This window comes from Anopheles coustani, chromosome 2, assembly GCF_943734705.1.
Source record: "Anopheles coustani chromosome 2, idAnoCousDA_361_x.2, whole genome shotgun sequence".
In the NCBI taxonomy this organism is placed as follows: Eukaryota; Metazoa; Arthropoda; class Insecta; order Diptera; family Culicidae; genus Anopheles; species Anopheles coustani.
The window spans coordinates 74,476,522-74,611,965 of record NC_071289.1 but is presented as its reverse complement, the minus strand read 5'-3'; the positions used below and the strand labels follow the sequence as shown (position 1 = coordinate 74,611,965).

Here is a 135,444-nt window from a genome sequence, read left to right as displayed (position 1 = left end):
GTGACAATAAGGTTTTTACATGTTGAGAATCGTTTCTCTAACGAGCATTCAAACCAACTGGTGCTCCAATTTTGCAGTAAACAGTAAAAAATTATTCATTTGTGCATTCGTTTTAGGAAACTCTGATCGGTCCAAGAAAGCCGAAATCTGGGAATTCTAATTTAAAAAGCTCTTGTATGTTTCGATTATCAGGCATTTTGTTATAGAATTTAAACAATAAGAAACACAGAACTTCCACAGGATTCGGCACCTTAATCGGTATAGTTCTTGAAATCATATTCATGATACTTTCTACCTCCATTAAGCAATAAACGTGTGCCATCTTTTGAACATGTATGACGATTCAACACGTTTCCAAGCATATTTATGTAATAGTTTTTTTTGCTTTTATGCTTGGATGATCAATCTTTTAAAGTACCAAGGCACTTTCCGGGCACTCTTAAACAGGTACTTTTCTTTAAGAGGTAAGTTTCATATCGTTTTTTCAAACGGACATGTGTTTGGTATACCCACGGAAAATTTTAAACTGATGGATAAAATATGTTTGTATATACGTTCATAATTACGAAAGTGGACAAGCGCATTCGAAAGATACTAGAGTGAGTAATAACACATTTAGTTCGAAACAGATGTTTTACTTTTAAGATAACTTAAAATAAATAGTCATCGTTTAATACTGAACAAAACTACATATTTTTGCAATTCCTACCACCACAAAGCGTCGACAATCTGTCGTGAGTCTTCAAAACGTAACCGGACTCATGAATAGCTATTAAAAATTACTCAATTTAAAATACAAATTCTATGTGGATCGAATTAATACAAGCTAGAATGTTTATTTTTCCTCCAGGAACCTTCAGTACGATGCGGCATGATTTAGTAAGTTTACATTCCGTAATCCTATCCCGTTACATTCAATCAAAACGCTACGACCATTCTCCTCAAGCACGTTAAACTTTGCCTACAAACAAACAAAAATCCCCATATTAATCAAACTGTACGAGCAATCGTTCCGTTTCAAAGAACCGATTGCTACTCACCTTCGTCATCAACTCCGTCACGTAGATAGCCGTTTTTGTGTGCATCGTTAAAGGTTCCGTGCGGATCCGACTGCGTCCATCGGCCAGGGCCATCAGTATTATCATCATATCCTGCACATGACGATCCACGCAAGCGCCCGCTTCGATGGCACTACGAATCTCCTGCGCAGCTTCTTCGCCGCTCTGGCTGCTCTTTTTTCTTGCTTCACCAAGTGCTGAACCACCTAGGACGGCTCCGGTAGTGGTTTCACAGCCAAGGCTGAAAGAGAAACGGAGGTTCTTAGTTCTGTCTTTTGCAGCATTTCGTCATACATACATTATTCCGGAGCAATTCCCTTCCGGTGCCATTTCCATGCTCTCTTTGTAAACTTCTACTTCAACCCTACTCGAACTGAGTTTAGATAGGATCGATTTTGCACCACTTGCCATTTCGTGGGCAATCTAGGGAGATATTGAATAGTATGAGCCATATCGAGGTAAGGTTAGAGATTTTCAAGGAGTTTACCTTCACAGGAAGGACCCCGGCAACAAAACTCCATCCGAAAAATCTATTTATCGTTCCACATTCGGTCAGATTAATGGGTCGCAGCGCTTGTACTGGCTTAACTTCCACTACGCAATGTCCTCCTCCCTTTGGAAAATAGCCTCTCCTTACAAGATCGAAATCGAAGCTAGCACCAAACCGTTCCATATTGGGCCGAAAGATTTCAGTAAGAAAATCCACTTGGGGTGCCATATCTGCATTCGTTCCACCCCGTAAGTCCAATGTGATCGGTCCAGAACTAAAGATCGCGATCGGCAGGGCAGCTTGAAGGAGGAGTGCCACGCTTCTGGAATTGCAATGATACACTATATTAGAACCAACTCTAGATTTCCCTATGATTAAATTTTTCCCATGCCATCTACCCTGCTGTCTGCACGTGTCCGACAAAGCGACCGTGGCCTATATGTCCCGGATAAAATTCAATTTCGGTCGACCCAAGAGCAGCCTTGTGCACACGGCCCTGGCAAATATCACGCAGCAATTCCACTCCTGCTAGATGCTGGGCTGCGAGCCCTGGTTTTTTGCGTCCTTGTCGAATGTTTCGAATACGAACCGGCGTTCTAGTTAGCGCACTAAAGCATAGGGCCATCCTCAGGATTTGTCCTCCCTACGAATAGAAAAGTCGTTGTACTTGTGGCAGTTGAGCAACGTATATGATCAAAAGAAAATCGTACTAACCCCTTCTAAAACGCTTCCATCTATGTCGAGAAAATTGTTTGCAGAATGTGTACTCATTTTGTGAACCCTCTTTGCAATGCTGCAAAATAAATGTACACAACAAGCAGTTGGTTTTGGATCGAATGTGTTGTTTATATTTTCTAAAAAATATGACAGCAGGAAGTACCATAAACCTTCAGTAATTATAGCAGTATAAGAAGGCCAAGTTTACAGCAATTCAAATGTGGTGACGGTTTGAGACGATTTCACATGCATTTTCTCAAAAACTAGTTTACATGGATGAAGATAATTATATCAGCAATACTTGCCATGGAAGGCGTCATTGTTAAAACACTTCAAAATTATTAACAAGAGCTATTTTAGACATTCTTTCAAGTCCGACAATCAAACTGGTCCGAATCTAATCCAACGGTTCGGAACTAATGATCCCACCATTATGATGACTAAGGTTACTTTACACTTATCCGACTATCACATCTAGTATATAGTAACCTTATGCGGCGCAAAAATGTGCCGTCTAGTGTTGGGAAAATCGATTACCGGTTGGGATCCAATCTTTCGATTCAAATCCATTTCGAGATCCGGATCTCCGAGTCCGAATCCCAATCCGTCACATGCAAATCTAACTTGTCAATATTATTTGGTTAATTCATTGAATGAGTACGGATATCAGCATTTTTTACATTATTCTTCAAATTATATTCAAACAACACGAACACACTAGCCCTTTTTGAGAATAACTGATTTACCCGAGTCTATTCCGAGAAGAGTGGCATTTATTTTGTTTCAAGAACAAATATGACAGCGTTGTCATTCAAATTGAATCAGTCGTGAGTTACTGAAACAGTGAAGCAAGTCCTTTTGATGTTTTTTTCGCACTTCCCTGGCGGAAGCTTTATCGTGGAATGAACATGTTTGCTGCTATGATAACAATTTTACAAAAACCACCACGGGCCATACCTATGATGGCTTATGTAATGTATGTTAAGCTAAATTGCAGCGACAGGTAAGGAAACTGGTACTGTGCGACCATATTGAAGGATATTACAATATGTCTTACATATTTGAGACATTCATGACCCCATGAGAGCTGTTTTATTCACAGTTCAGTTTGGAATGACCCATCACTAGCCCACTCTTTTCACCGCTCGTTTTTGGCGCGAAAAGGCGAATTCTCTCCCAAAATCCGGGCGAAACATGCTCTTTCCCGGACGTGACCTTGGAGCGCTCGGCGCAATGACCTTCAGCGTCTGAACCGGTAAACCGAACCGGGAAAGCAACTTGTCTGTACACGGATGTGCATGTGTTGGTGCGCAGAATGCAAATGGATTCGTGACCCGGTTCGTTCTCGCGGAGAGGAAATTGTCCTCTCTTCTCTCGTCGAGAGCTGGTAGAAAAACTAGAAAAGATGGTCAAAATGTAAAATGTTACTTGAGACAAAGTTACTTGTCTTGAAAATACATTTCATTTAAGGGGTCATTCAAGCAAATCGGTCAAGGAACTAAAAAGTAATGCGAGAATTGGTATTTGTACCTTAAATTGGAAATCAAGGTTGCTTTACCTTTTCGCCCTCTCAGGCGAACACATTCTCACCTGTGATTTTTATCAAAAACAAGAAACTATGGTAAAATCTATCATCAACAAAGTTGCGCGCCTTGAAAAGATCTTTCATTTAAGGGGTCAATCGTGAAAATCGGTTGAAAGAATCCATAGTTATTAACAATTTGGCAGATTTTGGCTTTTTAGTAATCGTGAAACCAACCTTGTTCGCGGTAGATGCTGTCAACATTCAACTTGACAACTGTTTCAGTGCGAGTCATAGCGTCAAGGAGACCGGTTGCATCCCGCGATTATTCCGCGTTAGTGTCAGGAGTTAAATTCGCAGTGCAATTTATTCAATTACTGCAAAATCCTCAGCTAGCCCGGGGGGAACATCTTCAAGTGCGTATACGAGCCCTAGTGGGCTACAAAACAAGAAAGTAACTCCTTCGCTTCGGGAAATTAGCCCGCGGGGACGCTCCCGTTTTTCTAAATTTAGTCATTCCTTTCGCCGTATCCTTTTTGTGTAACTGTGTGTGGTGCGTCAGCTTACAGCCTTTTCCCTCTTTTTTGTGGCTTGTTCCGGTGGTGTCGCTCCTGCAAGCCTTTACCTTTCCACCTCTTCTTTCGTTAACTGTTTAGTGTATTTCGGTTTCATTTTGTATGACTTCGCTAATGCACATGTTCTTTATCGATCTTGTAAAATGACAAAAAAACCGGCTTCATTTTCCGCGGCACTTGTTTTGAGTTGATTAGTGAATTATAAACCATTTTGACATAAGTTTTTCTCGCCGGATATCTATGTCCTTTCTGCCCCACCTTCTACACCTGTGGATGCCGTATTAATGATGTTTTTTTCTCCAATTTAATTTATCTGCAACCCTCCCACTTTCGGTCGTTACGTTGCGATGGCGACGGTGCAACAAATGGTGCCTGCGGATAAATGACATTACATCATCTGGTTGAAAATCAGACGAAGCGGAACGCATAAAAACTCAGCACCATGGCAGCCAAAATTGAAGAAATCCGAGGATCGCTCGAAGCGTCGCTGAAGGACGACTCCAAACCGTGGACACAGTTTTTCAAGCTGGCCGAGGAGAAAACGAACGTGCCGCGGCTGTACATATTTCTGGGTAAGTAAGAATCTGGCAATCAGCGGGTCCCATGCAGAATCGGGTGGGGTAGTACCTGCTATCGAAATCGACCGGAGACATTCAGGCCGGCCCAGCACCGCCGAAAGTGTACGGTGCGCCCGAAATATGCACAGGAAAGGGGTAGGTTGCTTGCCGCCGATTGATGGTGGATATTTTTAGGACGCGAGCCGGCAAACTGCCTGCCGGTTAGCCGGAAAACAAGGGTGTTTTTCGATGGCATTTTCCGGGACTTGCTACTTGCTTGCCACCGGTCTCGTAGCTATTCGTCGACCACCGTTTTATCGTTGGGTGGCAGTAAAAAAAGCAGTGTTTTATCTCCTGCCTTAACGAACTGCTACATTGACCTTGTATAGGCCCTCGCAATGGCAAATGCCGTGCATGGACTTTACAGAGCACCCGTTTTTGCACCATCTAAGGTGTGAACATTCGTGTCTCGAATATTTGTGTGCTGCACCGTCCCTACTTCATTTAATAATCACCATCATGATACACTGCCTGCACCGCGCACATCTCCGTCGCATGCATCGGTGGGCTTGTTATACAATACAGCGGATGGAAATGGCCACTTACACGCACACCTACTGCGGTCGTCACCTTCCCGTTCTCATCGGGAGCTGACGAATAGGCGGATACAAACGAGCTTTTCATACAATATTAGCAACGCATTTTGTAAACTGCTAACCTTAAACCTTAAAACCACTCAAATATACCCGGATGTAGTAGAACTGTTACTGGTGTACTTGGCTCACCAACGTTATGTGTTACAATACTTCATCTATTTTCAAAAGTAAATGCTTTAAAATGTTCATATAGAAAGAGGCGAATTCTGGGAGTTACAATTTACGCGTCATACACCATTTAAACCACAGAACCAGTTACATCAAGTGGACGGACTCCATTGGAAAGGAACCCCACTTGTCCTTGATCAATATTAAGCTAGAAAGCGGTGATCCACTTGAAGTAAAAGTACGCTCCCACTTATGATTTTGGGCTGAAAGTAAAATAAAAAGGGAGTTACCCTTCCATATGGTCCGGTATGTTTTGTTAAATTTTAATTTTAAATCCAAAGTTGTAACGTTCTCCAGATTAGTATATCCATTTTAAATCTAATCGAATTTGTTTAAATTAAAAGTGTGTTTTATAGGCGTTTAAAGTAGGCGTTGCTTTACTCTGACCTTGGCCTTGTGAAATGATGAAAACTTTATAAACGGTAGAGCTTTTTGCGAAGCACCCCCTGATACTATGTATCAGAGACTGAAGGAAACGTCTGGTGCAATTTAGTGCATTATCTAATCATTCTTGCAGCGCCCGATAAGGGTAAGCTTAGCTGCTGAGGTCTAGAACATGCGAACCACGGGGGTTGTTAGTCACAGTGCAATAAACAAACCAGTTCGAACAGGATTTCTAATCAGAGGTACACTCAAATATTCTTATCAAGTTGTTCTTTCCTTCTAGGAGGAAGCTACTCAGCCTTACTCAGCCTCTGTTTCGTCCGCTTTCGTCATCGTAGCATTTGGACTTTTTCTTGTCATGTTCGAAGACTACCATGTGCTTGAATCATTCTTCTATTTCCTTGCATACGTATTTTTTTTCATCCCTTGGATGTATCTGAACAAACAGTCGAACGTCTGTCTTTGGGACAGGTTTGTTGCTACGTTCGCCATGGTCACGGTCGTCGTAGCATGCTCTCCCGGACGTCCCCACTCATTTTGCCGTCTTCGGTATCATCTTGAAATGATTAAAGACAATCCACTGTGAACACCTCTCGAGCTTCTCCGACATTTCAGCCGGCGGCCTCTTCCATGTAATCCCATTTCGCCTCGCACTTGTTCGGGGGATGTTCATTTCGATGTGACGTTGCGCTTACCGTTGCGCGTGCTGGGTATTCTTTCGCACCAGGTTGGTCGATTTTTTCTTCCCTCACTATCACTGAAATCAATCACGAGTGGTAGGAATGAGAACGTATGTTGCGCAAGGAAGAAGGACCGTTGGATATATTTTTAGATCCTCTTGGGATCCGCGCGTCACAATAGCTCGGTATTCTGAGGGAGTTTTCGCGTTTCGTCGATCTTCTCAATATTTTACTTGAAAAAGAAACAAAAAACGATGCGGCACACGTTGGACAGGATGTCAAATAACAGCGTAGCATGAGGTGTACTCAATCGATGAAAGGTCTTTCACAAAAGAATTCGTTATCGATCTTGATTAATTAACTGAAGTATTTCGTGCCCTTTGCTTCTTTTTGTGGAGTACATAAAGCACACATTTTTAAGACATCTTTCTATTTCATATCTTAAGTGTATCATTACTTTACTGTCGTTGTAAGAGTCTTCGTAAGGTTGTTTTTGCGTATTCGATCAAATCGATGAATAAAACACACATCAACCGCCCACGGGACGCAACCGTGGCGGGAAACAAGGGAGGGGACCGCCAATCGTTTGCAGTGACTCTCCACTTATGTAACGAATCAGACACATTGTGTATTCTCCCCAGGTCGCCAGAACCAAACACTGTATGACCGCAACTGACTATTCCGTTCTGTTTGCCTTTTTTATTCGAATGCCCAAAGGCTATCATAGCTACCGCGTTTTGCTGCACCTGAAACCACGTGTTCTGTATGCTCCGTCCAATTGTATAATATTTTTCCAGACAGTGTCGCGTGCTCTAACCTTTTTTTTCTATTTCAAAATCTTTGGCGTCTTTCTGTCTAAGGCGGGAAATAACGTCCTGGCTTCCTTTTGAAGTGATTAGAACAGCAATCGATCGGCTGATTCGTTTTCCACCCCTTTTAATGTTGGGTGTACAATGCATCCGGATGCATTTTTAGTCAATAATCCAAACGTCCAAGTGTGAGACTGCTTGTTCTACTCGCCTGTATTGATGTTCTCTGATGGAACAATATAATGATGCTCATAACTGCTCCCTTTTTACTCCCTTTAATTATTTTGTTTTAATTATACTGCGAATGGCTTGCTAACCGTCGTCATAACCGACTTGTGATGCGGTTTTGGCGTCAGCTCAAACTAGATTAATTAATTGCACCCCTATGGGGCAGCCACTGCTCAGTCCCATGGCCGTGACCTTCACGGAAAACTGCTTCTCGGGCGCCGTTCCGTTGGGGTTACTCCGGGGGCCCTTGAGCGTGGATGCATGTGGCAGTAAAACGATTCGATAATCATTTTGCAGGCAATACCACTAACCATTTTTGATGCGAACAGCACGGAATGGTTACAAGGCATCTGATTCATCAATGTGCACTGTACTGTGATGAATCTCGAAACCCTTTTGCATCATATCGTCTCACTGGAGCACCACTTGTGGCGCCTACAACACGCGTGTACATGCTTGTAAACAGCGTGGTTCGTTTTTTTTAATGCTTTATATAGTGTGACGTGTTACGAATCGCCGTACACATGCATTGATAACGTTGTGGTACAGGTACAGGTATCAGCACGTTGTAGTACGTGGCCGATGACGACGATTGAAGGTGGAAACACATGGTTTGCCAAAATCGATTGACGACATCTTCGAGGTAGACGCCATACAGACGGACGATAGGCGTCGTATCTTCTTGTCTACCTGGCCACGACTTAGGTTTTTCTTTCGTTCCGGCATACCCTCCCTCCTACCCCACCCTTGTTTCCTCCATGACGTTCTCTCTCTATCTTGTGTGTGACAGGTTCATGCATGCGTTCCGTCGGGTATAGCAGACAATCGTTCTTTTGCTTCACGTCGAAAGTACCGGGTATCCACTCCCGATGGCGAGCATTACGTGCACCGTCGGAAGGCATCAGCAACAACGAAAGGAGGAGGAGCATGATTGCAGGTGCAGCATGTAATCGCTACCGAACGTTAGCTTGACAACAATGGATCAAGAGGCTGTGAAACGGCTCCACACCGTTTGGTTGCTGCAAGCCGTACCGTGCACCAGATTGGTATGGGTTAGAGTCTTGAGACTTCCTGCCAAGCAGCCTCACCACTACGAGGCCACCACTAATGGGGCTGTCCCGCGCGCGGGGTCGTTATCATTACACAGCGAAAAATCCGCGGTTGACGCTCGCTAAGGGTGTTCTCTACCTTCACTTTTATTCGACTTTATTTTTATACCTTAAAATTGTTCATCATAATATGTTTTATACAAGACGATATTTTTGTGTAATCCATTCATCCTTTTACGACGGGACGTTTTCAAATCAACACGATTTGCAACAACATTACGCATTTAAATTGAACACTCTTGTGGAACTTGCTTGCCACACTCAATGTTCATTATTAGACCTAAGGCACCTTTAGGTGGGGCACCCCTTCAATTGTAATTGCTTGAATGAAAAAACTATAAAATAATTGCTAATATTGATTGGCATGAAAAGTTTCAATCGATCAATCGATCATGGAATCGTGGAAGCAATATCAGTTGCCGTACCGATTTTAATCGAAACGCCTTGTTTCCGAAGAATGGCTTAAGGCAAGCTTCTCGCGGTCGAAATCCTTCAAACTTTGCTGCAATAGAAAAATAATTACCATCCAAAATGTTACCATCAAAAACTACATGAAAACTTATTATCATTTTTACGAACTGAGGTGTCTTAAAATAGTCCATTGTTTTTCATGGTTTACTTTTGGCAACAGGTAGGGTCCAACATACCGGGTAAACCGGACGGATCAATACTCTACCTCGTAGGAACATGTTGCTCTATGTGTCCCTCGATCCCAGTGCTCCACACCCTTGCGATTGGGGCGCCCATCCAGCGAGATCGTTGAAACGTGTTCAGCTTTTGCGTGTGTAAATGTGAAGCTCTTCGACGACACGTCGAGTGGCGTACCTCGCGTTCTTCGACCCGTTGCCGTCTGATACCGACCGGGGCTTTGTCCATGGCACAGAGCATCGAAGGTAATTGCCACGACCACGACCTACCCGCGATCGTACAGGCACCAATATCCCGCGCGGCCCTTCGTACCCGGAGGCGAACGCACTGTGATTCAGCCACACAAAGATCGGAACGTCAGAACCACGTCGTGTGCGTGTTGGCTAGGGGCTCCGGCGATTCGAACGGTTCTAGTTTCGTTGTCGCGTTCGGAGCAGACTGTTTCGGACGGTTTATGCTGACCGCGGCCTACCACTCTTCAGTAGTCCATCGGCAACCATTCCAGCCTTCGTGTGGCTGTTTCGGAAGTACAACAGACGGTTTCGGTGCTCCTGGAAAGCTCCGCAGATCGGTTTAGTCGCGAGTTTCGTGCCCTTTCCAAAGTGTGTTTCATATTCCCTTGTCGTGAATTTATTTTTCTTATCGTTATCGTACAGCAGAAGAGGCGTATTCGCGTATCGATTGGTCTTAAGTGTTTCCAAGAAGTTTCATGTGTGACTCGTTATCCTCAAAGATGTTTTCGATGTGGGAAATATATAATAAGGGGAACCACCGAAACTCGTTGCACAAACGCAGACAATCTTGTTTAAAAAAAAATCTTAAATTGAAAAGAAAAGTGTGTCACGCATTGGAAACGCCTGTGACCATTAAACAAAACCACGATCGCGCTCCTTCAACTCCTTACGGTCCAGTAGACCTTTAGCCACCGGCCGGATTCTCTGTGCTCCACATGCATCTTCACGTTTTCGAAACCTCTTTCCATTCCATTTCTCAGCCTTCCATTCGAAAGGGAAACTTACCTACCAACAATCTATGGGTGGTCGGTCGAGAGCTTGATACTACAGGGTGTTTAAAGTTATAACATATTGGAAAAGCGGTACAAATTTTTCACTCTCCCCTGTGTGTGGCTTAAGCATGAAAAGTGAAATGTCTGCGAAGGTGAAGGTGGTGTGCCACTCCTGACTGATTTTCTTCCTTCGCTCCTTATCGCTCGAGTGCCTGCCGACTGCCTGCCAGTCTTTGACGCAATGCATTACCCTTCCGTTGTGTGGTGCTCGATAGAGCGGGTAAAGTGGGCCACCTTTTAAAAGGCACCGAACCTGGGGTGTTTATTGTAGGGCCATTTAAAAGAAAAGGGTATCTTCAAACTATGAATTAAAATATATTCAAAAACAGTTGTTTGCAGATTCAGCAAAAATGGTTTAGTATACTAAAACAGTTTTAACTCATATAACCATTAGTTAAAAATTCCTGATGTGCCTGATTGATAGAGAAGGAAAGCAATTTGTCAACGAGAGGTTGTTTTGCTTACATACCTACTCTTGTCTTATCTTTCTTAGGGGGTGTATAATGGTCCACTTTCTCCTTCAAGATAACATTAACATTTCTTTGAAATAAATCACCGATGTTTTTTGTTTGTCTCATTTTATGTTATCAAAATTTAATTAGGATCACCAATTCAATAAACAATTATTCCTATAGCGCTCTCGTAATTCCAATCAACTCGCTGCTGATACGCTGGTGTCAAAGTAGCATGATAATGCAAGAACAGCTGCTGGCGCTATTGCCCCTGCGGCTTCTTGAAACAAAGTTTGTCTAATTTCAAGTTCAAGTACATTTGATAGGGCTCTTCTGAATATTCATGCAACACAAACCCTGCAAGCAGAGATGTGTGTCCATTGGGTCTGCACTGGTGGTCGTACAACAGAGTGCATTCGATCGAAAGGGAACCCTCAACCAAGGGTATTTCGGACGGCTAATTCTTTTTTGCCAGATTTTACCCATGGGCGGTAAAGAACAAAAAAAAGTGGTTGGGCGTTACCGCTGCAGTGATTTATGATTTGGACTATTTTTAGTACTTCACCAGTTTGAGCACCAATTATTTATCCCGAAAAACTCGGCCCCGTCAACTGTTCGAGAAGAAGTATGGCAGGCAGAACGGCAACAGTAGCACCACAATGGCAATCGAGCGGCATCTCAAACGCAACGCATCCTCGCCAAGTGCAGAGGAACGCAAAAAAGTTGATGTTGATCATGCAACAGCACTTGTTCCTTCTAGAGCATTTGATTGAAATTCGGTCGGTTTCCACAACGCGCCACCAAAGAGACGGGGTTTGTTTTTTTATAACGTCACTATAAAAATGGGTCGAAGCATTTGTGTGCAAAATATGCAATAATAATAATAGCTCTTTTCGCGACCACGGAGCTTCACGCCATCAGGTCGGTAGGTTTAACGGGACGTGGACGAATTCATGAGCTAATAATCCGATCGAAACAACTGCACAAGCCCAATTCCAATCTACCGTCCATCCATCATCGCTAATCCAACCGCGGGTTTTCATAATGAACGTTATTTTACGCAACATTTATCCGGCGATATCTAATATCTCTTACTGTTTTAGGTTGGATGAAAATCTATCTTATGCGTATAATGTTTTCAATATCGAAAATGTTTGGTTAAAAACTTTCTTCCGTTTCGGATGCATCGCTCCTTCGTCCACATTAGAGCAGTGAAAGTGTTGTGGATGCTTTCCGTTAGCTGCGCTTGGAAGAAATTGATTGGTGTGTTTAAATGCGTTACATGAATTTAGTTAATTTCACGCTTATATGGAATGTTTAAGCAACTCACAAGCTTTCCCGTTCTTTGTTACATCTTGAAACACTTTGTGGAACGTACAAAGATTGCATACAGTTGATACAAGGAACAAGCAACTGCTAATTGATATCGTTGGACCGAGCAAGCTTCAAACGTTATTATTTTCTTTTTTAACGCTTTATTTAGACCAGCCTCGACACACAGAGGTGGTACGTTTGAGATCGCCATTTCTACTTATCCATTATCCGCGTTGTGCTGCAATGCGAAAATGTTTCATCACTCATCGTTGGGAAAGAAATATATTTGAAAAAAATCCACTTCCTACCATAGCCAAGCGCAAACTCAAAGACACTGGTGTCTTTATGTCCATAGGTCACCGTATTATTAGAATGGGAATTCCGCTCGTGTCCTCCACATAAATTCCCTGTACCATTGTCGGCATGTAAGGCCTACCGTTGGCACGGGAACAGCTGTTGAAGTTACGTTGTCGACTGATGATGATCGCGGGGATAACATCGTGTGTCCTGTGAGCGAACGTGAAAAATGCGCCCATTATTCGTGCGGCACTGATTTTAATTATCAGAATGAAGAGAACATGCATTACAAAAAAAAAATCTCAAATATCTGCCGCCCGTTTGACGCATATAGTCGACAAATTTCGTCGCTCTCGAGACTGGTGGTCGTGTTGCGTGGTGGTGGTCGGACAGGTCGGAGATCTAGGACCTAATGGTTTTTCTGCGAATTATTCAGCCTCTCATGGGAGGCCACTGCAGGCAACCGTGATTCACGAGGGTTTTCGGGGCGGCAGGGTGGATCGCCACCACCGATATCACGAAAACTCATTAATGTTAGTTCGGGCGGGCGCGTACCAACAAGGGGGTACGTATTTAAGAAAGAGCTCGAGTGAAAGAGATGTAAAAAGTACTTACAACTAATCAGAGGAGGCATGGTGTGAGTTAGGTCGCGCGTGTAACGTCGAAGATCGTTGGGGTTCAAAATCGCGATTTTTCATTCTTCTTTCCTGTTCGACCGGGCCATTTGCAGAAAGCTGCCGCGAAGAGCCTCTCTCCAAGACCGATCGCTGGGCTTGTGGGCAGGTGGTAGTGTTTGTTTGTGCGCTCTGCAACTCTGCAAACCGAGGAGTTGCGAAAACTGTGATCATTCCTTAGAACATAAGACACATCGTGTGCGAAAGTTGAAAGTTTGAACAGTGAGTTTTAAGTTGAATAGACCCACGGGAGTGCAAACACGTTTTCTTACAAAAAGTTTTCTTAACGCCTAGAAAGTGAAAATGCCAGCCAAGAAAGGAGGAAAAGCCGGCACCGAGGATGCGGAGCAGAAAGATAACTCGGGCTACTATGCACTAGGTAAAGACATTCCACCGATATTAGGCCTCACCAAATCCTTTTTTTCCTGGAAATGATATTTCCTTATCTAGCTGCTGTAAGCAGGAAGAACAAGGTAAAATCTAGACACTTCCCCAGACTCCATAATCATTTTCGTTCCGTTTTCCCCCTCGGTCCTGGCAAACCGGGTGACACGCAACCGTAAAGTCCATCGTTCATGACGGACTGACCTAGGCCGCCGTCTGGCCGTAGGTCCCCAGGATGGACTATTTATAAATGGCTTTTTCCGTCGCCGCCACGCGATACTGCTAGCCAAACACAAACACAAATACATATCCACAGTCACTTGTTTGATCTTGCATCTTTTCACTAGTAATCCGGTAAGGAGTAAGTAGAAGATGAAGGCGCGTCTCGGACCGAACGGGGATGCAACGAAACCCGGCTGAAATAATGCAACGAATTTCATAAAACAAACCCCCTACCCCCCTTCACTCCACTCGCGATGGGAACGGAGGAGCGGCGTATTTTCGATCGGCATTGATGTTGGCGAATTTTAACGCCGGACCCCTTCGGTCGCAGGTGTGATGTAACGACGCGCTATGTGCGTGTGTATCCGGCCGTGTGACCGGGCACCCGCGGTGACGGACGCCCGGGAGCTCTGGGAAATTCATTTGGTTGGATGCGCTTGATCAACGACGGGCCATACAATCCGGGCCACCGGTGTATCCATTTCATTTCCATTCGATTTCTCCGACTGTCCCCGGGCTGTTGTATAATGAAAGTCGGCGAAAATATGATTCCTCAAGTTGATGTATTTCTAATTTATATGTTTCGAGTCTAGTCTAACGCGTTTAAACTGGGACACACTTACATTAATCAACACATCGGTGATCTATCGTTTGTATTTATTACTGATATGTTCAAGTCAGACAATAAGAAAAACAATTTGAAATTACATATCAAAGAACGGGGAAATGATGAAGAAAAAATAGCGCTATTATGTTAATGTAAATACTCTGAAAACCGACTGAAACGACTGACTTAATTTAAATCAGTTTGAAATTAACGAATTATGTTTTTCTTTAAATCCCCTTACACAAACAAAAATATAGGTGGTGTAGCCGTCGTTATTCTGTACCTGGCCTTCGGTTATGGAGCGCAGATCCTCTGCAACGTGATCGGTGTCGCGTATCCCGCCTACATCTCGATGAAAGCCATCGAAACCCGCACGAAGGAGGACGACACCAAGTGGCTGACGTACTGGGTGACGTTCGGTGTGCTGTCGGTGTTTGAGCATTTCTCCTTTTTCCTGGTTCAGATCATCCCGTTCTACTGGCTGCTGAAGGTAAGCTGCTCGTGAACCGCAAACCGCGCGGAAGACATCGTCCCCCCATCGCTAACGATCGTTTTCCCTTTTCTACCGTAGTGCATCTTCCACATCTGGTGTATGGTACCGATCGAGAACAATGGCTCCACGATCATGTACAACAAAGTTATTCAGCCGTACTTCAAGAAATACGAAAATGGTAAGACAACGCATTGGTTATAATGGTCGGACCTTACACAATCTTTATCCTTCATAGAATATCATTCTTTAGAGAAAGCCATATCTCTAATTCTAATAGAGATATGGTATCTACATTTTGACTTAATTTAAATTAGCTTTGTTTTCTTTTGAGGTCAGTCACCGTTTTATTGACCAGACTTACCGAACCAAATAGTATACGGCATATAGAAATTCCACTCATTTTCCCCTTTGATATCCAATTGCAGTTGCCGACAACTTCATCAGCGAGACCACGGACAAGCTGAAGCAGACGGCTGGCGAAATGATCTCGAAAGTGAAATCCACCTAAGCAGGATGGAATTCCTTCCACACACGCTACACACAATCACACAAACACACACTGAGCCACACAGCTAGATTAATAGGACCCTCTCGACCTCTGGCCCCGTCGCCGAAGGACGCTCGGCTTCTGCGAATTTGGACGATCTTCTAGTTAATTTAAGGCCGGATTAAAGGAAGAGTGAAACATGGAAGTGCGATAGACGCCAGCGTCACCAACCATTAGCTTGTTCTTTGATTTTTTATTTCGTTCGACATATGAGAACCATACAAAAAAGAGGGGAACGGTAAATTATGTAAACCATCGCTTTTTGCCATTTTCTTTATGCGCAATGGGAACATTTACAGGCTTATGTTAGTCAATAGTTGAAAACGTGGCAAGGATTCTATGTTCCAAGAGTTGAAGTAAACCTTTTGTAACAATTCTTGCTAGATTTGAAGCCATCTTCATTAATATATGTATTCTCTAAACCGATTATATCTGCAATATTTCGTCTTAGGAAGATTAGTTCTCTTCATGTTGAACGTAAGTGGGTAACTTGAGTCTTTATTATATGCTGGCAGGTAAAGGTGTATTGTTGGTTGTTAGAGTTTCTCTGGTCTAGCCTGTGCTTTGAATCCGAAACTGGTTCTTTTTTCTAAACAAATGTTGAATTATCACATCAAAAAAGGATTTGAAAATGAAGGATATTTAGCGGATCTCAACGTTACACAAAACTATGCGTAAAAAAGGAAGTTGATCTACCTCCACGGATAGCAGGTCGAACTAGCTACGCCATTGGACACGATTGGACAGGAAGATTACGATTGAATGATCCTGCTAAGCGACGCTGACACCAATGTTATTCTCCTTTCTTTTACATCGATTTGCCCACCTTGGTTGAGAGTATCACCGGGAATTGGGTTCCGGAGTTCACACATTTTTTCCTTGACGCATCATTTTAGTCGGTAGTTATCACGTTTGCTTACTTGGAATATTCAGCCAAGTCAAAGAAGGGCAAGGGGTTTTAAACTTCTAATTTTTGCGTTACGTAATTAACGAACGTTCAAAAATCATATGTTAAACAATTTTTCGGAAGATAGAACCAGAATCAGAATCCTTCAATTGTTTTTCTGTAGTTCAGTGCGCGGAATTTTTCCTCTTGTGAAATGCAGCAATCCTGCATCGTTATTGGCTGGCAAATAATTTGTATTAAAAATAACCAAAGTTTTTTTTAAAACTTATTATGTAAAATATTCACAAATCATTGATCGCCTGCCGCATGGTATCACTAAGCTTCTTCAATGTTCTTTTAAACACTACGATTTGAAGTCGATAACATGACGAGGTCATTAGTATATTCACGCAAACCAATTCTATCGACAAATTCTTACCAGAGATTCTTCTTGGCATAACGACCATCTTTGGTGATGCCTGCCCGTTAAGGGCTTAATTGACTTTTTCCCTTTGTTTTATTGGATAGTCAGTCTTTTCGTACAGGAGAGGTTCCGATCTCGGTCAGGATTCGAACCCATGCCACCGGCGATATGCCGGAAATGAGAAAAAAACTCCTGCGTGGGCTGCTTATGTATGAACTAAATGCTTTATTCTAGTAATGTTCTCCGACGAGACACGAAATGTGTTCAATATATTAATTAGATGCCTGTTCTGCGTTTTCATTTGTTTTTACTGCTTCGATTTGGGCTAATTTTTCAGCCTTTTGCCTGTTTCGCCATGCGGTCATATACGTTCGCGGATGAATCGGAAGCAACCCGGCGATTCCTATTAAACAAATAATTGGTTTAAAATGTATGTCAGAAAATGTCTTCCGGACGCGTGTTACCTAACAGTTCCGCAACTGGTTTCGATACGTGCGCCCCACTGCCAATCCAATGGCGGATGCGTTCATAGTTGAAGGAAACTAGCTGCTCATTGTGTTCGTTCGGGATTGGATCGTATGTTCCCACTTGCTCAATGACTGGTTGGTACTGATCCTTCCGGCGCTGCAAGAGAAGAGCTAGTCACTTAGGGAAGGCAAAGGAACCAGAAATTCCAGTCTTACCTCCGTGACCACGATGTGGAAAAATGGTCGGTTTGTGCATCCTTGACGTACAAATCTGATTATTTTAGCGGAACGAGCCCAAAACCGTCCCGTACCACTGGCAGGAGCAAGCGCCATTATCCTTCAAGGAGATTTCTGGGGATTTTTACCAGCTTTCCAAAGCAAAATCCGTTCCGACAAAAACAAACCGGCCTGTGTTTTTGTGCTGTCAAAACTGACGTTACTTCCAGGTTGGAGTCACTTTTGACAGTTGCGACCGGAATCATCTTTCGGGCGAAGAGAATTTCGCCGGAGGTTCCGACAGATAAAGCGCATTTGCAGGTACCTATCGTTCGGACACTTCTGCTAGCATCAACAGCATTTCAGGTCTATTTTCCAGCTAAATCAGTGCGAGTTGCAATTGAACGGCGTTGTCAGTTTACATTGGAATGGAAAGTGTATCGTTTGCGATAGTTAGTGACCGCCGAGGGTCATAGAAAGTGGCCCATTTTGTTGAAAGCAATTCCTGTTCCGTCTCAGTTGCCTTTTTGCAGATTTTTTTTTTTATCGAGAGAGCTATTTTTCGCTCCGACGAAAGAGTTAGAGACGTCTATAAGACGGCGAAAAAGTAGTTTGGTGTGCGTGAAAGAACTTTCAAAGGGTGAGAAGAACATTGCTCTCGCGAGAGTTTGTTTTCATGGAAGCTGTGAAAATGACTAATTTGGAAATTAAGAAGAACAAAGACTAAACGCTGAAAATAGTGCTTTACAATATGCGATGCTAGACTACACTTGGTGAAATCTAAATGCAAAGCATCTTCCGAGAAAGCCGATCTTTTCTGCTCCGCACGCACACTACCGACCGGCAAACGCTCTCACTCACACACCGGTACGAGCTCTCATAGAGCCTGCTCCGTTTTCGACGCCATTTTGGCGTCCGGTTTCTTAGATCGGCGGTCGGTGTAGTGTAGAGCACACACAGAAAGTGGCGAACAGCAGAAGCAGCAACAGCGGCAGTAAGCAAAATTTGGCACATGGTTCTAGCTTTTTCCTGTTCTCTTGGCGTTATCGCTGCGCGGCGCCATTGCGTGGCTAACATTAGTAGACGGTGTGGAAAACTGCGGATCGAATGCTGCTAGTTACGAATCGATGGTGGACACGAGCTCTTCTGTAACTTTTGTGAATCATAGCGGATCCGAGCCCTTTCCTTTAGCGGTTACCGTGTCTCGCTCACACCCGCGTGCAGGGCATAGAGGGTGCTACGCACGGAAAATATGGGGTTAATTGATGGAGGATGGTCTCTCTTCGCGAAGGCAACGGCAGCAGGCAGAAGCAGCATTTAAAACGGATCTCGAACGACGGGTGCCGAAAGCGGAAGCGGCCGGTTTTTCTTTTGTTTCTTCCCGTTCTGCTACCGAGAGTACGTGTAACGGTGCGCTACAATGTCGGAGGCGGTCGGGGAGTGAACAATTGTGCAGAGACGGGGGTTTTTTCTGCTGAAAATGTGAAATGTGATGTACGGCGATCGACTGTGACAAAATTGTTCTTAGTTGATTGAGCATCGTTCATCGTGTTTTCGCTCAGAAACTCGCCATTAAGAAATTCCAGACCGGAAGTGAAAAAAAATTAACCGCATTTCGCTGCTTCCGGGTTACGTGAATGCGAAGGCTTTCCAGGAAATGGAAGGCGAAACCCTTCGTCTCCGCAGTGCGGGTGATTATTGGCAAGAAAGGAACATCATATCGACGGAAAACTACCGGACAGCGTAGTGTAGTCGTTGGCTGCGAAATTGCATGGTGTAAAGTGGATACGCGAGTGTTTGTGCGCGTGTGTGTGCCTCTTCGCGATGGGGAAAATGTTGATGCGTTCGAATTTCGGTGCTGCTGCTGTCGGTAGAAACGAATCTCGTGCGTCGATATCTGTCCGTCGGATGCTTCCCCCCTCAATGGCGGTTACCGGAGCAGGGAACGGGTCCCGCAAACATCACATTTTGATTATGAGCAAGCAATTTGTAACCAAGGAAACGGCGATTCTAACACCGCAACCGGTTGAACGGGCACTTCCATTCCAATGTCGATCGACTCAATGTGACGCTGTACCATTTCTCGAAGCAAAGAGCTTCCTTGGATGAAGAAGATGATGCTGCTTAACCTGTGCCATAGTCGTAGCACGCCACAGGCTCGGTTCAACATCTTCAATCCACGGCTAGCACTTTGTAATCTCACTCTTAATCTTTTTGCATCACTCAGTCCCTCAGTCGATTGGAGAGAATACTCTCGTACTGCTCTCCTGTTTGTTGTGCTGACTACCTCAGCATTCCGGGGTCTGTGTGTACTGGAAAGAAATACGTTTTACGGAGGTTTCCTTCCCAGACTGCCAACTATGCCATGGTCCAAACAGAATTACCCATCGAAGGGAAGATCACCGATTCCAATTCTCCGCAAGAGGGAATTCATTACGGTTCAATATGATTTCTTTGTTCAGGAGAAGCAGTACAACAATCCCTCAGCCTACCAACGGTTGAGTTAGCAATGATCGGGCCTCCCGTTGAAGAAGAGGTGGGCTTCTGAAAGTACATGTTACTACGTGCATGTACTCTGCGAACGAACGAAACGAAATAGTGCCAGACGGCGAGCAGTCGTTCAAGAGCAAACAGGGGGGCGGTCAAGCGCAAGGCAAGGGCTGATAATGTGCAGCGAAAGAGATGCCCGATAGTGGAGGAACAACATTTCGCAGCGCGCGTCATTCACCAATATATGCAAGTGCACATTGCTGCATACTGCAAGCTTGCAACAAATGAAACCCGTATAGGTATGTCGGGGTTGTTTTTCGTTTGACGACGCCCGACGCGTACGTGCGACCGGAAGACAAAGGCGTGCTGGACGGATCGATCCGTTGACGACACGTCTTGTTGCTTCTTCCGGCGTGCACAGACGGTGATTTGATCTCTTTTTTTTTACTCTCATCGCAGTCGCTGACAGTTTTTAGGTTGGGTTTCGCTTTGACCCATTTAAAAAACTCATCGGGTGTGCGTGGTTTGTTTTGTGAAATCATTGTGGGTGTTTTATTTTATACAACCACAAGTATATGCCATAACACTTGCTCCAACAAAACGTTTGGCTGCACAGCAGGGACTTTGTGATGCATAATATTAAGAAATATCCTTGTTGCAGTTGTATTCGCCAGATCATTCGGTATAAGCGATCTTTATTAATATGTATTCTCGATTGTATCTTGCAGCCACTTTGTAAATACGTACTGTATATATAGCGAGATGAGCACACAAACGCGTTCTGGAGGCGGCGGCGGCGGCGGCCGTAACAAGTCCAAAGCCAAACAGCACGATAATAAGGAAAACTTGGCCAAGGACGAGGGACAGCAACAGTCACACCAGTTGCCACAGCAGTACCCGAAGGGTGGCTCAGCCTCGAATACCGCGGTCACCAACAACAACGCCAGTGGCAGCGGCGATGGTGGCGCCTCTACAGCGTCCGGTGGTGGCGGCGGCGGCAAGGGGGGCGATTACCAGAAACATAAGGGAAGCGCCGGCGGCAAAGGCACAGACAATGCCGGCCCGAGAGTGGTTGATGCGAAGGAGAAGCAGAAGGAGTCCGGCGGCGGTGGATCGACGTCGGCGGCCGGCAACAGCGGCGAGAAGTCGTCCACATCCGGTGGTGCAGCCTCTGGTGGCGCCAGCGGCGGAGGTGCGAACGCCACTCACACGGCGGTCAAGTCGAAGCAACCGACTGCCGAACAGATTCGCATTGCCCAGATCACAGACATCAAGAGCAGCATGGACGATCCGAAGATACAGGAGAAGATCCAGAGCCTGATGGAGATGACACAGCGGTCGGAGGAGGAGGTGTGCTGCGCGCTGCAGGAGTGCGACAGCGATTTGGACCGTGCGGTCATCTTTCTGCTCGAGACGCTACCGGTCGGTGCGTTCGCCACGACGTCCAAGAAAAAGAAGAATAAATCTCAGGCGTTGGCGAAGGACGGTGCCGACGACGGCGACTGGGATATGGTCGGGACGAGCAACAGCGGTGGAGGCAGTGGCGTTCAGCTTGGTGGCATCAACGTCGACCTGAAGGAGCAGCAGCGCCGCGGTGGTAACCGGGGCGGCAACCAGCGTTCGGGAGGTGGCGGTCCAGGACGAGGTGGACGCGCCGGCGGCTACCGCGACGGTGGTGGCGATCGGGATCGCGACCGCGATCGCAACGGCTACGACAAGGGCGGCGAGAGCTACCGTAATCGCGCCGGCGGGGACGGCGGTCGGATGCGCGGTGGGCGAGATGGCGGCGGCGGTCCGGGAGGCCCCGGTCGTGGCAACTATGGGTCGCGCGGTGGTCGCGGAGGCGGCCCCCGGCTCGGCACCAGAGGGCCAGGATCGCGCGACCAGAATCGCGGCCCGCGGATGATGAACAACGATCATCAGGAGATCGACGCCTGGGATCCGGTCGCGACCTCGTCGAACGCCAACGATCTCAAACCGGAGGAGAGTTCGGCCTTCACCGACACCTGGGGCGACTGGGACAACGAGGAGTACACGGGCTCGCTGTCGGATACCAAAGTTTTTACGGCTAGCACCACGTCACCGGCGACGGCATCCGTTGCCGCCACAACGCAGCAGCAGGCAGGAGCATCAGCAGGAGGAACCCAGTCGGCTGCGACCAGTGAGTGGCGAATGTTTTTGTCGGAGCAAAATCACAATCCCCCCCTTCCTTTCTGCGATTGTAATTGATTACATTTCTTTTTTTTCTCCTCGCCTCTTTTAGATTCCTCGGAGCTGGCGGCCCCACCGGGTCTGGAGCAGCAGGTATTGAATCCGCCGCAGCAGAAGGAAACGGAGCTGGTGCAGCAGTACAGCACGACCGTGGTGTCCAGCACGGCCACGGCTGCGGTTGCTGCCGGCGCCGGCCCGGGTGGCGTTTCCGCCTCCACTACCGCTCAGTATTCGGATCTGCACGCGGGCGCACCGACGATCGCCCCGTCCAGCGCAACCGCTGCCCAGCACCTGCGCCAGGCGCTCGACATGGCCCCGCTGGCCGCGTCCTCGTCGCTGTCCGCCGAGCAAACTCAGTATTTCAGTACTCTTTCCTCTCAGAATTCCAATCTCCAGCAGCCGGGCGTCGTCGTCGGTGCGTACCAGCAGCAGCAGCCTGGCCAGACACAGGGCGGTGGTGCGCAGATGGTGTCCCAGCAGCCGGTCGTTGGTCCCGGCGCCCCATCGCAGCAGCCGTCGCAAGCCAGTTCCGTGCAATACGCCACCGGCTACGGTGGTACCACTGGCGCCGGCGACGTGGTCGCAGCGGCTCCGACGAGCTACGCGGCTGCCGCAACGCAGCAGCCACCGGTTCGGCGGCAGCGGGCCCGTGTGCCTCCACCTTCGAAAATCCCGTCCACGGCCGTGGAAATGCCGGGCGACAGCATGAACAACATCGGCTACCTGGACGTGCAGTTTGGCGGTCTCGATTTCGGCACCGACGACACGTTCGACGTGGTGGCGGACAAGTTTAACACCTCGGGTGGCGCTAGCGACCAGCAGCCTTCGTCTAGCGTCGTTGGCCAGCAGCAGCAGCAGCAGTCCACGGTCGGCTCGCAGGCAGTCCAATCGGTCGTACAAACGCCGCAAGTCGCTGCGTCGCAGCAAGCGCAGCTGCCGCCCGGGGCTGGAGGAGTGCAATCGCAGCAGGTGAGCGCACCGGCCATTCCCCAGCAGCAGCAACAGCAGCCGACGCAGCAGCAGCAGGTTGTACCGCCTGGCCAGCCGCAGCAACAGCAACAGCCGGTGGTGGTCCAGCAGCAGCCCGACGTAAGCGACTATCAGTCGGCGGCGGCGAAGGTCGGCGGACCCGGCGGCCCCAACGTGGCCGGTGGCGTTGTGCCGAACAACTTGCAGCAAAAGCCAAACCTCTCCGGTGCGCCTGGCCTGGTGGCGCCGTCTCAGATCCTGCCCGGCCAGGGAGCCGCTCCCGATGGGCTGGCCACTCAGAACGACACCCTGGCGAACAGCTACTCGCAGCGCACCAATGCGTCCGTGTCGTCGTCGGTTAGTGCTGGCGTGAATTCTATGAGTAACGCTGCAGCAGGTAAGCGTCATACGCTGACCACAACTTCCTTGCTTTTTATTGTGCTAATTTTCATTAATTTTTCCTTCATCCTTCCCTCTCCCAGCACTGGATCAGTTGACGAAATCAGCGGATCCGTATGGGCAGTCGGCGGGCACGAATGCGTCCGCGACCGGTGGCTACCAGAACGCGCCATACTCGTCGGGTCAGAGCAACAAAACAGGCTCATATCCGCCGTCCGGTGCACCGCAAGGCTACAACAACATGAGCTACTCCAACAACCAGGTATGTCTGAGGTGATCGATTAGGAATTTTCCACTTTCGAATCTTCAACCGAGGGTTAGTGTATTGTATTGTGTATCGATCTGTTGGATCAATTCTTACTGCAGCCCTGCTTTAAGCTTTTAGATGAAAATGTTACATGGCCAATGGCTTTGCGGTATTTGGTAACAAAAGTCTTTTTAGTAAGGTGCGGTGAGGCAAAATACGCCCCCTTAAGTGGAAAACATTTACTTCTCGCAATCCTTTCATAAAAAATCAACAAGATTTCACAGATCCATTATCTCTTCTACTATTTAAAAATATTCAAGCAGCGTTAAAGCTTTCAGATTGTTATCAAAACGAAAAATTTTGGAACTAGTATACTCGTCAAGACATTTTGTTAAATGTCCTTCCAACTCCAACATTTGCGTGTTTTTGGATAACAATTACTTTATTTTCCGCTCATAGGTAACCAACGCGTACCCACCATCGACGAACAACTATAGCTCGTACAACCAGGGCAACGTGAACACGTTCCAGCCACCGAACAGCAATGTTGCCAGCAACGTTGTCCCGAACAGCAACACTGGCAGCTCGGTCGGCGGCCAGTCGAATCCGAACCTACCGGTAAACAACAACGTGAACAACAGCAGGTAACGTCTATTTCTCGTTCTCTGTCATCAATTTCAATTTTAATGTCAAACTGCATACAAACAATTATCCGTGACCGTATCTAATCTTACAATGTCCTCTTGTGCTCCTGCGTTACTTCCTGCGTGCTCCTTTCGCGACAACACATGTCTCCGAATCTCGTTTGGACCGATGTTAACCAAAAACAAAACCCCCTACTTCCGTCAATGTGGGACCTATGTTTGTCTGTGGCGGCATCAACAGCTCGAACAGCAATGCTGGCGGCTATCTGTCCAGTCAGTATCCGGTTAGCCAGACGTCGTCTGCCTTCCCGTCGCAGCAGAGCTATCAAAATAGCTCCCAGAACGTGTACGGCAACACGGGACTGAACAGCAACACAGGGTAAGTATTCCCTCCTCCTCCTCCTCTCGATCCTTGAGAGATCTCTTGAGGAGACATACTAGCTTCGTTCGTTTTCCCCTCTTTTTTGTTGATATTATACGCCATATAATGTATATGTACGGGCGACGACACATTTTCCTCTCGCGTTCGTCTAGTTCCAAATGGGTTCAGGAACGCAGAGTGGTTTGTTACGTATGTTTGTGTATGTGTGTGTGTGCGTGTGTGCATTTATGTTTGTTTGTTTCACATCATCAATTGTGGTCATCCCGATTGTTAGCCACGCATCAGTCAGGAACAAGCCAAATTACATGTTCATTCGCCTCGTCACGAAAGTCAGTGTTATTAGTAAAAGCACCCCAGTCTATATTCTACATACGTGAGGCTCATATTTTTGCAAAGGGTATTGTTTAAGCTTTTTAAAAGTGATGTCTGTTGATGTTACCAACACATATTTTGTTCGAAACTGAAAGTTAAACGAAAGCCCACCCACTACACAACAAAAACTATCGTACATAATCTATACATCTTGATTTTACTACCATTTTTACCTTTCCTGCCCGATGGAGGTAGCTGTGGCGCTAATTGTTCTGAAGATCTGTGGGATATAATGAGAAAAATGGGCTCATATATAAGGACAGTTCCTGCCAAATGTCAATGTATACGGTCAAACGACGACACCGACTGATCAAATATGCAGTTGTGTCACTTTATGCACTGTGGGTTAAACTTTATTTTTCTCTTTGTATATTAGTTTATTACAATATACATTCGTTGATCAGGACACATATAAAGTGGGGAACTGCCTAACACTGAAAAATTGTAAAATCTACTACATACGCTCCGAGAAATTTTTTTTTTGTTAACGTTTTTACGATAATACCATCATATGACCATTTTGAAAAACACAAAAACAAATCAGGCGGCTGCTATGCCACTCCCCCCTTTCCCCGACCTCCTCTACTCCCCGTTCGAAGTGTGTCAGGAAGCGTAAAAGAAACTGCAAAATGTCCATACAGGAAAACAAATCACATAATCATCGCCTTCACTACCACCATCCCGAATCCTTTAGGTATTCTGGAAGCACAAACACTTCATCCGGCCAGTATGGTAGTAATTTTAGTACGTCGAAACTAAAGGATGCACCGGTGGTTTCAACGCCCTTCGAAAGGTAGGTTGTTGTTGTCATCTCTCCCCTGATCGTCCAGTAGTAAATGCGTCTTGTTTTTGGTTTTTTAGTTCGTGATTATACGTAGATGGGCACACATAGTTACATATTACGGATCGAACCGAATGCGGGGAGAGGGGGGGAGGGTGCCTGTTGGTAGTTCGGGCGACTTATTTGCTGTGACTTGGTGTAGTGTATTATCGCCCTATTTGGTTTCTATCATTGCCGTTTCTTTGCGATTTGGTTTGTTTGCTTTCTGGCAGAGCGAATTTCGCGGCCTACTTCCTAGTTTCGGAGAGAATGTGTCACTTTTAATGTTACCTCGTTCATCTGTTTATGATTTATGGTATGTTGTAGGTTGTCGTTCGTTTTTGTCATCAAATCGTCATTGACTTTTCGTTAAAATGTCGGTTCAAGTATCGTTCCTTATTTCCTCGTATTTTTAACTCTTGTTTTTTGGTGATGAATATGCATGTGAGTTAGTTGTTTGTCCATGATTTTCCTCTTGTGCTGTAGCTTTTCCACAAGTGGAAATCGTTGCCAAACTCCCTTCGTTGCTTTAGTAATAGTTGACCTTTTAAAATTGCCGATTGCCAAAACCTGTGTCCGAACTGTCAATCCTCTAACCTTGGGTTTTTATTTTGGTGCTCTCGTCTATTTGTAGCGTGGCATCCAGTACGGTTTCGAATAGCAGCACGAACAATGCGAACAATAACAACGTGACCAGCTCGAGCTCGCTGCCCAACAGCTCCGTGGTATCCACGACAAGTGAGTTACGCGCATAGGCCGCCGTTTGTGACATAGATTTGTGGCGAGTGCTAACGTCTTTCCTTCTCGTTACAGCGAAGAGCAGCAGCAGCAGCAGCGCCGCTGGCGGTGGCGTGGTCCCGAACATCCCGATGGTCAGCCCGTACATACAGGCCACCGGGATGCCGGGATTCTATCCGCAGGCAACAGCCCTCTACTCGTACGAAGATCTGCAGCTCATACAGCAGCGTATGCCGCACGTGCCTAACTTCTACGACCTCAACTACCAGACGCCCACGAGTCTCGGTGCGGCCGGTGTGCGCGACGGCAATCTCGGTTCCGTCGCCTACTCGACCATGTCCGACGGTCGGTTCACGCGAACCGACAACAACTCGTCGCCTGTCAGTAGCGTCCAGAGTTCCTTGTCCCAGCAAACAGGGTCTGGTGGTCCGATGCTGAATCTGCCGTACGCTTACTTTTACGGCACCAACGTGATGCCGGCCAGCGGCTTCCAGTATGGCACACCAGCGATCTATCCTGTTAGTAACGCAGCTAGCCGATAGCGTGTAGCAAACCGTTGACCAGCGCATGAAGTATTGACCGTTTTCGCTCTCTTTTTCATTTCGCATCATTCCATCCAACCAACCGATTCGTCAATCAATTGTACGCCGAACCTTCCCATCCCTGTAGCAGCAACTGCCGACGAATGCTGCAACTTCCGGTGGCCAGTTCCAGAAACCGGCGTACAACAGCGGATACGGTTCGGCCACGGGCTACGATACGCTGGGACAGTCGGGACAGGACTACAACAAGAATGCGTACCAGGCGTCGATCGTCGGGCAGCAGCAGTCCAAGGGTCAAACGGTGGCCAATCCGCAGTCCGGCACTGGCAGTGGCTCCGACATGGCCCCGTCAATGTATGGCAAGAACCATGTCGCAATTAACAAAGTCAATGTAAGGGCGCTCTCGAAGCGAATGTTTCTTTTCATCGTGAGGGGTGTGTTTTTGGAGCATTGTTTTCCTAATTTTTGAAACCGTTCCATGCCCTTTACAGCAGTATGACAAACAATCGTTCCAATCGGGAACTCCGCCACCGTACAACATCGCCGGAACGCAGACGGCCGGTGCTACGTCGGGCCAACCGTACGGTCAGCATCTCTACATACCAACGATGGCAACGCATCACAACATGAACATGCATCAAACTATGCATCAGGTAAAGGGAAAAGAGACGTCTGCACAAGGACATGGTCGCCTCACTGAACACCTCCTCTTTGCTCATTCTCTTCTGCAGGATTCCAACAGCAGCGGTCAAAGACCGCAATCCAACAACCAGGGAAAGACTGCAAATAAGCAAGGCTATTCTCCGTCTACTTACTGGACCGGACAAAACTAGAGAGCGCTAGGGCGGCGGGCGCGCGAGCGCTAGAGAGACACACAGAGGAGAAGGAAGTTAAAATAATATGAAGCAGTAAATTAGGCGGTGTGTGGTCGAAGCGAAGGGAATGCTTGAAGTATGGCATATAGTAGGAGTACGTAAAACAAAGGAGGAATAAGCAGCAGAGCAAAAGCCAGCGGTATAATACTGTATAAACACGTGGTAGTGTGATTCGATAGATTCTTTCCATTAAATAAACAATACTACACACATAAACAAGGACACAAAGAAGGAGAAGAACTAGAAGGTTACAAACATATAACTAAACTTTTACGTGCAGTTATTGAAAATGGAGAGAAAGGAAAGGCATTGTGAAACACATTGGCAAAGAGAGCAAATCACACATACAGACAGGCACACACACAGCCAGACAGAACAGACACTCAGACATATTTAAATTCTTTGAGACACAGGCAAAGGGCTAGCAGTTAGTCTCTTCGGCTCGACCGTGTCCTCGTGATCTCTATCCGACGGAATGGAATTCTATTTTACGTTTATAACTCACGCATAAATACCATACGCATATGCATAATACATGAATCCGAGATATCCGGTGTCCTATATAAAAGAATAAACACATTTTTCATACATACGACAAGTGGTACGACGAGATAGAGAAACGTTTGGCAACCACGAGTATCAAGTTTAGCAGGGTTTGAGATAATTAAAAGGGGATTCAAAATGGCTGGAAGATGTAACATTTTATTTACGTTTTCCCATTTCCCTAGCAGGATTCTATAGCCACATAGGCGAGGCATGATCGTGTTCTGTTGTTTGCAGGCTTCTAAAGATTTTGGTTGTTGCGCAGTTTCAAAGATATATGGTGCGCATTTACTGAAATACGCTTGCGTCATAGAAACTCTAGCTCATTCGGATTTGTGCTAATGAGCTTTAAGAGAGAAATCATCCTTCGCTGTATGGAATAAGTATCGATGTATACTAGAGTTTCGATTTAGTTTATATAACAGGTCCATTTCCATCGCAATCCACATGCATACACATTTTCAGACTCAATACAAATACGAAACACAAACCGCCGTTGCTCGATGTAATGTTCTGTGATCACGTTCGCATTCTCGGACTGCGCGAGCTAATAGGACATTGATTCAGCAAATATATTTATCCACAACCCATGCAAACAGCGGACGATTCTGCACTCTGCATGCCGATCTCTGTTTCTCTCTCTCTTTGTCTGTTTTGGAATTTACGGAAAAGGAATGAATCGATTCGAATGGAACACGATCCCACGGATGGTGAAAGGAATGTCCCACTATCTGGAGCTAATGATAGAGATACTAACGAATCAAATTATGAAATTGGCGCTACAATACAGACTGAAACGATGAAAAATACGAAACATTGTGGTTGATCACTTTTTATTTCCGTTTTCACTTGTTCAAGAACTTTTACTATGGTTTTCATTTAAAATGTTCTGTTCTCGAATATAGAGGACATTCTCAACAATTGATTTTTCCCAAAACAAGTCCCAAAACAATGGGTTTTCTTGTCTAGGCTGTCTACCCTTGTTCGCTGCATGTTTTCGGGTCTACAATTGTTTAGGTGCATGGAAGGTAAAAGAACTTGGCAAAATCATTTATCAATGCTTTCAGCCATTTAACGGTTTTGAATCGTTTGTACACACCTTGGTATTTAAACTTGAACAATTATATCCCCTTGCAACAATTTTAGCACGCATTAATAGAGAACTTGTACTAATTTGATTGTATCAATCATTTTCAAGATCTCTGAATCTCTGTTTTTTTGATCGAAATATTATAATTATAGGTATTAATCGGTTTCTACTACTCTTTGGAACGTTCCGTTCAAAGTCATCGCACCGGTAATCGAACATGTTTTCGAAATTCGAAATGTCAGCCTAAAACGTCATCATCCTGACGGTCGAATGTTTTATTTTTTTTGCAAACAATGTTTACATGTATATTAAAGTACAGTTGGGGCATATGGCCTTAGTTGCCGGTCCTTAATCCACAGAGGTCTACATCACCAGAGTAGCTGGCGAAGGCCCAGGAAGCTGGATTCAACAGCCGTACTGGTGTAAATCCTCGCAGACGAAGAAGAAGAAGAAGATTAAAGTACAACAAAACGTGAGTAAAAGATGTTGTTAAAATCTACCTAGAATAACTGAATTTTTGGTGATTGAAACTGTATTATATGTGAGAAACATTTAAGTTTATTTGTTCATTAACTAAAATTCATTCTTACTTTTTGCGTTCAGGTTCGTTTCGTCACCTCGCACGTATCCGCACAGGGGCGCTTAAAATGGACGTGCACCTGCAAAGCGCGTTAGCGTCGAGGATGTTTATTAACGTAAGCATCCTTTCCATCGCGCTGAACGGGTCATTCTTTGGCTACCTGCTGTACAGTAATCGCCTGTATGAGGTTGGCAAATGCTGCTCGTCGTACGTGTGGCTAATTCTACCGCTGACGGAATTATTGAAGCACTACTACATCAAACGAAGCTTCCACCTAGATGGCAGCGTGAAGCCCGGACATATTGGCAGCACATCCACATCAACCGGTAGAGCCACACTAAACGCGAAAGCCGGCCGGTTACGATGGAAAGAATGGTTCGGCTTTGGCGTACTGTTTTTCCTGGCGATGCTTTTCTACGGGTTCATCTGCCTTGTGCTGGGAGCACCGTTGGAACAGAGCGAAGAAACGGTATCGCTAGCCCTCACACTGACGACGATCACCATCTTTCCCATAATGCTACTCATCGGTCAATCACAGACGTATCAACTGCTGCTTTCCGAAACGCTTGAGCTGAAAAATCCCCTGGCGAATAGCTATCTTAACCTGCTGAAAAATAACTGTATTGGGGTGATTTTGGGAGCCTGGGGTGCTTCCGTGGTGGCTCCGCTGGATTGGGATCGCCCTTGGCAGGTGTATCCAATCCCGAACATAGTCGGATCGATCGGCGGATTGTTTGGTATGAATGTGTTCAATCTACTCAGCACGGCGTACATCAGTATGTATCGTAACCAACGGCCTAAAAAATTTTAGGTATTGTTTGTACGATCTATGTAGTTTTTAATTATAGTAATCGCTCAAATCTAGTCTAAAAACAACAATAAACTATAGTTTTAATCGTAAAACCAAAAGTCTTTACTACAGACTCATTATTCAATTATGACTAAAGACGAATCAATGCTCCTGGTGCATATCATTAGATTTACATGTATGTTGATATAGATGTATCATTTTTAATTCAGTTATACACCACAATATTTTTATTGATTTTTGCATGATTCATGCTGAATTCACGCTGATCCTTATTGATTCCCTTTGTTATATAATCATGTCTGCTTCTTTGTACCACTTGACCCTGCCCAATCTTCATCCCACTCGAGTGGTCAGTTTTCATTCAACTCCCACCTGTTGCACCCGTTTGCATTGCACCGTTGACCGTTACAAAATGTCGACCCAAATTGAAACCGTACAAGCCAATTTACTAGGCAATTTCTGCAAGCGATCGCCCGATCCTTAAGGTCAGATACGTTGTTTCATTCATGGTTGTATGAACTTTCGTCCGGCTGGTTATTGAATCATTGGCGCAGATGCCGGGAATAATCAGTGGAATTTCCGCGGCATCGGCATTGTGGCCATTAACGTCCGTCACTGACCATGCATTCCGTCTTTCGTGAGCTGGACATACGACCCCACCGATGGTGCATTGCTGATCGGGTCGTATTCATAGTAGGAGTTGAGTAAATGGATTCATATATCTTTTTTGTTTTGCAGGGAAACCATACGCATCCCTGGAAGTGGGTTAACTTTCCCCAGCCACAACCTGGGTCAGTGTGGGCAAACCTTGAGTCCGAGCAAGGGTAACGGGGTGTGGATAAAATAATTTTGAATCGTTTCGTACTATTAATTTCGATCTTAATGCGAATCATTTGTAGCACAATTTGATCATAAAAGAGGGATACTTTTTTCATTTATTTTTTCTTATCCAAAACAATGTTTTTTGCCTTATCTTATCTCCAACATAATTGCATTTTTTTTTATTAAATCACACACATTTTCTTGTGGTTGCTTTCCTCGATAAATATCGAGTTCTGAAAATAAAATTTCATATGATAAATATGTATATGCTATGCGAAATTAGCTTGTTCAGTTTCTATTATAAACATCTGGAGTTTTAGTTCCAATCAAAACCATTCCTACTACAATCTTAAATGACGAACATGCTGAAAGCCAAATTTAAACACTGGAAAATTCTTATAAAATTAATCACAAGTTTCTAGTCAGAAAGATCTCGTTCTGCCCTTGCGATACTGGTTCGCCCCCGCTGTCCCACATGGCACCGCGGGCCAGCGGCATGAACTCATTCACCTCCGGCGTGACGCTTGTGGTCGAGCCTTGTTTGCCTCTGCTGCTCTCTTTACCGACCCATTACCCTTTTGACACTTTCCCCGACTCGGGGCGTGAGTGTGTGGCGTGGTTGTCGCGTAAATCTCTATCTTTATTTGCCTTTTCTGCGGCCGTTCGGGTATGCTTACATAAGGCTTCGCCACTCGCACCCTCCCACCAATACGGAGGGGGTGGGTGGGGCAGCTTTTTATCGGTGTCGTTCCTCGGGGCAGGTCAGGATCCGGAGCCCCTGGAGCCTCGGTGGATCGAAGGGCTACAAAAGCGGGACAACTGGCCGCCAGGTTCCAAAACGGGGTGTTTCTGAGGCCTAATGAAAATTGCTCGCACACGCGGTGACGTCGGGTTCGTGCGTGCCCCGCCACATCAGATCGCCGTGACCGGCGGGCGGTCCGATAAGGTATCAGATTCCGGGCGGGGTGGGGGCACGGCGGTTCTTTCTTTCTTTCCTTCCTTCTTTCTTTCATGCCTTTCTTCTTTCTTCGGGACATTGCGTGGCGCGGTTACCTCACCGACGATGTCGCCTGTTCCCATTATGTGCTCTCCCCCCGGTGATCTTGTAGGGCTTGACCACCGTGAAGAGGAAATGCAAGACGGGCTTCACATGTTGGAGAGAATATGTGTGAAGCAGGCGCGGAACGAAGGTCCCCGATCCGGGGTCGCTGATCATTTGTCTCACGTTTTGACGTACATTTATTATTATTTTTTTTTTTTGTGTAAAGGTTGCGTCTTCCTCAAAGACAAATGGATGCCGAAACACGTGGTGTCGGTTCGCGCCAATCGTCCGCAGCCCGCGAACAATGGCGGCCGCAGGGTGAAACCGTTGGCCGTACTCGTGATTTGCCAGATTCGGTATTTATGTCATCGGCACCTGCTGACTAACAAAATCCGATTTAGGACAATGTGTAGTAGCAGTGAGACGAATGCTATAAGAGAATCCTCGCGGATAAAGAAGAAAGCAGATGGTATGCACAATCAAAAACATAATGATAATCGTTCATAACGTTGTAAAGTACTATTCTGTTGAATTAAACGCCATTTTATCATCATGGCCATTTTATAGTATTAAGCTTTAATTTATTTACCATATTGAAATATGAAGTTCGTTTTATGTAAGGTTTAAAAATAATTCTTTTATTTTTTATGCATCTTCAGGAAGTTACTTGTGGAGGAGTTCTTCATTTTTTTTAAAATACCTAAGCAAAATTACGTCATAAATAAGTTATTTATGTTTTAAAGAAATTACTGAAATTACATACTCCATATATCCTACGTGAGTTTCGTTGTTTAATATAAATTAAAAAAAAAGCAACAACCCAGGTCTCTGTGTTTTGATAGCATTACAAGATACTCAAACAACATTGTGTTGGGATTGCAAAATTTTTGGGATTGCCAAGCAAAATGCCTCGAATCTCTGAAAGTTTGACATTCAAGCATAGTTGGGTGTAACATTACCTAAATTTTTTATGATTATAATAGGCCCCATTTTATACACCAAATTGATATTTTAGAAATGTTTTGGGTAACAAAATGTTGAGTTGAAAACGAAACATTGAAACAACGTAGAAAGTTTCGCCCTGCAGCGATAGAACCATCGGGATTGAAAAAGTTGAGGAAAGGAAGAAAAAGTTAGAGTAGCATCGATCAGTCCACGTCTGACCATAACGAGCGTCCTGTTCCCGATGTCACGCGAGGCTCGTCTCCGCCGCTTCACCATAAGTCTGGCTGTAACAACCTGCAAGATCCCCAACACGTTCACTTTCGTTCTCGATCGAAACGCGTCCCAATCGGGTATCAGCTGCATATACGTAAGCAGTGATGGTGCTGCCGTTGAGCCGCGATGTTTGCGGAGAAATGTGTTTGGCAACATGCCAGCCTATGGCAACCGGCAGTATTCGTAGACAACCTGTGACTGTTTACTAGCCGTTTGTTTACAGAGTCTCCGTCTGCTTCGCTTGCGCTCTAACATCTGGTAGTACTCTGCGCATATCTTCGCCGGCGTCTCGTACAAGGCGCACGCGTTCGGAATGATGAATGAAGATGCGAAAGCATGTGATTCTGAAGATGATGCAAACAAAACTTCGGTCGGTTTTTGTATCGTTTTGCGCATCCCACTGACGGTGACGCTTTACATTATCTGCAGCCTACGACACTAGAATTTAAAAACGACTCTTTTTGCGACATGGAAAGACATAATTTGCAACGTTTTGGCCCACAAAAAATGACCATTTCCACATCACTACTTTACTTTAAAAAACTATTTGTACAACATTTAGGTAAATGATATCATAAATGACAAATTTTCAAACCGTATTTCCAAAATTCATAAATAGCTCCTCTATTTTATAGCCCTTCGCCTTCGATAACATTTAGGTACTTATAATGTAAGAACATATTTGAATATTTTACCACTGACATAAGAAGGAACTTATAAGTTTAAATATAAATGTCTTGAAACCTTTCTATCTTCATTAGTTATTATAGATTTTATTCACTTTTCATTTTTTACTGTAAAATATAGCTCGGTAAAAAAAGCCCCCATTATTAAATCGCAAAAAACCAACCAAAGAATTTAAAAATAGGGTTTGTTCAAACCTCATTTCCTATCAAACACACTTTTTTCATAAAAAAACTTCCTGTCATATGTTGAATGTATAAATCTGATGCTACTCAGAGAGCTAGAAATTTCTTTTCCCTTTACTATTCGTTGTTTTGAATGTTTGGAGGCGTGAAACTAGCGTTAATTAAATCACAATTTGACCAACTTGAGCTGCGCTTCTAATGATACATGGTAGCCGTGCACGTCTCATGGACACCATGCATAATCGAGCTCTTCGATCGGCATGACGAAACCACCGCAGGACCGCAGGAGCGCAGACGAAACCCTTCAGATGGGAGACAGCGAGCCGGAGCGCCATCGGATTCTATCAGCAAAGGGAGAAAGACGAAACCCTCCCTAGCGGCGCGATCCCACCCCGCCCGCAGCTCTAAGGTTACTCACTATTATGGTTCAGTGCACTTGCTTAGTGTACCTGATTTATCCCTTCCACGCTGGATCGCTTTCTTTGGCGTTACGTTGCTTTCCTCCTGCTTCTCATTGTGATCGCGACACTGTGACACTATGTATAAAAAGTGCCAGGACTCGTACGGAGGGAATCAGTAGTGCACCAGCCATCAGTGAACATCACCAGCAGGCCACTATAAGCTAAGCAGTCGAATCCCGAACGCTCGAGACAGTTCCAGGCAGATATCCTAAGTGTTTTATCACGATGAACGCGCGCCTCATGGTAAGTGTTGTGTGCTCCACATAAAGTTCGCCGAGTTATGACACCGTGCTGGTGCGTTCGAGCAACCCGGCGTTGGCGTTACTGATTCACATCCCAATCCGAAAAAAAACCCCACAGATGATCGTGTTTGCGGTGCTGCTGTCGGTGGCGGCCGTGCTGAGTTTACCGGCGTCACAGGATGAGTCGCTGTTCGGGCAGGCCGAGGGCGTGCAGGAGGCGGACATGTTCAACCCGCAGGATCCGCAGGCGTTCCTCAAGTGGCGCCAGATAAAGAAGCTGCTCTTCCTGGGATGAGGCGTCACCGGTGGTTACCGGATGGCGTTTGCGCGCAAGCTGCAGTCCAAAAATGAGCCAAATTTTATCGCATGTAAGACGCCTTGGCACGGGCGTACCGTTTGGCAACCGTTTGTGAACAACCATTTTCACCGATGGCCATGCTATTATGTTATAAACAGGATAAAACACAAAAACTGACAAATACATATAATCCCATAATTTTACTAAAACTGGTTCAATTTGTTTTCTGTTGTTTGAAGATCAGAGCCGTGTAGTATTTTAAGGGTTTTCAAAAACCCTATTTAAAAAGCCAAAATTGAAAATATACTATTCTGTGGTGTACCCGATGATGACGTAATAAGGATGGTCTACAGGAAGAGAAGCCCTTTGTATTTTGCTAATTCAGCAATCTAGCAACTATACTACATTGGCCTTGAAATGGACGTTAACAAATATTACTATCATTATCTAGTACATCAGGGGTCGGCAAATGTTTCTTGAAAAGGGCCATATGATGAAAAAGACCCAGAAACTGCGGGCCAGGTACCACAAACGACGTACTAATGCTTTAAAAGAGAAACTAACCCATTTTCAAGTGGAGTATCAATTATATGATCCGAAAAGTAACATTAAGATATGATAAAATATTTTAAACTTTAACATTTTACCATTGGTTTTGTTATTCATTTTCGTTAAATTTTGTACTTTTTCAAATCCGATACGAATTCTTTTTTTTTTGTTTTGTATGTTGTTCAATAACTTTCTTAGGGGCCAGACAGAACCAGCTGGAGGGCCGAACTTTGCCGACCCCTGATCTACTACATGATCATTGCATCATTGCAATGGAAAATCCCGTTGCCATGGTAAACCAATAGAATTTAAAGTTACCATGTTCAGTGTAGCGACAATTGCATACATTGCGGCGTAGGATATGTAACAAAAGTTCGAATAGTTAACATTCATTTACATTGTTGTAATAAAATAACTTTAAACCAAATGTTTAAAGATAACATTTTGTGGTGATAAAATTATGGAATCTTTATGTGACTCCTGAAAATAACTCTAAAGAGCAATTTCGTCAAGCTGCTACTACTGCTGTCCTTGAAATAAAAATTCGATGTGGAGGACACTCAATAACCGGCTTCAACTGGTTTCTTAAAAATCCCTTCCTCTCATACCGAATCCTATCGGAAATGCCGTTGCAAAATCATCCATTCACATAATTGTACGTCCGCCAAACTCGTGCCATCCGCACAAAGACGATCCCACTAGTAGCCTTTCCAGCTGGTCACACTTGATGTCGCACCTAGATTTTTCAGTACAATGCAAACACATTAAACCGGTACCTCGTTTCAGTAAGTTAAAGCTTAACACTTATTAATGTTACGGGAATTGTTGAATTTAATAATGTGTTACAATTCTTTGGTTTCATAATGCATAGTTCAAATCGTATCACCAGCTATACGGTTAATAGAAACTAAAATACAATGTGGAACATATTCATCGTGAGAGAGGATTTCGGGTTTGATATATTTTGAACTGTTATATTTAGAAACATGCAAAAGCCATTTTTGTACTTCAATTACGCCTCAGCAATAGGCTCCAGTTTTCGTTGGAAATGATTTATGGATTACTAATTTTATGTTTGGAATTCTCCGCTATCGTTCGTCGGTGATGTAATCGGAACTTGGATTCGAATTCAATACAACTCCGCGGTCTACTTTTGTAGCCAAATTCTTCAAAACGCGGCCAAACAAACCAATTGGTCAAATAATGAGCCGCTATCAGCCAAAACGGGTGAGAAAAATGGATCCACCAATTTCGTTCATTAGCTCAAATTCCACTCGCAAACTGCACCGTCAGTGAGCAATGCCATTAAAACCTCGGAAAGCGTTGTTGTTGTGGTGAGTTGTGATTGCGGCTTGGGGAATCCGCCGAACGCATCGCCCGTCCACGTTGCACCATCGCCGAAGGGGGGGGGCGGGGGGGGGGGGGGAGGGGGGGGGTTAATTTATGCGAGATGCGGTTTATGTTGCTGGCGTAACCGCCGTTCGGACCGTGGGATTGCTCAGCTGAGAGATGGAATTATTTATTCAGAACGCTTCATGTTATCTTTGCCCCCCAACGTTGAATCGTCGGTTTGTGTCAAGGGTTTTTTTTTGTTTTTGAAGTCCAATGTATAGATGCCGACGTCGTTGACAACCATGTGTCGAATGTGTGCCATTATCGATGAACTCGTGAGTAATAAATTACCGTCTCGGATAAAATGTACCATAAACCCAAGAGGGTTCGGTTCGGCTTCTCCAAGATTCTGATGGTTGGCTAGAACTTCCCCTTCGCGCCGTGAGGGAAGTAAGAAGGAACTCTCATGTTAGGGTGTTGTAGATGTTTTTTTTTTATTTGTTTGAAGTAGACTTTTCAACATCAGCGGCGTTTCGGTGCCAGAGCATTTTCACTGTCGGTCGGATGTTGTTGTGACCTGCGCCTGGCACTAACGTGGGCAAGAGCGTATGTTTCAGCACCTTTGCACAGAGTAGTTCTCTGTTGCATATAAAAGTTTTCCTCATTTCTTTGTGTAAAAAAAATCTCCTGTCACTCTAATACTCATAGCAGCGTAGTTCCTACGTATTGCACCTTAAAATAGGGATGTCTTCACTCGCATCCCACCGGGCCCGCATCGGAACAAACCGGGAACGAGGTCGAGACTGACTGATTAGGCGTGAAAGGATTTAATCGTTGTCTGCCAATTTGTAAGCGCCTGACCACGAACTTCGGCCATTCCTGTTGGATGGTGGGACGGGAGCGTTGGTGGAAGGAACGGGAAAGGGGTAGTGGTGGTGGTGGGTTGTTCTGAGAGCAAGAGCACCTCTTCCGTGAGCATTGTGTTCCGTTTGTGTTCTTTTTTTCCTTATTCGATTATTGCAAACAAAATAATTTTATATAAAAAAGACAGCTTTCTTATGCGTCGAGTCGCTTAGCCGAGCAGCAGCAATTTCTTCTTGAGCAGCAGCTTCTTCAGCAGGAAGGCCTGCGGGTCCTGGGGGTTCAGGGTTTCGTCCGCAGCTCCGTCAGCACCGAAGATGCCCTCGTCATGCACCGCCGGGACGGCCGCCACCAGGGCGAAGGCCAGCACGAACAGGCAGATGGTCTGTGAGAGGGAAAGGAAGCGATCGTTATTCCGGTTCTGGTTGGAATGATTAAGCAGGGATTTATGATGTGTTTTAAGTGCTCGTTAGGTGCAATTTGGGAACAACAGCCGGTACCTCGATAAATGCAAAAAACCCGTTTTTGATGTGTTTGTTCTGTTTTTAAAAGTCGAAGAAAAGAAACAGAACCTAATTCAACTAAGCTGAGCATAATTCTAAGTGACGATTCTCTCTCTTTTTCCATTCTAACCGTGCCAAAAAAACCCTTATATTTAATACAATTTTAAATAATGAAAGCAAGTGTAATTAAAAAGAGAATCAATCAACTTTGTTTTTAACACAGTGATGGTGTTCAATACCTCCTCTTAATTTAATCCCCTAACTTCTAGTAAGAGTTGAAGAGCAAACAAGTTAACATCTTCAAACATTTGAATGTTCGGAATCGAACAGAAAATATACAACTGAAAAACGAAATTATTGATTCGTTGGAAAATTTACGAAATAAATATACAAAAGGAAGAAGTAATACAAGGATTAAAATTGTATTGTAATATCTCCCAAATATCTTCTAACCACAACAATTTTGGAATATTTCCAAAAATTTGCTTTTATGTGGGCATTACATTTATTTGTTTTCCATTTCACTACTCCAGTGTCTCTCTCCTTGAAACAGCCAGCTGAAGGATTTCATGCTCGAAAAGGCACGGTTTTAAAATGATTAATTGCTGAGAGCTTCAAGCCTGCTAACCAAAGCTCCCAGGGTATTGAGTAATCCGTTTGGATGGCATTAGCAGGTGAAGAGGATCAATGAGCTGATTGTTCATATTTCCACCGAGGCGAAATAAAATCAGCTCGAATATAAATATTTTTCCCCGAAACGACTCAATGATCCACCAAAGAAATAAATCAGCATTCTTCTTTCCATTGAGAACACGTTGCTTTCAACACGTTTTCTTCTCGCACTCCTAGCTGTTCGTCGTTAATGATCCGAACGACGGTTTTAGCACTTTTGCTAAACACGGATGTTTAACTGGCGTTGACGGAAGGTTAACTGCGTCGAAACAAAAATCCCCTGCACTTGAGACACTTTGCCGTGAACAGATCATCGAGGAAGTGTCCAAGGATGACACTGGTATCCTGCTGGGTTTGAGTGCAAGCCGCTGGGAATCCCAAATTCCAGTGCAACTCGTCACATTAACACTATCAACAAGAGCTTTCCTATCGCACAGCACACTTCGTTACACTATTTACCGGGGGGAGCAAACAAAAAGCACAATTATCAACGTACCATGATCAAGAATTTCATTTTGGCGGTTGGGGTTTTGGGTTGGTTTTTCGACACTTTCCAAATAGGGACGAATCCGCGGCAGAAGAACTGTCTACTGGTCGGCGAGTGGAGCGCAACTTGATGCCGATCGTCACCGTGTCTTCCGCTTTTATACGCGCCGATTCGGCCACCACCGATCGCGAGCCCGCGGCGAATATGCTGTTTGTCTTTTGTTGTTTCCTCCCCCTTCACCCTTTCCTCCCACCCTCCTGAAAGCCCGCGAAACAAGAAGCGCAACAACGTGCCTTGTTGTCAATTGCTGCGAAACCGGCGTGGTTCCGCCTGCGATCGGGTTGTCTCCTTTGCGCACACGTCCCGGGCCATACCGATAGTGGATATCTTGTCTCTTTTCCCCTCCGTCCCACGGAACCTCGCCTTGGACGGCCGATCCCTTATGCTGCCGAAACGTCCTTCAAACGCGAGAGCTCGCAGGTGGGCCCCCCATCTTGAGCCGTGTTGGGGCTCGGGTGTGGTTCCACTCTCGATGGCCGGCCAAAGATGTGGCAGGATGCGTGGCCGCAGCCTCTCCGAAAGCAACGCCATGCCCAATGCCAAGGGTTTCCGTGTGAGGTAACTGATAACCGACGCGCCTGAAAGTTTCTACTCTTCTTTTTTTTTTACCACCGTTTCACTCGATCGGCGTCTGTTCGCACCAAGGGAGAGATGAAAGATTAACAAGTATTCGGGAAAAGAAGGACGTATTATCGCTAATTTCTATCCTACTTTACTTATGCATTCAGGAAATATAACAAAGAAGCAAACAAATTTAAACAGATAAACCGAGTTAATAAAATATCAAATAAATAGTAGACAAGATTACTTTACAGTACAGATGCTTTATAACACGTAATTGTAGTCTACTGATTATATACTTTCCACGTCTTTGTTTAATTTTACAGTCCACCAATTAATTTTACAGCACCACAAACAATAATTTTTTTATCATAGACTTCAACGACAATACTTTGAAGAAATTTACTAAATTATTTTATTGCATAAACCATCGCAACGACAAATAAATGGTAAAGTCACAATGTACTAAAATAAGTGAAAGAACATAAATAATTTATATTTGAGAAAGGTTGTAATGTAGGTTGAAAAAGTGTTTCTGGATAATAAAAACAATAAGAAAATGCGGTGTTTGGAAAACCGCTTCGTTGTCATATCTTCGGCCTCCCCCGGAGAAGCTGAGATTGCATGCTACCGGGATCGTCGTGCGTGACCATTCCGGGGTTGACCTTAGCACCCAGCAGCCGGTTTGAAGGGCCTTCAACCTTACGCTTTCCCAACGCTGGACAGGTTAACTGACTTAACAAGATGCTCCCATGTATATACAAACTCATACTGAGAGAATCCCCCTACTCCAAACTCAGCCAGAAAAGGCAAATTTATCATCCTTGCGCATTTCGGTGATCGATGATGATGGCAAGCCGTTGTGATGCTGTCGCCGTTGCGCCATCGTAGCCATTTTATGTAAAGCGACCTCACACCCGGGTCTTCAAGTGGGGAATTTATGTCGAAGTTCGTGCGATCGCGAACGAGAGTCCTTTTCTGCATACGAAAGCAGATCACAGGTGCGCTAAGGTGAGGCGTGCTTGGAAGCTCTCATCTCGACATACAGAGAACCCGGAAGGCAAAAGAACTACAGCTCGGCGTGACGAAGAAAACGTGTCCTTTTCAGGCCCATCTCTTCCGGGATGGGTGACGTTTGGCACATTCAAATAATAATCCCCATTCCGTCTACGCATTTCATTTAGTAGCAGCAGCCCAACGGTGGAATACAAATTCCTATTTTTCTGGATGCAAACCACACCGACTGGTATCGACTTCGGAGCTTTGATTTGAACGCAATTTTGGACCGGCCGTCCATTTCGTCGCTAACGAGATTTGTTCGCTGCCAATATTTATCAACAAACACCGGGGCCGAAACGAACGGGAATGGGCTTTCGCAAACAACCTCCCGCTGTTCGCTGGCGAAGCGAAAAATGCTAATCATCTTGTTCTGCGAAAGAAAATATGCCTCCAGAAAGGTTACTGTTTGCAGTACTTTATAGAATTTCACAACATCAATCTCGCTGAGCAGAGCCGAACGGGATGAGTTTGGCCAGGGTATGGCAATGGATTTGAAAATATTTGTTTGCGTAAGTGACGGTAGTGATGACGTTTGAAAATTGAAAAGGAAAAAGATACAGTTGGTCCCCGCAGTACGCGAATGTTTGGGACCGAACGCAATAGCGTATATCGAATTTTCGCGTATTGCGGATTTCCTCTGCCATATCGTTTATACCTCATATTGAAGAGTTAACACTGAGAGGGAACCGCTTATTTAACATATCTTTTATCCAAATAACTAATAAGTGTTCCATTTTTTATATTGCATAGTTATATCTCTGTTAAAAAATGCATATTAAAAACTTCATTCTACCAAAACAAAGTAAAATTGACTAATCAGAACTCGAGCAACGCTATGAGCTGTCAGTTTTAAAAAATCGCGTATTGCGAATTCGCGTATATCGAGTATCGCGTACTGCGGGGACCAACTGTACTTGGTAAAATCCACAGAGCGTCTAAAGCAATGATTTTTGTTTATAGTTTTATTTATATACCAAATTCTTGCCTTTTCGGTTCATAACATCCAATAAACTGTACTGAAATGCGATGATAATTGTATGTCTATTAGCACTTTGATTGAATAGAACTTCAATAGTTCATGCATTATTCCGAACATTTTGGAATTAGTATTGCATTGCAGCTTGGGCATTGCGTTTTATATTGATGATCCAATTCAATCTAATTGATATTTTATTATTTACTATTGATTGGTGATGTCATTTAAAATAGGATTCTGATGTTTTCCATTCAAACCTATAATTACCCAAACCTGTAATTACATTTTAATCAATTTGCTTGTTTTCAAACATGCCAACCTATTTTAAAAACCATTACACGGTGTTTTAAATTTTTTTCAATTTGTATAGTTTTGTTACGTTCAATGTATATGGTAGAACCCGCGAGCCTTTAGGTGTTACGCTATTTTATAAAACATCGAAAAAAATCTGAATTGTGCTGTGTGTAGAATCTTTTAACAGTATCACCAACGACAGGTGGATTCTTTGCAAGATTGTATCCGATGAATAAATTCACACTATCATTCATCATCCGAATCGAACCTGCGCAAGGATCAGGCCGTAAAAAGAGTGACCGTGCTTTGAACCATGAACCGTTGTAAATAAATATTATTTACGAAAAAAAATGTTTAGCGTCGTTTTTTCCATCGGAAACCACGTCGCATGGATGAGTTTGAACGTTATTCGCTTCCCAGTCGGCTGCGTGCGGTGCGGAGCAAACAAAAGATTTCAATGCCGGAAAGCGACGAACTCGGAAGTAAGCGTGGCGCTCGTCATCTTCTTCTGGATCCACTTGGCCGATGGTGCCTTCTGGTGGCCGCGTGCTTAACCATCTGACTAAGCGCGAACATTGTTGAACGTCCCCCGCGGTTCTGCCCAAAGCGCCGAGGTTGATGGATGAGAAATGTCAGTAAAGGAGTTTCCATGGTGCCAAAGTGATTCCTGCTTGGTGTAAAAAAAAAAAAACAAAAAAAGAAACATCGAAAACTTTCCGACCGCTTGAGGATGCTTCCGTCTGATAGTTCCGTACAGTATGAGCATTTGAAATTCACACCCAACAACTCATGCATGGTTACTTTATGCCGTGTCATGATTGTTAGGACGAAGCGGGTACTCGGAGTGGCCTTGCGATTGCTCGGTAATTGTATCGACCGGTAAATGGATGGGTTTTTGTTTTCGTCATTCGGGAGCCCGACTAATGGAGTGATGAACTTAAATGTAAAAGTAAAGGGATGGACATTTTATTAACGGAATGAAGTAATTTATTGAAACACTTTACTGTTCTTGAAAATGTTTCATCCAAAACAGAAGAAAAAAAACAAATGAAAAGACATAATTTGTTTCCCCACCAACCAATTTGGTTTCATCTTACGGGCGGACAATGTTACAGCTTTCATCTGACCCGTGAAGAAATTCAGTATAGCCGGTTAGCGACGCCGTATTTCTCTGTCAAGGTTAAGCGGCTGGACCGGCCAAGGAGTGTGATGACTTCACGTGGAGAAACTCACACGATTGACGGACCTCTTCCAACCAGTTGCGTCTATTCGATAAATTATTCAATGCATTGGTGATTTCGAGCATTAGGAAACCACAAAACAAAATTATGCAAAAATGTTAAAGGACCGAAAGGTAGTGCTTTTCGAATGATTAATACTTTGATAGCAAAATTAAAATGGAAAACGATAAGTAACGGTACTTTACAATCAACCCAACTGTAATATTTTGTGTTTCACATGAAAATAACTCTACGAGGAGATATTTACACACATTACTTTGATATGAAATGCGTTTGAACGATGGATGAAATGGAAACGAATGATCAAACAGGTAGTTACACAAGAAGTAATTAAACCTGATAGGTTTGCAACTCTATTAACGTGACCGAAAGAGTTTACACGCGTCATTTGTCAATTCAAAACGCGTTTTAATCGTGCGTGTTTCCAGCACTGACAATGCACACAATTGGAACAGATTGAAAATCAGATCGCTATCTGTTGATCCTCCATCGATCGTGCGTAGTACCGATTACGTTAGTAGTTTGCTGCCTTAAGTGGGCCTCCATTTGTGCCTTTTGTGAGCGAGGCGATAAAACTGTACTAAATTAACACTTATATCCAAAGAGTAGAATGCTTGCAAACCACAGGGAAAGAAATGACCGAACAGATGGAGATGTGATTGGCTTGTTGACATTGATCGATGGTTTGTTTATTTGATTGCTCCGTCAGCTGGAGCTTCAAACATAGCCTAAGGTGCTTCATTAAAGCTAATAAAATGGCGTTGGGGATTAAATGGAATGGATTTTCCTTTTCCGCACACTTTCGAAGAACGCAAAATAATTAACCAAACCAAAACAGAGAGTTCAGTATGCATTTACGGATGACAGTTATAGGCCTCTATCGAACCGTGTTATCGAACCCTCATTTATGGTCGGATGAGCCTTCGGAAGAATTACAAATTTCCACACCGGCTGGCAGTGACCTTGCGGTGGGTTGCGTCCATCGTGCCAGCCATTTTCGGCGTTAGGCCTCCAAAAGTCAACCAGCTTCCCCGACGAGGAACCCGTCCGTCAATTTACATGCAGCTGCGAAGTATGCAAATTTCCTATGTAAATCGAAATCGAAAGTGCGCGCCACAGGGGACAACCACTTCGGTCGGTTTGGGCCACAAAGCCATCTGTCGTAATCCTGCGCGAGTCCTACACGCCATGCGGTACGTACGCCCCGTAAAGGGCACCAGCCCGGGTCAGGTCGGATCGGTTAGTAGGAGGATGGGTTGGATTAGGAAAGCATTTTGGCATTGGAACGATAAAAGTGGGCTCCGAACGCATCCGATGTCAACCGGATGGACGATAAAGTACCATGCCACCTTCGCTAGGGTGCGTAAGGATTAACATTCATGAGAACCGAGCTACTTTAAACAATGATCTACTATTAATGGACTGAATAAAATCCAATGGAATGAAGGGTCGCGCCCTGCTCCATCTTTTTAAAATTATCTAAAATAAAACTCAATTTATGAAGGTCACTTCTAAACGAAAATGGTAAGCGAATAGGAAAAACGTATCTCGTTTCGGGTATGATTGAATGAAATTGTTCTAAAATAACTTTAATAAGAAATTATTGAGGTCAAAACTAAAGGAAAATAAAATTTAAAAAATCTATCATGAACATGAACACACAACTCTTTAGGTAAAAATTGAAGAGAGTATCTTGAGAACATAAGATACCATAACATAACAACTGGCTCGCAATAGAAATGAAGACAAACACAATGGTTAATGAAGAATTTACTTTATACGTAAAAAAAAAGTTAAAATATATATTGCATTGTGGTGGTTCAGGCTGCATCGGTCACACACTCATATGCGTAAGGAGTTGCTCTACAGCTATGCAAACTCCTTGATAATATAGCGTCCAGTGTATGGATCGGTGGAAATGGATGATCTACTGCCACTTTTGCATAACATTTCAGATGGTTAGATGGTAACGTGGAATGGATGTGCTGGACTCTTTGGGTGGGAAAGGGGTTCCTTGCGCGGAACCAGGACTTAGCCAAGGAACAGCAGCTTCTTCAGCTTCTTCAGCTTCAGGAACGCCTGCGGATCCTGCGGGTTGAAGCTGTCGACTTCCGCCTCGTACACGTCCCCGCCGAGGATGGACTCGTCGTTGACTGCAGGTAGTGCCGACACCAACGCCACGGCAAGGACGATCAGGGCAAAGGACTGCAATGATAGGGTTTTAATTAGCACACGAATTCACTTCCAAATGTTTGCGCGATTACGTACCACGAACAGAAGCTTCATCCTGGCGGTGTGTGTTTAGAAGTTTGCTGAGTGCTTCGGTGGGAGGATACTACCCGAGCTCTGTGGTCTATTGGAGATGATGAAGATGGTCGTCCGGTGACACCGAGCTTTGAATGATGGAGTACGGTCAATTGTCGCCGGCTTTTATATCGCACGAGTCGTGCGTGCGTGGTGAGAGCGAAATTGTTTGATCACAGCACCGCCGCCGACGGTGTGGCATCTTGTATGTGAACGTTATGTTATGGGCAAACAAAACTTACGAAAATACGGTCCCGGCCCCGGTCAACCGTAACCCCGGCCGTGTACATCCCTTCGCCGGTTCACTCGAGCTGTGCCCACCGGGTTTCGGTCACCGTCGCCATTATTTCGGTCGATAAGGAGCTCATAAACGCAGCCTGTTTTGGCGAACGAATCGATTTGATGAATGTCACACGCACATGTCTATTTTTAGACTGTTTGGTGCAATAGAAACGCTCAACGATTGTTCACTAGAACTTCCTTATCGTTGTGGGAGGTCTAAAACCGACAAGAAATCATGTTATTTGTGTTAGCATGTACAACGTTTAATGGCATTTTTATCGAATGTTTAGAGTAATTTATAAAACTCCAACGTTTTTATGGAACAAATAAAAAAGAAAATCTGTTTTAAGGTCTAATCATACATTTTGCAAATAAAATAAATTTATTTCAAATAACCTATCTCAAGGAAATGGACACTTAATACTTCTAATTTTACGTTTTCCTAAATCAACGTAAACGTTACGATGGTTTACTCTTCGTATTGCTGCTTAGGAATCGGAACGAAATTGTTTTCAAACAAACTATAATTATTAGCGGACAAAACTAATTGAAAAAAAATCGTGTTATTCGCCTAACCATTTGGGAAGCGAAAAATGTAATTGCTTTCATTTGTAATTAGTTTCTATCTTGTTTATGCATCGCGAAATCGATTTGGATGATACCCGTCTCTGTTCTTTTACATCATGTCTACTTCTCGTAAGAATTAAATCAGGCTAATTAAATAAAAGCTGAACAAAATCTTCATAGTGAAGGAACCTTACACGAAACATTACAACCACAAGAGCCTCATTTTTTTGAAGGACCACTACATTCCCTCCCACAATTCTTCCACTTGTCGTAAGATTAAAATATTGTTTGCTATACCAAAATTAAAAACAAAAAATCTGCAAACAAAATTGTTCAAACCCTCTCTAACGTTCTTCAAATTAATTACAACTACAAGAGGTTTTTCATCGCGACGACCGATGCATTTGAACGACGGATGCTGTCGAGTTCGTCAAGTTTCTCTTTCAAGTACTTCGGCAAACAAACCAACAATGAAGGATGGCGTCCGTGATAAAGTTTCGATTGGCCCAACCACCAAAGCCAACAATTTCAGCCGGCGTAGTCAGCTTCGGTGCAGTTTTCGATTTCGATTGTAATGATTACGTTACGTATGCTAGCATAACCATTTGTAATCTCGCTTCCCCCCGGTCCCTTCCCGGGGCGAGTGGTTTACTTTTCTTTTCACGAAAGATATCACGTTGCATCTTTAGCTCGCTACCGTTGCAGGTAGGTGCAAGGAGGAATGGTATGGGGAAAACGATGGCAAATGCAAAGATGACACGCCGAAGAAGGTTTGTCTAAACCATTTACGTCCTCCAAGGAGTATGCGAGTGCATGTGTGACCGCTTGCGGTCAAATCTATTGCTACGGAAGGCGCCATGCTATGAAGATCCGAAGCGAACGAGAACGAAATCGATATTAATAGCGTACGTTTTATGTTGAGAGACGGTTTGTGTTTCACTTGACCACAACCATAAACTGTTGCCATCCTTTATAGATACAGTTGGGAGAGACTTCTAAACGTTCTGTTCTGTATCCACTTTAAATCTGTTTCGTTTAAATTATGATACTTTACAAGGCATATCAAATATATTCAAACCCATAAGGGAGCATCAAATCAGGAGAAATTGTTCTGCAATCACTTCATAACAAATGAAGATCATTGTTTAGAAAATTCGATTGATTATATGCTCTTGTTTTATGTTTTCGGTTTAAGGGAAATAAATTATTGGAGTGTTATGTTATGTTGTTGTTAATATTATTTATTTCTTTTTCGCTCTTTTTCCTTTTGTAAATTTCTTAGCTTTTTCATATATTTTTCTATCCTTTCATCTCCTTTTTTATTATTTTTTAACTTCCTAAATTGAACTTCTGTTTGTTTTGGTTTCCTATAAAATTATTTTAATACTACTAATCACTCTCCTTCAAAACTACGACGGTTTTAAAATTGATATATTTTAAGCTTAATTTTCAAATACCGACAATGAACCAGAATACATTACCACTGATCAACGAAATTAAAATATTTTAATGATCGCATTCGTTTGCGTCGTGGCCAATTGGACACTTCCTGTTTTGATGAGCCATTCGTTAAAATATGGGGCCGAATAGCCTTCGTGAATAGGTGCGCGAGAGGGTGGAAGTGGGTGCCAGTTGGGGGTTGGCTTGCGATTTTCAAGAAGACGGTATTAGTGGGTGAATATGGTTTCGGCACCGTTGAGCCTAATCTGCTTCAGTTGATTGATTGGTTCAACGTCCTTCAGCAGTCAAGGCGTGTGACGTTTTCTCGCCATTAAATCAATGCAAATCGACAAAATGGGTTTGTTTGTCGCCAAATAAAGAGCTAATATATTTTCATTTCAGCCGAGCGAGTTTGCGGAATACATTAAAGGATTGGAAGTTGGATATTCCAGCCAGAATTAAGGGAATGAATTGATTTTTGCTTTGCTCATTTTAAAATCTTTGAAAAAAGTTGTTTTACCTTAAAAATAAAATTAACAAAGGCCATGCATAATCCAAAACATTATTTGACTCAATCAACCAACTTTATGCATTCCAATCATTTTTTAATCGACTGAAGATCAAGTCTTAAGATAGGATTCCCTTGGTCTAAATTCATATAACCTATATTTAGAGTCAACGTTGAAAATACATTAAAAAATATGTTCCTGAATCCCTTTCCATCAAGCATCTTTCGCTCATCGCAACCTGCTTCTGTAAGTCGTACCATATTTAAAAAAAATGCGAAGAGCGATGAAAAGAAGTAGAAATGGCGTCTTAACTGTTCCAATGAAAGGCGACTTTCAGAAACGGGTTCTACCAGTTTTTGGTATTGTTTGTCGATCAGTTTTACATCCTGGTCTAGACAACATTCAGACTGTAACTTGTTCACTGCGAAGAATTCTTGGGGAAAGAGTTTTCTCCCGCGAGCTACCATTTCCGGGATCAACGACTTGTGAGCTGAAATAGGTGGGCATCTTTAGACCTGCAGAGATTACATGTCCTATGTGAAGCTCTTCAGTTGTCTCATCTCAAAACTACTTCGAAAGTACTGGAAACACGAAGGACAATTATAATTGTACACTTGTGCTTTTCGCATTGATTGTTATGCTGCTAGCTAGTAGCTGGTCAGACCTGTTTTGCCACTGATGCCGAGGTTGGTCTCTTCTTGGCCGGCGGTTAAGCGACTTCACCCGGGGTGGGGCGGTTCAAGGCTGAAAAATTTCACCCTTTTGTTGTGGGGCACGCTGCACTTCTTTTCATGGGAAGTTGTTTAATGATCCAGGAATCATAGTTCGTCTTGAGATAGCTGATTGGTTAAAAGGAAGAAGAAAATTTGTGAAGTTATTTCCGTCAACCTTCGAAAATTTCTAGAAGGAAATAGTGCTGGTAAAAAAATTATGTTCAGCATATGAATAATTTTATTGGACTAGCGTTGGTCAAGCCCTAGTTGTTAATGCAAATATGTATCAGATAGTTTAAGGGTATCATTTACATGACATTGGATATCCTATATCTTCATTGCTTCTCGACTAACGACTGACTACACCTACATCACTTAACGAGATTCCCAATTTTGGCTGATACACTCGATTATCCCGATTCCCACCAAGCACGTTTTGCTTTATTCGGTGATGTATTGGTTCCTCTCAGCCCGGTTAGGTAATCGTAGCTATAAGTGGTAAAGTAAATATTAAACGTTTTTTCCATCAGGGTGTTTTTTTTCCTTCGTACCTTATCTTACCTTTCTTTACCTCTCTTTCTGGGTCCACCAAACTCACGCAACGAAGGGAAACATTCACTGCTGCTGGGTTGCTGAAGCACTTCCAGCATCGTCCACGGATGACTCGGGGTGATCACGACCCGGCAGGAGTACCACAGGTGGTTCGCTCCAAAGGTGTGATAAAGATGCATAGTGGAAGGTAGGGCAAATACACTGCTAGCGCTTACCATGTTGACTTCATCATCATGTATACTGATTAGTAACTAAGTAAAATGTGTTAATTTGTTTCCAAAAATCACTCATACAATCTAAATTTTAAGAAATAGAAGAATTAAATTTGATCATGTAATGTAAAATATGACTGGTAAAATTGGAATGGGATGTTTAAGTTTTAATTTCATTATTTTCCATTTTTAAGCTTGAATAATTATCGAAAATCCGTATTGCTGAGTTTCGATGAAATTTAACTCATAATGCTTTCTATTAATTATCACAATCTAACAAATATGTTCAAAGCCTATGTCGCTGACGACGCGAAACGGCTTAATAGGTCATCGCAGCCAACCGCCGATCGTACGATCGGAACGGTTTGGCTGCGTTGCACCATCCATGATGATAAAAACGCCGCCGTGCCGGCATGCTGACTAGGTTAAAAGCGTTAAGCATAGTCGTAAGAATTTAGGTATATAAGCGCATCGTAGAGTTGAATAAAGGCAGTATTCTACTAAAACGACAACTCGCAGCATAGTGCTTTCGTCGGTGGAAGTGCCACCAGTCGAAAGAAAGCGTTAAGCGCAACACCTATGCCTATGCTAAGTACACATATGTATTAAACATGTAGATCTCAACTGCCAACTCCATTTCACCCCGCCTCACTCTACATCTGGATAGTCACCGTTCGGTTCGCTTCGGAATGTAGTGGTAGCTATGCGAATGGCACTAACGATTTGGCATTGGTATGTGTAAGGATGTACGTGTGCACGAGGAGCACGATAGTGTTTGACGCACCCGGTTCCAGTCTTCAATGAATTCGGTATAGAGTAAATATTTGTGAATGATGCGCGATTTCGGCGCTGAACGCGCAGCTTCAGAAAGCGTGGCCACAGCGTGGATTGTGTATGTGAAACCAGGAAGGGTGGTCACGATGTTGGCGTGCGATTTCGTCATCTCGATATTCGACAAAACGCTCGGAACAGTGAGACCCCACGTGATGCATGTAGGGCCCGCGTGTGTGAGAGGAGTAGGAGTTTAAAGGTTGGGCCGGTGCGGATATCGATTTCGATAGGGTTGCGTCCGAAAATTATGTCCACTATTAGTCAGCCAGCGAGGAGCGAATATTGTCAGTTCCGTAGGTCTGTGGATTATTCCTTGCCCAACGCCTGGTTGCTTCACGGTGCAACGCCAGCATGCGATCCGGAGAACGCATTACTTATCTGCGCTCTTAGGCAATGCGAGTGTGGTATGCGTTATGGTGATATGTCATAAAATAAAATGCGATGCTATTTATAACTAGAAAGCTATGTTACAAAATTTTAAAATGTAATCGTTATAAAACAAGTTTTTTTTTTGTTACAAAAATGTTGATTCCAGTAAAAGAAGCAAAGTTTACGAGCCGCAGTAAAAGATACAAATTTTCACACGAAACATCATTTGTCTCCCTCACAAATAAATACCTCGCCCTAGTGGGGAATAGGTTTGTTGTTGAATTTTAACACATTCATATGCATTTCAAATTCACTTGGTCGTAACGAAAATGATTACAAAATTAGAGCATTCTGGTTTCTTCGTTCGCAAAAGCCTCACTTGAGCAAAGTGGCACACGGTGCAGTTAAACTTCAGCAGAAAACAACGTGACACCAATCACACTACGGTGGGGTCGCAGTGGCAACGTACACCCGTGTCAAGCGGTCACAACTGAATTCAAATCACAATTAAATCCGGCGCCATCAAAAACATCCCCCTCTGCACTTGCGTCTGGAGCTGTGAAAATAGTTGCGTGAGCCGGTGCGTGCACGTCGCACGTGGAGCACCGTTAAGATCATGCACTAAAGTTATATCCGACATGTATTCACATCTTAGTCAATTCTGTCGTGACTCAGAACGTATGTAACGAGGAAACAATTTTCTAAACGCATTGAACGACTCAGATGCTAGGGAAATAATTGTATGCTCATCTACTGCTGATTCATTTTTGTAGCTTGCTGCCTTTCCCACACTTAAAAAATGAAAAAGTACATTGACCTGGATCAACTTTTACAGATTGTACGTGCTGTTGGAACATTACAAAACCTGCGCATAACCGGTTGCATAAGAGAAACCCGCGAAAGCGGTTCTTATCGTCATCCCAGGCGGTCAGGATCTCAAGGTCACTGAATTTCTTCATGGTTTTCCCCCGAATCGTCCCTTAGCAACCTCTTTTTGGTAAGTTTTCGTGAGATCCTGGAAGCAGCAGGCGAAAGGTTCGAAATAATTACGTATCTTTATTCGATGTTTCTCTATCCCGGCACGACCTGTTCCCCCGGGTCATGATGTAGGTCACATTGTATCTCGTTTTTATTTGCTCTGTGATAAGTGTACAGGTTAAGTACCTCAAACCTGCCAATATTGTTAAGGTCAAAAATATATGTAGAGAGCGCTCCGTTGTTGAGTATGCCCATTTTGAAACTCAAAAATCTCTAATTTATAACATTAAAACCTATCAAATGAATTGAAAAGGATTTATGCATACTGCTCGATGAAACATGCACATTTTAGTTGACGAAACATGAAAATATGTGTACTCAATAAGCATATGTAAACTTTTTTTACATTTTTTTTAGAAAAGCCCCACGTGTTAACTAGCAACTTAAAAAGGAATCGTTCAAATGGAGCATTTGACATATTTGAATCACTCTCAAAGCGCACATCTCTAGCACTGTGCTGTGACTGTCAAAACATTCGGCGATGTTATTTGAAACGATTATTTTCCGTTCGCTATTATTTATTCGTTAGCAAATCAAACCGATAATTTGATTCTTTTACTATTCTATAAATGTTTTATTATGTCTTGAATAGACCATTCGTTTGAGGGGTAAAATTGGTTAAGTTGCTAAAAAGTTATTTTCAAAATAGATTTTTTAAACCAAAAATGCAAATCAAGGTTGCTTTACCTTTCTTCATCCCTCCCGTTCTCAATCACGAGACACGATGGTAAAATTTTACCTTTTACACAGTTGCGCATCTTGAAAAGACCAATCATTTCAGGGATCATTTGTGAAAATCGGTCAAGCAACTGAAAAGTTATCCAAGAATTGGCTATTTTTGGAAGTGCCACAAGTGGAAACATTTTGTTGCAAGAACCTTGTTCCTGTGTTGACAGTACCATTTTCCCCGTTGAAACGTCGGAGTTTGTAAGCGATTGACCTAGTAGTAGATTCAGTGTTAAATAAAACAGTTCTATAGTGCTACTCGCTGAAATAGTGCAGAAGGTGACCGTTTTTCGGTCCGGATCGTATACGTCTCCACCAGTGGTACAACGTAATCAAAACAGTGAAAAGTGTTGCCGTGCGAAAAGACAAACTAATGCAACTGTGCACTGCACTTCTTATCAGCACCTAAAGCAAAGCATAGGAAAACACATCCGGGCAAATTTGCAAGCAGAGAAACATGTTGAACGGTGAGTGCGTAACAGAAAACGTGGATAAAGGCTACTATCAATATCAAATTATGCCCCTAGATTAGACCTTCTAAAAAGTGTACGTAATATGAACAAAAAATGTTTGTTGTGTACAGAGTTCAGCATGTTTACGATTTCGTTTGCGGACAGCGAATGATTCAATCCCGTGTCGGATTGCAAACAAATGAGTCACCAGCGCTACTTTAAGCCTTTCTTGTACGAAATCATAGTTCTAGGTAAACAGCTCCGGCCTGCTCAGTCTGCAGCATGATGAATTTCCCGTGGCGATTTGCTTAATTGGGCGAAAAGTAAATGGGGAAAAATAAATAAAAAAAGTAGCACTCAAGCAGTAACAACACAAGCGCACGAGCAGCTCCCCCGGTCGTATGCTGGAAGTTTTCTTTATCTCGTTCCCTCGCCCAACATTAAATCGATATGACTCAACTAATATTCCGCCAAAGAAAGTTGGGGGTGTTTTTCGCCTCCAACTGGCTGGGATTAATGGCACAGTGTATTACATACTTCCATGGTTACCCTTCTTTTTCTCCAGGGCTGTGGAAAAACCCTCCAATAGTCGAAAGAGATTTTATGCAAGGTACATATTTGTCTCGAAGTCTTTTCTTCTCCCCCTCCTTGCTGTGCCAGTCGTATTTAAGTAGGAATTTTGCTTTTGCAAATAGCATTTTGAAGGGCAACACTCAATGTCATGTGCAGTCATCAAAACTGTAAAACGACACTCGACATTCTTTGCGGGCCCCGAAAGTTGCTCGTTGCTAACGAATCCTGTTCGCTAAAAACGTCGGCCTACTCAGGTGCGACACCACGCGTCACGGTTGATCTGGTGCACATGCTTGCGGATACGGTTTCATCCTGAACCTGGTGATCATAGATACCCGGTCCTATTTCGGGTCGCTTGGTTGGTTATCTCTTGTAGCGCTTTTCCGTTTGTTTTTCACTTTGTTTGATGTACACACTGTGCTAGTTTGACTGTATATTCTCATCATGGATATTGCCATATTTCCACTGTCATTTGGAATCTTTTCAGTTCCCCCATCGAAGCCTACGCTCAGAATTTGAATTCTCGCTACATTTTAGATCATTTCATGACTTTGCTTGAAACAATCCTCAAACCCATCCACGAGCTCGAGTTCGACGGTTAATCATCTACCTCATATCACGCAAACAGAATGTCTTCTCCTCTTCCCGTACCTAGTACTTAATTAGGACGTCTTAAACCATACCCAGTATTAAACGTTGTTACACGTGTTGCCTACACTCATCGAAGCGGTAGAACCTTCGTAATAGCTCCCAATGGAAATGGCTTGGCTTGGTATCGGTGCGCTGGCATCTGGTTTAGGTACAACATGCTCAATACACCCGTACGATCGACAGCAGCTAGACCTAACAAAATTTCAAAACTTTGTTCTCATTCCCTTATTTGAATTTATTTTACGTTTCCGCTTGGTACACGCGCGCCACACACAAAACACACCTCTCTCTCAAAACGGCATGCCGCAATGCATCCATGTTGCAACCAAACCACCCGCCCCTCCCCCAAAACGGCAACCGTACAGCGCTCCAGCGGTTCCTGGGAGGTGATGCGCCGCCGAACAAAGTACAGGAGGTGAAAAATGAGTCCTACGTCAACCTGCCGGTACTGCAGCGGAACGAAACGATGCGCCTGTTCGCGCCGAATCCGAATGCAGCCGATAAGAAGCCGGTGTATGAAATCATCCTCGAGCGACCGCACTCGGAAACGTTGAACACGTCCTACAGGTAGTTGGTTGTGTTGTTTGGAAAGATTGGGAACGCGAGCCTTCGAACTAATCTTGACTCTTCCGTGTCTACTCTTGGACAGCTTGTATCGCGCACCGACGCAGGCGGCAGCGGAAGAAAAGTTCGAAGCATTCCACCAGCGTCTGCCGGAGTTGGTGAAAATCGTTCGAGAGGTAACTCAAGAGCAGATTTTATCCGAGAGTACGAGCTATTTATTAATTGATTGTTTTCCCTTTTATACACCCGTTTCCTTGTGCAGATGTACAACATTAATGGCTTGCAGAAGCTGTGCGATACGCTGATCGAAAATCCTTCCTGGTCGCTGGCGCACGTGGTGGCTTTTTACAATCTTACCGACTACATTTCGAATCCTAGTATAATTGATTTTCTCGACTATGCAGAATACTCCGACATGTTGACGCCACTGCAGGTAAGAATCCATGCGAATTGCGGTTCACTTTTTCAGAAATGAAAACCTTATGTTCGATTTTTATTCTTTTCAAAGGTGGCGGTGAAGGCGAATAATATTGAATTCGCTAAAGCGTTGGTGGTATCCAACTACTGCAACCTGGATCACTTGGATAAGAATAGCAACTCCGTGTTCCACTATGCGGCTAGCACAACCAAAGAAATGATCAATGTATGCGAATGTGAAACCTCATCGGTTCTAGTGCGCTAATTTTAATTGCCTTTTGTTTGCTTCTAGCTTCTGACCGCCAAAAGTATCTCCAACTTAAACCATTGCAACACCGATGGCTACACGCCACTTCATCTGGCCTGTTTGGCCGATAAACCGGACTGCGTGAAGGCGTTGCTGCTGGCCGGGGCAGACACTAACAAAATGGCCCGTAGCGCCGGTAACGCCTACAACAAAGCGATACCAACAAGTACGTACACCAACGAATGGACCTTATGAATGTGGCTAAACAATATTCGATTTCTTTTCGTCATTTGCTTCCGTTGTTTTATAATGTTTCGCTTTAATTTTTTTCCTTCCTTTCTGAAGCCTGCACTGATGGCAAGTTTGTGGAACTAACGAATTTATTTGTTTATTCTTAATAGCAAACACATGCTTTAATAATTCAATCGTTACTTACAGTACTTTCGTGTTCTTTTTATTTTTTGCTTCAATATTCTTTTCTTTTCAATTTACCCCCGTTCCGTTGCCAAAATCGGGGTGCTTAAATACTGACAACTCGCTGCCTTCCCGACCCTTCCCCGTGGTTGTTCCATCCCGACCGGTATAATCAACATTAGAACCTTCTTCTACAGGTAATGTGGCCGACTTTCTCGTTAGCAATCCGAACAAATTGTTCACACAGGACATGAAGCACGGTGGCACACCGTTGCACTGGAGCTCCAGTCGGGAGGTACTGAATTCTTTGATCGAGCGTGGATGCGACGTGAATTTGGTGAATTTTAATGGCCAAACACCACTTCATGTGATGGTGAGTTGGAGGTTCAACGTTTTTGCTTAAGTTTTCACTCATGTTGCGAGAAAATCTGTTGCCCGTTGTGTAGTTGAAACTAAAATAATAATGCCAATTGGTTTATAATTACAGGTGGCCAGAGACCGTTTGGAATGCGTTGTTGCACTGCTCGCTCACGAGGCGGAGATAGACGTGGTGGACAATTCCGGCAACACTCCGCTGCACATCGCCGTCGAGAAGAAACTCATCCCGATTGTGCAGTGTCTGGTGGTGTTCGGAGCGGACCTCAACAAGCCGAACAAGGACGGGAAAACGCCCCGCCACATGGTCGGCAAGGACGACAACGGATCGAAGGAGGCGATGATACTGTACATTCTGCACTCGGTCGGTGCGAAACGATGTCCGGAAAAGGGCAGTGGTAGCGGCAGGTGTCCACCAGGTTGCGCGGCCAACGGCTCGTATAACGGTATACCGCCGGCCCAGCCGGAAACGAGTGAACAGCGCGAACACATCCAGCAGGTACTGGCATGCACGAGCAACAGCAAGTCGCACCGTAACAGCGTGCCCAGCCTGATCTCGAACACGATCCGAGCTTCCATCCCAGAGGAGCGAGAGCGTAGCCAGCCGAAAACGGTCGACGTCAGCCAGGAGCGGAAGGGGGCGAGCATGATGGATGCGCTGCTGTCAATGTTCACGAACAAAGTGGAAGCTGTCTCGAAGCCGACATCACCTAGTGCATCGTACTCATCGCTGAAAGGTGGCGTGGCGAACTTGCTGGGCGACTTCGATATCGGTGACGAGCCGATGCTGACGGACGATGCAAGCGCTTCCAGTGTTGCTGGCGAACCGGCTAAAACGCCAGACGGCGCTGAATCGAGCAAACACCACCATCAACAGCAACGCTCGTCGAGCGATGCCGGTTCGATTGGTGCAGGACAGCACACTTACGCCGGCCGGGGACGACTTCTGTGCCTCGACGGTGGAGGCATTCGTGGGCTCGTGCTGGCACAGATGCTGCTCGAGATAGAGAACCTCTCCGGGACGCCCATCGTGCATCTGTTCGATTGGGTCGCAGGCACCAGCACCGGCGGCATACTGGCACTCGCGTTGGGTGTCGGCAAAACGATGAAACAGTGCATGTGCTTGTACTTACGCATGAAGGACCAGGCGTTCGTCGGCATGCGGCCGTACCCGAGCGATCTGCTCGAGTCGGTGCTGAAGGATCAGCTAGGCGAGTTTACCGTGATGACGGACATCAAGCACCCGCGGCTGATGGTAACGGGTGTGATGGCCGATCGGAAACCGGTCGATTTGCATCTCTTCCGCAACTATGAGTGTGCGAGCGACATCATGGGCATCGTGACACCCTCGAGTAATCGGCGGGAGCCGCCACCACCACCCTGCGAACAGCTTGTGTGGCGGGCGGCACGGGCTACCGGTGCCGCTCCTTCCTATTTCCGCGCCTACGGACGCTTCCTGGACGGTGGGCTAATCGCCAACAATCCCACCCTGGACGCCATGACGGAAATTCATGAGCTGAATGCCGCCCTTCACTATACTGGCCGATCGGCCGAGGTAGTTCCGGTAGGTTGCGGCGATCTGGCTTAGCTGAGATATGACTATTCTGATCGGGAGATGTTGATGACATCTTTTACTTGCAGGTATCGGTGGTAGTTTCGCTCGGTACCGGTCTAGCCCCGGTGGTGGATTTGAAGGAAATCGATGTGTTCCGTCCTGGTGGTATATGGGACACGGCCAAACTGGCCTATGGTATTTCTACCATCAGTAAGTATAAAACTGCTTCATTCAGTGTTTGTTTCTTATTTGAAAGAGAATTTTATTTATCTTAGTGTAATAATTCTGAAGAGCTTCACAGAAGTACGTTGTCCAGGCTTGATTGTTTTAACGCAAATGTGTGCCTGCCGGTTTAGACATGCTTGTTATCGGCATGATTGAAATATTTTATTTCTCTCTTTCCCCGCAGCTACACTGCTTGTCGACCAGGCAACGGCATCCGATGGACGCGTGATCGATCGTGCCCGGGCGTGGTGCAGCATGATTGGCGTACCGTATTTCCGGTTCAATCCACAGCTATCGGTAGATATTGCGATGGACGAGAAGATCGACGAGCCGCTGATCAACATGCTCTGGGAGGTGAAAGCGTACATGCACAGCAATCGAAAGCAGGTCATCGAGTTGATCAATCTGCTCAAATAGCAGTAAGGGCTGGCAGTACCGTAGTAAATCTTACAGTAAACCACAGCGCTATAGCTATCCGTACCACCCACCACCCAACCACCCACCCACCCACCACATAGAACACGCGAACCCACCCACACCCGAGGAGCATTAGAATGCGAATTAGAAAGTTGGAAACAATGCTACTTACCTCCTTTTTTCTGTGAGTCGATAGAACTAGTTTTCAGCGAACGCAATGCGAGTTCGAGTACGAATTTTCGTAGCATACATACGGTTGAGGCTACAAACCGATGAGTACTGACGTCATTGACAATATCCTTAGAAAACGCGCGAAATTAATCGTTGGTAGCGAAGGAACGGAACCTATGGCGTCTAGGTACAGCCATCGTTCGGGTTTGCACGGAATGATGGAATGAGGCTAGCTGCGCAGTCCGGCTATACGCAGGAAGGGGGTTTATTTAATATTTTAGCTGAGCCTGTGCCATCGCGGAAAGCAGGAAAGGATCCTGAGAAGTATGTCATGAAACATGAACCACAAATACCTTTGATCGGTAAAACATTCGATTGAGTATAGTATAGTTGAACGTGGTCCAGCGACAAAGTGTTCCAATGAATACCGTCTTTCGGCCGCCGTCTTAGTTCCAGTGGAGGGAGTTGTCGTTTCGTTGTCTTGTTGTCATTAGCATGTAAGATATTGGTAGACCGATACCGTAGACGGCTTTTTCCTATCGTTATACCGTGAGTCATGAGTGTTTGATGTAAAATTTGAAGGATCAGCTTTGAATAGACAACAAATGGCCAGTGTGTTGGAGATTTTGTGGTCAATGAGGCAAAGCAAAAGAGAGACAGAGAGAGCAGTACAAAAAACTATATGGATTCAATCATCCGGGTCTAGACCGTTTCGTTAATTGACCACAAATGGTACACTTTTATAAACATCCTGTTTTGGACAGTGGCACAGGAAACAAATATTTTTCATTCACCAAATAACAATTGTTGTGATTTATTTATCTAGCGGCAATAAAGAAGTTAAACTTTTGCCCCGCTCGCACCTATAATTAGTTAATTATTGACGGTGGTTCGTTCTCTGAATAATTGTTCTTTCAACATAGTTGAAAGTTATAAGCGTAATAGGCAGAAAATGGTTAAATAATTGGTCTGTGCATTTCAAGAAACTCGATTAACTACGTTGGTTGCTTATGTTTTTGTTTTTTGCTGTGACAAACGTACTCCGGTTAAATAAATGTGTTGTAGACCTCAGAAGAAAAAACCTCAAGGTAAAAGCTTAATTGGCATCGTTGAGGACACATTTTATAAATCTTCCCTAATGTTCACGATGGATAAAGTATGTCGAATAACAAATTACAAAATTGGGTGAAAGAATTCGAATAAAGAGTCACATTTAATCATTACTTCCAGTATTGCAATGGGTACAATATATTTTGGAACAATATGTTAGAAGAAAAATTAAGAAAATACATTAATCAAATGCACCGATTTTGTACATATTACTTTTTTTAAACCTCTCTGGAATTGCAGATGACGACCCGGTAATGGAAAGTAACAAACGGATCTTAATGGTCAGAAAATATATATGACATGGCAAAATATTATTGTAACCATTCAGTACGAATTGTGTTAAATAAAGCGTGGCTTTGTGAAATAAAAAAATTGGTTTTATACCTAGTAGTATTCTTGTTTTCACATTTACTTTCATTCAAAACTGTTAACCGATCAAAATGAAGCTTATCGTAATTTCGGTTTAATATCATCTGTTTTTCGGTTTTTGAAAATTCACAATACAATGAAACAGTAAATCGGGAAGGGTGATTTAACAGGTGGTAATACTCTCCTTTAAAACTATAAAACTATCAAGACAAAAAATGCCTAACACTGACGTATTATTCTTGGCTTTCTCCAGCGGGCCTTCCGATTTATTTACTTGAATCTTACAGCACAGTTTCGGGATGGGCATTATTGAACTAAATAGAGCTAACATAATCGCGTGGTGTGGAAGTTGAAAGCGGCATCAGACGTCCTGCGATTCCTCGCATACGAAGAAAGCATCCGAATCGCACGTTCCAGCAATCCACATGGCACTGCCAAGGTAGAGCGCAATACATTGGTCCGGATCGGTAATTGTTTCACCAGTGAGCCAGTTCTCGAATCCACTCAGATAGCCGACCGGACGGTCGTTGGTGATCCAGTAGTACGTGCCGGTTTCGGCCGGCTTCGCCCCAACATTGGTACCGGCGATCCAGAACGCTGCCTCGAACCCAGCAACCGGCACTAAGGCGCCGGAAGACAAACAGATTGAAATAAGAACATATTCCAACGCCATGTAATGGACGGTTGTAACGAAGGCGATCACTTACAAATTGCCTCACGGACGGCTTTATGGTCTTGGTAGTTTTCGACCGTGGCCAAACGCTGGCCCTTATCTCTGCACAGCTGCCAGGCTTGGAAAAAGTTTGCCACTTCCAGGTAGGCCGTGTAGTTCTTGCTGCTGTACGTCAACGGCGGCAACTGATTGACGGGAAAAGATCGGTGAGCTGTGAAGTGGATGAGCCTAAGTTTAACCGATTTGATTGGCGTTGCACTGTTTGCACTTCTTACCAGTGTCTGCAGCTTCCGGAGCGTAAGCCTTTTTGTCGCTACTACTCGATGGGACACTGGCCACCAGGGAGCAAACGGCGAGCATTCCCACGATCGGAAGTACGTAAACCTGAAGAGATCTCATCCTGACAGATCGTTTGAATGCAATCGTTTCCACTATATCCACCCTAAGCGTCGAAAAACGGAACGATCTTTCGTTGCAGACGGTTGGCCAGAAATGGAACCGGGAATGCGTCGTCCGCATTTTTTATAGTATTTCTTTTTCTTCTTTTTTTCTCCCAGCACAATTTGATAACCTTTTCCGACCGGTGAACGGGCTCCAAACAACAGAAATGTAAAATAAAAAATAACATCGGAACGAAAAACGAGCAACAAGGACCCGGTGGTAAGTCTCCGCCAAGGGATTTTGGGCGGTTCACTGTACGGACAGCTTTTTTTGGTCCCTTGTTTTCTCTGCTTAAACTTGATTTCGCGAAACGAGTTCTCGCATGCGGAAATGCAGAAACTGCAGTTATTCGCCAAAGTATTCAAATTTGGCGAAAAGAAAACGCATCAGGATGGGTGGACAAAGAAGACGGTTGTGCAACCTAAGAATAATCACAAATGCAAAAGGAACGTTGACCCTGAATCTGGGTAACGTAAACTGGTTTCATTGATTTTTATTTATTATATTTTATTCTGCTGGAGTTTCTTGACATGTGGTTGAAACCAACAACCGTTATGTTGAATTCGTCGATATAAATTTTGTTTTTTTTTGGCAACAGAAACATTCAAACCAACCAAAAGATACAGTAATCAACTAAATTTAAAATAGTTCAACTGTAAGCTAAGGCTGATTCCATTTTGAATTTCAGTTGGACATTTGGCCATACCAGAAGATTGTAAAAGGTGTGACCACTAAACACTTAAAAAATCAATATATCGCTTTCACTAGTCACACATATTCTAACAAATACCATAATATATTGGGAACAAGGTAACCGCCCAGCTCGTTAGTCGCTGAATTTAAAAAAATCTGCTCTGTTTTAAATGTTCTACCAATATTTAAATTAAATTGTTCTTCTATAAAATAATGAAAACGTATAAAAATGTAAACAGGTCACAGTCGCCCTGAAAATAGTGCACAATCTATTGATTTTCATTTTTTTTTCGAAAAGGTGCCAGCCTCCAAAAATCATTTGGATACTTTGAAGTTCTTGTAGATGGCTTTACATTTATTTACCAATTTTCATTCAGCAAATCAAACAAGTTCACCTATTTTCTACAATTCCAGTGGAAAATTACTGAATTTTGTAAAGGTATCTCACACAGAAAAAAAGAAATAATGAATAGGAAAAGTATAAAACTTTTGAAAACAATTAAAGTTCTACGAATAACAAACAAATATTAAACCAAATGATTAAACTGAAAGTTAAAAGAAATAGCACATATCATGTGTAGCATATTAATAGCATGTTTGAAGTTTAAATCAAACGAATTAACAATTATGCGATTTGCTTTCAGATCTTCGCGGTTCGTAGGTAGTATATTTATCATTGTTCCTCCAGCATCCCTCTTCCACAGCCAGTGCAGGTCAAGCACACGAGAGTGCAGTACACTCATATCGAGAACGAAAATGCAACATAAAATAACTGGTTTCAATTTGCCGAATTCGACCAGAAATTGCTTGCTTATATAAGGAGGTGCGCCAGCGGTTGCAGTTGACAGTCGCTGCACTCGCTGCCAGCAAACACCACACGGCATCAACTAAAGCGGATAAGATGTTCATCAAGAATGGAAGTGTTCTGGCGGTAGTCCTGATGCTGGCGTGCATCGGTTTAGCGCTAGCGATAAACGTTGTCCGGGAGGAACAGGCGGTACATGTAAAGGAAACTGTTTCGAATGGTAAGCTGTGCCTAGTGAAGGATGGTGAACCTACACCTTCTGCATCATCGCTGACCATTGGTTACTTTGATTACAGCAGCGGCACCGCAGGCTCGCTTCCTGGAGCCGGCCAACTATGGCGTGCGCAAGAAGAAGTTCACCATCGGTACCGGCGGCATCGGGACATTCTTCCGCGCCTGGCGCAACTGCATCGACGAGGACAAATCGCTGGCAACTACCGATTCGGAGGAAGAACAACGAGCGATCGAACGGTTGGTCGGTAAGTGCTATGGCAAATTTTTTGACAGTCGAGATCGTTAACGCATTGACTTGCTTGCTACGGGGAACTTTTCGCAGCCCGACAAGACTCCGAGTACTGGATTGCAGCGACGAATATTGGTTCACCGGTTCCTGAGCTCACTTGGATCACAACAGATTTGATCGTAAAGACAGCACCCAGCTACTTCGAACAAATCGAAGCCACGTGTATTAGCGTTGATCCCGACGGTGTGTGGAAGAACAATGATTGCTACAACACATCGATAGTGCTGCCGTATCTGTGTGAGGAATACTTTTAATGTCCTTAGAATGATTTAAATTCGACGCAATGGAGCTAATGGAGTTTAGTTTTATTTTATAAATACATTTTAAAATTGAAGAATATCACTCCGAGGAGTATTTTATCAAATGCTTATGATTATGGTATTGATAAATAAAATATCAGAACCATGCCATGTTCAGTTGCTTTTTCATGGGGAATATAAAATATGCCGAATTATAAATAGTCCTCATAAAAGCACTTTAATTGAAATTTTAATTTTAATGAAAGTTCTCAACCTTTTTTATTACAAACATTTGGTTTTTGGTCTTGTAATATCCGTGTTTCAAAAATGTGGTCCTATCTAACATGTTGACCTAAATTTCGGTTCAGGATCTAAAAATTCACCATACATCGTACCACTATGCCTAAAAAGTTTCTTTTCACTTACGCAATGTTAAACAGCATGTATTCGCTTTTCGGAGATGAAAATTTTTGTTACCTTAACACATTTACCATTGTGGCCTTTTCGCTTGTTGATATGAAGCGGAAATTTAACTCCATTTTGCAATACAACGACTAACAAGTTCAGCCAATACCAACAAACTGTCCGGAAATTGCATATTATAAGTACTGGGCAAATTACAACTATACAATTGAATGCCACCTATTGCGATTATCACGTGCCTTAGGGATTAGATAAGACCGATAATGCTTATCTAACCCGTACCTCGAGCGATCCAAACGCCATTTTATGATCAAGATGACGCTAGCGAGAAAAGTTGTGTAGAAGTTGGAATGAATGAATGAGTTAGCAAGGGTCAAATTAGCAGACTCATACAGTATTCCTTATGATTATTGTTTGTTTGTCCATTTTGAATTGGTATTGAATTAGTTCGATCGGTAGGATATTAAAGAGAATAAAGATAAACATTAAATTTAGCATTGTATTGCATTGTTATACATATAAAAATAGCACCTAGAGATTTTTTGTACACAGGTGTCTAATTGTTTAGTCTATTCTGAGAGTTTTTTTTGTAAACTATCTAACTTTAAGTAAAGTCATTTTACAAGAAAACATTCAAGAACCGATTTGAATCCTACCCAAAACAAACTTCAACGAATTTGTCTTTATAAATAAAGGTTTTATTTTGTTAGGAAACAGCAAATTTTTTTGTAATAGTGATTAGATTTGAAAAATTCTTTAGTATAGCAAGAACCTTGCTAACGCAACAATATGCAGGTGAGTTCTTCTAGTCAAATCTAAAAGAAGATGAATTCTATCTTATCATCATGCGATTCAAAAGAAGCTACTGAATAGAACAATCATAAATCATGTTTTTTTTTGGGAAGCCCATGTAATTCATTCGCTGTAATATGGGGAAACGGGTTTGAGGTAAGATAGTTAACAGGCAACTGCTATCAATAGATGGTGTCCTGTCATATAGAGGGCCAACAACAAACATATCTGCACCTCAATAAAATGGCCGTGATGGCTATAGTCCGATTATCTTATCGTAAGCCGCTGATAGACCGATCTAACCGGTGTCAATAGACGTCAGCCCTTGCTGTTTCGGCTTAGCCGGGGAATCGATTGTTAGATGTTAGATGTGACACCGGCTATTAAAGGTTACCGTGTGCGAACTGGACCTACCAGTGCACCGCAAAGGCTGCCAGAAGAAGGGTACACCGGAAAACCCGGTACCGAGAGTAAGCAATGGTGCGTACGTTGAGCGTAGTTTCGATAGGCTTGTGCTGGCTGCTGCTGGCCGGAGCCGAGCGGCCTCCATTCAGGAACGTTGGAATAAATGGGGACGATGAGCTGCTAGGGCAGCCGGTGGATCTAGACGCGGCCAGTGAAGTGATCACCGGTGTGGCCCCGGTTCAGGCTGTGGACGAAACCTACCGCCTACCGAAGACCTCAGTCCCGCTGCACTATGACTTGCATCTGCGCACGGACATTCACCGCAACGAGCGAACGTTCACGGGATCCGTCGCTATCAAGCTGCAGGTGTTGGAGACTACCGATAAGCTGGTGTTGCACAACCGCGGCCTTAGCATCTTGACGGCCAAGGTTTCGTCCCTACCGAACGGTGTCGAAGGAGCGCCCACGCTGATCGGAGACGCCACCTTCAGCCTGGATACGCGTGTGGAACATCTGACGTTTACCAGCCCGACTATCCTGCAGACCGGGTTCTATCTGCTGGAGGTTACGTTCGAGGGACGCCTAACCACCAACGATGACGGGTTCTATGTGTCATCGTACGTGAACGACGCTGGTGAGCGCAGGTAAGCAGCGATCGATTGACATTCATGGTGGTTCTTGTCACGTCACATTCTCGATTTCCGTCACCCCCTGCACAGATATCTGGCGACTACACAGTTCGAGTCGACCAGTGCCCGCATGGCGTTCCCGTGCTACGACGAACCGGCACTAAAGGCCACATTCACCGTGTCGATCACCCACTCCCGGACTTACTTCGCCATCTCGAACATGCCGGTCGCTACCACCACCGACGTAGAGACGGATATGCGAACCACCCAGTTCAATCCGACGCCCGCCATGTCCAGCTACCTGCTGGCATTCGTTGTGTCCGACTTCCTGTACCGCCAGTCCGGAACGCAGCGCGTCTACGCTCGTCCGAATGTATTCAACGAGATCCCCTTCGCCCTGGAGGCGGGTGTCAAAATCCTGAAAGCTCTGGACGACTACCTTGGCATCGAGTACGCCAGCGTTATGCCGAAGATGGACCAAATCGCCGTGCCCGACTTTGCGGCAGGTGCCATGGAGAACTGGGGCTTGGTGACGTACAGGTAAAAAAGGGTGGGGCCGTCCCCGGGCAGGTGTCGATGATTGTGCGTTTATAGTACCCTCTCCTTTTTTTTCCCCCGTCCTCCCTTCCTCATTAACCATACGTCATATAAATCTTCAAATATCGGTACCGCTGGGGCATATCGATCGTAAAATCATGAGAGACCGCTCGATAAGCCATTCGGGGACTAGATTGTCTTCGATCGGAATGGGAAAAAATGCGAAGAAGACGAGAGCAATATAGTACGATCACTATCGCAAACCGCGCTCTTATCGAAACCGATTGGATTCCCATTAACATTGTTCTGTGTACTGTTGTTTTCTTCTTCGGTTTATGGCAGAGAACAATTATTATTGTTCAACCCAGCCGTGAGCACTTATCGCACCAAAACCGGCATCGCGACCACCATTGCGCACGAGTATGCGCACCAGTGGTTCGGCGACTTGGTCAGTCCTGAATGGTGGGAGTACATCTGGTTGAATGAAGGCTTTGCCACGCTGTACGAGTACTATGCGACGGATCTCGCCTACCCGGGTGAGGAGTACTGGGAGCTGTTCAACACGCAGGTCATTCAGGCCGCCATGGTCCCCGACGGTCAGGCATCTACCCGACCGATGAACTGGAATGCGGCGACTCCGGGCGAAATTTCGGCCCTGTTTGATCGCGTTGCCTACCCGAAGTGTAAGTTGTGGAAGAGAAATTGCATGTGGTGGCGAAGGAAGGGGGTGTCCGCAGATGTATGACTGTTTTCCTTTACCTTTCCAGCGGGAAGCGTACTGAACATGATGCGTGTCGTTTTGGGTGATGACAACTGGCGGGCCGGTTTGAAGATCTACCTCGAAGCCCGTGCGTTAAAGGAAGCGAATGATGAACAGCTATACAGTGGTCTGCAGGATGCCATCGAAGGCAAGAATGTACTGCCCGCTGGAGTGACTGTGGCGCAGATCATGCGTACCTGGACGACGGAGGCCGGCTATCCGGTGCTGAACGTGCGCCGATCGTACGATACGGGCGATGTCATTATCTCGCAGGAGCGTTTCTACTCCGACCGCAAGGTGCCGAACGAGAACATCTGGATGATCCCGTACAACATGGTGAACCAGGCTCGGGCAGACTTTAACGAGTTCGATGACTTCCAGTGGTTGGCCAGTAAGGCCGCCCGTATCCAGACGACCGTGCCCGCGACCGAGTGGATCATTTTCAACAAGCAACAGGTTGGCTACTACCGGGTGAACTATGACGAACGTAACTGGGAGTTGATCACCAACGCGCTGATCGCGAACTGGGCCAGCGTGCACCGACTGAACAGGGCGCAGCTGATCGATGACGCGTATTGGCTCGCTCGGTCCGGTCGGCTCGATATGCGCATCACCCTGCGCCTGTTGACCTACCTGCGGAACGAGCAAGAGTACGCCCCGTGGACGGCAGCCAATGTGGTGTTGTCGTACTTCAACAGCCGCCTGCGAGGCACGGCCCAATACCACGATTTCTTGCAGTTCGTGGATGCGCTGATCGAGAACGTCTATAGTACGCTAACGATCGACGCTGTCGCAGCCGACGAAACACTACTGCACAAGTATCTCAAGCAGACGATCTCCACCTGGGCGTGCACGATCGGCTACACTGACTGTCTGACACGGACCGGTGCGCTCCTTAACAGGGAAGCACTTGGTACAGGACCGGCAGTCCCGGCGGACATTTCAACCGTCACGTACTGCTACGGTATGCGCAATGCCGACGAAGCCGTGTACCAGTACATGTACCGCAAGATGATGAACTCGAAGAACTTGGCCGAGCGTACGGCACTGATCGACTCGTTGGGTTGCTCCTCCAACAAGGAATACCTACAGGCGTTCCTCCTGACCGCTCTGGGTAATGGCAACGAGATTAACTATAGCCTCACGGAACGTCGCCGTGTCGTGCAGGCCGTCTACTCGGGAAGCCGTGTCGGCGTAGACGCATTGATCGAGTTCCTCATGGAGGGCACGTACACCAACGATTTTGTCAGCCAGCTTGGTTCGTCAACGCTCACCTCGGCACTGTCCGGCATCGCGTCCCGTTCCAACAATGTAGAGGAACTGAACAAGGTAATAATGGCGCGTTCAGCCTCTACCGTCCGATAGATCGATATTCATGAGAACCAGAGTAACATTCGAGGACCAGGTCTAACAGAGATTTTTATTTTCCCATCCCATTTACAGCTCAACACGCTTATCACGGCACTCGGTGACAGGGTTACCGCACAGACGGCGACCAACCTGCGCAACTCGGTTCAAACTAACATCGCCTGGACGGAAGGATTCGAGGGTCTGATGTTGACCAGCTTCTTGACCGAGTTCCTGGTCGAGTTGGAGACCACCACGACGGAGGCTCCCACGACCACTACGACAGCTGCTACGACAACAGTAGTTACGACGACCGCTCCGGGGGTGACCACGACGACCGCTGCTCCGGGGGTGACCACGACGACCACCGTTCCAGAAGTGACCACTACCGTCGCACCAGCTACAACCGTGACCACTACCGTCGCGCCAGTCACAACCGTGACCACTACGACGGTAGAGACGACGACCGAGGACGATGATGACGGTGGTGCTGCTACAATCAGTGTCTCATTGGCCGCGCTCCTGGTTGTGGTCACAGTACAGCTACTAGGATAATAACGACGACGAAGATTGTCATGACGATGTCGATGATGATAAGATGGTTCGCGTATGACAAGGCCATTGTTCCCAACCATCACCAGGAAATACAGTGTAACGTCATAGCGATGATTAGAGTAAGATAAACGATACAGTATCTTAAATAAACGAGAATTGCGTCTACGATCCTTACATCACACCCCGACTTTTCAATTGTCCACGAGCAATTATCCAACAGCAGACTTGCTGCGTAACGATCTCTTTCGCAATCATGTTTGATAGGGTGGAATGATTCATTCCCGACCATCTCCTGGCATTGTGTTCCTCGGTCGAAGAACTTCCTGGTAATCCATCAGTAAATCCAAATTTCGTTCCCAGAGCCGACTAAGATTAGATCATCGATAAGTATTGTTTGAATTGGCTGGGAATAAAAAGTCCCTCCACTAGCCGGGAGCAATTTAGTTCCATCCGCGCGATTGCAAGCTAACACTTCATTTGCTTCAGAGCACTGGTTTAAGGATCCGACACGATGCTGTTCGGACGGAGCAGCCTGGCGCTGTTGGTACTGTGCACCTTTGCGGTATCTCTCGAAGGACTTTCGCACCCAAGACGCCTAGATCGTAGCAAACTGAACCTGCAGGAGGAGTACTCAGGGCTCAAGGAAGTGCGAGTTCCGAGGGTTTCGTCACAGTACCGTCTGCCGAACGAGACCACACCGGAGAGTTACGTTCTGGAGTTGCACTCCAACATACACCAGCGGGATTTCACCTACACCGGAACGGTGACGGTGCAGATTCTCGTGCTACAGGCAACTCGATCGATCGTCCTGAATTCCCGCGGAGTTGGCATCGTGAGTGTATCGGTACACAATGCCAACCAGAACGTGGTTCCCATCGAAGCCATCGACGTCGATCCCGAACGGGAACTGCTGACGATTCGAACCAACGTCGAGTTCGCCCAGGGCGCTCGGTTACAGCTGACGATTCGCTTCGAGAATGTCCTCCGTGACGACGTGTCCGGGTTCTTCCGGGCCTCGTACTACGCGGAGGGTGTGGAGCGTTTTGCCGCAATCACCCAGTTCCAGCCGGTCGACGCTCGTACCGCGTTCCCGTGCTACGACGAACCGGGCATTCGGGCAACGTTTACAATCATCATCAACAGTGGCGTTGATATGAAAGTTCACTCCAATATGCCAGTAGCTTCGGTGAAGATAATGTAAGTATACCTTTTGTTTGATTTGCGAATGCTATGCGATGGTGGTGTAGTAATGTCCATTTGCCGGAGTTACAAGCGTAGATATATTTCCAACATTTTATAGTAAAGACTACTAACATTGATCGATTATAACTGAAATTCGTACAAATTAGATTGTGTACCTCCTTTCTGTGATGTCGTTCTAAAGATTGAAAAATGTCATTCTTGGTTCCAATGTTAGGCATTATGTATCCTTACTTTTTAAGCTCCAGCATTCCTTCTTTTATTAGACAAATGGTTTTATGGAAGTTTTTTTTTTAATTTGACCAAAATCCCCCTCTTTTTTATGCATGATTTGGGAAATAGTGTACAATGTTGCGAAATATCATCTTTATCGTTTTATGAGTGGTATTTATTGAATTGATGGTTTGCTTAGGTCTTTGATAAATGGATGACTAATGCTTTGCGCCTCGTTCCTGTTGATAATTATCGATCATCAATTTATTTATCATTAGTGGCAACGGTATTAAACAGACGCGCTTCCAAACGACCCCACGAATGCCGACGTACCTGGTCGCGTTTGCGATAACCGATGGGTTTCTTAGTACGCGAACCACCTTGAGGTCTCCCCCATCCACCATCAACATGGAGGTTCTAGCGCCACCGGGAACGACCGCCAGTGCGCAAGCATACGGTCTTACTTCAGGGGCCGCCGCCATTCGGGCAGTCGAGCAGTACTTCAATCAAACGTACGATCTTCCGAAGCTCGACCAGCTTGCCGTGCCGGCCCTGTACTTTGGCGCAATGGAAAACTGGGGCTTAGTCATCTACGCCGAGCCGTACCTTCTGTACGACGAAGCGACCGGTACGAACCGCGATAAGGAGAATGTCATCGCCACCATCGTGCACGAGTTTGTGCATCAGCTTTTGGGCAACCTGCTCACACCGCACTGGTGGTCCGATCTGTTCCTGAGCGAGGGATTCGCCACGCTTTATGAGTACTATCTTACCAGCGAGGTACGGTAAATGAGTCACATAATGAGGTTTGTTGTTTTTACATTTATCAAACCCCTTTACACCTTCTACAGCTCGAGCCAAGCATTCGATTTAGGGAAACTTTTACCATCGAGGCGCTTCAAACGGCCTTGCTGGTGGACAGTAACATCAACATTAGGCCAATTTCGTACGAGGTGGATACACGGCGTGATGTCGAGCGTATGTTTGATATCATTTCGTACCAAAAGGCGGGCAGTGTTCTTCGCATGTTCCATCACGCACTCGGCGAAAGAACGTTCCAGAAGGGCATGCGAAGATACATAAACACAAAGTAATGCATACTGATGAAATGTTTTTGGAAAATTTGTTCGATTTCATAAACATCTCCTTTTGCGTGTACAATATTTTCCAGCAAAGACAAATCTGTTACGCCGGATGATCTATTCGCAAGCCTCCAAAGTGCCGCCCAGGAAGATGCTGTGCTTCCGGTGTCATATGACGTCGCAAGCCTCATGCGTCCCTGGATCTACCAGTCCGGCTATCCCCTGGTCACGGTAGAACTGCACGGTGACGAGCTTGTCTTCCGGCAAGAGCACTATCTTAACGCCGATATAACTACTTCCTCCGACCGTACGTGGTGGATTCCTATCGCCTACGACCTGTTGACGGCGGGCACCACTCAGCGAAAACAATTGTGGATACCACAAGGCACTTCCCAGGTTACGTGGCCGGAACCAGCTGTCACTGAGAATACGCTAATTCTATTGAATCCACACCAGATCGCCTACTATCGGGTGAACTACGATGTGAATCTCTGGGAGCGTTTGATACGGCATCTTATTTCGGATCCAACGAGCATTCCACCGGCTTCCCGGGGCCAACTGCTCGACGATTGCTTCAAGCTTTTCCAAACAGAGCGTAACGATGCCACGATACTGTTCAGCTTGCTACAGTACATAGGTCAGGAAGTCGACGCCATACCGTGGACCGTGGCACTGGCTGCAGACAATCTGGGAGTTTTACAAGGCGCACTAATCCCTGATCGTTCTGCGTACGAAGCATTTGCGGTATGTGCTATGATCATTTAACTAGGATTCTTAATTGGAGATCACGCGTCACTAAACATTCCCATCATATAGACCTTCGTTGCAGCACAAATTACGAATGTCTTCAACCTGGTGCGCTTCGACGCAGGGCCCGATGATGCACACGAACTTCAACAACTACGTAGTACCGTGATCGAGTGGAGTTGCCGCATGGGACTAGCTGCTTGTCGCACGGTAGCCCTATCCAGGATGCTGGATGACTTTACCGGTGCCGTTTCTATACCGGCCTATCTGAAGAGAAGTGTATACTGTGGTGGCGCTACGATCGCCAGTCTAGAGCAACTCGAGGCCCTATGGCTGCGATTAGAGACGGTCACCGATTATCGGGAGCGAGCGTTCATCATCGACACGCTGGCCTGTGCAGAGGATGCTACATTTCTGGACGCGTTGCTCTTGTCCATCCTGGAACGGCCGACGATGTATCTCTCTGGGGAATGGGAGATGGTTTTAACGGCTGTATACCAGCAGTCGGCCATCGGCTATGATGCGGTCGATCACTGGTTGTCTCGCAATTTCCTCGATATATTACAAAGGTATGTCTCGGAAGTCCTATAGAACGTATCGGTCAATTGATTTCATTTGACTTTAACTTCGGATTACAGCATTGCAAGCGAACCAGCGTTTTTGGATATCCTTGCCGATATCGAGCGACGAGCGGATAATATTGGCCGATACTATGAGGTACGTACAACCAACGAATTAGTTCACTTGAATCTCGATTTTGTTAATGGAGTGATTTTTAATATTTTATTTGATGATTATTGTTTCTTATTTGCAGTTGATCCAACTTCTGAAACTGTTTTAGCAGAGTATTACAACCACTGCAGCTAAACCAGTTCAAACAAATAACATATATATGAGTGTACGGAACAAATATTGTATTTTAAATTATCACAAATAAACTACTCGGTAACAGTTTTTAACAGTTATTCTTTTGAGTTATGCATGCTTGCAACGTTGATGAAATGAAAGGTCAAATAACTGCCAATAAAGTTTTATTATCTTTGCTTATGCTGCAGCTTTACAATGCCAGCTTTCCCTCCCAGTGTCCTTGGCTAGATTTTACCACGAGACGCAGATATGAAAACTAATAGGTTCACGAACCAACGTCGTTTACAATTTACCACACTTCGTTGCAGATGGAAAAACGAATAGTCCATTTCAAATAAATACCCGTTTGCTGGAAGTGGTTTAAGGTACTCGTAGTTTGGTGTCTCTTCTGGAAAGATGAACTGTCGAACACTGTTGGTAGTAGCCTTCGTTTTGCTCGGAAGCAACAATGTAAGAGGACAGAACTCTAGACCACGGCGTGGTTTTTTCAGTTTCCGCCTTCCAAACAACACCGTCCCTATACACTACAGTCTTCAGCTAGAAACCTATATTGACCGGGGCATTTTCGAGTACACCGGAACGTTACAGATTGAAATCAAAGTAGTCAAACCAACTGATCAGATTGTGCTGCACAGTGTGCGCAGTGTGATCAAAAGTCTGAAGTTACTTAATAGTGTACAAAATCAAATACCGATCAAAGGATACGTGTTCGACAAGGAGAAGGAGTTTCTGGTAATTAATGTGGGAGAGGTGGTACAACCGACCAGCGGAACCTACATGCTTGACATCGCGTTCACCAACACTATCGACCGATACGATCGAGCAGGGTTTTACCGTTCATCTTATGTCAGCGCTAATGGTACTACACGGTGAGTTATTTTGAATGTTTTAAGTTTTTCTAGTGTTGAGTACTTATTATTGTTGATACTAACAGAATAACCCATTTATTACTCCACAATCAAATTTAATTACTAGCCACCTAGGGTTGACGCAGTTCGAACCCATTGATGCAAGAACTGCATTCCCGTGCTACGATGAACCAGGAATAAAAGCAACCTTCGAAATCGTCGTCACGTGCGGCCTGGAGTATCACGTGCGCTCGAACACACCGGGCAAGTCAACGGTTGATGGCGACCGTAAGATATTTAAGTTCGAAAAAACTCCCCCTATGCAGACTTACCTGGTTGCCTGGCTCGTATCCGATTTCGTGGGTGAAGAAGCAACATTACCACAAACAATGCTAACGGTAGCGACCTGGGCTAAGCCTCAGTCGGCAAACCTTCTTACGTTCTCTGTCAATGCTTCGAAGCGGTTTATCCCTGTAATGGAGCGCTACTTCAACGAGCGGTATTCTCTGTCCAAAATCGACAATGTTGCCATCCCGGACAGTGACTACGCAAATGGGGCCATGGAAAACTGGGGCCTAGTAACCTACAGGGAATCAATGGTTCTCTTTGATCCACTAAAGCATGGGTTTAGCCGGCAGGTAGTCGTGGTGGAGACAATTGCTCATGAGTACATACATCAGTTCTTTGGCAACCTGCTGGCACCGAAATGGTGGAGCTTCTTGTGGTTGAATGAAGGCTTAGCTCGCTTTTATGAATGTTACATAGGATCTTTGGTACGACGCAAGTTGGGCTTACTTCCCTGCATGATTTTTCTAACGAATCTCATCTAACCTTAAACTATCTAGAGCCATCCAGACCTCATCCATCGAGAACTATTTGTTGCGGACACCATGCAAAAAGCCTTCAACGTAGACAAATGGCCAAATGTTATTCCGATGACACATTACGATGAAACGCGCCACGGAATTAAGCATCGCTTTAATAATGTTGTTTATGACAAAGCGGCCAGCGTTCTGCGCATGATGCACTACGCCCTCGGAGAGCGTACCTTCCAGAAGGGATTACGCTACTATTTGCAGCAAAAGTAAGTGCACAATTTCACTACAATAATTTTGTTTCTATTTTTTTAATTCCATGTCTGTTGTTCTCTTCCTTCATGAACAGCAAGCCCCGCGGGGTTGTTGAAGAGTCTAATCTTTTCGATAGTCTAGATCAAGCCGCTAAAGAAGACAAAGCACTGCCAGCGAACCTGTCCATGCATGAAATTTTCGGTTCCTGGTCTAATCAGGCCGGCGTTCCGATTGTGTCGGTACGACGTAATCGAAGTGAGTTCTACTTCACACAGACGCGCTACTATGCTGAACCTCAGGAGGATCCCCTTAATAGCTCCTGGTGGATTCCGATCTCCTTCTCGACGCAATCCAACACGGCGTACGAGAAGTTGCCCGCATTCTGGATGCCACCGCACATCTCGGAGGTTTCGTACAGTATTCCACTTGCTGAGGGAGAAACGGTGACATTCAATCCTCACTCGACCGGTTACTACCGCATCTCATACGAAGAACCACTGCTGGACGAGCTCATCCAGCGTTTGACTACCGATCATGGTTCAATACAACCGGCAGCTCGTGCTCGCCTGATCGACGACACGTTGAACATCGCATATCGTGATGGAGGAGACTATAGTGCGGCCCTGAAGCTGATGAGCTATCTCCGCGACGAAACCGACTACGTCCCATGGGTGGTGGCGTACGAGAACCTGCGGTATCTTAAGACAATGCTGCGCGGCGATGCAAAGGCTTCGGAGATGCTGCAGACTTTCACCGAACAACTGGCTGCACCACTGCTCGAAAAGTACAGCTTTGCCAAACGATCACACGAGTCGGCCAACGATGAAGAGCTCAGATCGATTGCGATCGAGCTGGCTTGCAGTGCTAGCGAATCCTGCAAGAGCGCCGAAAACTTTTACAACGCCAACGATCGTGCCTTGGTGTGCAGTGGACTCCGCTTGGCCAGAGCCGACGAACGAAACGAGATTGCAGAAAAAATGTCTCGTGGTATGGAAAGCCAGTCAAATGATCTTTCGGCGAGAACATACATCGAGGAAGTTGTAGACTGCACGGGACATAATGTTCAGGGTGTCCAATACCTTTTTGAACTTGAAGAATCTGTGCGTAGCAAAAGTTTGTATCATTTGATCGTGGGAATGAAAGTTACTCCTAGCAGTGTCATACACACACTCCACGCGGAAATCTCTCAGCGGCAGAGGTATGATATGTATTCAAATGTTATTACAAAATTTCATAACACGTTTATTTTCATCCTACCAGTGACTTCAAACCTGCTACGATCGCCCAATTCCTACTGGAGCTATCCCATTACGTAACGGACCCGTCTGAAATTGATCTATTCCGCTCTGCTGTATCAAACACAGCCCCATCCGTTGTCTCGGCGATCGATTACAAGCTGCAAGCCAACCGCAAATGGATTGACAGGAACGTGAAACCCTTAACCGCTGCATTAAGTCAAATCTTGGCCCAGTGAATAAGAAGATTCAAACAAGAAGTTTTTTATGTATTGAAACCAATTCAATCACATATAAGAACGTGCTCTGGTCAGTGCTTTTTTGCTTCTGGTGCAAGAATCGGCGCATCATGCACGTATTGAATACAACGTACGCATGTTCCAGCCTTTTTTACTGTCGCTACAGGTTTCTCTCACACTTGTTTATGCATATTTATATCATTTCTATTTATCAATATTCTATATTCAAATAAAAGGTTAAAAATTACTGCATATAATAGATTTTCGTTATTTTCAGAACTCACACATTCAAAGCCAATCACAACAAATAAATAGAACATTTAGTGCAACATATTACTACAAGGCCCAAAACCGCTAAAACTATACAGTTCAAATGTAATTAATATGCCAAATGAATGAAATTTCTCACGAAAAACGATATAAAACCTTTCTGAGCAAGTAGATTCAAAAATGTTTCAGGTTCCCCGATAGAAGGTTGGCATATCCTCCATGAAACTCCATAATGCTTTAACAGTCGGCTATTTCACAAGTTTATATATGAATGCAGCATCCTAATAGATAAGAATGTAGCACACTTTGCCATTATGCTAACGGGTAAAGTAGATAGCAATACGTCATATTACTATCTAGTGCACCCGTGTGTCGAAATGCCATTGTGATTTCTTTTTTTCAATCATGTGAACGCATTTATAGCATGATAAAAATAATTCAAACTTCTGTGGTTCTGCTAGTAGCACTAGATTATAAAGCTTTTCAGATAAGATTTCATTCCTGCGCAAGTTACTCCCTAGTGTGAAATATCCAGTTTCTAAAGTTCAAGTGTTGTGGAAATGTTCAAGTGTTTTGAAAATTGTAAACATGATCCTCTTCAATGAACGGGACTGTAAAATCCTGTGTCGAAATCAATGTATAAATCAATTTAATTTTGATTAGAAACAAAGTGAAAAGTATTGAGTTTTAACTTTTAAATGACCATTTTCTTGTTAGTAGTAGCTGTTTACTACTGCATCTGGCTTATCAAAATTTTATTTGATCACAACTGATAGTAATCCGGAATCGATAACTGAAAATACTGAATGAGCATTCAAAAAAAGAAAAATAATAAGCGCCATAACGTACAATCCCAATGATAACAAGAAATACTATACTCCATTGTCATTGTGGATTAGCTACTTAAGTGCCACACTTTGGGGTGGCTTTGATAGATGTGTGCCTTTCCCTCTGGCACCGGTCATAAAAATGTAATGTAATGGTCCCTCTCTCAGGTAGCATGTTTCGAATTCCAACTGTCGATACAGTTTTCAGGTAGCGGTTTGTCCCAAAACCCAGTATCATCTGTAAGCCCACATCTGTTTCCCCTTGCTGATAAGATACGCAAACGCCTATTGTCATACACCCGAAGTGGCCGGACTATATAAATACTCCCTCCTGCGAGGGTAGAGCTCGAACCCGTGATATAGTCGTTTAGTGTACTCACCTCCTTACAACCGCTAGGGTTGTGTTGAGTGAAAGGATGAAACTTTCTACAAGCAAAGGTAGCCGTGGCGCACCGGCGCTGCTGCTGCTGTTGGCGCTGTTTGCCGCCGTGCCGAATGCCGTGCAGGGACGTGCCGCCCCATCTGCTCGTGCTTTCGATTCGTTCCGTCTGCCAAACAGTACCGTGCCAACACACTACACGCTGCACTTGGATACGGACATTGACCAAGGCATTTTCGAGTACACCGGTAAGGTGCAGATCCGCATCAATGTGCTCGAGACGACCGATCAGATTGTGCTGCACAGTTTGCGCAATGTGATCACCAGTTTGCATGTGCGAAACAGTGCTCAGTTGGAAGTCCCAGTCAAGGGGTACGAGTTTGACGAGGAGAAAGAGTTCTTGGTGATCAACTTGGGCACAGTGTTGTACCCTAGCAGTGGAACCCATACCCTGGACATCGATTTTACCAACAGTATCGACCGCAACGATCAGGCAGGCTTCTACCGATCGTCCTATGTAGACGAACAAGGTGTCACTCGGTAAGGATAAGTCGCTTTTCTATTCTAGAACTAACGTTGGGGAAAACAGTACACAAATTGTTAACATGCCCATCTGCCGCAGGTATCATGGTTTGACTCAGTTCGAGTCGGTCGATGCCAGAACTTCGTTCCCGTGCTACGATGAGCCCGGAATAAAAACGACCTACGACATCAGTATCACCTGCGGAAACTCCTATCATGCACGCTCGAATGCCCCAATGCTTGGCATTAGACTGCTCTCCGGGGGCAAAAAGCTTTCCACTTTCGCTACGACCCCCCGCATGCAAACCTATCTGGTGGCCTGGTTGGTGTCCGACTTTATTTCCGAGCGCGAAGTGTTAAAGCAGCCCCAGCTTGCTGTCGCAACCTGGGCCAAGCCAACGTCGGCGAATGTGCTCACCTACTCGGTTGAGGCCTCCGTTAAGTTCATGCGCGCCATGGAGGAATACTTTGGCGAACAGTACACCATGTCGAAAATCGACAATGTTGCCATCAAGGACGGTGACTACGCGGCTGGCGCCATGGAGAACTGGGGCCTCGTTACCTACCGGGAGTCGTCCATATTCTTCAACCCGGAAACGCAAACCCAATCACAGCAGATCGGAGTGGTAACGATTGTAGGTCATGAGTTTACGCACCAGTTCTTCGGTAACCTGCTGGCACCGAAATGGTGGAGCTATCTTTGGCTGAACGAAGGGTTTGCGCGGCTCTATCAGTACTACGTTGGATCTATTGTAAGTCACATGCCATAGCATTTTCATTCATTTTTTATTTGACCTAGTTCTCTACGTTCTTGCGGCTTATTTTTGTAGAGCCACCCGGAGCACGGACTACGCGAGCGGTTTATTACGGGCCCCATGCAGAATGCCTTCTCTTCCGATGGAACGCCGACCATTCGTCCGATGACGTACTACATTGACACACGGGCTGGAATTTCGCGTCTTTTCGACCGAATTGCCTACGATAAATCGGCCAGCGTTCTGCGCATGATGAGCTACGCCCTCGGAGAGGGTACGTTCCAGAAGGGATTACGCTACTATGTGCAGCAAAAGTAAGTGAAAATATAACCTTCACGCGTAGTTCACACTTTAGCTCATCCATTTTTTTCAATTTATTAACAGTAAGGCCCGTGGCGTTGTTGAAGAGTCTAATCTTTTCGATAGTCTCGATCAAGCCGCTAAAGAAGATGCGGTGCTGCCAGTGACTTTCTCCATGCATGAAATTTTCGGTTCCTGGTCCAATCAGGCCGGCGTCCCGATTGTGTCCGTCCGTCGTGATGGAGACGAGTTCTTCTTCACACAGTCGCGCTACTATGCTGAACCTCAGGAGGATCCCCTTAATAGCTCCTGGTGGATTCCGATCTCCTTCTCGACGCAATCCAACACGGCGTACGAGAAGTTGCCCGCATTCTGGATGCCACCGCACATCTCGGAGGTTTCGTACAGTATCCCACTTGCCGAGGGAGAAACTGTGACATTCAATCCTCACTCGACCGGTTACTACCGCATCTCGTACGAAGAACCACTGCTGGACGAGCTCATCCAGCGTTTGACTACCGATCATGGTTCAATACAACCGGCGGCTCGTGCTCGCCTGATCGACGACACGTTGAACATCGCATATCGTGATGGAGGAGACTATAGTGCAGCCTTGAAGCTGATGAGCTATCTCCGCGACGAAACCGATTACGTCCCATGGATGGTGGCGTACGAGAACCTGCGGTATCTAAAGACAATGCTGCGCGGCAATGCAAAGGCTTCGGAGATGTTGGAGACTTTCGCCGAACAACTGGCTGCACCACTGCTCGAAAAGTACAGCTTTGCCAAACGATCACACGAGTCGGCCAACGATGAAGAGCTCAGATCGATTGCGATCGAGCTGGCTTGCAGTGCTAGCGAATCCTGCAAGAGCGCCGCCATGGCCAGTGTCAATGTTAAAGCAAGAAGTGTCGAAAACTTCTACAACGCCAACGATCGTGCCTTGGTGTGCAGTGGACTCCGCTTGGCCAGAGCCGACGAACGAAAAGAGTTTGCGGAACAAATGTCTTATGAGATGGAAAGCCAAGCAGATGATCCGTTCGCGAGGAAATACATTCGGGAAACGGTAGACTGCACGGGTAAAAATGTTCAAGGTGTCCGATACCTGTTTGATCTCGACGAAGCAGAACGTACAAACGCTCTGTACCGTTTGATCGTGGGATCCAAGGTTGCTCCTGGGGATTTGATTCAATCACTCACCTCGGACCTCTCCCGACGTCAGAGGTAAGTTACTCGTTAGACTCGAGATGAATCGAACCAAAATTATCTTATGTTCAATCCCAATTTCTTCTCTTTTCCAGCTCCAATTTAAATCCCACTACGATTTCCAAATTCCTCCTGGAGGTATCCCATTACGTAACGGACCCGTCCGACATTAGTCTGCTGTCGTCGGCAGTATCACAGTTCGCTCCATCAGCTGCATCGGAGATCGATTACCAGCTGATGGCCAACCAACGGTGGATTGAGAGGAACGTCCAACCACTTACTGATGCACTGAGCCAAATCGTCGCCGTCTGACGCAAGCAATGATTGCCCAAAGTTCACTACCTTAATCTGATGGACGAGGTTATTACGGAAGAAAAAGAAAATAAAGTCAGTCCTTCTGAAAACCAAACAAATGATCAAAATAGCTTACATTCCCCCAGGGCTAGGGTTATTTTGTAGCGATAAGATTAAAAAACTTGTCAATAAAAATGACAATCGAACGAATCGTTAAGCTCCCACACGCCTAAGTTGCACTTATTGTTCTTATCAGACAAATAGCTTGTTGAGATGATCTTCACTTTTTGGCTTATCTTGTGATAGAGCTATATCTGGACATTCATGCAATCGTAAGCTTATCACAAATTGAATCGAACATATCTTTTGTTATATAGCATAAGTTTAATGATAGTGCAGGGCATTAGCTATTGATAACAAGTTATAGGTTAGCAAAACAATGCAAGATAAAATGATTTATCTCAAATTTCGACCTACTTACAAGCATTGTAACGGGTCACAGGCAGATTACTTCAATTCGGAACCCAACAGTTTGTAGACCTTTGGGACCCTTTGCGGAGTTATGTGCCTCCTTTTTAAATCATTTTTACAATATTATCTACGTACGCCTCGCTATGCATCAGTTACATCAAAGCAACCATAATATTTTTTCAAAGTTACTCAAATCTAAAAATCAACAGAACGTTCAAATGTAGCAAAAGTCAAACAAGAGACGAACCCTACGAAAAAAGAAAGATTGAAGAAGAGAAGTATCTGTGTGAGGATGATCGAAACCGGACAGAATGCTGTTGCAACATGTTGAATTCCATCATGAAGCATGTCCTACATTGTCTGCTGCTATTTTCGATAGTTGTGATGTTTATGCTGTATTCCGGAAGTAAGGACGACAGCACTTTTGACTCCTTTGATCCATGGGTTAGCTACGGAGTGTTGGGCACGTGGATACTATATCTTCTGCGACTACCAATCATCCTAGCCCTGCCGCAGACGCTGTTCAATTTATTCGGGCTGGTGCTTTATAATGCTTTTCCGGATCAGGTTATCCTCAACGGTTCTCCATTGTATTGCCCGCCGATCTGTGTGCGAGTCGTGACGCGCGGTGATTATCCGAACCTGGTAAGGAGAAACGTCCTTCGGAACTTGAACACTTGTCTCGAAACGGGTCTGGAAAAGTTCCACATCGAAGTCATCACCGACAGGCCGATTGGGCTCGGGCGCGATCGATGGATTCGCGAGATCATAGTGCCACCTCGTTATCACACGAAAACTGGTGCGTTGTTCAAAGCGCGTGCACTGCAGTACTGCCTCGAGGATGAAGTCAATGTGTTACATGACGAACACTGGGTAGTGCACCTGGACGAAGAAACCCTGCTGACGAAGGATAGCGTGCGGGGCATTATAAACTTTGTGCTGGACGGGAAGCACCCGTTTGGGCAGGGGATGATTACCTACGCAAACGAACCCATAGTCAACTGGCTGACAACGCTAGCGGATAGCTACCGAGTGTCGGATGATATGGGGAAGCTGCGGTTGCAGTTCAAGCTGTTCCATAGGCCGTTGTTCGGCTGGAAAGGATCGTACGTGGTGACGCAGCTGGTTGCCGAAAAGGATGTCTCATTCGATCACGGTCCTGAGGGATCCGTAGCGGAGGATTGCTATTTCGCGATGCGAGCCTTCGCCCGCGGCTACACTTTTAACTTCATCGAAGGAGAAATGCACGAAAAGTCCCCTTTCACCCTGCAAGATTTGCTCCGGCAGAGGAAACGCTGGCTTCAGGGCATTCTGCTCGTGGTCTGTTCATCGGCGATCCCGCTGTACAACAAGTTCCTGCTCGGCATCAACCTGTGCTCCTGGATCACGCTGCCCCTGTCGTCGTTAAACTTAGTGCTTGCTACCATCTACCCCATACCATCTTCCAAACTGCTCGATATGGTTTGTGCGTTTATCACCAGCGTTACAATTTACATGTACTTATTCGGTATGATCAAGTCGTTCTCACTGTTACGGTTTAAGCTACGATACTTTCTACTATGTGCAGTAGGTGTAATCTGCACCATTCCGGTCAATTTTGTGATCGAGAATATTGCAGTAATCTGGGGTCTTCTTGGAGAGAAACGAACATTCTATGTAGTTCAAAAGGATATTCCTACACTTATTACCGTTTAAAGAACCGTAATTATAATTATCAATGAAAATAAAATGTCAATGGATTTTCGGAGTTTTACTTGAATACTTATAAAAAGTATAACCTATGCAATATTTAATTTCCGTTATATACTTAACTTGTTATGAATGAATGAATTTGTTAAACACTAGCTTTAATTGATGTTGCATTAAGCAAAACATAAAAATATCCTATGGCCCAAAACATATTTATTGAACAAATGGTAAAAATTATAAAAACATACGAACAAATTTTATTTGTTTATTTTTTTTTATTTAAGTGGCACGACATCCCCTAGTGGGACAAGGCCTCCCTCCGAAGAGAGTTTGTGTGACCGAAAGACGGTATATTATAGATCGGTGGTCAGCCGTTCGTAATACTGGAGGGTGCCAGACTCGAGATTCGATCCCACACCTGTGGTGTGGTGTTTCATAAATTCATAAAAGAAGGCATAAATTATCTCAACATATTGATGAATTTCGAGTTTCTATTTATGGCTACTTTAAAATAAATATAATAAACTCTCAAATTAACGTAATTCGAACTAATTAAAAACGAAACAAACGCTTTGGTTTTTCCGTACATCTTTATAAATCGCACTAAAAACAATAAAGCTCTGCACTTGGATTTATGCATTAATTTGATTTTTTATATTATAATGTTGACGCTAGAACCGCTTTTCGCAAGCACAAATTTCTCATTCATTGAGGATGTGAACAATGCTTCTCTTTTTTCGCGGTACTTATCTCAGAATGGTTGCCAATCTTGTAAACCATTTGACCCCATCCCATTTACTTGGCACGGATTGAACGTAGTAAACTAGTCTGGCTGACAATTCCGGTTCAGCAACACATGATACTATGCACGAGTGTTGAACCAACCCCCGGCGGGGGATGTCCCATCACCAATACCTCTGAACAACCAGATCCGACAGGTTCCAGGTACGTTCTGTCGCGTCCGTTGCACGCAGTCTTCGTGTTTCGATCGTGGTGGCAAGATGAGGTCGTTCGCGTTGTTGCTGTTTTCGTTGCTTTACGTGTTTCTCACATTACATCCTCAGGCCACTGTTGGTCAAAGAGCGGCATCTCAAAGCAACGACGAAACGTCGCACATTGTAAGTTCATAAAATCAAGTCAAGAGGGCAAACATTCAAAACCCCTTTTAAAATTATGATATCGGTATGAACGCAGGTGCTTCTTGGTTCTACCCGTGCAGATGGAACGCGCGAGTTCCGATGCGGTGGGTCGTACCTCGGCCGGAACATCGTGGTGGCCGGGGCACACTGTGCCACGGGAAAGAATCAACCACCGCTCGACACGGCACGCTTCGGGGCGGGCACAAACAACGCCCTGAACCTTCGCATCGCCAACCACACGCTGCACTATCGCTACAAACCGCAGTTCGAGTACCACAATATGGCCATCTTTTTCCTGGATAGAAACCCCGACAGCGTCAATCCCGGCACGTTCAAACCGGCTTGCGTTCTACGACCGCACATCCAGCGGGGCACGGTGCAGCTGGTAGGGGATGGTTCGAATGGTCGCGGGCTATCACTGCAAACGACGGACCTGGACGTGGTGGCATCCGACAAGTGCCACGAATACTACAATCCCATTCCGAAGCTACGCTTTGGCGTGCTGCTATGTTGTTTCTGTGCGATGAACCCAAACACGAAGGAATGCTCGGTAAGTGTAGCAATTGGTGTTATTTAGCAAGTTTCTTCCTTCCCGCTTGTCTGCTAACCACATGAGATGATTTGCATCTTTATTTAGACCCTGCACAGCTCACCGCTGCAGTACACGGTCACGCAAAACGGGAAAAGAGTACCCTTCCTGATTGGCCACCGATCGATTGGGAAGGCGTGTGGTGTCAAAAGTCCGGCCGTTTACACACGCTACGGTTCCTACTACGAGTGGCTGGAAACGGTCACCAATCTTCCGCTAGATGCTGCTGGTAAGCCAAAATAAAACGAATCCGTTTTACGACCATTCGTTAACACGTTAAGCGCTACGTCGGCCCCGTGGGGCCGACAGTGTTCTTCCCCGTAAGCCGGCGTCGGTCTGCTCAGGCCGACAGAGCCCGTTGATTAGGCCGGCGTTTCTACGAATCGCTGGCAGAACGGGAAGTAGTACAATTTGCGCGTAGCGCTTAACGTGTTAAACACACATGGATGTGTTTTCCTGTTGCTCGCATTTTTATGTCCTTTCATTTTACAGGTTGTTTTAGCCGCTACTAACTGGAGAAGACGTCGAGCAAGATCAATTGCGTTGAACCTTCCCACCGCGGAACCGACGTCACTGATCGTGAGCACGTGGAAACGACCAAAATTCCCAGAGTATTCGTTCGTTCTTCCCGACCAAAAACCAGTTAGATGGTTTTGCCTAATATGAAACCACCCAGAGGGCAGTGGCGAATGTTCGGTGGCAGCTCAAGGTTAACCTCACACGTTTTACATGATTCGGAAATGTTTATTAACATGACAGAGGATTTGATTTAAATATTAAGACAAGATCACAACTAAATGTATGATTTTTGGATCGGTGATTGATTTAAATACTTAAAATAAATGATAAAACCGAATTTCTGGCTTCAATGTACTTAATAAAGAATGTAATAAGCTGTCATCATTGAAATTGAACGATGTTTTTCGAAGCTTTTGCGACGATTCAAAATTTAAGCAAATAAAGATGTTTGATTTCCAGCTGAAATGATGTCAGTTCGTTGTCGTAGTTGGAAATCCCCGGCCTACTTCTTAGCTCGCTGAATTTCTATCATCATTTTATTTCTTAAGTGGGACAGACCATACAAGTAGAGAGCTAACAACTCCACATTCACAGTTCAATTTTATCATATTTTCAACGCATCAGCTTACTCGGGCTGTGAGTTTAAAATTGCCCGAAAATTAAAAATAGTTAGATCAAAAAATAGATATGCATAAAATTTGCGAAACGAATAATAATTAGGATTAGTTGGCTATGCTTTATTGTTTTCACAATATGCATGAAAAGATGAGGTAATAATTTGATTGTTCGGTTTCATCGGGTTCATGTTTTCTATTTGGTATCCGAGGGCTTTTTGTTATTACATCAGCACACTCCATTAGAATAATTTAAATTTTAATTGTTTTTCTATCACATAAAAGAAAAAATCACATGAAATCACAAAAAAACAATATAATATTTTGCAGCGTGAATGTAATTCCCTACACACATCGGTTTGAAGTTAATTACCAGTCTTTGGAGCAAGATGTCTCGGCTAATGTGGTTTCACACAACGTCGCCACACTAATTACACATGGGTTTCTGTGTGAATCAATGGCTATCATTCAGAAAAAATTTAAAAACTAGTCAACAATACCACCACCACTACCCCTCGGTCATCATTCGGTCCAAAAAGTTCCCTGAAACGACCGACATAAAAATGCATCACGATCAAATCGTCGATCGTCGCCCCGCGAGAAGGTGTTGATCTTCGTCGTCCGGGTAAAGTTATTGTGTGCGTGTAGAGATGCGGATGTTTATACTCTCGACGGGGGGAAACCGTTTTGGACGGATCCAGTATCGAGCTAACTGTGAGCACGACCGGTCGCTTCCTTAGAAGACGGTGCTTCTGTCAGGCGCAGTAGTGATGGCGGGGATTAATAAATCCATCCGCAAGCCGGAAAGCAATCGCAGGTTGTTGCTGGCTGTGCTATTCGGTTTCCTTCACGTTGCCCATTGTCGGATTCAACCGGCGGAACAGATATTCCCGACGGATATCAACAAAGCGTTTATGCCGACGGTACGCCAGACACTGAATGGTGAGTTTGTAGTCGTCGTTCTATCGATCGGAGCGCGTCTGGGTCTATCTAATTAGAGGGATTTATCGCTCACCGCCTGCTGTTCCAGATTGTCACCTGCGCTACCACAAGTATGGTGATTACTATCTCGTGTATCCGATCTACGGCGTTCCGGTCAGACAGGGTGAATTCGCACATATGGCCGCGATCGGTTGGCCGCTGGCCAATGGCTCGATTAGCTTCGATTGCGGTGGATCCCTAATCACTCCACGCCACGTCCTTACCGCTGCCCATTGTGCGGTTAATGACGACGGGTAAGTGATGCGTTTAAGCCCATGAACCCTAGCAAGCCACGAAAAATACGGAAGGAAATTGCATAAATGTCACAGAGTGACGTACCCGGTTTAACCTGCGATGGCGTATTATCATTTCTGAGATTCTATTATTATCGTATATGTCCTTCAACTTGCAGCATACCGCCAACCATCGTTCGTTTAGGAGTGATTGACATTACGGCTAGACTGTACGATCCAGAAAACCAGTTTGCGCAAGAGTTCGGTATCGAGAGCTTCAAGCGCCATCCGGAGCACGAGTTCCGTGCCGAATACCACGACATAGCGCTCGTTACGCTCGACCGCGCCGCCACACTAACCAGTGCCGTACTACCCGGCTGCCTCTGGACCGGGTCGCGTATACCGTTCCGTCGGATGGAAGCGGCTGGGTTCGGCTTAACCCGATTCGCCGGTGAACGTACACCGATCCTCTTGAAGGTAGAGCTCTCGCCGGTCACTAACGCCGCGTGCACTCAATTCTACCCAGCCGCCCGCCGTCGTCGCCAGGGACTAATCGAGCAGCAGATGTGTGCATCGGATCCCAGGATGGACACGTGCTACGGCGATTCCGGTGGGCCACTCCAGATCAAGCTGATGGCCAACAACCGACTGGTGCCGTTCATCGTGGGCGTTACCTCGTTCGGGCGATTCTGTGGCACCGGTACGCCGGCCGTCTACACTCGGGTATCGTCCTACATTAGCTGGATACAAACGGAAACGGGCAACTCGTACGACTCCAGAGGTGAGTGAACTTGATGCGAGCTGGTAACTATGTAGCTAACTGCCACTGACGATTGTACTCGAAAAACAAACAGCCTGTTCTGCACGCCACCTCAACCAGCGCGAGATCGAGACGGCAATGATCGCGAACCGCCTCGGTGACAAGCTGTTCGTCGAGCCGGAGAAAAGCTACATGGACCTGGAAACGGTGGCGAAGCATCGCGTCTACCTGGGCTACAGCACCGCTAACGGGCGGATACAGTGGAACTGCGGCGGGGTGCTGATCAACGAAAACTACGTGCTCACGGTGGCGCACTGCGATCGTTTCGTTCTGAACAAAACGCCAGACTACGTCAAGGTAGGCGATTTGGACATCTTTCAGGATCATCCGCATGCGCAGGTTATCAAAATTGAACGGTTTATCAAACACCCGAACTACCGAAACGATGCCGTGGTAGAGAACGACATTGCACTTGTGAAGTTGCAGACGAACGTTAAGTAAGTAGAAAAACATTCTACCGATCGGCCATTAAGTGACCCAGTCTAATTCCGTTATTTTCTTTTTCTACTCCCAGTATTCAACCAAACGCATTGCCAGCCTGTATTATGAACACGGAATCGGTGGAGCTACCGTTCTATGAAATGGCCGGACTGGGTCCTTATAATATGAACAACTTTGTCATGGAAGATGCACCGAATTCCAGCAGTAAGTAGATCAAACTAACTGATAGACTACGTAATATTTTTTACAAAAAAAAAAGGAACCTTTTAGACTACTAACAAAATCAACCTGTTTAGTGACAGGTATAACCAATTATCCTGTACAATTTAAAACTATTTCATCGTCATCAAATCGTCATTTTCACTTCACCAATCCTTTCATAAACGATCTTGGAATATGTTTACCACAGACAACACCTTGGTCTTGACGCGAATGCGAGCCGATAGCAGTTCCTGTGAGCTACAAAGTAGTAACAAGGTCATGTGCACCAGAAACAATCAGTCCCTTGTTCCGGGAACGTGTCGGGTAAGTTACTTATCGCGGTGAGGTTTGTGCCTTTTTCGTTTCATTGCTCACGAAGAGACCAATCCAATTTCTAGATCGAACACGGCGGCCCTCTGGAGCGGGAAATCTGGCATCACGATCGTTACTTTTCGTACGTGTTTGGCTTGACCGTTGCCGGCGACGACTGTGGCTTCGGGTCGGAAGCGTACTACGTCAAGATAGCGTCCCATATCGACTGGATCGAGGGAATAGTTCTGGGCGAACGTAACCAAAGGGCGCAGAGTAGGTCGCGTCGACAAATTTGGTTCCCACAGTCGGAAGAAGATGATGTCGTGCAGCAGCAATCGTGTGAGCTACCGGATGCAAGAAGAGGCGTTTGCATACCGTACAGCAGTTGTTCCAAGCAGCTAATGGGGCCAGTGGTTTCAATCTGCCGGCACAGTACCGAACCGATCGTTTGCTGCCCAACCCCAAACACACTGACCCGACCGACACGTCTGTCAGGATCCATGGCGCAAACAATGGGACCCAACCGTCCCAATACCGGATACACGTTGAACAGCTGCGTGTCATACTGGAGACAGTATCGCCGAGTGCCTACGGAAGAGTATGAGTACATTCCCTCGGAAGGGCGACCGGCGGGAGCGGACGAGTATCCGCATATCGTTGCCATCGGCAACGTGCAGAAAAACTTGTGGCCATGCACGGGCGTGTTGGTGAGTGACCTGTACGTGATAAGCGCCGCCAGTTGCCTGCTATCGATACGTGGCATGCGTTCGGTACGGTTGGGACAAAACTCCGCCACCGTCTACGGTGTGTCCGAAATCATCAACTATCCATCGTACAGCGGTAGACAGGGAGATCCTTACGATCTCCTTCTGACGCGTTTGGACCGGCGAGTGCAGTTTTCTAGCACCATCATCCCCGCCTGCCTGTGGGTAAAATCCGACATGGTTCCCTTGAAGCTGTACTCACTAGGAAGCAGCAGCACTCAACAAGGTAAGTCTCATATACCCCTCTTTCAAAAACGTACATAAAACTCCACCATATCCACTATCGCCACCCGTAGGACAAATCATCGTCTATCCACGCAGTGCCATGTATAACGCCGATTGTCGCAGTCTACCGAACGTGCGAGGAACGATTAGGGACGCGGAAAACGTTTGCGTAGAGAACTACTATGCGACCGACACGGTTTGCCCGGACGTGCCAGGGAATCCGGTCGAGGGTGTGATCGAGCACAATGGCACACGCATTCCGTTAGTGGTCGGCTTAACGTCCTACACTGTTGGCTGCCCCGCCACCTCATCACCGGTACCACAAACGGTAACGGTGCTGTCCCGTCTGGCCGAACATTTAACATGGATTAAGGGGGTTGTCGAACGATAACTAACAATGGTTCGAAGCAAATACATTTTCTGCTCTTAACAGTTTGTAACAGACATTGACGTTGCGTAGAAAGGATCGCTTAAAAATGAATATTTTTAAAATCCCTCGCTGCAACTAAGACATGTTTTCTAACACATGACATAACTAATTTGTTTTCTTTTGATTTCGTATAAAAGCGATCCTATGGGACCGACTTGGCGATATGTTCACACAAGATACTAAAGTATACAAAAACCCAACACCAGTTATTAAGTTGACGGAATGTAGTAATGAGGTTTATTGAAATAAAATAATGCAGCTACTTACTTTGAGTACTGAGCATTTCATTTCGATTGAAAATGACTAGTTCGTCGGTCGTTTCGAAACAGCTGCCACATTACGGCCACTCGTCACCTGCGTCGACCGTCTGTTCATAGGTGAACCATGTCAGTCCGTTCCCCTCCGGTTTGTGCGACGATGGCAGTAGCACGTGACGCCACCAGGTTCGCTTACGGGTCAGCCCAAGGAATAGCTGCCAGTTCTGGCGTGGTCCGAAATCGTACGGGTTTCGGTACACTTTGTCCAACGCGGCCAGACGCTTCGTTTCGGACTTGTTGATGTGCGCCTCGATGCTGGTTTCGCCGCGCGTTATCAGCGTGCTGTGCCATGACGTCAGCGCACCGAGGGCAAACAGTGTCGCTACGTTGATGAGCGCCATAAACAGTATGACACCGCGAAGGGTTTCTGGACGAGGGTGCGCCTGCGGCACCGGCAGGTCGTGTTTGGCCGGTGCCATGCCATCATTTTCGTAGTCGTTCATTTCAGTCTAGATGGAAATGTGTTCAGTATCAATGACAGCGATGGAGCATTTTTATAAAACCCATTCTCTACTCACCACTGGAATGATGTGCCCCGAGAGATTGAACCGCACCGGATGACCCTGCAATGGTTCCACCTCCTTCCAACCACCTTCGTCGAGGAACAATACACCATAACCTAGCTCGAACCCGAAGGCTATGATGAAGAGCGTTCCGATCGACGTGTACAGCATGTAGAGGAAAAAATATCGGTGATTGTTGTACCCAACACAGTTGTTCAGCCATGCTGTAAATAAATGGATAGCGAATTACGGTCGTGATGAACAGGAAATTAAATCCATTGGTGTTCGATGCCTTACGACAATGGTGGTCCATTTTAAGCACGCAGCGATTGCACACCGAGCAATGGTGCGTTCGTGGAGGTTTTGGAGAAATGCATTTCTTACATATGCTAACAGCTTCTGCGATCAGTTCCTTCTACCATTCCGAAATCAAGCACATTCGTATGAAACAGGAATGAGGAGATTTTTGTTAACATGAATGTTCATACTGTAACGTAGCCCTTTAACTGTACCTCTGGCGGATATCCCGGTGAAGTGGAAGCTGCCATATAAAAATTGTATGCCACGTTCAGTAGCAGCCAGTGTCCCACCGTCATGAGGAAAACGGTCATGTAGCGATTCCTGTTCCACCAATACGGTAGTCCGATCCAGTAGCATATCACAACCACGGCAGTCGTCAGGCAAATGACGGCAAATACAAAGAACTGTGACGATGAAGTGAATTACAAGTTAGTTCTTATTTTGTTATAAAAGAAGATAGATTTATCGTTTACCGGCCCTAGGAGATGGGTGAAATTGTCAACGAACCAAAATATCGGCTCCATGCACACATCGGATGCATACGATTGGTTCATGTGGTGATTGTAGGTGAGCGACCGAATGCACTGTTTCCCATATTGCCAGCGAAACCGTATGGTTTGACTGAAAGACGAAAGAATTATTAAATGCATACCGAACGACCGGTATACATCACCAAAGGAAAATGATGAATGAAACTGGCGACCAACACATACCTGATCGTTTTAGGAAGCTCGCGTAAACGCCACTGAATACGACTCATGCTGGAAAACCAAGTTTTGGAAGCAAAAACATTACAAACTAGGATATAAATGCGAAAAATTGTCTAGAATAAGTACGCTTTTCGACGAGAATAAGGATTGTTGATATTATTGACGAACGCAGCTGTCATTTTGACATTTAATACAAATATTTTGCTTATGCTAGAGTTGTAAGGATGGAGCTGGATCTTATGGATTGGTCAGATCCCTGCAGAGAGTTAATCTCTTCAATTCCCATTTGGGCGTGGGATGAGCTACTCATACTGCACATAACTTCAAATTTAATTGGAAATCCTATCCAGAAGTCCATCGATCGGTGCTATGTTGAAGCTAACGACTACACATTCGGAAGCAGCAGGCACTTTCAATTTATCTATATAGTTTTCTTATAATGTACTATAAAAATTCAACTCTTTACTTTATTGATTCGCTGGATTAATATTATTATCGGAAACTGATTTTGGAACTAAGCGAGAAAATGCTGAAACGAGTAAAATCACTCTTCTTTCTGCCGTTTATTATAGAAGTGCGAAGCACGCCGTCGAAGTGGTGTGCGCTCAATCATACATATAAAAAAAATCATACATATCGTGTCATAGGTTCGGTGCCTTAAATAAATGGTACAAATCAGTAAATAAATGTTGTTTGTCTATTTGTATACATATCATCATCAACATTGTCGATATGCTCCTTTTACGGTTCCACGTTTGCTAGGATCCAGTCCATATACGAAGTAACACGCGTGTAAATTCCAGGTGAACTTACGTGGCCGCATACATTCAATCCGGCAGAAATTATACCGAACTGAACAAATTTCGGTGCGTCATTAACAGAAACGATGCTCCCGAGGGGACCTCCTGAATCACCAGCGCACGAGTCAGTATTGTTGCCAAGCGCACACATTTGCCAACTATCACTTATTTGAACATTCGTTTTGTATATCTGTTCCATTTTCATTACACACGTTTCGGTTGGCTCGGGTTCAACAGTGGCCTTTAACAGCACTTGGGAAGCGTAATTTGCCTCCGTCGTGCCCCAACCGGCGATTTCATATTTAGGCACATGAGCTTGCCTCACACTTTCATCCACTGGCAAGCAAATTGGTTTGATTGAATCTGAAAACAAGATGAGACATGAAGATTAGGATGGTAACTTGAAAGAACATTTAAAATAGTTTTGATAATACCAGTGAAATTGATCTTTTCAGCCATTCTTATAAGTGCAATGTCGTGTAGGAACTTGGTCGGTCGATTATAATCTTTATGTATGATCATTTTCTCGATGTCAACATCAAAAGCTTCTGCGCATAGCGTCTCACCACTGATATAAACGATGCAATCTGTGGCTGTAGTTTTATTATGTTCACCTAGGCGCACTTTTGATCTGCAGAAAAAAAAAATCAATCATAGTTTAAAAAATGTACATGCCTACAGAGATAAAGTATTCATTTATCTTGTTCTAAGTTTGGTAATACTTAAGCAGGAACACCCTGAAAACGAAATCAATAGAAATGTTTCGCTACCACAATTCTTTTATAAAATTCAGGAGAATTTCGTATAACAGAATAGTTTTCAACGCAATTAGTATATGTAGTAAATGTTATACGTCTTGATCGGTAGGGCGGTTGCCAGGCCAAGTATCAGGCACTGACAAACCGAGCAAGACAAGCAAGAATGCCGAAGAAGCATTAATACGGCCTGGCCGTGCAAACTAAAACTTAATAATAATAATAATAATTTTCAACGTGGTATTTAGCTAAATATAAGTTTACTTACAATTCATACTTATGCTTGGTGTTTACACAGTGTGCCGCGGTCAGGATATAACGGTCGTTGATAAGGGTTCCACCACACTGGTCGACAAGTCCAGCATCGGTTTTGTACCGCAACACCACCATCCACGGAAACTCGAAAGGACTCGTCGCATGACCGTTGTGTATTTTATCAAACGAAACCGTACCACAGATATCCGCTGGGAATAACTTCCGGTTGAGCGCAGCGTCTGAAGTGGAGTCGTTCCCAACTGTGAGTCTGTGGTCGATGGGACGCGGAAGGACTTCTTCTGGTTGACAGCAAACGCTGCGCCAATCATCGGGCAGAGTGCAAGCTGCTTGTTTTATATAGTTTCGTATGGAAGGTCGTACAACTTCCATGGACATATAATCAATGTGGTGAATATTTCGACAGCGCCAGATCACCACGCAGAAGCCAGTTTTATTCGTTGGTGTTGTACATACTGGATCAAACTCTGTAAAATTGCGACAAAATAAAGATTCGATATATTGAAATTGCATCCTGACATGTGCAGTACGGAAAGTAAACATGAACTTATGATACAACTTTATATCATTTGATACCATTCATTATCTTTTCGCAGTTCAAGATACCCATACAGTTCCACAGTTTACTATTCATTCTATACAATCGGCTTTGGCAGAACGGTCGCCTTCGATCATGCCAACACATGTGGGTTTTTACAATTCTGGTGGAAAGTCTTATCTCCGTTCTACCGAACCATTTTTTCTTCAAATTCACCAAAACACGGCCCTCTAGGAAATACTTACGGTCGATCCTGAGAGCTTCAGTTGTTGGCTTGGTGGTGGTAGTAGTGGTCGTAGTGGTAGTTGTAGCACTAGTGGTGAAACTAGGAAGGATTTCTACCGGTTGGCAGCAAACGCTGCGCTTAGTGCTCAAATATTTGCAGGTAGCTTTAGTTATGTAAACCCAGTTACTGCGGGTTAGATTTCCACCATTTAAAGCGTTGTAAATATTCCGACAGCGCTCGATCGGCACGCAAAAGCCATTTTCCATGGCCGGTGTTAGACATGTTGGATCTAATTCTATGAAAGTATGGCAGTATAAGTAATAAAAACGTGAAAAACAGAAGAAATCTTTCCGAAGTAACCAATTAAACTCACTCACGTGATATTACCGCACATCCATACGTTATCGATAGCAATGCCGTGAGCACTTGTCGGACGCCCATTATCTAATGGTGTTAGAGACCTTTTGGAAGAAAACACTGCTGCTGCACTTGTTTTCTAATTACTTCATAAGTTAACTGAATGAACCTTGACACTGATAATCTGTGCTTCGCTTGCTTCCGATTCGCACAACGTTTAGAATCCTACTAATAAGCAGAAGCAATTTCGGTCTCTTTGAACCAAAATTTGGCTCATGGAAAGATGCTGCTGTCTTTCGTCATACACTGATAGGGCAAACTGGGTCTATGTGCACCATTGGGAGTGAATATATTTTAACAGAATCACAATTTCAATAAAGAGGAACTGAATTAAAAAAGGTATTTTTGTAGCGTTGATCTAAACTTCAAAATTTTATGCGAAAAAACAATACAATCGGCTTCAAAAATAAGGAAATTAATTTTTTTTAAAACAATCCGTTTAATGAACCCCAGCAAAGTGTTCATGAATGGTCTCGGAAATAGTTAGATAGAAAAATCCTGTTTGTGGTCCGTGAAATTATAGGATTGCAGAATGCACATATTTTACGAAATAGGTATTTAATCAAATCCTCTTTCCGTTAATATTTTTTCTATGAACAAGTAACGCGTGACATCGTTAAGTTGTGTGTTAACTTACTCTATTCACGACGGTTGGCTTCTGTTAAGCTTTCATGTTTGCTACTATCCAGTCCATATAAACGGACACGCGCATGTAAACTCCAGGTAAATATTGCATACGACATGTTGCCGAACCGGAGGAATAAACTCCTAACTGCACGTATTTCATTCTGCCATCAACGATAATGCTGGCCCCTAGGAGACCGCCGGACTCCGCAGTGCAGAAACTTTGCAAATCTTCCCCAATTGCACAAATATGCGTCTGAGGTATCAGTTTTACACGAAGATAGAACGCATTCATCGTCCGCTGGCAATGAATAAGCGATACATGGTTAACTGTTTTCTTTCAAATCCTCCGAATTGCTCCATCCGGTAGTTGTATATCTAAAAGGCTCTTGCTGTCGCTCGTTGTAATCCATTGGCAAACAGATCGGATGGATTGAATCTGTAGGAAAAATAACTATAATATTTCAGTTCTTTGCAACGTGCAGTAGGGTCCTTACTGGAGCACTCGACAAGTTTAGCCATTCTTGTCAGAGCTATATCATGAAAAAATCTATTCAGTGGATCGATAAAACCCTGGTGAAGGATCATTTCTTCGATCACATTGACATGTCGATATTTTCTCCGGCACATTCCTTCTCACCATCAGGATAGGGAATACAATCCTCGGTTGAACTTGTATCGTGCTTCCCCAGGCGCACTGCAAACCTAAGAAAAATAAGGAAGATAAATGTTTCTATTTACATATTCTCTAATACCTGATCTTCTGTTCATTAACCAGCTCGAATAAAAAGGTTGTTGCATGATTTGCGCGAACAGTGTCCGCATACATTTAAATAAATTTATATTTGTATATCAGGATGTAAAAGAAGTGCTCCACTAGAAGACTACTAAACAAACCTGCACACTTTCACTACAGTAACTCTATCTTTTTGTTTATTTTAGTGAGCTGACCACATTGCATGTGCACGTTGCATGGTGGAGGCGCCTAGTAGGTGGTAACCTTCGGTGCAAAGTATGATGAAAAGTACGCTAATTTCTTTTATTTCCATGCAAACAATGGCAAAAAATATCGATGAGATGTTTTTTAATAGTGTAACATACCGGTTGTCAAAAAACGACCATTTAGAGGAGCCGAGCGTAATTGGCTTGAGATCTGATCTGCCTTGACCAGACAATTTGGCGATTGTAAAACTAACAGCGTAGGTCATTTTAACAGCGGTGAAGTATCATTGATCAACTTTGCATTGAGAGCATTTACGGTTAAATTACTCAAGGTACTATTTGAATGCGTAGCGCCGGTTTGAAAATCGGCCCATGAGCGCCGGGGCTCACCACCTCGACGGCGTGGGTTCGAATCCCAACCGAGATCGGACCCTCCCCTGTACGAGAGGACTGACTATCCACGTACAACAGGGAAACAAGTCTCGTAAGCCCTTAACGGCCAGGCATGACCCAGAGGTCGTTACGCCAAGAAGAAGAAGACTATTTGAATGCAGTTGTGATAGAATCACTCCACCTATACATATTATTGCATAAACAACAGGGGCTAACCAATTGGTTAGCATACGAAGGGTTTACCAACAAGCTAGCTGGTAAAGAAGAGGTAAACGCACTCAAAGTGCAGCGTAGGCTATGTACTAGCTCGCACCGGAAAGCCACCCTTTACCACTTTGACCAACTATAACACAAGTTGACATCATCTAGCCGAGTCAGCTATTTCGGCAACCGTCAAAAACACTTTCCTAAAAACCGTGTAAAATCGTTCAAAAAGTTGGTATAAATAAAGAACCGATTGTTGGACAAAGGGGCCAGTTCATCGGAGATAATGATAAATTAAACCTCGTGTCTATTTATTGATTTCTCCCGGAACGTCGAAGTCCCCCTACCCGAGGTAAGGCCCGACGCTTCCCAACGTGCCGTACCGTGTATTTGGGAAACACCTTAAGTGTTTCCATGCTGTCCAGTCAGCAGAGTCCGCCCGCGACTCATGTGCGCGAAAAAGTTCTAAACGTTTAAAGTCCGCGACGCATCAAGTTCACCACCTCCGCCATCTACCACACAGTGTACTTTACTCACAGTATGCCACCACTCCAGGTCTTAACGCATTGTGCCGCAGTCAGCACGTAACGGTTGTTGATCAGTGAACCGCTACATCCATCGATTAATCCATCGTTTGTTTGATACCGAAGCAGAACCATCCACGGAAACTCAAAAGGATGCGTCTTATTTCCAGCAACTGTTCGGTTGTTTGCAATCTGACCACAACTCTCCGTCGGCGAAAGGTTCCAGATGAGCTATGCGTCCTGAACAGGCTCGGAACCGTTCACGATTGGCCGTTTGTTCAGTTTAGGCACGCTAGTGGTTGTGCGAAGAAAAAGGGTTTGTTTTGAATCTGTTGAAATTTTTTAGAATTAGTTATATGCCCTTCGTTCTCCGGAACATTCATTGTATGTAAAATCAAGGGGGGGTCCGCGACAGCCGAGCGGTAGCGCCGGTTAGAAAATCGACCCATGAGCGCCGAGGCTCCTCACCACCTCGACGGCGTGGGTTCGAATCCCAACCGAGACCGGACCCCTGTACGAGAGGACTGACTATCCACGTAAACATTGGGTAAATAGTCTCGTAAGCCCTTTACGGGCAGGCATGACCAAGTGGTCGTTACGCCAAGAAGAAACAAAACAATAAATAACATCATAAATCACCTATACCGCATTAGGTCTGCGATTAAAGTACTCACTTACTAAAACACTGCAACCGTTTGTTATCAGCATCAAAGCTGCCAGTACGTACAAGTACTAGTCGCACGCGCAGCATCACGCAGACCCATCATTTCAATGGCAAATTTACAACTTGAACTAGACTTAAATCTACACTAATAATGTAAATTGACTGAGTTCTTTTTTTGCAAAGTTCGTACAATGACTGATCAGATAGTAATTATTTCAGTTGATTTAAACCACACGATCGTGCTTCCTACAACGATCCATGCCAACGAAAATGAGAGATAAGTACTGCTTTTAGGGTTTAGCTCTCTTACAATTGAAATTCCAATGGAAGAGAATTATTAAAGAAAAAATGTCCCAAATTCCTCTCATTCAATTAATGTTATTAATACCAGTGCTGCGATTACATTTAATCTCTCGAAGTCCTATGCCATTACCAGCAGTAAAATTCATAGGCAAATAATTATACAAAAAAAAATTAAAACCAACCTCGACCTACTTTGTTCGTATCAATAATGTATGTATTGTTTTTTTACGATTTAATCCTAACGATAAAATTCGTTCATTTAGCTTTAGTCTTGTACTAATTTAGTTAAATTATAATATTTTATGAAATCTTGCTTAATAGAACTGCTGTTAGTAAACGCAAAAACTCATGTTGCAGAAAAGTATGTTTCGCGGATTTACTGTTTGTCGCCGACCGGGCGCCTCCATCGCCAAACCAACAAATCTCTCTGATAACATTGGAGCTCCCTTGAATACTCATTAAATCTGCAGATTTTTTGGTATAGTTAGTGGTACGAAGGTGCCCTACTTTTACGCTTGTAAACTTCCGCATAAATAGACAAATCTGTCATACATTTGAGCACCAACAAACTTGTTCCATTGGACGTTATTACATAGAATACAAAATAAATAATCTCTCCCAAAACTTACCCTCTGATTAAAATGCAAAAGCTACAGGCATCTTCTGTAAATGCCCCTGCCGAAATGAAAGCAAACTACTTAGAGTTAAGTTGAAAATACTTATCTTTATTCTTATCATCGTTCGTCAGTACGTCATATTCATTCGATCGTCATTCGTTGACTTCCCTCAAGGTCTCATGTTTGCCACTATCCATTTCATGTAGGCGGGCACGCTCGTGTAAATTCCGGGCACGCTTTCCTTGCCGCAAGATCGAACTCCGGCGGAAACAACTCCGAATTGCACCATTTTCGCACTCCCTCCAATGGACACGGTAAACGCAAGCGGACCCCCCGAGTCACCTTGGCAAGAGTCGGTCAAATTTCCCCCTCTTGCACACAGTTGCCACGGGTCTGCCAGTGTGACGGCAAGGAAGTTATCGTTCATCTTCTGCTGGCACTCGGGTATTGCTACATGGTGTACGAAAGCTTGCAGTAGCAGCTGGGAAACGGCTTGTTCCTCCGTCGTACCCCAGCCGGTGATGATGTACTTAGGTGGTAGCTGTTTTTGCACACCTTCGTCCACCGGCAAGCAAATCGGTTTGACCGAGTCTAAAAAAAAGAAAATAACGAATATTGAAATGATGAGTTTTGTTTATATCTTTTTGACAATATTCTTACCGGAGTACGTAATTTGTTCAGCCATCCTGATCAGTGCTATATCGTGCCGGAACCTAATCGGACGGTTGTAATCTTTAGGAATAATCATCTCCTCGATGTCGACGTCATAAGCTGGTGGAGCACATTCAACCTCACCGTCTTGATACGTGATGCAATCTTCGGGTGCAGTTTTATCGTGTTCACCCAAACGCACTTTAACTCTGTTTGAAAAGACAAAACAAACAGTGTTAATATTCACACGAATTCGATCAAATGTAAATTTATGTTGGAGATATGGTCAGGTTTGATTGATTTGGATATGTAAGACGTTTATTTCAAAGCTTCCATCAGTTGACTATGCATTTGCTATAAATCCTTGCTCCTTTTCAAACTGTATGTTCAAGGCATGTGATCACTGATCGCATATATTGATATTATTTTATTGTTTGCACTTAGAAATGAATGAGTGCTATATATTCTGCGTAAACTATATTGACTCAATAACGGAAAGGAATGGAACATATTTTTATTTAAAAAAAAATTTTTCAACTTCTAAGTGAAAGAAAATTGTTCGACTCTTAGCAAGGCCCAATTAGAAAGGTAGAGTTGATCTACACATTCCTCAAGCAACCCGTGTACTTGAGTACGTACATCCGTTATGTGCATACATAACCCAGGAAGATAGTTAGCAAAAATAGACGAATCAATGTCCAACAGCCAGGGTGTCTATTCGCAAATGTTTAATTTGATCGGATTCCTAAATCATACGAGCACTTCGCAAAAAAGAGTACAACATTACTTACAGTTTGGAGCTGCTTGGAGTCCTGACGCAATGGGCCGCGGTCAGCACGTAACGGTTGTTGATCAGCGAACCGCCACACTTGTCTTCAAGTCCATTGCTTGTTTGGTACCGCAGCACCACCATCCACGGAAACTCGAAAGGACGTGTCTTATTCCCATGCGCTATCCGGTCGTACGTACTGAGGCCACACAGGTCCATCTGGAACAGGTCCCAGTTGACCACCGTGTCGTCAGCGGCCAAAGGGACGCTCTTGATAGGTGGGGTATTCAGTGAAAGCATTGTGCCGGGAGGGGCAGCCGTCGTGGTGGTGGTGGTGGTGGTGGTTACCAATTGGTTTACTTCTTCTGGCTGGCAGCAAATACTGCGCTCTACGTTCGGTAGCGTACAGGCAGCTCTTTTTATGTAGTTCAGGTGACCGCGGGTTGGATTGCCACCGTTGAGCAGGTTGTAAATGTTCCGGCAGCGCTCGATCGCCACGCAGAAGCCATTTTTGTTGGCTGGTGTTGTGCACGCCGGATCTAACTCTGTAAAAGTGTGCATCGATTAGCGATTTGAACCGGGTTCACAAATACACTTGAATTTGTGTAATCTGAAAAGTTCAATTGGTTTCCGAAAACAAAATCAGTTGGTTACTCCCCAAAAACAGGGGATCTTCTCCGAGAACACTCACGTGCGAATACACTCCAAGCATTTGTGACTATCAATAGCGCTGCTAGCGCTGGCCGTAGACGCATTTTTCTCATGTCACTGAAAAATACCTCCAGTACACTTCCGTCAATACGTGAGCCCCACTTTCAACACTTTTACAACTTGACCCGGCCCAACCTTGACACCGGAGTAGCTTGAACAATGGCTCCAAGGGTTCCCACTTGCGCAATGCCCAGACACCGACTGATCAGATCGAGGCAGCTACGGCCGCCTCGATCCACTCGATCGTGTTTCATGGGAAGATGCCTCCTGTGGCTTCTTACACACATACACGTGGAGTGGCACAGTGAGATTTCACAATTAAAAATGTTTCATTTATCAGAAACAGTTTGCTTTTTTCTTAAATAACCGAGATAAATTTAACGTCGATTTTATGATTAGCGTACTTTTTTTAAATTTTCATTGATTATAGCCGGCAAATTGATTTTTATCCGCGTTTTACAAAACCCACAGGCAAATCTCTATAATTTAAATAGCGTATTAACGTACCTACAGTTTTCATTAATCATTCCAATCAGATTCAACCGAGTTCGACTTGGATTTACTTGGAAGACTTGGATTTAATTAAAATGATCAACAAATTTTCTTTTGCAGTTTAAAAAGCAAATCTCTCACGCTTCGAAGAAAATAAAATACGTGGAAAAAATTAAATATTATTTTTGTTATTTTGCACCGTACCAAATATCAATCATATGATGCAGTCCATAGTGCAACAACAAAAACTTGATTACAATCTCTGAGCCACGGTCGGCTTGGATTTCCTTGCCGCTCGATCCCAGCGGCCTATCAATTATCAAGGCGCGTCCATAGATGACCTCTTCAAACTTGAACTGGGAAGTCAAGCTTTCGAGCACACAAAGATTCACGAAACCGGTTGGCCATCGCTGTGATGATGGAAGATCGGTCCTACGACCGGTCGATGGCACAACCACAGATCTACCCAATGCCACGCTGAAGATCGTGTGCAATATTATCAGGGATTTTTTGCTTCGAGGGGAATTCCCATTGGGCTCTTCCGTTCCTACGTAATAATGTAAGACATCGGACGGCACACAAGCCATAACATTGGTTTTAATCAGAACCGGTCCTGCCGCCAGTGGTGCGCATCGTGGGCAGAAGAGCGATGCTGTTTAGAACACAATTAATAAGGAAAATCCTATTTCTCTTTAATATTTCGATACACCAGTCTTTTAGGAAACTGAGATGCACGCGTACCGAGAACAAAGTTCCAATTAAACGTTCATAAGTGCAACGGAGGGTACGATAAAAGCTACAGCACGCAATGTTGGATAAAAGGGGATCATCTTCATTAGCTTACATTTATTCAGTGCACCTCAGAATGTTCTAAAGTGTTTTTCCAGGACACTTTCGTTTTGGATTGGTGATGCGACCTTTCACTTTATGATAATGAACCACACTTTGGATCCCACGGGGTTAATGGAAGAAACACATCATCCTTTCGAAGAGAATTTGCTAAAAATAATGCGAAGAGTTTCAAGCCTCTCAGAAAAATCCGGTTCGCCAAAAAAAAAGAAAAAGAAAACTGAGAAATCGTAAGTTTGGAATTTTATGCATTTCGTTAACATTCCGTGTCGGCTTTTTTTGCCCTCAACGGATAAAAAGTTAATGGAAAAACGAATAAATTTCCATATTTTTTATGCTTGCTAGATTCAAAGCTCAATGTTAGGTATCCGGTCAATGTTGGGTCAATAATCATCCGTTTTTTAACGATGTATTTCAGCTTTAGTTTCCGGCCAAATGACAATACCTGAAGCTCTAGCCAACTGCAATCTTTATGTTTAGATCTCTCTCAGGAAGTGGAAGGCAGTTTGTGAATGCACATTCAGATACCCCCAGAGAATTGAATGTTTTATTTCCAAACAAGAGGCTCTGGTAAAGTGTATAAATTAAAAAAAAAATATGTATCCGTTTTGCGTGTTTGAAGAACCTATATTTAATAAGGAATAGGTCATCAGACACCTAGAATCTACGTTTACCAAACTAATACTCTCGAGTTAAATTAAAATATTAGAAATAATTCAAATAAAAAGTATACACGATTCGAATACTAATTTTTTTATGTATCTGTTTTATTACTAGAACGAAACAGAGCAATAGAATTTTGCTGCTCGTAGTTGCTGTCGTCGTCGTTCACAAAATATTCTAAACTCTCACATCTGGTCCAAATGTGCACAGCGGTGCGCGTGGGTGTACTCGAGCGGACACGGAGTCGCGGTGTACTAAGTGCGTATGCGCAAGTGTAAGGGGCAAAATGTTAACGAGCATCGAGTGTCTATCCTTCTCAACGGAGAATCGATCGATCGATGATTTCTTGTGTTTTTTTTTCTTCTTTTAAATTACAAATCTTTTTTTTTTCTCCCTTACCTTCTGCTGTATACAAATCGAGCAAAACCTCAGCAGCCCTCGCTCGTTTTACTAACTGAACGCGCATACGCACATACAGCCACACTTAGAAACACTCACTCACTACTTTCGCACACTAATACAAATGTCGTGTATATTGGGGCATCGAAATGGTTCTATTGGAAACACGCATAATCACATAAAATTCTTCCATGCACGGCGAGGAAGCAGAAGATAGGCTGGGAGCACTAGAGCACTGCAGCAGTAGCCGCGTCATTATATCTTGCAAGTGGAAAAAAAACATCATACATCATAAAAGCTGACCAAATTGCTCCTTTTCTGGCTGTACTCCTTCCTTTGGGGCAGCTTCATGCGACCTTCTTAGAGTATGAAAATATCTCTTCTGATAGCTAAACGAACGAAGCTACCGGTGTTCAAATACTATGTACTTCCTGTCTAGCACTACGGTTCGCTGCTACCCTCCGAGCATGGCGTGTCCTAATGGGGAGCAACACAAACACAAACAAACACACACGCACACATTCACACACGCAAACAAATACATCGGTGCCAACAATGTTAGCCCCTGCTGCACGTTTGCGCTGGGTCTTGCTTGATTCTGCCGTTCTACCACCAACATTCTAGCCGGAGGTCCACGGATTGACTTGTTCAAAAACTTATTGACTAACGCAAAAAAAATCCTATGATCTAATAATTTAACCGAAAATGTTTTCTCCACTATCCCGCCTTTCTGCCTTTTTTGTTCTACTCCTTGCGAAAGAGATGGATAAGGTATAAGGTGGGCCATGTCTTCTACCGGAGACCATTTACACCGAAAGTTTACCGTTGCTGGGTCCAGCTTTGCCCTCTTCCCTTCTTCCCCTTCTTCACCGGATGCTCATACTAACATACACAGCCAGCCGGCAGTCTCAGTTGTTGCCATCGACAAGCCGACGTTTGTTCCATCATAAGTCCGTCGAATGATGCTGGTTCGGTTGGGGCTCCTGCTTTACTCGATCGTTCGGTTGACGGTTCGCATTGCTGTTGCTGTTGTTGCTACTACTACTACTATTACCGCTACCACTACTACTACTATTACTATTAGTATTCCTGCTGCCGCTAGAGGGCACATTTTCAAACGATTGACTAGTACTCTCGGGACACTGAAGTGTTGATGCTCGCGAACCGTTCCGCGATTTAGCCTCCTCTTTCTCCTTCACCGTACGTACGTCGCACATCGGATCATCCTCCACCTTTACAGTGACCTCGTCCCCGTCGATAGGTTCCGTCTTAATTTTACCCTCGTAAGGACCGGCGGCGTTTAGTAAGGACTTGCGCAACTCACTCCCAGGCTTATCGTCGTCCGGTGGTTTGCAACTGTGGCATCCATTCTGCCCAGAAAGCTTATTACCGGCAGCGCCCCCGCGAGCATTGTCAACGTTATCGTCGCCATCGTCGTCGTCATCATCGTCATCGTCATCATCATCCTCTTCTGCCTTCACCTCATCGGCTACGTCCGCTTCCTCCTCATCGTCCATCTCTTCCTCGAACTGGTCGCCATGCTTCAGCACGAAATCGTCGAAACTGCTTCCCACGGCCGTACTACCACCGGCGGCTCGTACATCGGAATGGAAATCCTCTTCACTTAGCGTTTTGATCGCGAGCAGCTGATCGAGACTACCGACAGTACTTTCACCTCCATTCTGCTCCTGCGACCGTTGTCCTTGCCGGGCAGTCGTCGTTCGGTGGTGCCGCTCATGGTGACGACAGTGGTGGTGGTGCTGCCGGTGATGATGGTACTTCCGTAGAACGTTCGCCTTCGCCACCATCTCGTGGCATTTGGCGCAATGGTAGATCACACCGTTGCTCGCAGGTTGACGGGAATGGTCCCGGATCTGCGCAGAACCATCAAAACTTCCCGGCATTAGAACCCCATTAGGGGTGCCCACCGAATCGCTCCAATTCCGAAGCAACTGAGCCCTCAGCAAACGCTTATCGTGCTCGCCGATGTTACTTTCTTCTTTGATCTTTTTCATAATCGTCTCCATGCTGTCCGCTAGTGGGGGATCGTCCAGGTTCGAGATCGAACCGTAACGCTTCCTCTTGGAGGCCGACGACGAGGACGAAGACGGAACCGCGACGGATGATGACGTGGGTGACTTTGTTCGCCGATCTTCACCACTCGGGCCGATGAAACCCTTCGAGTTGAACAGCAACAGCTGACCCCCGTTCCGATTGTAGCAGCCGCCGCCCGCGGTTGTCGTGCCGAGAATCGTCTCACACAGCAGTTTGCTTTCCATCTCCAATGGTAGCAGCTTCGCGCGGTTCGCCAGGTTTTGCAGGGTGTGGAAAAAGTTGTAGTTTTTGCTGCTCTCGAGCGTTTCAATCGCGTGCAGCCACTCCTTGGACTTGTGCAGTGCGTCCTTCAGCTGACTGGCCAGGGGAAGAAATGCTTCGATATTGTGTGCCCGCTCGAGCAGGCTGTCAATTTCACTGATCTTGTGTTGCGTTTCCGTCTTGAAGCACTGATTGGCGGACTGCTCCCAATCGACAACCTGTACGGAAGGGATGAGTAAACAAGAATCTTAATAACCGCTCTAGCTTAAAAATTCAGCAAAGTGTGTACAGAGCAGAATTGTAAAAAAAAATTCTTACCCATGGCAAGGAAAACAGGTGCAAACAATAATTCGAATACTTTTTCAAATTTCAGATCGAATACTTTTCTCAACAATAAAAGCCCGCTTGCACACTGACAGCTAAATACTTACAGCGGCACTGAATGTTCACCGATACAGCGGCACAAGTTAAATTTGGTATTTGCAAGGTAATCTTTCATGCATATTGAAAGTAGCTTTAAAATAAAAATGGCTCAAACTGGCACTGATTTTTTCACGTTTTGGCCATTCTGGTTTCAAATAGAGAATATGTTTAGTAAACATTGTTTTTCATATGTTTTAGAACATTAACATCAGAAAAATCAAATAAAATATTATGACCATATTTTGATACATTTTCTGCAAAAGCCCAGATTGTGAGAGGGTGAATATGATCTCTCTTCAAAAGCGCAAGCCTATTTGTCCTGTAATCTGAAAAAGTTCACTTTCTTATGCTTAAGGGTTTCGGAACCCGTATCACGTGCATTTAAATAAACTATTCAATCGTAGGCTCACGATCTACTGCTAGCCTACGCTTTCACAACCGAAACCTGTCATTGTTAATGTACAAATGTACACGTTTCATTTCTCCCGAGCAAAAACTACATATTAACGTGGTGTTAGCTTAACCAATGATACGGCACCAGTTGGAAATCTGGTGTAGAAGTAATTAGCACCTACCTGTAGCATGATGCCGTGCAACTGAGACAACTCCTTCTCTAATACTGTATGCGGTAGTATTCGCATCCCCTCGTTGACGAGCTTCTTGATCTCCTCCAGTGACAGCCGGTCGATCGTATTCTCCCGGAGCGTGCGCACCTGCCGGTACCACTTGTACTGCGTTAGCCGATCCTTGAGTTCCGCGATCTGCGGCAGCTCGATGCACAGCGCGTTGCCTTCCTCGATCAGCTGATTCAGTTGCTGCACGTTCGTGTCCTTGAAGCGTAGCTTCAACACCTTGTCCGCCTGCCGCAACCACTCGAGACCGATCCGCTGCAGTTCCCGCACGCTGTCACCCTCGCGGATGACACAGCGCAGATTGTTGATCTCGTTGATGAACAGCTCCAGCTCGTCCATCGTTAGCTTGTACTTGGCACACTCGAGCGAGTTACGGGTGCGCGTGCGAATCTTGTTGATGTCCAGCTGCTGGATGACCGTGATACACTTCTGAGCCTCCAGTATCGACAGGTTCAGCCGCTCCAGGATGACACTGTTCGGGAACTTCTGGCATTCCGCCTCGTGGGCGATACTTTGCAGTTCCTCCAGCGTGATACTGCTCGCGACCGACGGATCGAGCACGTCGCGCACCCGAAACAGCCACTTTTCGAACGATTCGGCCTTCACCTTCAGCTTCTGTACCATCAGTGGCAGCTCGTCGAGCGTGTAGCGATACTTAAGTGTGTGGTTGTCGGGTGGACACTCGCACAGCTCGGCAAAGTGGCGCAGGCAGGCAAGGTTCTTGCTGCACTTGCAGTTAACCGCGGACAGGAAGCAGGTCGTTTTACAGATTTCGCACTGCCTAGCGTCGTCGGCGAGCAGTTCGAATGCCTCCCGCTCAGCATTTGATACACCCTGCGGACGAGAAGTATCAAGAACGATGAACACGCAATGCAAACATAAACATACACCAAAAAAGCAACTTTTCGTCCTCCTAAATACTTCCTAGCATTTTCAAATTTAAAAAATTTAAACAATTAACAAAACACTTTATGGTTGAGACTTCGTAATCAATTAATCATTTCTTATTCTTAAACGAACACGAAATATTACGTATTAACACGTTAAGCGCTATGCCCAAATTGCACTGCTTTCCGTTCTGCCAGCGATTCGTAGAAACGCCGGCCTACCCAACGGGCTCTGTCGGTTCGAACAGACCGACGCCGGCTTACGGGGAAGGACACTGTCGGCCCCATGGGGCCCACGTAGCGCTTAACGTGTTAATAGAGAAAATGCCATTCAAGAAACCTCCTTTTTGTCCGCTTAAAAGTAATTCTGATACATTTTGTCTTGTTAATTTTTGTACCAACGGGTTTGATAAAAAAGACACTTTCAAGCGCATTTTTAATAAGCAGTTTGTGGCAAATCAGATCCACTAGCTGTAAATTTATGTACACTTAAAGTGAAATCTAATTGCCTTTCAAATGAATCTTAAAATAGGTTTCATTCCTACCCATTCCAGCAGATTTTTGCGCAGCTTTTTCTCCGTGTCCACCATCTCTGCCATGTCGATGTAACACGCGGTCGCAATTCCAAGATTCAACCGATCCGGCTCGAGCGCCATTTTGCACACGAGCTCGTCGTGCGAAAACACACAGTACCGGCGCAGCTTCGAGTAGTGATTGACACACTCCCGGCCCATCTTCATCCAGTCGGCCGGCGCAAAGTTGACCGCCTCGGCAAAGTTGTACCCCTGGTTGAAACCGGCATGGTACGCCCGTGGGAATGTCACAACGAATTCGCCGGCATGCTGATCCGTCCGGTAGACGGGCACGTTGGCGTTCATGAGAATGTTCGGGTTCATTATCGTCACCAGCTGGTGGAGCAGATCGGGCTGCGATTGGAAGAGCTCCGGGGCGGCCGATTTCATGGCCAGCTCGAATTCTTCCGCTCTGCTGCCCGGTACACCGTACCACGTCTTCGGCTCGCCCCAGTGCAGGTAGTTGATCGAGTAGCTCCAGTGGTCCTCGTTGTGCCAGCAAAACGTCGCGAAGCACATACCGACGTACATCCAGGGTACCTTCATGCCGCTGATGTCTGCATTGATGTGCCCCAATATCGACTCATCCAGCACGGGCAGATTGTTCAAGTTCCAGCTCGACTCGGCGTACTCTTGATCGCTCTGCGTCAGGTAGGGTAGCGACTTCGTCGGGAACCCGCTGCCATGATCCATCGTGTGCAGATCGGCCCCATACTCCACCGTGACATCCTCATCGATCGACGACACGATGCGCCAGAACTCCTTCTCCACCAGCTCGGTCGGTACGAGGTGCACGGGCATGTTGAAGTAGTTCAGCTTGAATTGATCGGCCATCTCGCCAAACTGCTGCAGTGTGTACTCACGCTGTGCCTGCTCGAAGCCGAACGCTTCCACTGGCTTCGAGTTCTCCTCCACGATACACTTCGGGCAGCGCCAGTCGCCCTTCGGAATGTCCTGCAACGGTGGCATCAGACAAAACGTATGGTACGATGCGTCACAACCATCGCACAGCAGCATCGATTCTTCCACGTCGCCACGGTTACACATGTGACAGATGTACTTGGCCATCGGGTCGTAGTTGCTGGGGCCGGCCCCACCAGGGCCAGCCGCCTTCTCATCCTTCGCTCCGTTCGTTGCCGCCTGTTCCCGAGCGGCGGCCGCCAATTTGCTGGCAAACTCCAGCATACTCCGGTGGCGCAGTTCCTTCTTCCCGGGCGACATTTCCTCCGACGAACCGCGAATGCTTCCCCCGGCACTGCTGCCACCGGAGGTCGACTGTTTGCTGTTGCTCTGCTGCTGGGCAAAACGCTGCGAACGACGAGCCGTTGTCATCGGGGGTTGCACCTGCTGGCGCGACTCAATGCAGTGCGGTTCGTACTCGCAATCTTCGTTCGGTTCCGGATCGATGCTCGCCAAATCGACCACCTTTCCCGAGCGGTACACATCGAACGGATACAGCAGCCGATCGTAGTGAGAGCGCAGGTTCGAGCCAACACTTTTCCCCTGCTGATAACCCATCCGACAGGCCACCTTCGACCATTTGCGCTCCTTCGTAACCACCTCCAGGCCACCCTCCTGGTTCACTATCTTGTGTAGTGTGTAGAGATCGAGCGGTTTCCGTTCCACCATCGGGATCTTGAGGCTCGTACCCTGCAGCTCGCAGAACTTGGCGATCTGGTCGAGAAAGTTCAACTTAATGCGCGTTTCCGCTTCCAGCTCGTTCAGCCGCTGGATGCGCGGGGTGAAAGTAAGCTTCTCGACGTTCACAGTGAATGGGGGCTGCCAGGACTGTTTTTAGAAAAACCCGAATCGAGAAACACAGAAACAAAAAAAGAGTTTATTATTGTTACAGGCATTTTTCCAACATTTTCTTTCCCCCATTAGCTATCCCGAGTAGCGTCGCGTAGCAACCACTCGGAAAGTCAATCAGTAGGCTAACATTATCCTTTTCCACACGCGGATAAGGGATATGGATATAGGCGTGCGATACATTTTTATAGATTAAACAAACAACGAAACAATGGGGCAAAGAGAATAAAACAAACGGTACTAAACGAAGTTTCATAATCAGAGACACTCACGCTCGGCGGTCGAATCTTGCAGATGCCATACTTTTCTGCCATCGGTCGTATTTTGTTGATGTACACGAGGGGGTTTTTGAAATCCTCCTCCGACGGCTCGAACACCGGGGCCTCCGGTGGAACTTTGAACTGAAACTCATCGCACTTGTCCAGCGAGATATGCGGTTTGATTCCACTTTGTTTCTGATGGTATTGCTGCTGCTGCTGATACAGATGGTTGCGATTGTGCAGATGATTACTGTGATGGTGGTTATTCGGCTGTAGCGGATCCATACTGTCCGGCGCTACTTCCGACAGACCGCCAGGTGAGCTGCTCTGCATACTGCCATGATTCAACGCCCCTCCCGAACCGGGGCTTCCGGTTTGAGATTTGCCCGTTCCACCGTTCATGGTCCCACCACCGGATCCGGCCACTGTTGTGCTCGATGATCCTGCGGTCGCCACGGTCGCATAGTTGCTACCGTTGGTGTAATTATCGCTGCCACTGCCACTACTACTACCACTGCCGTTCGTTAAAGAAGTTCTAGATTTGCTTTTCATTGTTCATACGCTTGTTACCATCGCATTTTTTCCTTCCCTTTTTTCGCCGTACGAGCGCTAGGACGACGGAAAGTTGATGGATAATGCAATTAATTGGCCTCACAGATGGGCTGATGCAAGCTTAAGGGATTTTGCCCTTTTTTTGGTGCACCCAAGGACACAGCATACGCACCAATTCTAAATGTTTGCCACTGATTCACTCACAAAGTGTTCCTCGCAGTAAAACCACTTCACAAGCAAACTGTACACATAGGTAACATATTTGAGGGTAGTTTTCGGGATGGCGACAACTCTAGCAGACGGGCCGTCGGCTGGTGGTTGCTTTGCTGACCATTTGTTTGCACTTTGGCGTAATTCGTCGTATCACAGCGATGCCTGATTGGACACACTTTGAACAACGGCGAGCGAATGCATTCGTGATAACAGATCGCCTCTAGATCCTCGTCGCACTTTTTCTCCACCCTTACGGAACGAAAATTTTCACTGAAGAACCCTTTTTCGGCCAGTCTGAAAAAGTCTTGCACCGAATGGCCCCGTGTGGGTAAAGCACTTCTTCTCGGGCACGAACCGACCGACTATTCTCGGTCAGTGTTGCTGAGCGTGTTTTTTCTCGTCCAATATGTGGCGTACGTGCGGCCGAACCGATGGTGTAGAGCTTGGTGGTACGTTTTTCGGCAGCATACGCAAGGGAGAATTCTCGCCTGGTAGGGTACCGCTTTGCACTGAGAACACACTGCACGGTTTGATTGCAAGAAGAAAATTATTTTGCCAAAGGGAGAGTTATTACTCACAGAGCTGATGAGGAGGAAGCGACGACATTAGTGTTGGCAGAATCGGGATTTTGAAGACTTGAAGATTCGATCCCTAGACGGATTCCAAAGATTTGAATCCCATCGGATTGATTCCAAAGATTCGAATCCCATCTGACGGAATCAAAAAAAATTTATTAGATTGGGATTGGAATCAGATTTGATTTGTTGGGGCTCGATTTTATTCAGTTCTGAATTGATCCCAATCTATTTAAATTTGATGTTACTCGATCCGCACACGAGGTGAACCGAATTAGTCACGTAACGAGTTGATCTAGAGACAATGTGATTGATTTCAGTTTACTCGACTCGGGCGCTGGTTAGAATGGATAGGACATAGATAAAGGTTTTTGTATGATTTAACTTAGGTTCGAAAATAATCGAAATTAGAATAAACGATTTCCAGACCAGCATTGATTGATTGGTTACATCGTCTCGCGACTGTTTGATGGGTTTGGATTCGGATTTGGGGATGCTATGTACCCACCACTAGAACGAAGCAGCAGCACGCTAACAAGCTTCAAAAACCTTTGTCACAGCTTGAAATAATGACTGAACTAGCTAATTTGTTAATAACTTTATAGTGCCTCAGTCAATTTCAGCAACAGACCCCTCAAACGAAAGGTTTTTTTGAAGGCAAATAACTTGGTACAACAGATGTTCTATCTCGATTCTTAGTTTATGAAATAAACATTTGAATGGGATTTAGATACAGATACCTTGGTCGGTATTTCTGCTGAAATAATAAATTTGTTGATAATTTCATGATCGCTTAACCGATTTGAACATGTGACCCCTCAAAAGAAAAGTATTTTTGGGACACACAACTTAGTGCTGCAAAAGGTTTTTCTTGTTTTTGTTAAAAACCACAGGTGCGAACGTGTTCGCCCGAGGGGGCGAAAAGGTGAATCAGGTTGATTTCCAATTTAGGTTACAAAAGCCAATTCTCGCATAACTTTTTATTTCCTTGACAGATTTTCACAAATGACCCCTCAAACGAAAGTTGTTTTCAAGACACGTAACTTTGTCTCAAGTAGCATATTACATTTTGACCATCTTTTCTAGTTTTTCTACCAGCTCTCGCCAAGCGAAGAGAGGACAATTTCCTCTCCGCGAGAACGAACCGGGTCACGAACCCATTTACATTTTGCGCACCAACACATGCGCATCCGTATACAGACATGTGCTTTCCCGGTTCAGTTTACCGGTTCAGACGCTGAAAGGTCATAAAGCCAAGCGCCAAGGTCACGTCGGGGAAAGAGCATATTTCGCCCGGATTTTGGGAGAGAATTCGCCAAAAACGAGCGGCGAAAAGGACGAGCTAGTGGCGGGTCATGCAAACCTGAACCTGTGAATAAAACAGCTCTCATGGGGTCATGGCTCAGTGGGCTTTAGGAATGGCTCAAATTCGTAAGATACAATACATTATTTCAGCCATCATAGCCATAAGTGCGAGGCGCTTTTTTTAAAAAATGCTATCATACCATCAAACATATTCGTTACGCGATAAAGCCCCTGCCAGGGAAGTGCGCAAAAAACATCAACAGGACTTGCTTCACTGTTTCAGGACCCACGACGGATTCAATTTGGATGATAACGCTGTCATATTTGTTCTTGAAACAAAATGAATGCCACTCTTCTCGGAATACTCGGGTAGATCAGTTAGCCTGAATGAATTAAACAAATCATATTGGCAAGTTAGATGTGCATGTATGATATGACGGATTGGGATTCGGACTCGGAGATCCAGATCTCCAAATAAATTTGAATCGAAAGATTGGAATCCCAACCGGGAATCGATACGGTTCTGCCAACATAAAGAAGAAAATTTGTTCGCTTCCCAAGGTTGGCATATTTGCGATGTGTCGTGGAGTGTTCTCTTTGGGATCAATTGAATTCATTTCATAAAACATTATCACCCCGCTAGTAGATCACTTCCATTAAAATTGTAGTGCAAGAAAAAATGACCACGAGAAATTGATGAGTAGTTGAAATTGATTACAAACTGCCTATAGCTACCTTGGGTTGGTGGATATCGTTTAGAATATCAGGTTTGAAAGATCCTTGGGAAATAGTTCGAAATATTACGGGATCAAATATGCTCTACGATAGTTTGTTTAACAATCTCATCTTGCATATATGGTGCACAAGCTTCCATCACATGCAACGCCTTTGCTTTGGAGTAAATGTGGTTAATGGAAATACACTAGATGCATCGTATGCCGATGGATTCAAGTCAGATTCGATCGTGAATGACATTTCATTGCCAGTGTCGAAAAACAACAACACACATCCACTTCTCGTTGCCCCCCAGGTGAACATCAAAAGAAAAATTGTAGCTCGTAGTAAACCCTCGGTGGTGTGTACGATGCAATATTCTGAGTGTTACGGGTACGGTGCCGAATGATGCGCTATTCCGAAATTCCGCGTGATCTAAACGAACGACATACGTGCAAGGGCAAGGTAGGTAGAGAAGGCAAGCCAGCTCGCAAACCGCCGTCAGCTGGCGGCCACAACGAATCGTACGATGGCGACGAAGATGGTGACGGCTACGGCCGTTTCTCCAGCTCCAATGGCACAGCAGCAGATCGGCAACCTCTACCGCTCGCGGATAAAGCGCTGGACGGTGGCATCGATGCGCCACTGATCGACGACGGTAGACGCGGCGGTAGGGGGGCGGATCGACAGCAGCGGGATCGTCACCTGTTGGATGAGAAACACTTGTGCCATAAAGCGACCACTTCTGGCTCGATCGAAAGTCTCAACGATGGATGCACGGCGACGTCGTCATTTAGGTAATCATAACGAGTGCGCGTTGAACCATGACCTCAAACGATCACCGCGATGCATGGTCGCGAGTGAAACCTTCCTCCGTCTCATCCCCATATCTTCTTCTTCGACAGACCGTGGCATAGCTATAGCTATTCCAAGAAATCATACAGTCTACCGCCCAACACAACGATAAGCGATGTCGGCTCGATCGTGTTCAGCTGCCAGCAAGTGTCGCCGGTCGAACTGGCCAGTCAGATAACGCTGCTAGACTTCCCCATCTTCAACGCAATACAGCCGGAGGAGCTGACCAGCTGTGGCTGGACAAAGAAAAACAAACATACTCTCGCACCGAACGTGGTGGCGTTTACGAAACGTTTCAATCACACGACGTTTTGGACTGTTCAGGAAATACTCAACGGTGTCAGTCCGAAGGATCGTGCCGAGATCATTGGCCATTTTATTAAGGTAGGTAATGGTTTTCTTAGGGCCTGGGTTATCTGTTTACACATTAATGGCAAATAATGTTTACAGGTGGCCAAAAAGTTGCACGATATCAACAACCTCCATTCGCTGTTTGCCGTCATTTCGGCCCTCAAGAGTGCCAGCGTGCATCGACTGAAGGAAAGCTGGCTTCTAGTGTCCCGAAAAGATCAACAGCAGCTGGATCGGCTGAGTCAACTGTTTGACGAGAGCGATAACTGGGCGGCCCTGCGAAAATGTATAAATCAATTCAAGCTTCCTGGTATACCATATCTAGGTATGCACTTTGCGTTGCGTGATACACATTAGTCATTCTACGCAACCGCTTACATTTGCGTCTTGTAATTGCAGGCATATTTCTTACCGATATTATCTACATCGACCTACTGCATCCTAGCAAATCAGGGGAAGAGTGTCATGCACGCGAAACCAAAATGAACAACGTCCTGCGTGTGTTGTCTAGCTACCAAAGTTCGAACTACTCGTTCATTAGTCCGGTACCTCCTACGCTACGCTACCTGCAGTCTCGCCGGTACATCGACGAGTTGCAAAATATATTTGAAGAAGATCAATACAAGTAAGCAATGGGGCCGACCCCCATCGCGAGAATGTATAAATAATCTGGTGAGTAACTGCCGTTCTTTTCTTTTACAGGAAATCTCTAAACCTCGAGCCTGCCGGTAATGCATCTGCCTCAGCGGCGGCGTCAGTATGCACCCTGCGACTGCAAAAACCAAAAACCGACCATAATGATATTGCACGTCGAAGTGCCACCGTGACCTCGACCGTGACGGAAGGGGGAGATTCAATGGATTCGGTGCATTGCACCAGTCATCCAACTCAACATTTGTCGAGGGGGAGACAGTTTATACCCGGGCATAGGAAATGCTACAGTCTAGGGACAAAGTACGTTCGGGATGCCACCTTATTAGATGCCCTTTACCGTACACCACACCACAGATGTATAATTTACATGCGTTTCTTGTTCTTTTCTTGTAGCATATTTTATCCTAGGGCTTCCGAACCGTCAACTTCGACGCCAGGAACACGGCATGCAAACGCCGGTGAAGGGTCCAGTAAAATGCGTCACTTGTTGGACGATTCTTATGTGGAGGCACGGCGGGCCCATAGTATAGGTGCCCCCGGGGAGCACGGGAGCGACCACGAGCATGAAAGTCACATGCCCCTGCAGTTAGTAGAGCTAGAACCGATAACAAGCGGCAACCTCGTCGAAGGTTACCTCAAGCGCAAAACGGTTCTCAAGTACGGCCGCAAACCGACCGTGGCATCCTGGCAGCGATACTGGGTACTGATTTGGTCCAACAAGATGATCTACTTTCCTCCAAAAACTTTCAAGGGGTATATATTTATTTTGGTGCTTGGCGGACCTTGAACCATTACTACCGTTTGTATTGTATTATTTTAGCAACGAACGAAGCAATTTCAAAAAAGAACCATCGAAAATTTTTCCTCTGGAAGGATGGACGGCCGAGGAGTCCGATCTGCCGCTTCAGGACGAGTTCTTCCAGCTGGTGAACTACAACCATGGCCACGCGTATCGTTTTAAGTCCGGCTCGAACGCTTCCGCCAACCGATGGCTTGCGGCGCTGAAACAAGTCACCACACCAAAACCAGCCGAACCCTTGTCGATCTCCTTGAATCTGATTTCATTTGAATAGGCTTTATTTTTCTTCACATCCAACGATTAGTTTGATGAAGGCAGTGACATTCAACCATGGCTATAGTAGAAAGCTCCACTAAAAACAAAATTATCTATGCACTCTCCGTAGTGTACAAATACGGGGTGGGGCATAAATAGATGTTGTATTGTTTTGCTCTGCTTTGTGGCATTTTATAGTGCGCTTTCCTCGTTTATAATAATAATGCAAAAGCATGATCGTCGTCTACCGGAGATCGTAAACAGTGTCAACGAAATCGTGTGTCCTTGAGCGTGATGCGAAGTCGTGGGGCAACACATGCTTAAAAGTAACAATAACGGTGTTAATAAAACAATCATGCAGGAATGCCAGTGATGATACAATTGCGTGAGTTTAATTTATTCGTTTGTTCAATCGACGCTTCTACACCAGAACGGTCATATTTCTTAATAAATTGATGAAATATTGAAAATGCAATACCCAAAAAAATAATTAAAATATATTCTGCTCGTTCACAGAATGAAAACATTTCAGTTTTTTCGTCTTTCCAAGCATCACTCGTCAGATGCTCAACGGACACTTCAAACGCAAACCGTTTGTGATGAATTTCTCTGACATGTTGGGAAAGTGGGTAGAAGTGAACCGACGCTTGTAAACTGGGCGGCGGTCTTCAGTGCGCATCATTTTTGAGTTGAACAGTTCCTTCATTTTCGTCACTTTGTCGGTGTGAAAAATTTTCGACAGTGCCGTGCTAGACGCCGAAGCGAAATTGAACGAAATTTGGGAAACGGACATCTAGCATACAGGTGAATAGGCGCACAAAGAGAAAGCCCCTACCGCAGGGAACTGCTTTCACGACGCAGTTGGCGTGTGTGGCGAGTGTGGGGCACGCAAAATTGCCGAAAAATTGCGTTTGCTGCTGGGTCAAACAGAGGGGGCGCCCTCAGGTCGGGCAAGTTAATCGAAATCGTCGGACGATTGCCTCGGACCCTCGCGCGGTCGAGATGGGCGTGCCGTGCCCGGTAGTCCTACGGACGTGTGCGATATCAAGATTTGAAATTGGACATGGACATGTGAGATCGGCATGTATGACTGTGTGTGTATGTTTGTGCATGAATGTTCTGTGTGCGGCAATTACAAAAAAGATGATTATTAGGGAAAAACGCTTAAAACCATTCATTTTTGGTTGAAAAAAGCGCTCCAAAACCAAATTTCAAAGGAGCACTCGGAACAGATGCAACTGTACCGTGCGATGTGCGTGCGTTTGCAGTTGTGTGTGCATTGTATGATGGACTCCCAAATTCCCTATTGCGCACGCATACGCAAGCATGGCGGGCGTATAGATTTATGTATGCACAATATATATGTCACACGCTATACATACTTCTCTCGATAAGAGTACCAGGCGCGTTGCACATAAAGCGAATGCGGTCATAATGTGCTGTGGAGTGTGTGTATATGTGTGAGTGCACGCGTGCATGTGTGCGAGCGGAAGTGTGTATGTGTGTGCCGCCCGTTAAGGCGGTGGCAGTGACGAGATTGAATGGAACATAAAAAAAGATGCAGCAACAAACAGAGAAGGGGAAAGGGGGGAACGCGCGGGAGCATAATATGACCTGAAGAACTCATAGATTGATAGAGATGACATCATTTCTATATATTTACCAAGTTTAGCGTTGGAGCCGTGACTGCACGGACGCGCTGTTGATGGTGTGGTATTCGTTCGTCGCTTGCACTTGTTGTTCGTTCTGTTCGGAGGCAAAAGATTGGGACACTCCATTGAGCGTGTCGGGCTCTACGGGATGGTTGAAATTGTGACCGAGTGCGGCTTCGAGTGAGATAATCATATCTGATCAGTAACTAAAAAACCAACCAAAAAGAAGAAAAAAACTAAAAGTTTAAAGCAAGCGGACAGTGCACAATTTTATTTATTTAAAGGGCAGGGCCACAAAACACACATCACAGGTTTCAAGTGCTGGTTTCAATCAAGTAGGCGATCGCAAATGTCAATATTTAATCACACGATACATAGAAAAAAAGATATATAGAAAAATATATAGAAAAAAAGATAATTGAAGTCAATTTCTAGCTAACAAAATGTTATCGCATGTAGATATTGAAAAGAAAACACACATTGCCTCATTGCAGGATGGCTACCGAAACCGAGACAGCAGCAATTCACACAAATGGCGGCCTGGAAACGGTGTCCGAGGAGGAGGGCACCAAACCGCGCCCGGCCGACATCGAGGCCGACATGCGCGAAATGGAACGGCGTAAGCGGGTGGAGGCGATCATGAACTCGCGCCTGTTCCGCGAGGAGCTGGAGCGGATCGTGGACGGGCAGATGCGAGAGGGTTCCTCCACCATCCTGCAGCACCTGTCGGACATCATGGGCATGCCGGCGGCCCGCATCGGCAGCGTGTTCAAGAGCTCGAACTGCGTCGTACCTATCAACGACATCCGGGGCGTGGAGTCGATGAGCTACGAGAAGGGCGAGAAGATCCTGCGCTGCAAGCTGGCCGCCTCCTTCCGGCTGATGGATCTGTTCGGCTGGGCGCAGGGCATCGCGTGCCAGATAACGGCCCGACTCAACGCCGACCAGGAGCTGTTCCTCGTGAACCCGAACGGTATGCTGTTCCACGAGGTAACCGCCTCCTCGCTGAACAAGGTGAACATGCAGGGACAGATCGTTGAGCAGGGCACGACCAACTATGGCATCAACACTAGTCGTAAGTGATCGAGCTTTTCTTTGCTTGTACACAATACGCTTATCCCAACAACGCCCAAACACACATGCACACATTCTTTCCCTCTTTCAGAGTTCACCCTCCACTCCGTAATTCACGCCGCCAGACCGGATATCCGTTGTGCAATATTTGTGGCCTACAACGCCGTAATGGCCGTCTCGGCACTGAAGCAGGGACTGCAGCCGCTTACGAAGCACGCCGCTCTCCTGGGAGAAATAGCGTTCCACACGTATGCTGGAGGTAAGAAAGTAGATTGATAATGATTTTGAATGAATTTCAGGCAGTCGAGGGAACTTTATCGACCCTTTTCATCGTATGTAGTGTCTTGTATTTCTTTCAAGTCTCATTAAACAATGGCGCTCTTTTTTTCGTCTCTTCGTTGAAAGTCCTATGAAGCAACTTTGATAACACGTAATCGGGGGAAAAATCTTATCTAATCGGTGGTGATTTTTCTTAGAGTGAAATGATTTTATTTTGGTACTCCAATATGTGGACTAGCATTGTGTAATTTTTTAAATTCTGTTCCCCTCAGATCTAACCTGGGCCAATTCGTCATATTCCTTCCAACGTTACAGCCGGCTTCGTCAATGCCGTCTAAAATTAGGGCTGACGTGGTGGCTTCTCTGTCTTTTGGGATATTCTACATGCTTTACGGGTTGGGCCGATTGGTTGGTAGTATTTGCATGACTTGAGCAGCCTACCCATTCGAATCGTTCCTCCTAACTTGCTGGACAAAATACTGTTCTTTGAAAAAAATATTAAAAGTAATTGAATCTCCATTTTACAATACTAGGCTGAATTCAATTAAATGTGAACAAATATTTTGATTTTAAATAGAAAAATGCATCATATTAAATTAATTCTATTTTTCGTCGCCAGCATTGAACGAACCGGAGGAGAAGGATAAACTGTTGCGTAGCTTGGGTCCCGTGTCGAAGGTGTTGCTGCTGTCTAACCACGGAGCACTGTGCTGCGGTGAAACCATCGAGGAAGCGTTCTACAACGTTAGTAACATGGTAAATGCCTGTGAGGCACAGCTGAAGCTGCTGCCCGTTGGGCTTGAGAACTTGATCTTGATTCCGGAGGAAACCCGCAAAGCGATCTACGATGCGGCACGCAAACCGTCCGGAGAGGCCCAGGAGGCGGCCACAGCTCAAACCGCAGATAATAAGGAAGGCGGTCATGTTTCTAAAGTACGTTCACGTTTGGGCTATTTTTGTTTTGCGCTTTTACTGTCCTTTTAACAATCCTGTATGTTTATGTTTTTCTCCAAAGGCTCCGAAATGGCGTGTCGGTGGTTCCGAATTTGAAGCCCTTATGCGCATGCTGGACAACGCCGGGTTCCGCACCGGTTACATCTTCCGCAATCCGTTGATCAAGGGCGACATTCCAAAGCCACGCAACGACATCGAGGTACCACCAGCTGTTTCGTCACTAGGCTATCTAATTGAGGAGGAAGAATTGTTCAAACAAGGGTACGTATCGGAAGTCGGAACGCGACGAAACCGAGGCAAATGGAATGTGTTATTAATTGGTGATTCATTCGTTTCGTTTTTTCGTTTAATTTTAGCATCTGGCGCAAGGGAGATCCACGCAAGGTTGGCGATCGTACCCGTTGGCTGAACTCGCCGAACGTGTACCAAAAGGTGGAGGTGCTCGAAACAGGCACACCCGATCCGAAGAAGATTACAAAGGTAGAGATTGTCACTATTGAAGGAAATCTAAACTAATGCAGCTAATCAATCACTATATAAAAAAAATACTACGCGAGACATAATTTCCTTTGCAATTCCTCCACCCACTACTACGCCATCATAGCAGGCGATAGCTTTACGCAGTAGGCAACGGAAGAAAGGACTTTTGCAAGGGCCACTCGATCTTCCTCTATGATCGGTCTTTCTTTACTCCTCTTTCGTCCTCGCGTGAAATCCTTATGAGCAACGTGAGAACTAACCACCAGCAGTTTCTGTAGTTGGGCGTGCTTTTACCAGTCAGTGGCTTGAATGTAACAATCCTGTTTTGGTTTTTAATCATTTGCACATATCACTACTAACACCAGTTTTTATTTTATTGGACAGAAAAGATTATTGTCCTGAAATTGTTAAATCTAAGTTTTTAAAAATCAACGATCATTTTGTACAAAAATGACGCAAAACACGTTCGTTTTAGTTATCATTGCATTTCTCTTTTTGTAAGAAATGAATAAGTTGGTTCTTTATTGGTAAGGACGAGATTTCATGCGTTTCTAGTCATTTGCCAATGATATTTGTTTTATTTATTGATCATATCGATATCGATGAAATACTTTTCTAGACCAAATTACTCCATTCCTGGTTTATCCAAATCCAATTTAAATATTTAACAGCAGCTAATTTTGTTATAATTTACATTCCAACGAAAAAAGAGGAGCAAAGAATGTCTAGATTTTTTGGACGATCGGTTAAAGTATTTTTTTTAACAGAATTCTAACGTTTTGGTGTGTGTGTGTGTTGGTGTGCGCAGCTTAGAAAATTGCTTTATGGCTAATTCCAATAACGGGCAGAGACAGTGAAAATCGACTCCAGCAGAAGGTCGAACACGTAGAAAACAAAGCGAGGAGCAGGAAACATATTATATATTTTAATCTCCCTTTTGCGAGCGCATTCTATTTAGCACGAATTGTTGTTAGCAAAGCACAAGTACCGTAGAAGTAAATCGATCAAAAATTAGACGATAACATATGGGACACAGAACCAACAGAGAATACTAATGCGTTGTTAGTTTTACTATGCAAGCGTATTAACAATTATATTAATAATAAACAGAAGCCACTAGCCACAGTGAATCATTTGCCGGTGGGTTTATCTTAAACTAGAGTTGGTGTTTTGTGTTTGAACTGTTTCCGTTTTGCCCTTTGCTTTTCGAATGGATGGTGGCCATGATTTTCTCCTTCTTTTGCACATTAACCAGCACACATTTCTTTCGCCAGGGAGGTTGTTTTCCGTGCCGTCGGTAACAGGCAATTATTTCAAATTTATCGATCCGTGGTTCAGGATATAGTGACGTTGTCCTTGGGTAGTGTAGCGTAGTTTTTGAAATGAAAAAATATATATATAACAGGTTAAGGTGCTGCCCTTCCTGCACATTTATCATCTCACTCTTCTCATCTTACTGATCCTCCTTTCGAACAGTGGGTCGCCGAACCGTCTCCAACGCACTCGTCGACGCCAGTGAAGATTGAACATGCTCATCAGTTTGTCCCGACCAACACCAATCCGAGGGAATTCAAACGAATTCAGCAACAGGTAGGTGGGAAGTCCGGTATGCCCCATCCCAAGGTTTGATTGCCTTGACTGATCTGTGAATTTTCTCGGTTGGTTTAAATGCGTTCGCGTTAGATTAAAGATAATCGTCGTGCGGATAAAATTTCCGCCGGGCCGCAATCGCACATCCTCGAGGGCGTATCGTGGGACGAGGCAAATCGCATGAAGGACGCCAACGTATCGGCGGCAGGCGACCACGTGGTACTGATGGGTGCCGCCTCGAAGGGCATCATCCAGCGTGGCTACCAGCACAACGCCACCGTCTACAAGGCCCCGTACGCCAAGAACCCGTTCGATTCCGTCACCGACGACGAGTTGAACGAGTACAAAAAGACGGTGGAGAAGAAGCGACATGGCGATGGTAAGTGTGTTTGTGTGTGTGTGAATGAATATCACCACCGTTCGATTTTCACTGTGACCCACCGAAAGTCCTAAATCCCAAAAATGGGGAAGAGAATTAAAGGAATGCTTTCTATCCTCTATTGCAGGCACTGACACAGATTTCTCCGAATCGGAAGCACTGAGCTCGCTTCAGATCAGCGGCCCACCCAAGGGCGCTTCGCTCGTAAGCCCGCCCAGCCAATCGGAACAGGAAGACGCCGGAGCAGGTAATTTGAATTTCAACACGCTCTGTGCCCTTTTCTTCTGACGCACTTTTCTCTTCATTTTTTTTTTTTTTAGAACATCACGTCCTAAGAATAGAAACTAAGCAAGCGCCTAAACCAAGCCAGCCAGAGGTTGTGCTAAGTGACGGTAAGTTCGGCTCGATCAATGCCTACTGTTTGATGCCGGCGAAGCATTTTATTGCCGCATCGGACGAACATATCTGTGTTTTGTGTATATGTGTTTTTTATGTTGTAACTTGAACTTGGTTACGAAAAGAATCGAATGTTGCCAGATTGGTTTAGTTTCAGGAATTTAGCAATCGCCAAAGAAAGCGTCTTCCCATGCACAGAGTGAGTACAGCTCAGAGGTTAGTTTTAGCTGATCAACCCCGATTCCCAGAGGTGTCGATCATGTGTGGATCGACCGCTTCAATTGAAGTCACCTCTTGGGTCGGCGGGTGTTGATCATCTTGTGTCCATATTTTAAATTGTCCGGATAGCACTGTCAGCTGTTGACAATGTAAACTATTATTTTTCATAGCGACTATACATTGCGTATGGTACATATGTGTTTAACTGATACCATATATGTATAAATAACATCTTACTTTTCTCCTAATAACGGGTGCCGCCATCTGTTTGACTGCAAAACACGATGCACACCTTTTACTTCCCTCTCCTCTACACGGTAGATTACGGCGCTGCTTACCCGACGTATCGAACGAGCAATTACAATGGATTCCGCGTGGCCACCACCACCACGGTGGAGGACGTTCGCCATTTCCACTGCATCAACGAAACCAGCGACTTTTGGTCCCTTCAGTCTCATGCACTTTCGGTGCCGATTTGGAGGCTCGCCGACGGCGGTGGTGCCTTCGATTGGCGCATGCGTCATCGGGGTTTGTTTTTAGCACCGGCTGCGGCAAAAGCCTACGGTAGCGGGAAGCTACTCTACCATCGTCCCTCCCCACCGTCGCATCAAATGTCTGATATTGCGTTTTTCCTGACCGACAATCAAACGTTCGACGGTCGTGTTTGGGTCGATGAAAACAATAACGGCAACGGTTGTGTCGCCGACAAAGTGTACGACAATCTCATGGGCAGAATGTACACGGTGTTTTCCTTGATGGAACATGATATGAACGAACTGTTCGACTCGTTGTCGTCGATCGTTGGAAATTTATGCGACCGAAATGAGATTATGACTAGCGAGGGATTCAATAGCGACTTTTCAGATGGATTATAATATTGTCCTTTGTGCTAAAACTTTAATTTTTCCTCATTTGTTTTTTGATAACTATAGAAATAAAACAGAATTAATTCGAACTGCATATAATCCCGCTTCCCGCCTACCCCCTACCCCAAAATTTTCTTCCTGCATTTTTCTTCCACCCCCATTTGCTTCGTTTCCCTTCTTTTTCTACTCTTTATGCGTGAATCTCAGGCGAGCAAGTACAAAATGGCGAACAATCCGATGCACACATGAGCACATTTTCACACAGCAGCAAAGAGGTAAGCGGCGCTAAAGGGGTACACCCTACAGAGCCGACGATTAATTCTGATGATAATTTCCGCTTTCTTTCTTCCCCCCGAGCTGCAGGACATTTCGACCGACGGATCGCCGAAGAAGGACAAGAAGAAAAAGAAGGGCCTGCGAACGCCGTCGTTCCTGAAGAAACGAAAGGACAAGAAGCGCGTCGAATCCTAAGCTGCGTAAACGCCTAACCCTAGCAGAAGCAGCCAATCGTAGCCGTGGGTGCCATGGTCGTTTCAAGCCACCTAGTTTGGAACGCTTTGGCGTTTGGGCTCCGATCTAATAGAGCATTGACACGATGTGTGTCGGTGGAATGTTGGGGTGTTGAGCGCGTGTAATGACGGTGGATAACCGCGAATGGATGGGGAGGGATCAACGATCATTCACCGTAAGGCAAGAGCGAGTAAAGTGGACGACAGCTGGATAAGAGCAACGAAAAGAACGAAACAAAACGCGCGCGCATAGCACCCCGCGTTCATCGACGACATCATTAAAAAAAACCCATGTAGTTCTATAAGTTTGTCCAGAGAGAACAACTGATATCTTGTTTTCTTTTGTTCGTTATTTTCTTTTAAAATGTTCAGTTTATTATTATTTTTCTCTTTGTTAACGTCGCGACTCTTCTCTTCAATCACAAATCGCGATCGTATCGTCCTCCGCGAAGACAGATCACATCGACGATCCCCGCGGTAGTGCATCGATAAGAGACCATTTTACAATATAACGCAAAGCCGTAGCGCATGTTTGTGCGAGAGACAAATGCTAGGAAGACACGAAAGCCACACCTCAGGCTACGGTTTATGAAATGGAGGCAGAACGCATGTATGCTATTTATAAATGAAGAGGAAGAATAATTACGTTTTTCGCGGTTTGGCGCGGTGGGCAGGCAAATTTCAGCATCACCATATGATGAGCATAGGAAGATAGGAGGACACAGTGCTCGCTGCACAACAGGCAGCGATGCCAACTCGGTCCATCATCGATTTATGATGTGCACTCACACCACCTGTTGTTGTACTGCCTGTCTGTTGTTGTACTGCCTTTAAATGCTTCCGATCGACCACCGCCGCTGCCGGCCCAGATTGTCGTAAATGTAAACGCGGAAAAGCAATCGCTAAATGATATGATGTTTTATTTTTTGCTTTCTATTTTTTATTTAAAAAAACGATTATATTATACTAGGAAAAAGAAGGAAAAACCAGATACGAAATGTAATCACTTTACACAGCTTACGACTGAAGCTGACAAAACGAATCCAATGATATTTTGTGAAGATCGGATAGAGAGAATGTATGCGAGAGAAGATGAAAATGATAATGATGATGATGAGGTAGAACGAAGAGTTTAATACAGTATGGCAAAATCAACGAACCCCCCAACCAGCATCAAATGGAAGAGAGAAAAACTCAAAGCTACACACTGCGGGCTGGTTTTATTCGTGCAAACAGGGGAAGACGAGATACACAGGCCACACACGCGCGTAAATATAACTGATAAGGATTAGATGAACGATCCGTCGTGGAGAAAACTGACAAATCATGCGGGAAGGCGAGCAGAAGGGAACCCCGAAATTACGGGACCGAATGCCCCACCCCCGCAGAGCACACACCCTAAGCTTTTACTATGAACCTACCTATTTGCTTCTCTTTACTGTTTGCCTCCTAAACTTTTGCGAAAGTCGCGTGACCACACATTGCCCAACGTTGTGAAAGATAATGAAAAAAAAAGATGATAGCGGATAGTAGTGCAGTGATATGGAGGAGATGCGAGGTATTCTGTACTAGAAAAAAAAGAAAGATTTAAAAAGGAAGAAACCCAACACATTTAAACTGCGTGTTGTTGAGAAAAAATGATTACCAGGAAGGGATCTGGTGTGGTGAATATATCGGCGTTGCATACAAGCATTAAATATTGCATATAAAGTGGCTTTTTACTGCTGACGATTAATGGCCTTTCCTTTCTTTGTTCGTACATGTTAAAGGTATCCTTATTGCGTGCTATTATCATTATGTAGGGATGCGATAATATATAAATAATATAGTATGCTCACAGTCGTACGCGTACCCTCCCCGGAGTGCTGTCTCGATCTCGAATTATCTTGCCACGTTCGTGCGGGTGTGCTCGATGTCGAAGGAAATCTTTTTCCCTCTCAAAACAAACGTCGGGGACAGTGATCGGGAGGGTTCGTTTCGTGCGCCTCCATCCGTAGGTCGATCCTTGAAATCGCTGCAATTTGCGCCATTGTTCCTTTTCTTTTGGATGCATGAGTGTTTCCTCTCCAGCTCGTTACGGATCGCTTGACCCAATACTGTAACTTTTCTGTTTGTTCTTTTATGTAGCAAGACAAAACGGATTAAATCCGGTAGCGCGAGAAGGAAAAGATATAATTCGTGGGATAAAATATAGACACGCTGGTGAAAAGCGAGCCTTAAGCAAAGGAAAACGCCAAGCGAGTAGCGAACAGTACCGAATGTGAATGGTTGGTCAGTTTAGTGTAACAGTTAATTACTTCTCAACGAAAAGCAATGCCAGCGCCGGCTACGTTCATAATGCGCCTTTCCGTTGCGCTTTTCGTACGAATACACACCAGTATCAAAGGGATATTTACAACCGAAAGAAAACTCGTAACAGACTTGAAGAAAGCATTTGTTTCCGCGTGGGCATTTGTGTTGCGCGCGCGCGCCTAGCTCCTTTACGTTATGATAACGCCCCCGGTGATCGATCGTATTAGAAGAAACGAGCAAACCGAGCAAATCGGGCACAACAAGGGCAAATACTATGATGAGTGTGTACGTGTGCGGTGTGTGCGTGTGTATTTAAAAGAAGATAAAAAAGAAAACAAAAAATAATGACTGCTTTTTTGTAAGCGAGAATATATACATATATTCATCTTCCGTACGCTTTTTATTGAATAATACCACATCCCGACCGGCAGAAGGATATACATTGGATAGGAGAGGCAGAAGAAAACAGAAGGGAACCCTTTACATTATGCATTTTCATTTCGTGAGAGAGATTCGTAAGAAATTCGATCGTTCGGTTCGATCAACGTGTGGACAGCAAAACAAAAAATCGTGCGAATTGGCCAGCATATATATTTATTATCCTAGTGTTACGACAGATTTTGGATGTTAATGAAGAGGGAGGGAACGGGAGATTTCTAGGAGGATCGCGGGTGAGCACGTGCGGGCTGAAGGTGGTAGGAAAGGACGGAAGAATCAAAATCAAAATTAAAATTTTGCTAATAATGAATCAATTAAACGAGAAATAGAAAACACCCCACACGCTCTTTCACTCGCAGCAAATGTGTTAAATTTCGCTCCCAACCGTTCGAGGTGTTTTTTTTCGACCCCTACTTTAAAGATTATTTTCCTTTCGTTTGTTGTAATCCATTGCTGGCACAAATTTAGCCGTTAGTGAAGCAAATAAAAAAAAACTGCAACCGGATGAATAAATAAATCCTTACCTTTAAGTGAATAAAAACTTCGGCTTTTCTACTTCGGATCGGGCTGTGGTAGCGCATCGTTTACATTAAAAATTTTGGAGGTAAGTAACACATTTCCGATGCTGTGTACCTATACTAAATATATTCCATTGTGTACCTCCTTCTAATCGATAACGGATACAAAACAAACTAACGATAAGTGACTGTCCTCATTGTGCAGAACTTGATCTAGATCTCAAACAAGCTGATAGCAAAACGAAAGTTTCCGCTCGCCGGAAATTTGCTGTTAACACTAGCGTTCAAACAGTTTCTATTACTCTTCAATGGTCGTAAACGTTTTAGGTAAGTTTGACCCATTCGGTTGGTTTTTACCTTTTGTTTGATAGATTTTGGAAGTTTTCACAAGTTTAAGGTATAGGTAAAATTTTTCCTTATTATTGTATATACTGTAAATTATTTTACAGTTACTTTTAAGTTTACTGTGGTGGGAGTAATAACCATTACGATTGTGGAAGGTTTCATTATTTGAACTTAACTTTGTGGGGGTCACGAAACCACGCCAAAACTGGCTAATTGGAATGGGGTTTCCACCCGAAGTAAAATCCCCAGAAAACTCCAAAATTTCCCCGCAAACTTTTTTGAATCGGTGTTAAAAAAAATCAAATACTCTACGAGTTGATGCCATTTTTTTGTCCAAGTTCCCGTTGTCTACCTCCACGATCATGATTTCCGATAAGTATTGACTTCCTCGGTGTACCGCGGTTTCCTTCGGGTGATACCTACGAAACGTTCTCTACAAGCACAGTTTTTATCAGTCTCAAAAATTGTTCGTTGTTTTTCGATATAAAAGACGGTCGTCGGAATAGATTGATTTTGAGTTTCAGTCGTCTGGTACGCATCGGTGGGTGTACTTCCACGTTTTTGAGGGCATCGCTCAATAAGCCACCGCAAGAATATGTGGAGTCCGAAGATATTGGAGTTGTTGTTAGTGACGGTACGCAGTACATTTGAAAAATTGTGATAGAAATTATTCTTCTTCTGGACCCGAAACCCTGAATTCTCTCATAGTGCTGCCTAGAAGTTTGCGCAATGTTAAATTTAAACGTTTGATTTGGGACATGGTCATAGCACTATCTGCGATTGGAACAACACCTGAGCGGAAGATAAAACATTCTTTCATCGAAAAGAGTACCAATCAGAAGCGTATGTTCAAATGAGAGTGCTACTTTTAGTTTGTAAAGCAAACTAACCTAAATTTAGAAAGTTTCGGGTCCTCTAAGGCGAAGGGATGCAGTTTAGAAAACGAAATATTCTTTTATTCACTTGTTGGATTGAGCTAGCACATCATTTGCTTTCCTTAGTGATTTCAATAATTGGTGTGATTTTCCTGATCCTTTTCAGTGCCTTGTCAGCGTCACTGCTGCCAGTCAGGTGGTTTCGGTGACCCAATTTCAGACCTCAACGTGCGCCGATCGTCAGGCCCCGGGCATGATTTGTTCGAGCTGCAACACGGTGGCCGTCTGTGTGAAAGTCGGCTCCCTTTGGGAGATGATCTGGGTCGAACAGTGTAATCCGGACGAGGGACTGTTCTGCAACGAGTTCGAAGGCGGATGCTCCACAAGCCCGGGTTCCTGCAATCCCGGTGGCAGTGGAATCTTCGAGTGCAACACACCGGGCGTGTTTCCTGATCCGCATAACTGCCGCCTGTACCATATGTGCTTCATGAACGGTAACAGTCCGGTAGCGATCAGCATGGACTGCGGTGCGGGTGCCTTTTCTCCGACGACCGGTGACTGCTCGCTGCTAGCGAACGACACTATTTGTCTGTCACCGCAGTTCACCTGCAACTTTGCCGGCCAGATGGCGGCGTGGCCCGGAAACAGCAACATCTACTATATCTGCGCCGCGGACACGATCAATGGTAATCGCATATTCCGGCCGCGTATGTACCGGTGTCCGGCTAATCAAGTGTTCCAGGATGGCCAGTGTGTGCAGCGCGACGTGTCCAACATGCCACCGGGCACGATTGTGCCGTACGAATGCCAACGTCCGGGACTATTTGCGGATCCCTCCAATTGTCGGTACTATTACAGCTGCAACACCGATCTCGTTGGCGAGCACTTGCAATGCCCAGACGGCACTTATTTCGAGTCGAATCTACTAACCTGTGTACTGGGTGTGTGCTAACTGCATGTTCGATAAACGCGATAGAATAATTTCTGAAAGAAAGAATAATAATCTTCGTTCAATAGAGAACTTGACCGTACTTGCGAGATAATCCAATAAATGAATTCATTATTTGATTAGCATATATTCCAATATTTGATTCGATATTTTATTTTCGATGGATCCAAAAACCGCTAGATGGTATATAAAAATTGCATTTCAATTGCTGTGGTTATGAAAAATTGAGCAGCGGTTGTAAGGTCTATTGCAAATCTCTGTAACGGTTATTTGATTTGAAACTAGTTTGAAAAGCTTCTCGTAAACCTAGGTTACAGTGGGAACCGTGTAAATTAAGTCGGGCTATTCATTGCAAAGTAACAACTATTGATATTCCTTCTCAACTCTTAGCATCTTATAATTGATGTGTTAGTCAATTAAAAACTGGTCCATGTTTTTCGTTCCCTCTAAACTGAAACCGACTTCAACTAGATTTAGATCAAATCGAGTCCCAAACGAATCAAATGTGATTCGAATCCGTGAAATGGGATCGAATCCGATTGAATCAGGCAAGGGAGCGAGTCTTCGGGTCTCGCGAATCCCGATTCTGCCAACACTAAACAGTTGCAGTTCGTCGGTTCGTCGAGGCAGTTCAGTTTGCGTAGTGTAGCCTTTAAACGTAGTTTATTTGAATGAAATTCTAACTTCTGGTACTCGAAATCAGTTCTAAATTGTTCTCATTGGTGTGCGGTACAAGAAGTGACAATAGATAGGAACAACGAAGTAAGTTTCAACGATATTTTAGCTCATTTACAAACGGCAACGCGAATGCTGTAGAAATCCTGATCCAGTTTTGTGGGTGTGTTCGTGTAGCGGTGAATGGATATTTGCGTTTTTTCTATTTCTCCCTAAGTTGTTTGAATGTTTTGTTGCTGCTTTGGGTAAATAACAAAGTGAAATTTGAATTTATCGTAGGGCAATGCTAAGCAAGTCTTAAATTATTCCACCATTTAATTGGGTTGTGTTCGGGTTAATCGTAAAGCCCAAAAACTTCGTTAAAATGTTGCCGATTGCAGTGGTGTGCGTGTGTTGTTCCCGGAGAAGGTGCTGCATGTTGTATTACAGGTGGTGGCCGAATACGGCGAAGGGGTGAAACGGCGGGTGAAGCGTCTAAAAGCGAAACAAACATGAAACTGGAGTGCGCGGAATACAACATCGCGGCGGTGGCGCTTCAAGATGAAGATGAGAAGAAAGGCAGAAGGGAAAAAAAGAGAGAAAACGCAAGAATGCGTGTGCTTCCTGCTGCACTGGTTTTGAATGGGCCCAACCGCAAGCCGCAGGTTTCGGTGCATTTGGCGCTGCACTTGTCGGCAAAACGTGTGCCGCGTCCTTATTTCTCAAGTGTATTTTGGTGAAGTTTTGGTTTGCGGCTGGGTGATTGAGAAGTTCCGTGAAAAGAGGTGCACAAAGGAAACGAATCGAAATTGAATAATTGTCAGTGATTTAAACTTCCATTTCCGTTTTAAACGTACGATGCGTCTGCCATGGGCGTTAAGCCTCGGTAAAAAGTGAAACAATTTATGTGTGAACCGGGCAGAACAAAGAATGATGTCGAACAAATGTGGAAACTGTAGACGCGAATTAATCGAAAAAAACAAGACACACGCCGTACGGTCGTGACCATGTTAGACACGTGTGAAAGGTGTAGATGTGGTGCTAGCGGTAATAGACGACTTTCCACCTTTTTTGCCCTAGCCAGTTGTTGTGGCCCGCAAAGCAAAATCCGGCAAAGAAGTCGCGCGCACACCTTGACCAGGGGTGTACAAGGGAAACACTGGACGGTCATTGACAGTTTACCGCTAGATTGAGTATGTTGCGCTATTAAACGCGTTCCGGCCAGAAACCCCCCTCTCCTACTAATGCTGGATGGGGAGCAGCATCTAGGGGAGCTTGAGAGAGTATATGTTGCTATCATCATCTAACGGCGGCGGGCTCCATGGTGGGCTCTGCAGCACATGCAACTCTCTCCTTGATGGCTCCTGTTCGCGATCACCTCCCGTTTCTTCCTCCACAACTCTCTGCTAAGCATCATGCGTGTGTGCCGTTCTTGTGTGAGATTTTGCTTACGCAAGCATATTTTTCCTCCCCAGCAGCAACCGCAGCAGCATGCTCTTCGCTAGGGATGCTTGGATTGAGTGGAAAACCTGTTTGAGATAAACATTTCTTAGCTCGGTAGCGCGTGGCGAGAAGAATGTAGGCCGGTCGAGCTGAACGGGAAACGCTATGATAATGAAGATTAGTTTTTTTTTCTCCCCCATTGCTCACCTGAAAACTCGATCGGAAAAATTCATACGTGGATGAAATTAAGACACGTTTGCACGTTTTTTATGCTTCAGTATAACAAACTGCTTATCAAATTGAAAGTTCTACCATTTGTTTTTGCCAAATTTTTGAATAATGAAACATCGGTGTTACATATTTACAGTAACATTACTAAGAAGAAAAATTTACATTACAGCTATGTCAAGAGTGAGAAG

At 44.9% G+C, this 135,444-nt stretch overlaps 23 protein-coding genes across 37 annotated transcripts; 14 read left to right on the top strand and 9 right to left on the bottom strand.

Annotated features, from left to right (window-relative positions):
- Positions 1-800: 800 nt before the first annotated feature.
- On the bottom strand, positions 801-2,387 carry LOC131263827 (RNA 3'-terminal phosphate cyclase). Its single transcript, XM_058266087.1, has 6 exons — positions 2,263-2,387; positions 1,947-2,191; positions 1,546-1,870; positions 1,357-1,481; positions 1,041-1,299; positions 801-961 (listed from the first exon to the last, which is right to left on the bottom strand). The coding sequence occupies exons 1-6, from the start codon at positions 2,317-2,319 to the stop codon at positions 857-859; spliced, it is 1,116 nt and encodes a 371-aa protein (XP_058122070.1). The 5' UTR covers positions 2,320-2,387; the 3' UTR covers positions 801-856.
- A 1,689-nt stretch (positions 2,388-4,076) lies between these two features.
- LOC131261975 (receptor expression-enhancing protein 5) lies at positions 4,077-16,086 on the top strand. Of its 2 annotated transcripts, none has more exons than XM_058263857.1 (5): positions 4,077-4,203; positions 4,775-4,934; positions 14,875-15,107; positions 15,189-15,288; positions 15,536-16,086. In XM_058263857.1, the coding sequence occupies exons 2-5, from the start codon at positions 4,805-4,807 to the stop codon at positions 15,616-15,618; spliced, it is 546 nt and encodes a 181-aa protein (XP_058119840.1). In that variant the 5' UTR covers positions 4,077-4,203; positions 4,775-4,804; the 3' UTR covers positions 15,619-16,086. The 2 variants fall into 2 exon arrangements, with proteins under 2 accessions (XP_058119840.1, XP_058119841.1); XM_058263858.1 differs by lacking the exons at positions 4,077-4,203; positions 4,775-4,934 and adding exons at positions 10,079-10,203; positions 13,461-13,783.
- A 930-nt stretch (positions 16,087-17,016) lies between these two features.
- Positions 17,017-17,863, bottom strand: LOC131266826 (small ribosomal subunit protein bS16m). Its single transcript, XM_058269482.1, has 3 exons — positions 17,651-17,863; positions 17,432-17,591; positions 17,017-17,370 (listed from the first exon to the last, which is right to left on the bottom strand). Exons 1-3 carry the CDS (start codon positions 17,765-17,767, stop codon positions 17,240-17,242), a joined length of 408 nt encoding a protein of 135 aa, XP_058125465.1. The 5' UTR covers positions 17,768-17,863; the 3' UTR covers positions 17,017-17,239.
- A 106-nt stretch (positions 17,864-17,969) lies between these two features.
- On the top strand, positions 17,970-28,886 carry LOC131266825 (protein lingerer). Of its 3 annotated transcripts, none has more exons than XM_058269480.1 (12): positions 17,970-18,016; positions 20,869-22,301; positions 22,404-23,717; positions 23,803-23,981; positions 24,426-24,610; positions 24,852-24,989; positions 26,059-26,157; positions 26,819-26,922; positions 26,998-27,440; positions 27,592-27,855; positions 27,959-28,117; positions 28,196-28,886. In XM_058269480.1, the coding sequence occupies exons 2-12, from the start codon at positions 20,903-20,905 to the stop codon at positions 28,295-28,297; spliced, it is 4,386 nt and encodes a 1,461-aa protein (XP_058125463.1). In that variant the 5' UTR covers positions 17,970-18,016; positions 20,869-20,902; the 3' UTR covers positions 28,298-28,886. The 3 variants fall into 3 exon arrangements, with proteins under 3 accessions (XP_058125463.1, XP_058125462.1, XP_058125464.1); XM_058269479.1 differs by having other exon boundaries at positions 27,956-28,117; XM_058269481.1 differs by lacking the exon at positions 26,059-26,157.
- A 1,536-nt stretch (positions 28,887-30,422) lies between these two features.
- Positions 30,423-31,442, top strand: LOC131263836 (phosphatidylinositol-glycan biosynthesis class F protein). Of its 3 annotated transcripts, none has more exons than XM_058266097.1 (2): positions 30,423-30,444; positions 30,576-31,442. In XM_058266097.1, exon 2 carries the CDS (start codon positions 30,620-30,622, stop codon positions 31,361-31,363), a length of 744 nt encoding a protein of 247 aa, XP_058122080.1. In that variant the 5' UTR covers positions 30,423-30,444; positions 30,576-30,619; the 3' UTR covers positions 31,364-31,442. The 3 variants fall into 3 exon arrangements, with proteins under 3 accessions (XP_058122080.1, XP_058122081.1, XP_058122082.1); XM_058266098.1 differs by having other exon boundaries at positions 30,439-30,513; XM_058266099.1 differs by lacking the exon at positions 30,423-30,444 and adding an exon at positions 30,476-30,492.
- A 7,826-nt stretch (positions 31,443-39,268) lies between these two features.
- LOC131265970 (uncharacterized) lies at positions 39,269-40,775 on the bottom strand. The gene is made up of 2 exons (XM_058268287.1): positions 40,729-40,775; positions 39,269-39,442 (listed from the first exon to the last, which is right to left on the bottom strand). The coding sequence occupies exons 1-2, from the start codon at positions 40,744-40,746 to the stop codon at positions 39,269-39,271; spliced, it is 192 nt and encodes a 63-aa protein (XP_058124270.1). The 5' UTR covers positions 40,747-40,775.
- A 6,166-nt stretch (positions 40,776-46,941) lies between these two features.
- LOC131265971 (uncharacterized) lies at positions 46,942-47,196 on the bottom strand. Its single transcript, XM_058268288.1, has 2 exons — positions 47,179-47,196; positions 46,942-47,115 (listed from the first exon to the last, which is right to left on the bottom strand). The coding sequence occupies exons 1-2, from the start codon at positions 47,194-47,196 to the stop codon at positions 46,942-46,944; spliced, it is 192 nt and encodes a 63-aa protein (XP_058124271.1).
- Positions 47,197-47,696: 500 nt separating this feature from the next.
- On the bottom strand, positions 47,697-94,264 carry LOC131265968 (palmitoyltransferase ZDHHC16). Of its 3 annotated transcripts, none has more exons than XR_009178352.1 (7): positions 94,131-94,264; positions 93,891-94,038; positions 93,630-93,821; positions 93,415-93,532; positions 93,133-93,341; positions 92,565-93,063; positions 47,697-47,712 (listed from the first exon to the last, which is right to left on the bottom strand). XR_009178352.1 is itself a non-coding variant. In XM_058268285.1 (6 exons), exons 1-6 carry the CDS (start codon positions 94,175-94,177, stop codon positions 92,635-92,637), a joined length of 1,143 nt encoding a protein of 380 aa, XP_058124268.1. In that variant the 5' UTR covers positions 94,178-94,264; the 3' UTR covers positions 92,497-92,634. The 3 variants fall into 3 exon arrangements, 1 of the variants encoding a protein (XP_058124268.1); XR_009178353.1 differs by lacking the exon at positions 47,697-47,712 and adding an exon at positions 51,557-51,573; XM_058268285.1 differs by lacking the exon at positions 47,697-47,712 and having other exon boundaries at positions 92,497-93,063.
- Positions 54,720-60,703, top strand: LOC131265966 (85/88 kDa calcium-independent phospholipase A2). Of its 4 annotated transcripts, XM_058268282.1 has the most exons (11): positions 56,215-56,277; positions 56,495-56,696; positions 56,779-56,869; positions 56,956-57,126; positions 57,202-57,336; positions 57,403-57,583; positions 57,969-58,144; positions 58,259-58,837; positions 58,928-59,710; positions 59,788-59,911; positions 60,111-60,703. In XM_058268282.1, exons 1-11 carry the CDS (start codon positions 56,232-56,234, stop codon positions 60,341-60,343), a joined length of 2,721 nt encoding a protein of 906 aa, XP_058124265.1. In that variant the 5' UTR covers positions 56,215-56,231; the 3' UTR covers positions 60,344-60,703. The 4 variants fall into 4 exon arrangements, with proteins under 4 accessions (XP_058124264.1, XP_058124265.1, XP_058124263.1 ...); XM_058268281.1 differs by lacking the exon at positions 56,215-56,277 and adding an exon at positions 54,720-54,920 and having other exon boundaries at positions 57,954-58,144; positions 58,259-59,710; XM_058268280.1 differs by having other exon boundaries at positions 58,259-59,710.
- LOC131265008 (protein A16-like) lies at positions 62,355-63,065 on the bottom strand. The gene is made up of 3 exons (XM_058267269.1): positions 62,942-63,065; positions 62,701-62,877; positions 62,355-62,614 (listed from the first exon to the last, which is right to left on the bottom strand). Exons 1-3 carry the CDS (start codon positions 63,063-63,065, stop codon positions 62,355-62,357), a joined length of 561 nt encoding a protein of 186 aa, XP_058123252.1.
- Positions 64,702-65,382, top strand: LOC131265969 (protein A16-like). The gene is made up of 3 exons (XM_058268286.1): positions 64,702-64,825; positions 64,905-65,111; positions 65,171-65,382. The coding sequence occupies exons 1-3, from the start codon at positions 64,702-64,704 to the stop codon at positions 65,380-65,382; spliced, it is 543 nt and encodes a 180-aa protein (XP_058124269.1).
- On the top strand, positions 67,060-70,816 carry LOC131265964 (aminopeptidase N-like). Its single transcript, XM_058268278.1, has 5 exons — positions 67,060-67,631; positions 67,707-68,156; positions 68,496-68,836; positions 68,921-70,242; positions 70,357-70,816. Exons 1-5 carry the CDS (start codon positions 67,060-67,062, stop codon positions 70,813-70,815), a joined length of 3,144 nt encoding a protein of 1,047 aa, XP_058124261.1. The 3' UTR covers position 70,816.
- Positions 71,327-78,549, top strand: LOC131265007 (uncharacterized). The gene is made up of 12 exons (XM_058267268.1): positions 71,327-72,012; positions 72,507-73,008; positions 73,080-73,318; positions 73,400-74,054; positions 74,127-74,626; positions 74,696-74,774; positions 74,872-74,891; positions 75,455-75,793; positions 75,900-76,545; positions 76,618-76,856; positions 76,937-78,040; positions 78,103-78,549. Exons 1-12 carry the CDS (start codon positions 71,327-71,329, stop codon positions 78,314-78,316), a joined length of 5,223 nt encoding a protein of 1,740 aa, XP_058123251.1. The 3' UTR covers positions 78,317-78,549.
- Positions 79,830-82,975, top strand: LOC131265005 (aminopeptidase N-like). The gene is made up of 5 exons (XM_058267267.1): positions 79,830-80,332; positions 80,415-81,066; positions 81,145-81,383; positions 81,454-82,593; positions 82,671-82,975. Exons 1-5 carry the CDS (start codon positions 79,830-79,832, stop codon positions 82,885-82,887), a joined length of 2,751 nt encoding a protein of 916 aa, XP_058123250.1. The 3' UTR covers positions 82,888-82,975.
- On the top strand, positions 83,665-85,035 carry LOC131265967 (beta-1,4-mannosyltransferase egh-like). Its single transcript, XM_058268284.1, has one exon. The coding sequence runs from the start codon at positions 83,665-83,667 to the stop codon at positions 85,033-85,035; it is 1,371 nt and encodes a 456-aa protein (XP_058124267.1).
- Positions 86,031-87,570, top strand: LOC131265004 (serine protease snake-like). Its single transcript, XM_058267266.1, has 4 exons — positions 86,031-86,147; positions 86,224-86,718; positions 86,806-86,986; positions 87,250-87,570. Exons 1-4 carry the CDS (start codon positions 86,031-86,033, stop codon positions 87,267-87,269), a joined length of 813 nt encoding a protein of 270 aa, XP_058123249.1. The 3' UTR covers positions 87,270-87,570.
- LOC131265003 (uncharacterized) lies at positions 88,661-92,402 on the top strand. The gene is made up of 8 exons (XM_058267265.1): positions 88,661-88,832; positions 88,921-89,125; positions 89,284-89,885; positions 89,959-90,361; positions 90,439-90,569; positions 90,775-90,890; positions 90,965-91,868; positions 91,939-92,402. Exons 1-8 carry the CDS (start codon positions 88,661-88,663, stop codon positions 92,256-92,258), a joined length of 2,853 nt encoding a protein of 950 aa, XP_058123248.1. The 3' UTR covers positions 92,259-92,402.
- A 604-nt stretch (positions 94,265-94,868) lies between the features above and the next one.
- LOC131265002 (serine protease easter-like) lies at positions 94,869-97,160 on the bottom strand. Its single transcript, XM_058267264.1, has 5 exons — positions 97,097-97,160; positions 96,739-97,014; positions 95,951-96,176; positions 95,362-95,558; positions 94,869-95,290 (listed from the first exon to the last, which is right to left on the bottom strand). Exons 1-5 carry the CDS (start codon positions 97,158-97,160, stop codon positions 94,869-94,871), a joined length of 1,185 nt encoding a protein of 394 aa, XP_058123247.1.
- A 4,334-nt stretch (positions 97,161-101,494) lies between these two features.
- LOC131266533 (serine protease grass-like) lies at positions 101,495-106,816 on the bottom strand. 2 transcript variants are annotated; one of them, XM_058269090.1, is made up of 4 exons: positions 105,942-106,816; positions 102,850-103,372; positions 102,068-102,267; positions 101,495-101,998 (listed from the first exon to the last, which is right to left on the bottom strand). In XM_058269090.1, the coding sequence occupies exons 1-4, from the start codon at positions 106,006-106,008 to the stop codon at positions 101,577-101,579; spliced, it is 1,212 nt and encodes a 403-aa protein (XP_058125073.1). In that variant the 5' UTR covers positions 106,009-106,816; the 3' UTR covers positions 101,495-101,576. The 2 variants fall into 2 exon arrangements, with proteins under 2 accessions (XP_058125073.1, XP_058125072.1); XM_058269089.1 differs by lacking the exon at positions 105,942-106,816 and adding an exon at positions 103,519-103,726.
- Positions 105,829-114,118, bottom strand: LOC131266531 (lysine-specific demethylase 5). The gene is made up of 4 exons (XM_058269088.1): positions 112,853-114,118; positions 110,745-112,559; positions 109,256-110,146; positions 105,829-108,475 (listed from the first exon to the last, which is right to left on the bottom strand). The coding sequence occupies exons 1-4, from the start codon at positions 113,390-113,392 to the stop codon at positions 106,886-106,888; spliced, it is 4,836 nt and encodes a 1,611-aa protein (XP_058125071.1). The 5' UTR covers positions 113,393-114,118; the 3' UTR covers positions 105,829-106,885.
- A 2,398-nt stretch (positions 114,119-116,516) lies between these two features.
- LOC131262159 (ras-specific guanine nucleotide-releasing factor RalGPS1) lies at positions 116,517-119,367 on the top strand. The gene is made up of 7 exons (XM_058264093.1): positions 116,517-116,996; positions 117,105-117,438; positions 117,505-117,730; positions 117,805-118,030; positions 118,108-118,359; positions 118,453-118,812; positions 118,880-119,367. Exons 1-7 carry the CDS (start codon positions 116,605-116,607, stop codon positions 119,130-119,132), a joined length of 2,043 nt encoding a protein of 680 aa, XP_058120076.1. The 5' UTR covers positions 116,517-116,604; the 3' UTR covers positions 119,133-119,367.
- A 476-nt stretch (positions 119,368-119,843) lies between these two features.
- LOC131266391 (protein hu-li tai shao) lies at positions 119,844-128,316 on the top strand. Of its 4 annotated transcripts, XM_058268897.1 has the most exons (13): positions 119,871-119,917; positions 120,781-121,100; positions 121,260-121,840; positions 121,931-122,098; positions 122,738-123,051; positions 123,134-123,333; positions 123,429-123,552; positions 125,029-125,142; positions 125,236-125,521; positions 125,649-125,768; positions 125,842-125,913; positions 127,210-127,277; positions 127,360-128,316. In XM_058268897.1, the coding sequence occupies exons 3-13, from the start codon at positions 121,261-121,263 to the stop codon at positions 127,471-127,473; spliced, it is 2,160 nt and encodes a 719-aa protein (XP_058124880.1). In that variant the 5' UTR covers positions 119,871-119,917; positions 120,781-121,100; position 121,260; the 3' UTR covers positions 127,474-128,316. The 4 variants fall into 4 exon arrangements, with proteins under 4 accessions (XP_058124881.1, XP_058124878.1, XP_058124880.1 ...); XM_058268898.1 differs by lacking the exon at positions 120,781-121,100 and having other exon boundaries at positions 119,844-119,917; positions 127,366-128,316; XM_058268895.1 differs by lacking the exon at positions 120,781-121,100 and having other exon boundaries at positions 119,844-119,917.
- A 1,682-nt stretch (positions 128,317-129,998) lies between these two features.
- On the top strand, positions 129,999-132,931 carry LOC131265001 (uncharacterized). Its single transcript, XM_058267263.1, has 2 exons — positions 129,999-130,088; positions 132,146-132,931. Exons 1-2 carry the CDS (start codon positions 129,999-130,001, stop codon positions 132,929-132,931), a joined length of 876 nt encoding a protein of 291 aa, XP_058123246.1.
- The last annotated feature ends 2,513 nt before the right edge of the window (positions 132,932-135,444 follow it).

Coding starts and splice junctions, on each gene's coding strand:
- LOC131262159 (XM_058264093.1), top strand. CDS start 116,605: ATGATGCGCTATTCCGAAATTCCGCGTGATCTAAACGAACGACATACG. Junction 116,997..117,104: donor ACGGCGACGTCGTCATTTAG/GTAATCATAACG, acceptor CTTCTTCGACAG/ACCGTGGCATAGCTATAGCT. Junction 117,731..117,804: donor TCCTGGTATACCATATCTAG/GTATGCACTTTG, acceptor TTGTAATTGCAG/GCATATTTCTTACCGATATT.
- LOC131265004 (XM_058267266.1), top strand. CDS start 86,031: ATGAGGTCGTTCGCGTTGTTGCTGTTTTCGTTGCTTTACGTGTTTCTC. Junction 86,148..86,223: donor ACGACGAAACGTCGCACATT/GTAAGTTCATAA, acceptor GTATGAACGCAG/GTGCTTCTTGGTTCTACCCG. Junction 86,987..87,249: donor TCTTCCGCTAGATGCTGCTG/GTAAGCCAAAAT, acceptor TTCATTTTACAG/GTTGTTTTAGCCGCTACTAA.
- LOC131261975 (XM_058263857.1), top strand. CDS start 4,805: ATGGCAGCCAAAATTGAAGAAATCCGAGGATCGCTCGAAGCGTCGCTG. Junction 4,935..14,874: donor GCGGCTGTACATATTTCTGG/GTAAGTAAGAAT, acceptor ACAAAAATATAG/GTGGTGTAGCCGTCGTTATT. Junction 15,289..15,535: donor CTTCAAGAAATACGAAAATG/GTAAGACAACGC, acceptor ATCCAATTGCAG/TTGCCGACAACTTCATCAGC.
- LOC131266533 (XM_058269089.1), bottom strand. CDS start 103,591: ATGAGAAAAATGCGTCTACGGCCAGCGCTAGCAGCGCTATTGATAGTC. Junction 103,373..103,518: donor TGCTTGGAGTGTATTCGCAC/GTGAGTGTTCTC, acceptor ACACTTTTACAG/AGTTAGATCCGGCGTGCACA. Junction 102,268..102,849: donor ACTCCAAGCAGCTCCAAACT/GTAAGTAATGTT, acceptor CTTTTCAAACAG/AGTTAAAGTGCGTTTGGGTG.
- LOC131263836 (XM_058266097.1), top strand. CDS start 30,620: ATGGACGTGCACCTGCAAAGCGCGTTAGCGTCGAGGATGTTTATTAAC.
- LOC131265005 (XM_058267267.1), top strand. CDS start 79,830: ATGAAACTTTCTACAAGCAAAGGTAGCCGTGGCGCACCGGCGCTGCTG. Junction 81,067..81,144: donor AGTACTACGTTGGATCTATT/GTAAGTCACATG, acceptor TTATTTTTGTAG/AGCCACCCGGAGCACGGACT. Junction 81,384..81,453: donor CGCTACTATGTGCAGCAAAA/GTAAGTGAAAAT, acceptor ATTTATTAACAG/TAAGGCCCGTGGCGTTGTTG.
- LOC131265964 (XM_058268278.1), top strand. CDS start 67,060: ATGGTGCGTACGTTGAGCGTAGTTTCGATAGGCTTGTGCTGGCTGCTG. Junction 67,632..67,706: donor AACGACGCTGGTGAGCGCAG/GTAAGCAGCGAT, acceptor CCCCCTGCACAG/ATATCTGGCGACTACACAGT. Junction 68,837..68,920: donor TCGCGTTGCCTACCCGAAGT/GTAAGTTGTGGA, acceptor TTACCTTTCCAG/CGGGAAGCGTACTGAACATG.
- LOC131265969 (XM_058268286.1), top strand. CDS start 64,702: ATGTTCATCAAGAATGGAAGTGTTCTGGCGGTAGTCCTGATGCTGGCG. Junction 64,826..64,904: donor AAAGGAAACTGTTTCGAATG/GTAAGCTGTGCC, acceptor TGATTACAGCAG/CGGCACCGCAGGCTCGCTTC. Junction 65,112..65,170: donor CTATGGCAAATTTTTTGACA/GTCGAGATCGTT, acceptor CAGCCCGACAAG/ACTCCGAGTACTGGATTGCA.
- LOC131266825 (XM_058269479.1), top strand. CDS start 20,903: ATGAGCACACAAACGCGTTCTGGAGGCGGCGGCGGCGGCGGCCGTAAC. Junction 24,611..24,851: donor AACAACGTGAACAACAGCAG/GTAACGTCTATT, acceptor CGGCATCAACAG/CTCGAACAGCAATGCTGGCG. Junction 27,441..27,591: donor GCACACCAGCGATCTATCCT/GTTAGTAACGCA, acceptor CCATCCCTGTAG/CAGCAACTGCCGACGAATGC.
- LOC131266531 (XM_058269088.1), bottom strand. CDS start 113,392: ATGAAAAGCAAATCTAGAACTTCTTTAACGAACGGCAGTGGTAGTAGT. Junction 110,147..110,744: donor GCAAAAATCTGCTGGAATGG/GTAGGAATGAAA, acceptor TCTCGTCCGCAG/GGTGTATCAAATGCTGAGCG. Junction 108,476..109,255: donor TGCACGGCATCATGCTACAG/GTAGGTGCTAAT, acceptor CCTTCCGTACAG/GTTGTCGATTGGGAGCAGTC.
- LOC131265008 (XM_058267269.1), bottom strand. CDS start 63,065: ATGAGATCTCTTCAGGTTTACGTACTTCCGATCGTGGGAATGCTCGCC. Junction 62,878..62,941: donor TCCGGAAGCTGCAGACACTG/GTAAGAAGTGCA, acceptor TCCACTTCACAG/CTCACCGATCTTTTCCCGTC. Junction 62,615..62,700: donor AGCCGTCCGTGAGGCAATTT/GTAAGTGATCGC, acceptor CCGGCGCCTTAG/TGCCGGTTGCTGGGTTCGAG.
- LOC131265007 (XM_058267268.1), top strand. CDS start 71,327: ATGCTGTTCGGACGGAGCAGCCTGGCGCTGTTGGTACTGTGCACCTTT. Junction 76,546..76,617: donor AATGTTACATAGGATCTTTG/GTACGACGCAAG, acceptor TAAACTATCTAG/AGCCATCCAGACCTCATCCA. Junction 78,041..78,102: donor GAAATCTCTCAGCGGCAGAG/GTATGATATGTA, acceptor TCATCCTACCAG/TGACTTCAAACCTGCTACGA.
- LOC131265001 (XM_058267263.1), top strand. CDS start 129,999: ATGATAACGCCCCCGGTGATCGATCGTATTAGAAGAAACGAGCAAACC. Junction 130,089..132,145: donor GCAAATACTATGATGAGTGT/GTACGTGTGCGG, acceptor GATCCTTTTCAG/TGCCTTGTCAGCGTCACTGC.
- LOC131266826 (XM_058269482.1), bottom strand. CDS start 17,767: ATGGCGCTTGCTCCTGCCAGTGGTACGGGACGGTTTTGGGCTCGTTCC. Junction 17,592..17,650: donor TCCACATCGTGGTCACGGAG/GTAAGACTGGAA, acceptor CTTCTCTTGCAG/CGCCGGAAGGATCAGTACCA. Junction 17,371..17,431: donor ACCAGTTGCGGAACTGTTAG/GTAACACGCGTC, acceptor TTTGTTTAATAG/GAATCGCCGGGTTGCTTCCG.
- LOC131263827 (XM_058266087.1), bottom strand. CDS start 2,319: ATGAGTACACATTCTGCAAACAATTTTCTCGACATAGATGGAAGCGTT. Junction 1,871..1,946: donor GGACACGTGCAGACAGCAGG/GTAGATGGCATG, acceptor TTGCAATTCCAG/AAGCGTGGCACTCCTCCTTC. Junction 1,300..1,356: donor GGGAATTGCTCCGGAATAAT/GTATGTATGACG, acceptor TTTCTCTTTCAG/CCTTGGCTGTGAAACCACTA.
- LOC131265968 (XM_058268285.1), bottom strand. CDS start 94,177: ATGAGTCGTATTCAGTGGCGTTTACGCGAGCTTCCTAAAACGATCAG. Junction 94,039..94,130: donor GAGCTTCCTAAAACGATCAG/GTATGTGTTGGT, acceptor TTCGTCTTTCAG/TCAAACCATACGGTTTCGCT. Junction 93,533..93,629: donor CACCGGGATATCCGCCAGAG/GTACAGTTAAAG, acceptor TCGGAATGGTAG/AAGGAACTGATCGCAGAAGC.
- LOC131265966 (XM_058268279.1), top strand. CDS start 56,232: ATGGAAATGGCTTGGCTTGGTATCGGTGCGCTGGCATCTGGTTTAG. Junction 58,145..58,258: donor AAACACCACTTCATGTGATG/GTGAGTTGGAGG, acceptor TTATAATTACAG/GTGGCCAGAGACCGTTTGGA. Junction 59,711..59,787: donor GATCGGCCGAGGTAGTTCCG/GTAGGTTGCGGC, acceptor TTTTACTTGCAG/GTATCGGTGGTAGTTTCGCT.
- LOC131265967 (XM_058268284.1), top strand. CDS start 83,665: ATGTTGAATTCCATCATGAAGCATGTCCTACATTGTCTGCTGCTATTT.
- LOC131265003 (XM_058267265.1), top strand. CDS start 88,661: ATGGCGGGGATTAATAAATCCATCCGCAAGCCGGAAAGCAATCGCAGG. Junction 88,833..88,920: donor GGTACGCCAGACACTGAATG/GTGAGTTTGTAG, acceptor CTGCTGTTCCAG/ATTGTCACCTGCGCTACCAC. Junction 90,570..90,774: donor AGATGCACCGAATTCCAGCA/GTAAGTAGATCA, acceptor TGTTTACCACAG/ACAACACCTTGGTCTTGACG.
- LOC131265002 (XM_058267264.1), bottom strand. CDS start 97,160: ATGGGCGTCCGACAAGTGCTCACGGCATTGCTATCGATAACGTATGGA. Junction 96,177..96,738: donor TGAAGCTCTCAGGATCGACC/GTAAGTATTTCC, acceptor ACTCCACTTCAG/ACGCTGCGCTCAACCGGAAG. Junction 95,291..95,361: donor TGAAAAGATCAATTTCACTG/GTATTATCAAAA, acceptor TCTTGTTTTCAG/ATTCAATCAAACCAATTTGC.
- LOC131266391 (XM_058268895.1), top strand. CDS start 121,261: ATGGCTACCGAAACCGAGACAGCAGCAATTCACACAAATGGCGGCCTG. Junction 122,099..122,737: donor GTTCCACACGTATGCTGGAG/GTAAGAAAGTAG, acceptor TTTCGTCGCCAG/CATTGAACGAACCGGAGGAG. Junction 127,278..127,359: donor TTTCACACAGCAGCAAAGAG/GTAAGCGGCGCT, acceptor CTTCCCCCCGAG/CTGCAGGACATTTCGACCGA.